The 104127-nt window shown below is 39.1% G+C and overlaps 2 protein-coding genes and 2 long non-coding RNA genes across 5 annotated transcripts; 2 read left to right on the top strand and 2 right to left on the bottom strand.

Annotated features, from left to right (window-relative positions):
* Positions 1-1014: 1014 nt before the first annotated feature.
* LOC129776859 (WD repeat domain phosphoinositide-interacting protein 2-like) lies at positions 1015-61259 on the bottom strand. Of its 2 annotated transcripts, none has more exons than XM_055782748.1 (5): positions 60582-61259; positions 12070-12238; positions 11089-12010; positions 2800-2925; positions 1015-2713 (listed from the first exon to the last, which is right to left on the bottom strand). In XM_055782748.1, exons 1-5 carry the CDS (start codon positions 60650-60652, stop codon positions 2598-2600), a joined length of 1404 nt encoding a protein of 467 aa, XP_055638723.1. In that variant the 5' UTR covers positions 60653-61259; the 3' UTR covers positions 1015-2597. The 2 variants fall into 2 exon arrangements, with proteins under 2 accessions (XP_055638723.1, XP_055638724.1); XM_055782749.1 differs by having other exon boundaries at positions 1016-2710; positions 60582-61258.
* Positions 2932-11068, bottom strand: LOC129776860 (uncharacterized). Its single transcript, XR_008743169.1, has 3 exons — positions 10498-11068; positions 10157-10314; positions 2932-10093 (listed from the first exon to the last, which is right to left on the bottom strand). It is a non-coding gene; the product is annotated as an uncharacterized LOC129776860 (long non-coding RNA).
* LOC129776861 (uncharacterized) lies at positions 34774-35628 on the top strand. The gene is made up of 3 exons (XR_008743170.1): positions 34774-34891; positions 35094-35182; positions 35242-35628. It is a non-coding gene; the product is annotated as an uncharacterized LOC129776861 (long non-coding RNA).
* Positions 61260-69630: 8371 nt separating the features above from the next.
* Positions 69631-103652, top strand: LOC129778435 (uncharacterized). Its single transcript, XM_055785326.1, has 4 exons — positions 69631-70078; positions 71213-71346; positions 101900-102560; positions 102616-103652. Exons 1-4 carry the CDS (start codon positions 69994-69996, stop codon positions 102735-102737), a joined length of 1002 nt encoding a protein of 333 aa, XP_055641301.1. The 5' UTR covers positions 69631-69993; the 3' UTR covers positions 102738-103652.
* The last annotated feature ends 475 nt before the right edge of the window (positions 103653-104127 follow it).

Here is a 104127-nt window from a genome sequence, read left to right as displayed (position 1 = left end):
AAACTTGAATGAAAAAATACCCGGAGATTTTTTTAGATTAAAAACACAGGTTTTATTGTGGCAACCCTGAGAGGGATAATATTTATACATTGTGAATTCATTTTAAATAAAATGGATAAAAATGAAGCACACATATGAAAAACTGGATAAAACTGGACAATATTTCGAAAAACTGGAAGATTTCAGGATTAAACTGTTTGACTGGATCGAGAAAAAAATACTGGAAGAATCCAGCGTTGGAACATTGGCAACGCTGGGGACTATGAATGCTCAAATTTATGTGGAAGAAAGCCTGAAGAAGAGATTGCTTCCACTTTATAGAAAGCACGAGGTTCCTCCTCTATTCTGGCCGGATTTGGCATCGGCACATTATGCCAAATCCACTCTACAATGGTTTTCGGGAAACAGTATCATGTCCGTCGAAAAAGACCTCAACCCACCTAACTGTCCCTAGATACGGCCAATTGCACGTTACTGGGCAATTGTCAAGGCCAAGTTCAAGAAGGAAGATACAGTGTCTAAAAGTATGTCACAATTCAAGAAGAATTGGTCTGCAACGTTCAGAAAGTGCACATAGACTACTGTGCAGAATTTGATGAGTGGAGTTAAATCTAAGGTTCCATCATTTTTTAGAAATCAACAATAAGCTTGATTTTTTTATTTCATTACTATGTAAACTTAATATTCTTTTATAAAATTCACATTTGTAAACACTTTCTTAACGTTTTCAGTTTTATTTTGATGTTTGAAAGTTCAAGACTACTTTTCGATACACTCCTTATTGTCCTCGAAGAAAGCTATGTTGAGGAATGAATACAGTTTTGCTCAAAAAACCATTGTTTTCTTTTAAAATACCGGGACTTTTCAGCTCATGTAGTGCTTAGTCGAGATGTCTATGCCAAATAACTCATACGGTATGAGGCATGATGTCGACGCCAACCTCTCTCAGTTTCTATTCTGTTTTCGCATTTTCGCATGACATTGTCATGATAAATGGTTTGCTTGGAAACGTGTGAAAGTGAAACGCATTTTTTACGCTTTTGCTGGTCATCAGGTATACGAATTTAATCTTTATTTTTTTGTAACTTTTTTCAATCAATATTTTTTTCTTTTATGGAAACTCTGAAAATACATATTCTTTTTTTTTATACACGATGAAATGTTCATGTTTTTGTTATAGAGCTAACAATATTCTTGCCTCTAAACAGTGGTGTTCCTGTTTTATTTTTTATTTTATTTTACTTTGAACAGATCTTTGTTATTTTTGTTTGTCGCATGCAAAGATGGCTTGATTTGTGTTGTTTTTCCTTTCTGTTCGAGAGGAAAAACCATGATGAAAGCTTGTTTCTTGACAGTGGTCTGTTTTGGATTGTTTCACGTTCGGTCTATTGAAGTGATTTCTGAACGAGAAAAGGGAGGAATAATTGAATCTATTATTTGAAATTTGCTTCCTGATTAAATTAGAATTGCTACGGTGTGACCTACTCTCGCTGGTTTGGATTGTTTCGACAAGATGAACAATAATTTATTATGCTTTCACATTATTTGAACGATACGATGGTGTCCTTATACACCTTACTAAATTTGTTTTGCTTCACATTTGTAACGGGGAGATGTGGTTCGCCATGCACACGTATTTGTCATCTACGTTTAGGTACTTGTCCTGGTTTTTTATATTTTTCTCACCTTTTCTTTCTGACCACAAAGATAAACTTGTGCTTCCATATGAGAGATGTAAGAAAACTATAATGGTTAAAAAATGTAACTGCAGCCATAAGGAAATAGAAAATAGCGTAAAACATTGATCAGATATTTACAACTTGCACTAAAAAATAAATAAGAAAATATACTTTCATCATCTCTCTGTATACTTGACATTTGAAAACTTATCATTTAACTTAACAGTGAGTATTTTTGTAGATTTTTACACGATATTTTATACTGTTTTTGGTATCATTTTTTTCAGGTTTTTCGCAATTCACTACTAGTAATTAACTTTAATCTTTTTTATGGCAGTAGATGAAGCACTCACTAGTTGTTTTTTTCTCATTATTTGCTTGCTTCTCTGCCGTCCCGTGTAGTTAAAGGAATAAAAAAGGGTGTGTACAATCTTCAAGAAAACTATTTGTGGCGTATTTCGTCTATTTCATTGAAAAGAATACTCGCTTCGAAAATGAACAAAAGCTACTAACATTCGGACGTGATGTTAGCCGATAGGTAAGGGTACAGAAATTTGCTTGCAAAACGAAAAAAGACATCTCATCGCTATAGTTCTTAGAGATCCTGAGAAAAAAAATTTAGAAGGTAACTACATAGGAAAAAAGAGAAAAAAGTGATCTTTAAAAGTACTAGGAGAGAGATACACATTTTCAGAACTGTACAATAAACGCAAAAAAGCAAAAAATTGTTACCTTAATTTGGGGGAAAAATGTTTACACGTATGCATTTTATGTTAAAAATAGTCCTCGATCGGTCTGCTGTTTTCTTTTTCTAGTGAAAAACGTTAAATTCATAAGCTACTTGGCTTATTTGGCGTGACGTTTTTTTCCTGTATTGCCGATGGAACTGATCTTAGGCGCCTTGATGTCGCTTGCTAGTCATTCGACGGTGATCGGGGTCACCGGGGGGAACTGGATCTCGTCGAAAAGCGGGATAGTGCTTTTGATTGGATATTCGACAGCCTCACGCAAATCGCGACAACGGTCCGAGTCTGCTGGAATGATTAACGTAGGAAGAAAAAACAAAGGAATGTAATGAAGAGACGACGAGCCATGCAGGATCGGAGGATCGTCTACTAACCTGACATCTTGTCTCCGGGGCGTCCTTTAAGAACTCCAGCGTAAGTGCCAGGCGCTGGTACCATCGATGCGGTCATCTTCACGTTGAGAACTGAAGTATCGTTCTCGTTGCCGACGATATCGACCTCTGGAAGGGAGAATGAGAAGTAATTGAGCATGATATAGCCATATGGAGAAATGAAGTAGAGTAAAGTGGAACGGCCTGGCAGACCGAAGCATCATAAACTTCAGATTCAATTCTGTTTGGCTTAACTGGCCACCCTGACCACCAGTCTTCAGAAAACATACGCTGCGCTGCACTTGAGTTCAATTTTCATTAGCGCGTTCATAACAAACACTTATTCTCTCTTGCTACGAAGTGTGCCAAATTCTTAAACACGAGAGCGCTGAATGAACACAGCGCAGAACTCATATACTAAACATCGCTTCTCACTTGTGTGATGCGCGCCTCATTTTATACACACATCAAATTCTGGCGCCCGTTTTGTCTTCGCTCGTTCTAAGCAAAGCATAGAAACAACAACGCGCTTCCACACCAACTAGGATTGAACGATCTCGGATCGATTCCTAAAAGATCTCTTATTCCATTTCGATTTCCGATTTTTTGGATCGATCTTCAATACTCGAGAAAATCGATTTTTTTGCTTTCGATTTTCTCGATCTTAGAAAAACTTTTTGTAGGTTTGCTTTTCAATATACATCGATTTTATTCTCACCAAAGAGATCTTAACAATAATGTCATAATGTCACATAATGTCAACATTTGGATCGTTTTTTCTACGATTTACGACTTACAGAACTAGCGGCAGCGGCTCATAGGATCACTGAACTAGATGTTGATATCGATTCCAGGCGAAAGGTTGCTTTTTAGATCTGGCACCAAATTCAGGAATCGGCTTCGACTAAATGACAGACGTATGGCACGATTGGTCTTCATGGGATCGTTGTCAGATAAGTTCTGGGCAGATACCAGTTGTTGAAATTCTAATAATGTTTTTTCAATTAATTTATTTAATACCGACTGACGGCACAAGATGAATGCCCTGGATAATATTTTTTTTTCTGGACTTTGAAATTTTCTAAGATCGATCTTTTTATAAAGATCGCCCAATCCTAATACCAATCGTATACGTTTGTGTCAAGAAAAATAACTCAACAGAAAGCAAAGCAAACCAGATTCAAGCGCGGTATAAAACAGGTATAGAAATACGTTGAGAAACGCGGTGCAAAACACAGTGCAAAACTCGGTACAAAAACGGTGCTGACAACAAAACATTCGATCTGTGTTTCGGAGCGCGCTAATTCGCCAGAGCGCATGTATGTACAAGGAGTGAATAGAGACGTCGGTTAATCGTTCGATTAATTCAAATAATCGAATATCTAAAATTATAATCCAGTAATTACGTATCGAATAAGGGGCTGTCCACATACCACGTGGACAACTTTAGGAGGGGCAGGGGTTACGAAAATGTCCACGCTTGTCCACGGTGAGGGGGGAGGGGGCTTTGATAATGTCCACGTGGACACGTTAAGTATTTTTTAAAGTAAAACATTCAAGTTAATAGTCAAAATTGAATGAGATCTGTTTTGTTTTTACACGATTTTTTGGACCTCTTTCCTGAAATGTATATTCTGAAGGTAACCCACATGAACTAGGATCCATCAATTTATTCCAATTGGTAATAGAGGGCCATTAAATCCGGCAGGATAAAGACACCCAATAACACAAAGAATGTTGGATTTTTGTAGTATTAAAAATCACGACTTAAGTGCGGGTTGAATTCAGCTTTTGCTCTTGATGACAAAACTGTTTGGTTTTTTTTTCGAGAACTCTCAAGGATTTCTGAACATTGAAACGAACAACAAATTCTTCCATGAGTGTACGGGCCGTATCTCTGGAGATCTATTTCTTGCAATGATGTTGTTCTTCATTGATGTCTGGTAATTTTTGTAATACGCTTCTTTTGAGTTGTCTGGAAAGTTCATGCTCCTACTGATGATTAATTAAAAGAAAAGATTAATCTTTAATGCACATGCATTAAGGATTCGCGATGTCGAAAATCACTGTTCATGAGAAACGAAACATCACGAAAAACATGCATGCAACATGCAAACATTCCGTATGCATGGACTACATATTAACCCATATTACGGAACCCGATAGGATTTGACATATCGCAATCAGAACGAAATAAACCTTTGCATTCTGTATTTCAAGGTTGCAACATTTGAACAATCCGATAGGATTTGACTCGATCAGATTAAGGGGGATAGAGACACGAATTTCGGACGTTTCTTCGTGCTCCGAAAAAGTAAAACAAAAAATATTTTTACCATCCATACCTCGGACAAGTCAAAGACGTGTTTTTTGACAAAATGGCGGAAATTTGAAGGAAAAAATGCTGTTTGAAACATTTTTTTCAAGTTTCTTGATTTTTTAAAAATAGTAAAGTTACGAAATTATGATTTTTTATAGATTCATGCGATAGAGAGATGCACAGATTGTATTCATATAAACATAGATCGGATAAGTAGAACTTTAGAAATCGTGTAAGCCAGTTTGAAAAAACATGTTTCGAGAAAAACGCGTTTGAAGTTAATTGTTATGGCCGTACTAGATAAAATATCGAATCACTAAAATATCTATAACTTGGTAAATAATGTCTGAATTAGAGAAATATGAAGAAAAAAAATGATTTTTTTCAAATTTCTAGACTAGAATTCTCTTTTAAAGAACGCAACATTGTGCTAATTTCAAATCCGACCAGATTCCGGAATAAGGGTTTATTTTACCGAAAAACACTTGAAGGGCCTTATCTCATACTGCGATTCGTTTCATAAACGCGACGAAAATACATATTTGTAGCGAATGAAATGTGAATGAGAATGTTGAGTTTTTAGAATCTTAGCAAGTGAATGGAACCTCGAAGCAGGTTTTTGCTTGAGGAAATTTATAGCTGGGTCTGATAGGACTGGAAGAAAATCTATATCATGAGCTTCTACCAAGCAACTAGTTTCGATTAATTCCAACAAGTACTGCTAGCAGTTTAACGTATTAAAATCAACGATCCAGAACGCTTCTAGGGCACTTCTAAAACTCCACCCGCCTTACTCACCAGATATTGCATTTTCAGATTATTAACTGTTAAGATTCTTGTAAGAACTTCAACTTACTGCATAGCATGAGTTCTGAGAGGATGGAATTCTCAAGTTCCATGGAGGATGCTGAAATATTCAGGAAAAAAACGGTGCATCTATGATCGAAAAAATGTATGTCTACAAAAATATACTTTTGGTTTTTCCCTTAGAATCGGCACGAATTTTTCAGGACAATATTTAGCATGATTTAACAATTGAGAGTTGTAGGTCAACGGAATCATCAATCACGATGATACTGCAAATGTTTCGTTTTTACTAAGTTCATTAGAGCCATCAGAAACTACCGAATCTGTGAAAGCGAAAGTCATTGATGTTTAGACGAGAAAATTCAGTTTTCAAACAAAGTGCTTGATTTCATTGTCTGATTTTTTGAAAACTCAAACAGCCAGCTTTAATAAAAATACTCGAGAATAAGTTCACAATCGATATTTTAAAATGGATATGGTGATAACGTAAATGGAATTCGGAAGCAAATAATGATCTCCCGGACAATGATGAAAAAAATCGAAGATTTCAAGACAAATCGTTACCATTCGTAAGGCTATAATTTTTATCAATAAAAATATGGAAGAAAATAGAAACAAACTTGAAATGAAATTTAGGCGAAAAAAATACAATTTCTTGATTTTTTTCCTCATAACCGGAGGAATGTCCACGTGGACAACAGGGGGGGGGGTATAAGGAATGTCCACGCTTGTCCACGGAGGGGGACGGGGATGTCTAAAATCATGCTTTTTCTGTCCACATGGTGTGGACAGCCCCTAAATTAAAATCTAAATATGAATACATCGAATAATTGTCACTGTAATCGCGATTAATGAAAGAAGGAATCTTCTTCAAGGTTAATGCATTTTTAGGTTAAAAATTATGCTATATAATTTTTTTTATCCAAAATTTTTATCTAACCATCTAACATCGACAACCCGATACGCCACGCGACCAGAATGACAACGTGAAACGTGATTATTTCAATAAATAAATATTCGCTCGATAAATCGAATATTGAAAGACAATTAGTCGATCGAATCGAATACTGAAAATACTATGCAGAGTGGTCATCAGTCATCAGGGTTGCCATAATAAAATCTGTGTTTTTGATCTCAAAAAATATTTTTATCTGAGTTTTGTCTCAGAATATCTGTTCCGAAATACGGATTAACCCTTTGCGGTCGTTTGTCTGCTATCAACCACCACAACAAAGAATTATACTAATATTATAATTTATGCAACAATGCGTCAGTTCACATTTTTCTAAACGAATTTTAATGTCTTGTGAACTTATTTACGAATCAAAACGGTGTTACTATGAATAATAGTCAATATAAACAAAAGTTGTCATCCATGCTTCAAAAAATAAAAAAATAATAGAAAACTCCACGTACTGCGCCCCTTTGTAGAGCTTTGTTCCGTATGTTCAAACAGAAAAATGAAAGATGAAAGACACTAAACTAATATTTTTTGTGATACATGCGAAAGATATCTCACGAAGAAGAATTATAGCAAATATTTTTTAGACATAAACATTAGTAAATACTTATCAGAAGTTTACAAAAAATAAAGGAATCTTGTTCAGTTTTCATAATCTCACAAAGTTATACGTCACTACTTTTTCATGTAAAGATAATTGCGACCAGAAATTTAATATGACCGCAAAGGGTTAAACTTATAAGTTCAACTTTGAAGGATAATCTTAACTTTAGTATCTTTGATTGTCATAGTTATTATGGTTTTGACGATGTTGATGGTATCCACGTAAAAATTCGCATTCACTGTGCTTTAGTAGGAAAAAAGATAAACAGTTTTATTTATTTCTTGTAAAGTTAGCCGATGACGCAGACTTTTACATCTTTTCGTCTTAGATTGAATATGGGAAACCAGTACTACACGCTACATATGAATGCAAAAATGACGCTCATTCAGACTGATTCGAAAGCTATACGAATAGAATTGGTGGGTTGAAAAAAAATATGATTGAAATCAAGCAAGATAAACTAATATTAGATCGTCATTTTGAAAAATCTGTCAATCTGTATGAGAACCAAAAAAATCTGTAACCTGTATCTACAGATTTTTGGTTTCAAAAAGTCTGAAAAATTTGTATAAATACAGATTATTCTGTAGATATGGAGCAATTCCAAATGAAATCGACAAATGACAAAACATGAGTGTTTTTGATTCGAATGAAGGTTGTATTTCGTTTGGGTTGAAGAAGTCGTATCGAATTTAGTAAGGGAAATCTTTGATAATTTATACCTCAAAAACTATGAGTCCTACCGAAATAGTATCTTTTGTATGATTTTTAGCCACAAATTATGAATCCTAATGTGATTTAAAATAAAAAAAGCTCTTTATAAATCTTCTTCTAAATGCAACCATTCTCGAGATATTTAAAAAAAATATTTTTAATTTATTGTCTTGTTTATAGTAAATAAACCCTTTGAATATGTTTGACGTGTTATACCGTCATGTTCATGAAATTTCATGAATTTGCTGACAATTCCAACAACTTTTCCAAGTACATCATTATTTTGAAAATATTAGTCAAAAAAAGTCCTGCGGTATTTTTTTTGAATTTTCATTTGTTCATAAAATTAGTTACAATCATCTGTTTTAAGTCAAATATGCGCCGTTTTGTTCGATGACTTGTTCCCAACGAGATGCCAACTTCATAATACCCTTCTATAATGTTATAGAAGCTCGCTTCCTTATTGGCAAAAAAACTCGGATAGCCAATTTTCACAGGCCTCTTTTGTGGCTAACTTCTTACTACCTAGCTCGTTCGCCATGGACAAAAACAGGTGGTAATCACTTGGTGCAAGGTCCGGACTATACGGCGGATGCAAAAGAACCTCCCATCCGAGCTCCCGGAGCTTCTGGCGCGTCACCAAAGAAGTGTGTGGCCTGGCGTTGTCCTGATGGAAGACAATGCGGCCTCTGTTTATCGAAGATGGCCTCTTCTTCATGAGTGCTACCTTCAAGCGGTCCAGTTGTTGGCAGTACAGGTCCGAATTGAGCGTTTGGCCATAGGGATGCAGCTCATAATAGATTATTCCTTGACAATCCCACCAAACACACAGCAGAACCTTCCTGGCCGTTAATGTGGGCTTGGCCACCGTCTGAGCCGCTTAGCGGGCTTCGACCACGACCGTTTGCGCTTCACGTTGTCGTAAGTGACCCACTTTTCATCGCCAGTCACCATCCGATTCAGAAACGGGTCGATTTTGTTGCGATTCACATGCGTCGATACGGTCAAAGATATTTTTTTGCGTCAACGTGTGTGGCACCCATACATCGAGCTTTTTTGTGAATCCAAGCTTCTTCAAATGGTTAATAACGGTTTGATGACTTATCCCCAGCTCTTGGCCGATGCTACGGCTGCTACTATACCGGTCTTTCTCGGCTAATTCAGCGATTTTGTCGCAATTTTTGACGACAGGCCTTCCGGAGCGTGGCGCATCTTCGACGACCTCTACACCAGAACAAAAACGTTGAAACCATCATTGTGCGGTGGAAATGGAAACTGTATCGGGTCCGTAAACTGCACAAATTTTATTGGCAGCTTGAGATGCATTTTTGCCTTTGTCATAGTAGTACTGTAAAATATGTCGGATTTTCTCTTTATTTTGCTCCATATTTGCAACGAAAAATAAATTTTGGGCGGGACGAAGTTTGTCGGGTCAGCTAGAGTCCGATAAAACGATAGATGACTTTCCAAAAAAATATTTTCTAGCTGTTGGCAAGTATGGAAAAGTTCATTCGTTCATTTCTCCACACCTAATTATAAATCACTCTTGTATCTGCTTGAAATAATCATGGCGAAAAAAATGCAGCAAGCAATCGTGAGATTGCACGATGAACCATATTTCATTCTCCGACCATCTTCATTCGGGACTGAGAGCGAACATAACAAAACAAAGAGTGGACAGCAACATTCAATGAATGAATACTCCTTTGGAAGGATCGCACGAAACAAAATAACGAATGAGTCAAAATAGACTGAATCTGCGTGTATGTATGATTTTATTTTCCCTTGTACTCTTTTCCTTGTCAGCATTCAAGTGTACATGAATCCACCTTCCCGCTCACCAATAACTTGCGTTAATATGGTCCTTTGTGTTGGCTTAGATCGTTTCACACTAGAAATAAAAAAAATGTTATTGCAATAGTGCACAGGAAACAACTCGATTTCAACTATCTACCTATATTTTACTGTCGCGATCGAGGCTCAATGATTGCTATTTGAGTGAAAAGTGAATAATTTCACAGAGACACTCGCTGGCTCAAGCAAAAGTTTCCAATTTGATTCTCCCACCATCTAACGTCATTCCGAAAGGCAAATGAGAGATTGCAAAATTCTCTGAGAATAGATGAGCGGAATCGAGACAGTATTTTTCCGTTAAAATCAAGAATGAACTTTGCGAAGATGATAGGTGAATATTTTCTGTCTCAAATAAAGTGAGGCATAAACGGAGAATAGAAGGGTGAGTTTTATCTGTGAATGAGTGTTGTTGAACGAATTTCGATGTTATTTTGCCCATACCTGGCTGTTGGACGGATGAGTCCGGCGTGAAACAGACGGAAAATCCATTGCCTCCCCTAATGGACCAATGCAAGGCTCAACGTGGTACATAAATTGGCTTTATATGGAATTGAAAGTCAATGTAATAATGTCTATTTATATTGATTTTGTGTTCAGGAAATTTGCTGCTTTTAAATCGAGTCTCGTAAAGATTTTGTGATTTCTTGTTCGTTTCAATTAATGTTAAAATAAATAAGTTTCTGGGTTCGATAAATTTTATTTTTCATTAAAAAACGAAACCAAGGCTCGGTAGCAATGTTTTGTTGGAGGAGTGACACCTAAGACAACCGTCTCGAGTGTCACCCGGTCATGCTACGCCACTCGTGTTAATAAGAGTCAAAGTAAAAATGAATTCCGGATTGTAAGTTAGCAATTTGAATCCCCTTTTCCAACCAGTGAATCAGTGTAAAATATGTCCAACACCTTCAGGGGGCTCTCATTTAACTCTAACGAATATTTTAATTTCCATTTTATATGTTTCTTGGTCCGTGGCACACTTTACTCTCATATGCATTCAATGTCTTATTGCGGCCGAGTTTGACTAGTACTCACCCGTGATCCCATGCAGGGGCATCCTCAAATCATGTGCCCTAATCAGCTTGCACTCGCCCCCTTTTGTGTCATCGAAATCGTACATGTACAGGAAACCATCCTCACATGCCAACAGCAGACGCGTCTCCTTCTCTACTTTGGCGATGACACACTCGTACCGGAGACCGGCTTCGGCAAGCTGAACCGTAGCGTAAGCTCGATCCTGTGAGAACACATCCGTCACCACATTGGTGGGGAAGTAGGTGGTGACGGCTTTTGTGATGAGGCTCATCCCCCAGCCAGCCAGCGAAGTATCTTCGGGCTTTTCCCCGTTCATAGTCTCCTCGGATTCGGCCTCGTTATTGTTGGAACTGCTGTCGATACGGTTCCGACGTTCCGCCTGTTCGATCGACTTGGGATCGATTCTGAAAATATGTACAGTCTCCGTGTTCGAACTGGCGACCACGTAGCTAGCGCAGATGCTGAAATTCAGCGACCCGATACTGACGTGCCGTTTCAAACCTCGCCGGAACTCGTGCACTTTCTGGCCATTCTTGACGCAGTACACCCGAATAACGGTTCCCTTCTCGGACGCCGTTGCCAGCAGCGTGCCGTTGAAGGAGAAATTCATCGCCGATAGTGGCGAATCGTGTGCCTTGATCTTCAGCCGGGACGTTAGATTGCCGGCGTCGAAAATCTGCAGCTCACCGGCAGCCGTTGAGATCGGGTACGCCAAATGCGACGAGAGCGACAGCGTACAGAGACCAGCCGGGTTGCTCGGCATATTTTTGATGGAATGTAGCAGTCTCATATCACGAATATTATGAATATAAATACTGTCCACTAAGCATACGACCAGTCGCGATCGATTCAGTTTCACCGACAGAATATCCGATGGATAGCTGTAGTTGCAGATCTCCGTCCCTTTCTTAAAGTGACACACCTGGGTTCAGAGGCAGAACGTTAGTTGAATGGAAAAAAACCTTAAGTTAGTCGATTTACCTTAAGTTTGCGCGGCTCACTTGAGGTAACGACCGCGACCAAGCTGCTGCTGAACAACCTCTCCGCGATTCTTGCATCCTCGTCATGGCTACAGAAGATTTCGTCAACACGATCAACGGATGAAAGCGAAAACAGCCGATATCCCTGGTTGGATACCACGGAAAGCGATCTGAAACAAGAGCAGCAGGGAAATGAAAACATTAAACAACTTACCGTCACGGACTAATGCATACACAATTATGAAACATAATCTAATTGATGTGGCAATGAAATATTCCATAACTCTCAACGGAAGCTTTAGCGGGTATGATGATAAGCACTAATGAGCATCGGTGGTGGTTGGTAACATATTAGGCAGAGCGGTTCGTTTGCATGAATACATTTGCATCGGCACCTAGTTCTACTAACAAAAGCTTTAACGCTTCATCAAACAAGAGCATATCCTCCTGAGCGAGCAAAATGTGTACACACTTTTGCCTGCTATCTTCGGAACCAATGACGATCAATTAGAAAATTTCCAATCGAACGCGCATTTTACGTGTTCCACACTATCCAGCTATCTAGAAATGTCATTACCGAAACGTACGGTTCGAATTGTTGTGAGCGCCAGACGAAGTCAACAAAGCATTTTACGCCCGAGTAAACACATTGGAGGAAATAAACATGCAAAATTTACGCGCAAAAACGGGGTCCTCCTTTCGAGGTCAACAACTTATTGCACAATTGTTCCGCGTATTATTTATCTCATCGTTCGTAGTTTACACAGTTTACACGAGTGTTAAGTTGCAATTGGGGGTATGTTTTCGCAATGATATAATGGTTTGTTTTTTACCAACAGAAAAGTTAAGGAGTTGTCCATTTTCTCAACTGGTTAACAGTTGAAAAAACCATTATATCGAAGAACACGTATCAATGAACATACAAAATTTAATACAGTTCAAATTCAGGGTTTTCACCAAGTTCTACGATTCATTACAAAACTTTTACTATTTAAAGACGAGAGACAATCTGCTGTAATACATTCTAGAACCGATCAGTAGAAGCGCTGTTGTAAAACAGACAGCGAGTTCCGATTCTATCTGAACAAAGCTTCATGTGTACATTCTGTACCTAGCATTAGCCAATTAAACACAACATATTTATTATAAATTTGAAATTATTGCATCGCTTTCAGAATATCGTCTCCCGAAGTAACAAATGTCTGTCAACGTATGACCTCAGACAAATATTAAGATGAATTCTTCGTTATTTTCTGTTTTACTCGCGTGACATGAACTGATGAAATTACGCATTGTAACCGAAAAATAGATCGTGATGATTATTACGCTAAATTCATTCGATTTGACGCCACTTCTTGTGGCCTATGCAAAATCTCTTGTTCACACAATCCTTTTAAGGAGATGAGTGAGAAAATTACCTTACCATGCCGGAAAATTAAAGATGTATTTCTCAATAAACGAACCGTCCAAACAATAAGTGGAAAAAGAGGCTTTTTTCGTTCTCCGAACCACAAACAAAATGGATTCATTTCATAAAAATAGTTATTCACTAATCTGATTCCTTGAAACCATTAGGGCGCTGATTGATGGTCACTACACGGAGGAAACTCACGTGGGTGACGTCCAAATTGAACCCCAATTGAACATATCATACAAAGCACAAAGCCATCATATCGTGTTCCCCACTGACATTTTCCGAACGATCCGAAGCATCATTCATAGCGCCCGAGTGAGGAAACTCAAACCATGCTCATCTCGATTCCTTACAATTATGCTTACAATTAAGGTTATTGTTATTCTGGAGCCCAAGGAAGTTTGATCTGTGTTACCGATCAGAACACTAAATTTCATCCAACAGATTATCGATAACCAAACAGTTTGTCTCAAATGGAGATATTCACAGACGTTGAACGTTATATATATATATATATATATATATATATATATATATATATATATATATATATATATATATATATATATATATATATATATATATTCATATAGAGCGCATAGTTTTACTAGCAACACCACTCCAGTGAGAAACAGAAACTCTCTCGTTTTAGCTCTTTTCCCATTCGCTGCTCTCCGCAAATGGTGACCTAATGATGACGTAGTTTTTCTTGTATCATTTATTGCTTTGCACTTGTCTGTGCAGCAGTTTTCGCTGTAGTAGAACGGGACGATATATGCGGTTCAAACTTGTATGTAGGCTTCGAAAATGGTGTGCGATGTTAGGTACAGCTCGGATATGCAATCAACAGTCTTCGTCCATCTCTTTGTTTAATCATTTAGTGTAACACAAGTGAGTACTGTCATTCATATAAGTATATGTTTGGTTATATACTCGTGAGAGATTACTTGCATGATACATTGTGTATCATTTGATTTTGATTGATATCCAAACACTGCTTCTTACTAATCTCTCCACCATCTACACTACCCTTATTCATACACATTGACTGGTTGTTCAATTTATTTGATAGAACGAGTTATTGCACACCATTTTGTGTTGCATATAACATTCACGGGGACCAAACTGAAAGAAAGAATGCATAATGCATTATTTAGCATTCGAATTCGCTCGCAAAACATACCACTTTTAATTATTAAATTGTTCGCTTGTTTCACTATATCAGCTGTTGATGTCTCAGGCGAAAAAATGCTGAATAAATTTGCCGTCTAATGGTATATGAGGGGCTTATAATGAAAGAGGTGTAAGCGATTTGATCGATTTCTCTTTATCAACTTTTTATTTAGTAAATAACTCAACTGCAAAATCGTTTCGCGACACCTCTTGCATTCTGAGTCCCTCATATATTATAACATTAATCGTAAGAACTATTATGCGTAATAGGCATTTGAAATCTTTTAATTTTTCGTAGAGTGACCCACCTATATAAAAATCAAAGACGTAGTCCTACGTCAAAATGTTTTTAATTTACACTGAGAAAAAATATTAAAAATTAAAATCAATTTTTCTCAGAAACGTATTTTTTTAAATTCTCAAAAAAAAATATAACAATAACCCTTGCAATTTCCAACAAGTCGTCCATTCGTCGGAGGATGGTCCTTTTTACAGGATTCTTTCTTTCCACCAATAACTTTTTCATGCTTTCTTTGAAAAAATACTACTAATCCTAATCTTGTTTAAAGTCAAGTGTATCCGAGAAAGTTTTAAATCTTATTTAGATATGAACTTTTGCAGAAGACGTCAACTTTCTATCTTTAACAGTTTCTGGTATACATGGCATTTTTGTATGAAGACTCCTGGAAAGCTTCTCGTAATTTTTTTTGTGTGTAAATTCTCGCGTTTGACATGTTCTTGAAGTGTTGCTAAACAAGAAAAAGTATGCATAATATGTCATTTGCGAAAATTTACATTTTCCTTTTTTTAAATTTTTCAAAGAAAATGTGGAAAAGTTGTTAGAAAAACTTTTTCCTTGTAAAAGTCCCCATCTTCCAATGAAGGTCATCCATAGTATTCTATTATGTTTTACAGCAATTTCCATATAATTCTAATAGAACATACTCCTCCTCTAAAATCGTGTCTGAAGTGACCGCGAAAAGAGCCTCAAATGACAAAATTCTAACCTTGAACCACGTCGATCGTACGCCCACGCTCTACAGCACCATGATAAAAAAAAACATACAAACACAAATACGGTTCGCTCGAGAACGGTGTGAAATCAGCTGTTCCTTGGCAACCAAATCAGATGTTATTTTTAGAACGCCAACCTGAAGAAATTGCATCATGCAGACCAGCGATAGTGTGGAGCATTGACAGATGTGCAAATTGCTTGAAAGTGGACCCATACACTTGCTCGACATATGCACATACTCGCAGGCAGCAACATACAGTCTGGCAGCGGCTTTTTCCTCTTGTAGATATAGCTATATCTACAATGAGAATAGCGTCACTTTCTCGCAACTTGTACTGCAACGTGATGATTTTGTAATGTTTGTGTCATTCTAATGACCTGAGCAAACTGGGGGAGCAACGTGGGAGGATGGATCGACCCGCAAGCGAATCTTGCTGCAGTGGTGTAGAAACAAAGAGGAAATAATATTTCTCAGCGATTTTATCGGTCAACTCCCCACAAATAGACAGAATCAATCATCATCATCCTCATCAAACAAGTTACAAGCAGATTCTCACGTTCCGAGCGCGAGCCAGTTGCAGTTTTACGTCGGGGTGGCCTTGATAATGAACTTTTCAGGGCTGGCTGTTCTACGCGAGTGCTGATTGGAAGCGTGTACGGGCAATTATCCGAGAGAGCGCGCTCTATGTCCTATCGCACAGCTGTAATTGTACAGAACAAGTACCTCCAACTTCATTTAGAGCAAACTGGAAACAAGTTATCATTGTTTGTTAGTTGCTGCAATATATATTTCAGCCCGTTCTCGAGTCGCAGTCGATGACCTTGATGGTTTCGCTCACTAGAATTACCGCTCTGTTTGATCGAAACCATTCACCGCTTCCAGACGCGGTGGTGGGTAGAACCGTCAGCTGGCTGGCTGGATGGTGCCAACAGAATTAGATAATAAACACAAAAACATCGAATCATCTGACATTTTCCTATCCGATATATCATATTGATGTGAAAGCTTTCGTACTCCCGGGAAGCAATTTCTTCCCAAATCAATACGAAACCGGCGCTGGTCCTCAACTCAATGTCAAAGTCACGGCTGGGGAGCCATAAATCATGATTCAATTCGTGAGCGAATTACGGCGAATGGACGAACATGGGGAACAGAGCGGCGGCAGAGTAAACTGGATTTGAATTAGCTTATTTACAAAGTCATTGTCAATGCAGTGACTTGAATAGGCTGTGACGAGTTTTGATATAATGAAATCGCAAATCAACGACAGCTGTCAGCTGACAATTGTGCTGCCTCAAACCTTTTCATGTGTAGAATGGGTGAGAACTTTGTACAAATTGCAATAGTAGTGCAGTCGGATGAACACTTTATTAAATGTATTAGATAACTATTTAAGAATCTTACTCATTAACCCCTTCTTATGCCATTTAACGCGACGAATATTGGACTGAAGTGTTAGACGTCAACGCGTGGTATAGAAGTCAGCCTGGTGTTCGAGAACCGTCACAACACAAGCCGAAATATAATCAGTTTTATACTTCTGACAGACATACAGCTGTACTAGCGTTGTACTTCGAAAATTGTATGTCTGTCACCATGTACAGCGCTAGAACCATGCAAGCAACTCGGTACAATCGCTATACCTGTACCGACCTATTTTCCCGCTTTACATGGCTACAGTTGTACTGTGCGCAGCGCCATAGACGGTTAGTGGTGGGTAGCATGAACAAATCGAATCAAAACACTTGGCAAACATTCTTTTTACTGACTTTCTCTTGAGTTTTTTTTTCCAAAATATATATTTTTATCAAGGCTCATATGGCGTTAGCCTCACGGGGCCGGGAGTCCAATACTTTGACAATTTTTCTTATTATCTATGTTAGTAATATGTAACCGATTACTCGCGGTTGGCTCGAGGTTAGTATTACAAGTGTTTTCGTAATTGGGATGTTGCTGTCTCCAATGCTCTGTACGTGTGCCCGAAACGGGATACTTCCTATTGGGATGCAGCTGACCATTAATCAGCAACGCCCCCCTAGTATGTACCTCATATCTAGCGTGGTGCGTCTTTCTCGACTCGAGGAATCCAGGATAGAATGGTCATTAGCCGGCGCAATCATCAGTTCGTGTAGAGTTGTCATGAGCGGTACAACCTTTGGCTCTTGTTGAATGATCAGTGGACTGCACAACCTTTGGCCCGTGTATCTGTAAAGAGTGTGTGTATGTATTGCCGCGACTAAGTAAAAGTTTATCGATCGGATAGGAAGGATATGAAACGGGGACACAACGAAGGAAACATCATTAAACGTTGACATCGGCGTTTCTGAGGAACAGGTATAGATGAAGCAGAAGATCAGGATCACGGCTACCTAAGATATCCCGGACGGGGATATCCGATGGTCTGCCTTGTGCTCTCAGTGTTCTAGAGAGCTGAGAGCGAGCAGCATGGAACCGGATACACGACCAGACAACATGCTCGATGTCGTGGTAGCCATCGCCACAATCAAAAAGATTGTTTGCTGCGAGCCCAATGCGATAGAGATGCGCGTTTAGGTTGTAGTGATTGGACATAAGCCGAGATATCACGCGAATGAAATCACGACCTACATTCAATCCCTTGAACCATGCACTCGTCGAGACCTTAGGGATAATCGTGTGTAACCAACGACCGAACTCATCATCACTCCACATGCGCTGCCAACTAACGCGTGTGTTCTGACGAGGAATGTGAAAAAATTCGTTATAAGCAATTTGCCTTTCAAAAAGTGTGCCTTCTGAAGCACCCACCTTAGCTAGCGAGTCCGCCTTCTCATTCCCCGGAATCGAGCAATGAGAGGGAACCCATGCTAAGGTAATCTTGAATAATTTTTCGACCAAAACACTCAATAGTTGTCTTACTCTTGTTAGGAAATAAGATGAGCGTTTATCAACTTTCATTGAGCGGATTGCCTCTACTGAGCTGAGACTGTCTGAAAAAATAAAATAATGGTCGATGGGCAGTGTTTCAATGATCCCTAGAGCATAGTATATCGCACCCATTTCAGCGACATACACGGAACAAGGATCTTTGAGTTTGAAAGAGGCACTGGAATTTTCATTGAAGATGCCGAAGCCAGTGGACCCGTTTATGAATGAACCGTCAGTAAAGAACATTTTATCAGATCTAACTTTACCCCCATATTCTGCCGAAAATATCGGCGGAATAGAATCTGAGCGTAGGTGATCTGGGATTCCATGGATTTTTTGTCGCATGGACAGATCAAAAATGACAGATGCATATAACTTCGCATACAAATTATTTCGTTTTCACCGTGAAGTGACGTTCGTGGTCAGGCCCTATTAATCGATGTCGTTCGAATTTTCAGAAGACATTGTTCTGACCCTAACCTATTTTTTTTCTATAAATTTCCTTGCATTTGCACCAAAACATTATCCATAATATAAAATCATCATCAGACGCAATATTCGTTCATGTTTTCCCCACTTGCAGAAAATGTGTTACTTGTTTACATAGAACACATATTTGATATGTAAAGCTTATTTTCATCGAGATTTCCGTGACAAGGTTCCCACATTGGTACAAGTAGATTGGACGTGGGTTGAACGCATTACAGAATGCAAAATTTGCTATCCATTCGGGTAATTCTAACTCGATCGGATTTCAGAATACAGTAGAGTAGTTGATCAGTAAACAGATCTGGAATTTCTAAGGAAATTACACTATTGATTTCGGCAGAACGTATTTTGTCGAATAACCAAACTAAACATGTATGTATGAAGTAATCCTCGTTTCTTCAAGAATATATCCAGCGATATGTGGGATTGAATCCGACCGGACTTTATTTTTTGTTTGAACAGAGTTTTCCTTCTATTCTTCCATTATCCAGTTAGACCGAAACAAACACAAATTTCTGCATTACTCGGAAATCAGTCAAGCAAACGAAACCAAAGTTGGTATGCGAAGGTTTTAGGGTGTAATAAATCTTTCAATAGTAGTTAGACACTACTCCCCCTCTCTAAGGGGGGGCTGCCATACAAATGAAACACAAATTTCTGCCTTTCTCGGGAATAAGTCAAACAAACGAAACCAGATTTGCCATGTGGAGGTTTAAAGGGGCAATCAATGTTTCTATAGTAGTAAGACACTCCTCTCCGCTCCCTAACGGGGGGCTGCCATACAAATGAAACATAAACTTCTGCATTACTCGGAAATTAGTCAAGCAAACGAAACCAAGGTTGGCATGTGGAGGTTTTAGGGTGCAATAAATGTTTCTATAGTAGTTAGACACTCCTCCCCCCCCCCTCTCTAAGGGGAGGCTGCCATACAATAAGGCTGTGTTGATAAGAGCAAAACTCTAGAATGGAATTGTCCGATTCAGGGCTGTCTTTATTCTATCATATTTTCTGTATCAAATATTTATTCCATTTATTCTACCCCATTTCATTTATTCACATGTTATTTGCAAGTGGTTGAAAAATCTTGAACGAGAATTGTGTCTGAAAATAATCTGAGTTTTGGTAGAAGTACTAGGAATTTTATAGTAAAAGGTAATTTTAAAGGGTAGATTAAAAGATCAATCAATGAATATTTTTGCGATTGAACGCATTAACGTGCGCTCAATAAGAAAACGTAGATGTGACAATGAACAATAAATTTCGGGCGAGACGAGGTTTGCCGGATCAGCTAGTAAAGAATATTTCTCTTCCCAAATTGATAGCGATAACTATTATTAGAATGATTGAAGAATACATTTTATTTTTAGATTCCATTTGGAACCAGTATAAACCTATTTTTCTCTGAGAGAAACGACTGTCGACTGGTTTTCTCTCTAATTCAAGCAATGTAAAATTAACAAACCTATACTAAATGTAATTCATTATTTTCTTATTTTATGCATTCTTATATTTTGCTTTTTTCGGCTGAACAATTTCTGACAACCTGTTTGGTCGATACCTTATCACTGTTTGTGACATCTATTTTCAACCGATGCGAATATCTGCAACACAACAAAGGTCGCTATTGACGAATTTGTTTGTTTTTGTGTCTTGCGGCAATCCGGGTTAATTTATATTTATAATCCTCCTATTCCGTCGGGTCATTGAACGGCATTTGTCAACTGTCCGATAGGCGATGAATGGTGTAACCATTGCGTTCATCTTTCCTGCAGATTTATTTGCACTACGAAAAGATCCTTGCTCTGACAACCCAAACGGAAACAATGAGAAGATCCGATGAATCGGAAGATTTATTCTGTTGTTTTTTTTGCGCGTCACGAGCGAGAAGTGATGATAACACGCCGAGAATTCGGCATAAAGACAATTTCAACAAGCTGAAAACTCCGCCAGCAGTCCGATGGATGACGCAAACACAGCTGGCAGACGAGACGTTGTAAATGTTTACCAGTCCTACTAATTCTCTACAAATAAACAAAAGTCGACTGGTCGCACGCCTCGTGCCGTCGCACTTCGGTCGCGTGATTCCATTTGAGTTCCAACTGACCGATAACGCGATGTGTACGGGGTAGCAGAGGCGCAACAAGAAACTAAGCTCTGCTCACGGTGCCATAAAGAAGGAGGGAATCAGGTTTAAACTTTACGGCTACGATCGATCGGAAACATTTATAGCAATCATGATCTAGCTGGAAGCGTGTCTCTATAGCAGCACCTGAATGATTGCATTCTATTTGACGGCGTACAACCGAGGCTTATCATTTCTTCCACAAACAAACAGTTCGTATTGAGTAGTCAAACGAATCCGTTATCAGGAGGAGACAGAATGCATTGCAGCATTGCAGCAACGACAGCATTTTCGTCGTGGGTAATTGGGTCACGACTATCAGGTCCCCTTTGTCTATCATCATGTGACGTTCTTCTCACAGCAAATTTTGACCTGATCATGTTGCATCTGAATTAGATCGTGAAGTTAGGTTCATCGTTTGATCGGTGGGAACTGAGATGCTGTTGAGTGAATTATTGTTCAATCTTATGACCGTCCTGAATACAAACACTGTCAATCATAAAGCCTGTAGATCCCGGACCTGGCTATGCATGTATTGATTTCGCTGGGATTGTATGTGGTGTGGTGGCTGAGGTTTTCAAACAAAGAAGAACTGGTTGAGTTAACCTTCGGATTACTACATGAAGTTTTTGCTGAGTAATTTCGGATTGTGTGTCACTGCTGAACGCCAACACATGGGCACTATGCATGGTGCTGAAACTCTGGCGTGAACATGAGTTTTATTGATTGTAGAAGGTATAGTTTGGCAGAAGGATTTATAACACGGCTTACAGAGACAAGGCTAGTTCTTTAGCGAGTAAACATTTTTTTTGATGACGTCATCCGAGTCGTCAGTGTAAACAGTCGCCAGTTGTATTTTATTTTCCGACTTACGCGTAAATGTTCCTGAAATGAAAAATCGAAAATGGTTCAATGCGCTGTGAGCGGGTGTATAAATTATGAAAATGACATTATCGGGCCAAAAAAGAGATTCTTTCGCTTTCCGAAAAACCGAAAATTATATTCTTCGTAGATAAATGTTTTATCAAATTATTCATGGTGTTAAATATAATCAACTATATTATCAACGCACAAACTTACAAAGCACGAAAAATAAAAAATAAGAACACATTGTTTACTTCAACGACTCAGATGACGTCACTAAAAAATGACTGATCCGGAGTAGCTTGCCTTGTCTCTGTAAGCCGTGGATTTATAATAATTTGTTGTGGGATTGCACAAGAAACACTGAGGCAATTAAATGTTCATTGTGCAATTAGATTACGCCCAACGAGTAAAATTAGTATGATTCTTACTAATGAGTTGGCGCCTGGCGCCTATTGTGAATGATTACGCTTTACACGATTTACAACAAAAAATTATCCGGTACTGGAAGTAAATGCGCGCAAAACCAAGTCGGCTAATGGCGGTCGAATAAGTCGATAAAGGTCAATAAAGATAAAGTCCCGGGGTTCAAACTGCCACATTTTCCATATCTGCCACATCTGTATCAGAAGGGTAAAAAACTACTTAAGCCTCATTTTCTCATCTGTTTGATGATACTTATACATACTCTTGCTAAACATAGACAACTTAGGGGAACTGAGTAGCTCGGCACCCTTGAGATTTACTAGAAAACTATAATTAACTACGTTTTTGTTGTACATGTTAGTATTTATTATTTTTAACGTTTTTAATCAAATCCAACCCATCGTTATTCAACAAATGTTACAATATTAATCAAAACAAACGCGAGTGCCGATGATGTGCAACCGGTTGTAATTTTTCGGTAGTGGAATTTAGGATTTTATTCTTGAACGAGGTTTCAAATCCTTTTTCGTTGTTCTACAGTTTGTCCCCTAGATTGTTAACTATCACTGGGATTTGAGTTGAGTTAAGTTAGAGCGAATATTATATTAATATATATTAATAGAAATTGTCTCTTTAAAAATGTATGCTGTTGAGGTAAGAGTAACCCCGGTATGATTTCCAATTAGCTGAAGGTTATTGGGACATATTTTCCATCTATTTCAGAAGCCTCGCAGCTCCCAAGGATATCGAATAGTGAGAGTGGATCTCAGGAGAACCTCACCCTTGTAAAAGAGGCTATTTATAGAAACATAAACATATGTACATGTACACGATTAAAACCCGGCTCTGTTACAGCTAAAATGCTAATGAGCCTAATAAATAAACAAATGGGATAAAAAAAACTTTGGAATCCCCAGACATAAATTACAGAATCACGTTTTGTGAAAGGTAGTAAGCTCGAAACAAGGACCTAGATTCCATCGAACTAGTAATTGAATTGTGGTGTGGTTTGAGGTGTCGCATGATAGATTTATGGTTAATATCAAATTTCTTTCTTTTCCATATTCCACGTTAACCAGAGCTTGTTACGACCATATCTTCGGAATCAGTTGAGCGATTCAAACCATATCTCAAACCATAGCGACATCTAGAATTAGAATACCTCCCATTTGGCAGTTGCCACATTCAAACTGAAACAGCTGGTGTCAAGTATATTTATTGACAAATTGAGGGTGCCGGTGTTACCCTCATGGGTACCGGTTTCACCCACCCTTGTTGGTGAACAAGGTTAGTTTTTCTGTCAGCTTTGAAAATTGAGTATTACTTGCAAAATTGCCGTTTAAAAGCACTGATATTTCTTATATTTGATTCTGTGAGGGAAACATAACAATATGTGCCCTCAGTTCTCACAAAACAATACTTCTCCTTATGGGGCCGGGCTTGCACCCCCCTCCCCCAGTTCCTCTACTATTAGCTGTTAAAAATTTCGAGCTTCTCCACGAATTTCTAAATTGGGTTCATTTCGTCGTTGCTGAACCGATTCAGATTGACACATAGTAAGGATATCAGAAACGAGGTATTGAAGTGTCGAAAATGCGAGCAAAATACAATTTTTTTTCAGGCATTCGATTCATAGTGTGGGAATAAAAAAAAGTAAACAGCATTACGCAAAATACTCACTTTCACGCGCAAATATGCGTGAATAAGCAGAGTTTGATACTAGTTAGATTGGGAAAGTTTCTAGGATTTAACATTGGAGAAACCATGAGAGTCGAATCATAGAAATCGAATCTTATTCTCATCTGCTTGACTAGCCCCACGTATTATAAACTTGACAATCAAAAAATCTGTACCTATCTGTACTTTAGGACGAAAATTTGTAATCTGTACCGGAAAAATCGAAAAAAACTGTACCTTTCCAGAAAAATCTGTACGTGCGACAACACTGCTCAACACACCGCTAAAAAGAGATAAGAAATGAACTACCATTAGCTATCTCCAAAACCGGTCTTCACCCAAAGAAAGTTCTATATCGACCACTTAAGGTCGATATAGATTTCCTAGTGGTCAGCAAGAACGTAAACTGATTTTGAGGGTCGACAAGGTCTTAAAATCGACCCCTATTATTCAACACAAGTTCTTATTTGAAGTTTCCCAGATACTGTATAAGTTGTTTTTCGTGAACCATCTTGTTATAAGAATGACTAATATGAATGACCAATAGTAGAAAGTAGCAATGTTGTACTTTTTGAAAACTCAACAAGTCGATGAGCGTGCACAAGATCACATAGTGAAAAATTTGGCGAGTAAAAGAGCTCGAAGAAGCTCATGCAAGATAATATGTTTGATCTACTCATCTACTAATTTGATTCAAGAGATTACATCAGATTGATAGAAAGTCTCCAGGTTCATTCATCACACTAAACTTTTTTTAGTGCTCAAAGTTTTGATTCTTTGATCTTCGAAATTCTTCCAAGGGGGAAGTAAAGGAAATTTGGAAAATTGAAATTTTTTGATCGATGCCAAATGTCTTAAAAGGCTTAAAACGTCGAGATCTGGTGTTACCTAAAAAAAATTTTTTGGCCGATCGACCTTTTGGGACTTGAAAGAAATGGAAAAAAATTATCGAATTGAAGGAATCGACTATGTATATTTAGAAAATTTTTGCACAGGTCATTTTTTTGGGCCAATAAACAAAATGTACATGGTCGGTTCTTTAAATTCGGGACGGGACGCTAAAATTTGTGTGTTTGTGTAAAATGAGGCGCGCATCATACACATGAGAAGAGATATTTCGTATCTGAGCTCTGCGCCGTGTTCAAAAGCCGCTCTCAGGTTCTATGAGCTTAGCACACTTCGTTCCAAGAGAGAACATGTGTTTGTTAAATGGACAATTTTTGAATGTTGATAAAAAAAACTACAAATGATAATTTAATGGAACAAATTTCCCATAAAATAAATTTTATTGATTATGTTGAAATATTTCGGCCGCCCAATAGGGCAGATGGGCGAAACTTTCGGCATTTCTGCCGGAAGTTCCTCCTCCGTTTTCGCCACGAAATTGTAGAAGTAGAGCCTCCACTTCAGATTTGACCAGAAATTCGCGATGGAACGCAGCACTGATGGTTACCCATAAAAGCAGCTACCTTGGGAAATTGGTGTGGAAGATGTACTTTACGTCAGAACTAGTAGCTGAACACCTGCCAGTTATTAAAATCCACTAATTTAGTTGTTCCGCTACTATATTCTGTACTAAACATTCTCATCTTTCAAATGAAAGCATCAGAATCGTCTTCCGTAGCGTACTTTTTAATGCAGAGCCAAATTCAGGCGACAAAGTCTGAAACAAAAATAATCTATAACACTGTCATTGTTGAAATTCGAACATATGTGTCGGAGGATTTTTTTCATCAAATATGATCGTCTCTCCTGAGAGTATATGGATAAATTTATTTTTTCATGTGAGAAAGATGTTTTCTGACTTTAAGGGAATGAATCAAAAATCAAATTCCTCTTCTATTTTCAAAAAACGAAAGATACATGAAAAAAAAACAAATTAAAAAAATATTTTTTGTCTCGATTATATACAGGATTCTATTACATACAGAAAAAAGAAATCAAAAACTGCATATAATCAAGTCCGCGCTGTACATGTTTTGCGTTAAAACTAATCTGTTTTTCGTTTTCTACTGGTCTCAGTACATAGTAGGACGCTTCGATATCACTGCTTGTACTCTTCTACCAATTACAATTTATCACTGCCCGAAATGCTCCGAAAAGTTTTTATGTCTGGATTATTTTAATAGAAGACATTTTACGAGTTTGAAATAATGTTATCAAAAATGTAATTTCAAAAAAATATATTGTTTTATAATGATTTTTATCGATATTTTACTCGTTTTACTTTGAGTTGAGGCCGCATGTGCAGTACTGCACACGAGTAGTTTCTACCCTTATATGGCAGATGGGGATGCAATTTTTGTCTGGATGGGTTCCTGGCACCATCTAGTACAAGAATCAACCACTGGGTCCTCCAGGTTTTTACGAACTTTTTGGCCAAAACACCATGGCCGTTAAAGTGTTAATTGATTGCATAGAATTATCTCATCTTTTTATGGTGTCAAAATTAAAGAATATTCGTAACTTGGTCTCACAAACATCATCCACATGTTTTTACGAAATAGCGGAGCGGGAATTCCCGCCTCCTACATCGATCCCATGATTCCGTCCCCATACAAACGCCATATTGAATTTGACATCTTAACGATTCTGGCCGGTAGCCAATGCGGCCGTCCGTGCTTTGATGGTACCGAGAACAGATTGGATTTGTTGTTTCATACCACTCGCGCGGGCCGTTCTATTTGACCAGATGATTGCACATCGATGATGACGGTTCCCATGCATGCTGTAGCCCAGTTGCATCACATTCTCGCGAGAAGATTTCATCGCCACAATTGGCCAAGGGTAACCACATAGTCACAACAACAACAATCACAGGCCAGGTGTTGGCCGAAACAAGTCGTGCAGCAAGCTTGAAATTGTTCTAAGAATAAGCGTTCTCGGTCTCCTTCATTGGGTGACCCACCGCTTCACACTTCATGCATGGAAAACATATGAACGAATGCCATCGTTTCATTTTATCTAAAAAAAGGTGCATTTAAAATCCTTTCATTTTTTCGTTGTATTTGTGACGATTTGTTTTATAAAATGACACTTTTGCTTGGTCCCATTTTACATGGATTTCATAACATTTGTCAAAAAAATGAAAGTTATACGCAGTAAATATAGGGGAAGTGGGGGTAAGACGGACATGTTAAGAAGATATTCAATTGTATCTTTGGAAACTCATGTTTCCCAAAACTTGAATGCAGTTTCTTACAATTCAATACACTGTTTTCCAAAATATCGGCCACATGTTTCTCAAAAAAGTGTTCATCAATGTATAAACGGACAGACCTCAACTATTTTGCTTTTGGTTCCAGTTAGCTTCTAGACAGTTCACATTCGGCGATGTAAATTACGTTTATAGACGTAGGGCATTCCTTAGGAATAGAATAAACAGCTTTTTCGCAGTACATCTCACTCCTACTGGCAATTGTCCGTTTCACCCCACCATTACAATTATTTCAATAATTTAAATTTTCCGCTCACTAAAGAATTGATTTTTCCGTACATACCTAATATTGCTTCTTTGTTAACTCACAAATTGAAATCGCTGGTTATGATGAATTAAATTTTGAAATTAAACCATTAACTTCGAATCCGCAAAAACTACATCCACATGCGGAATCATGTTTGCTTTTCGGTTTTTGTGTCCCTTCTCCACCTTCGATGAGTATTCATTGTCATAGGGTGGTTGAAATATCATAGAATAGCATGAAGAAGGGGTACTCATTAACAGAAATTTGAAATTCATTATGTAACTATACAAATCAACCACCTGTCCATCTTACCCACACTGTCCGTCTAACCCACGCCTCCCCTACACCCACAAATCATTTCATGTGTCATCGAATAATCACCATATAGTCGTCTACTCAATGTTTGCTCTATTCTCAAGATCTAAAACCATTTGGTTTGAAATGTTTACTTTTTCACTCACTGGCATAATAGTGTTTATACTGTCTGAGGAAGCAGCTGAGTCGCCTCTCTGGGTGAAGGTACTATTTGATATCCAGTGTAAATAGAACCTCTGTATCTACAAGTGTAATGACCGCACGATTGAAAATTACGTACGGGAAATAATTGTTCGAAGTCGTACGCGTCCACTCGCGGACTCGTCCGTCATGATGTTTGTCGCCATTTCAGTCAACCTATATAATTTGCGCACACACAATAACGACACAAACACACGCTTATGAATACAGTGGCCAAATGAGTAACTGTATACTACGCAGATGTGCAAAGTAGTAATGGAAATTTTCGCTTTTGTTCCTCAACGGGAAAGAGCAGAAAAGGTCGAAGCTTGGCCGAAGCAATTACCATTAGGGATGCAACACGCAGGAAGAATGAACACACTGGCCCTTTGACAAAGGTTCGACATTGCACACGTTTAGAATGAAATGGAATGATGATGTATTTGTTGTCCCAGAATGTAGTTTACCAGGAGTATTTCAGTCAATCGTAAAATTGAGCGAACACACGCGACGTGACAAAGCTTTTCATATGTTTGACATTACACATTTTTGCACATTTTGACGTAGAACTACGTCTTTCATTAAGGGTACCAAATCAAAAAACAGGTCACGTTTTTATGAAATAAAGTTAACGTTAATAACTATTTTTGTCGCGAACGGATTTTGGCGATTTACATACCAAACGAATCGGGAATTCCCTAAGATTTGTTTGATATGCTATACATCACAATCCCATAGTCGGTATATAGTTTAAATTGATGAAAATTGGAAGCATTCCCATTTCCTCATACATTTGTTCTGTCCATTTGTGTGCTTTCCCGAACAGAGCTGTCAATAACGAGCAACTTATCGACGAGCAACGAAGAGGAAATCATAAGATGCAACGTCTCCGTGAACAGAGGAAAAGAAGAAGAACGAAGGGGAGTATTTGCCTAGAGTATAAACAGTGGATCTCGCTGAGGCAAACTTTCATTCTTCGTAAGGACACCGGACACCGACTGGACAACATTGTTGCTGGGCGAGCTGGACGGCGAGGGCTCGAATGCCTTTCTCAAGGCAATGCGGTGGAGATGTAATATTATGGATAAAGTAAAGATTTCCAAGGGCCTTTTTGAAGATTAGAGACGAATGAACTGAAGATGCTTGGAGTATCAAGCAAGGAAGGAAGGCAAACTTTCAGTATCTTCGATGTCTCTGGCATTACAATCATTGCATTAAGGTTCTGAGCTACACAATTGTGTATGAAATCATCAAGCTAGGCTATCATCAGCTCACCAAGAAAATAAATGTTCTGTAATTTTGTCAATGATTTGGTTTCACATGACGGTAGGGAAACTCTCTCCGCAAAGGATGACAGCTAAGCCAATCTAGACTGGCAATATTAACAGAAAAGGCTTCTGTTGAGAAAAGCGCAAAACGGAGATAAGTGTGTGTATATTTATAGTGTATGTTGCTTCAAGCCATCGATCTATGGATATTTGTATGCATACGTGCGTGCTTCATAACCCATGCCTAAAAATAGTGCATCTTCGCTACGCTCAAACCCCATTTGTATCTGCTCCCATGTGCATTTTCGTAGTATTATAAAATAATATCCGCAGTTATGAACAAGTGGCTTGAATTAAACTACAGCGTAGTTCTACGTCAACAATGCGGTCGTGTCTTGGGCACAACCTGCTATAATTTTTTCTTTTGATTGACATTAATCACTAGAGATTAAACGAATATTCGGTAACTATCCAGTACCCGACCTATCTGGCCAATATTTGCTATCCGGCCTGATACCGGATATGAGAAAAAAAAATCTTTTTAACTTAAGATAAACCATAACAAAATAAGCATACAAACGTCATTCACACGAAAATAAGATGTGATTACTGACATGTCAGAAATGTTATTATGTTATTACTGTCTTTTAATTTTATTATATACTAGCTGACAAACTTCGTCCCGCCCAAGATTTTTTTCTCGTTATAACATCCACATTTTCTTACTAAGCGCACGATCATGGGTCCAATCGCAGAACTGTTCATTGATTGATCTTCTAATCTGCCCTTTAAAATTATTGTTTACCATAAAATTTCAGTATTTCTAGCAAAAATTCACATTATAATATCAGATTATTTTCAGACACAATTCTCGTGCAAGATTTTTCATCCACTTGCAATTAACATGTTTCTCAGTTACATGGAATGAATGTTTGATACAGAAAATATTATAGTATGAAGACAGCCCTAAATCGGATAATTCCTTTCTCGAGTTTTGCTCTTATCAACACATTCGGCGATCCATTTTTATTTATATAGATAGAAGACGATATAGGAGTGCGTTTAATCACATTAAAATCCATTTCCACACTCGAACGAAGATCAATTTCGTTAGCGCAAACATCAAATGGTAATGGTAATGGTAATGAATTAGAGAGACTTTAAACTCTGAGAGTTCATTCGTCTCTTATCAAATGGACTAACAACGCTTGTCAATATGTAATCGTAGAACATATGCGAATTGAATTTTTCTAATTTTCCCATTTTCCTTCATAGTTTTCCGAAAATTTTCAATTGTCACGTTTGGTTGAAATATGTGTATTATTTTTATGGGACCCCCTCTCTATTCCAGAGAAGGGAGGGCTATCATACCATCATAGAAACATTTCTCGTATTCAAAAACAATCACATCTCAAATTTGGCTACCTAAAACCTCCATGCAAGTTTTGGTTCTATTTGCTTGATTAGTTCTCGAGTTATGCAAATACACCTCCCCCCTCCCTTCGAAACCTCCATGCACAATTTTGGTTCCGTTTGCTTGATTGATTCTCGGGTAATGCAGCCCCCCACCTTAGGGATGGGGAGGAGTGTCAAACCACCATTGAAACATTCATTATTTATTTGAGGAGCCAACCACCTTAGAAACGTTTCTTGTCTCCTAAAACCTCCACATGCCAAATTTGGTTTCGTTTGCTTGATTAATTTCCGAGTAATGCAGTAATTTGTGTTTCATTTGTATGGCAGTCCCCCCTTAGAGAGTGTCTAACCACCATAGAAACATTTATTGCACCCTAAAATCTCCACATGCCAACTTTGGTTTCGTTTGCTTGATTAATTCCCGAGTAATGCAGAAATTTGTGTTTCGTTTGTATGGCAGCGCCACCTTAGAGAGGGTGAAGGAGTGTCTAACCACCATAGAAACATCTATTACACCCTAAAATCTCCACATACCAAATTTGATTTTGTTTGCTTGATTAATTCTCGAGTATTATAGAAATTTGTGTTTCATTTGTATGGCAGTTCCCCCTTAGAGAGGGTGAAGGAGTGTCTAACCACCATAGAAACATTTATTGCACCCTAAAACCTCCACATGCTAAATTTGGTTTCGTTTGCTTGATTAATTCTCGAGTATTGTAGAAATTAGAGAGGGGGGAGGAGTAGAGATGGGCAAGCGATCACGTGCCGCTCATTCGAGCCGGTTCGTCAGAAAGAGCGTGCGATTTACGGTTCTTTGAAAATGGGCCGCGGCTCTCAAATGAACCAAATGAACTACGGTTCACTTGAGAACCACGGTTCAAAGAAGAACTGCGGTTCACAAAATGCACCTCATTTTTGGTCACTTATTGCGATATCCGCGATTTTCGTTATACGCAGTTATCTTGCCCGACTATTCCACGGATAATCGGGGTTCTACTGTATAATGAATATCATGTTTGATGAAGTTATTGCTCATTTAGACCAAGTTAGGGGTCTAAGGTTTCACCTAATTATGGAAAAGGGGTCTGTTGGCAAATAGCTTGAGAATGCCTAATCTAGAGGATTAAGAAGAGAGTATTCCGTCGATAGTGACAAGAAACCTCATTGAACCAATATCAAGATGCTTTTGGGCAATGCTGGATTCCAAAGGCGGCCAAACCAATTACCAAATCATTGGTGTTTATGATTAGTGACCTTTTTCTGATCTCAATCTACTTGTTTTCTCGGAAAAACTTACGTTCAATTCTGCCACGTTAAAATTTGTTGGTTTTTGTGCATTTCTTCACATATGAAGAGAAAATATAAACGTTTTAATTTTGACGTAGGACTACGTCTAACCTTTCAATCTGACCTTTCAATATACATGCCTATATTCAAGTGGAAAAGGTAAAAGATTTTGAACGATCATATCGCTTTAATTAATGGATGAGTTTTGATTCCTAACACACAACTTAAGAGAAAATATCTCCACCTATGTTTTTGTTCGAGTCATATATAGTCGACGGGATTTCTTAATTTTTGCTCTATACTCGAATAGAGCGAAACATCGCTTACTTTGTTTTGCGTCATCACGAACTGTGGACGCGACCATTGCATCGAACTGAGGCCATGACAAAACAGGCGTTAAGATTCTGCGCCACACAATAAGTGTGGGGAATCATCATAGACCCATGAATCATTGATGCTATGTTGGACGTCATAGACCCATGAATTTTTGATGCTATGTTCGACGATTGTTTGGTGGTGCAAGTTATGCAGCCGCAATAATAAAAACACGGAAGGGAGGTAGCGCGAGGAGAATATTTGCGCTAGGGTATGAATAATGGATCTCTGCTGAGGCAAATTTTCGGTCTTTTTCAATGCAGCGAACATCACTTCGTTTATGCCTGTGACATTGCATCAATGCATCGAACTGACGCCAAGGTGAAGCAGGCGTTAAGGTTCTGCGTTCGGCGGAGAATCATTGAACTAGACCATCGTGAATGTCGGGCTGGAATTTTAAAAGTGATTAAGGAATTTTTATGTGAATTAGTTTCACTTGCCAGTAGTAAAACTTTCTCCACCAAGGATGACAGCTACGCTAATCTCGAGCATGTGAAAGTAATGCAACGAGACCAGTAATATTAACAGAAAACGTTTCTGTTAAGAATAGCACAAAATGGTGAAAATTGTTCAAATATTTAGTCGTTACACCCCTTAACGGTATGGCTCTGTGTGCATCTTGTTATTTTTATAATTCACGGATACTCTCTCCTTTATAATTCACGGATACTCTCTGTGTGAACACGTTTATGATGAGGAGATGTAATCGTAGGGAAAAAAAGGGAAACGTTAATAAAAGTCAGTCAATTGTGGAATAGTAAACGATGCTACACGTGTTTTACTCGGTCGTAAAAAATCCGTAAAACGTGGTATAATCCCAGCTTCGGTATTCGGTTCTATCTGTGGACACACAGGTTATTTAAACCTGTGATCGAAGATACCAAAAACCAATCAATTTTGAATGTTGTTTGGTGTTGGTTGTCTAGAGGTGCGATTCTACCGAGGGAATACTAAATAACTTGTAGTATGAAATTTGATACTTGCAAGCAGTGCGGTGAAAATTCAGTCTCAACCGAAAAAAACGACGAAAATGACAAAGAATACCATTCGTCACCAAAGAAAGCATTGCTCGATCGCTTGAATTTGGTTAACCTTATCAACTGAGATCCGAAAGGGTTCATTGTCAAACGAACGCTATTCCTTCTCATTTAAATGCGATGAACGTGAACGAAAACAAATAATTCATTCTCCTATTGCGGCTTTCTGCATTGAAGTATGATTTCGATCATATAAGCCGGGCGGTTCCCGGAATAAATCGCCACAGAAAACGACTGCAACAGAAACCACCGCTTATAAAATGTGTAGTAGGCTATAAATATTGTGGCGCGGTATTGTATTTCAAAACAAGAATTAACCGGGCAAACGTATCGCCCCAGGCAAACGTAACGCCCCGGGCAGACGTATACCGTCCGACGCTCGCTAGAGCTCGGTCGGACATTGCTAAAGGATCGTATCCTATGTTTCAAACTAACCGGGCAATCAGTGGATCCCAGGTTTGCGTGCGAGACACCGCCGCTTCCGACGGCGGGTCGGCGGTGGACTCGGATTGCGTCATCTTGGCGGCATGGGCCGCCTCGATTCCTTATCCTCGCCAAATGGGGACTTCGTCCCCATTACATTGTCCTCAGAATAAATTTCGAAAAACGAGAACAAGAGAATAAATTTATAATAGAAATGTGAGGCACATGATGTTTTTCCCGCGCCAAATATTTCTAGCCTACTACACTTTTTCTAAGCGGTTGTTTCTGTTGCAGTTGTTTACTGTGGCGATTTATTCCGGTCACCAAGCCGGGCATACACAGAGCAGGCGATGGGAGAGCATTTTATAATGCCCCTTGGTCATGTGTTAGCATCACACTCCCACAATAATGCGAGGAACGTAAGAATGAAAGAAAAAGAAATTCACTCTGGCCAGTTGTTCCTCTGTTTTTTTTTTCTGAAAACATACAAATGCATCGTCGGATGTCAATTGAGTGTCGGTCACTAGTTCAATTGATAGGGACAAATGTAAATCACAAATAACAGCATGACAAGCGGCTTGAATAAAGGTGTGGTTATTCGATCGAATGGAAGGGATACAGTGAGAAGAGATCCGTATGAGTGAAACATGCTCGTACATCGAAGAAGCCAATGATCCCGCGATATTGGTTAGAAGAAAAGTGTTGTCAACTGATGCCTGCACTGGAGGAAAACATTAGTAAATGCAGCTACCAAATCTTTAGTAGTTGAAACATTGGTAAAATGTACGCATTTTTTGTACATATTACCAAAACTTTGTAAAACGGATGTCTTATGCAATATACATCCCTACTAAAGATTCGTACATTTTACTTCATAGCATGTGTAACCTCAATTGTTTTCATTTCTAGGAACTGTAATGTGCGTACTTCGCAGTCGTCATTCTTCTTGAGGAAACAAAGCAATTCGGAGGTAAGGTTTTTTGGTTTTTATTAGATTAAAATATATGTAGCTTCTGTTTCTCTTCGTCGAAAACAAATTCTCGACCACAAAGATATCAAGAACTTGTTTTCGCTGCGGGAAAACAAAAGTTTAATTCGTTGTAGTGAAATCTTAATACACCGAATCTTATAAAAATAAACTTCAACACAATCCTTTCCCTTTTAATTTTCAGTTTCTAACCTTGGATTAAAATTGCACAGTTGACTGGTGGAATATTCAATGTATACTTGACTAAGCATTTGCAACACAAATAAATGTCAGGTAATCACATATATTCCATCACGAACCCATATTTATAACTAGCCATAATCATACATCAGGAAACGGGAAAGCAAATAATACGGATGAAATGTACTGCGATCTGGTCCCATCAACTGCCAACTAATCAGTTGTTCGTGACCTAAAAGATGAAAATGTGTAACAGGAAAAGGAGCAAAACCTTGATGAGCGAGAATTTGAAAAAACACATGAGACTGATTCGGTCGAGGCTGCGATTAAATCTGTCTATTTGCACGAGCAATGTTTAGATATAGAATGTAGGATGTAGGATATTACTGTGTAAAAGATAATGTATGATTGAAGACAGCTTTATAAATAAGAATTAATTATCAACAACATAATGTCATTATCCCTTATCATTATCTCTTACAAATAAAAAACAACGTTTTCACTGATGTTGCTCCAATGGTGGGCCAACATGCCCACCATCCTACAAAAATAATGCCTACCAATTTTCTTTTGTAAGATATACCAATGATTAGTAGGGTAGAAAATGACTAGCGAATTGGTAACATTTACGAAAAAATTCGTCATATATACTAAATTTTTCTCTCAGTGTGATGGTATTTGTCGTTCGTATTCAAAAGAATGAATTGATTTTTTTCAGCACTGCTTGCAAGAATTTGCTATTGTGATTGGTTCCATGCGGAGCCAAAGATAGATTGATGTAATTATGAGATTAAGAATAATGGTGCTGGTGAAACAAGTATATAATCGCCTGTTGCCGAGTGTATGTCAATTTGTGAAAAAGACCACCAGAATAATGATCGAGACCAATTTTCAATGCATTGGTATGAAACAAATTGCAACAAATGATCAGGTTATGTTTTGTTCTGCGAGAGCAAGAATGGATCACCAATCAATAATCGTCAACTAATTCTACAAAAAAAACCCATTTCGAGACGACCAAATAATTCCACTAAACAATTATTTATAAAATTTTGAAGCATTCTGAGAAAATATCCGAAGCCAATTGAATAAAATAATAGCGTAGTCCTACGTTCTATAATATGGTCATGTATTATACCACATGCACTATATTAGAGTAAAAAGTGTGGGTTTCATGAGTTCATGCGGTTAAAGTTGACCATATTTTGCTGCGTTTGTTTAGTGTTCTGACATAATTACCCTCGACCTGAGTCAAAGAGGCGAGTTTAGGTGAGGTTTAAGCCCCTTTAATGCTGAAAGGAATGTTTAAAAGAAACTGTATCATAAGTTTAGAAAAGTCAGTGGTTTCTTGCATTATATCAAAGATATGCCCTTAACGATTAATTTCTATTTATTTACCCAGTCTTCGCCAAGAAATTGTCGGACAGACTAAAATTCAATAATTGAATCCTTATAATAAACGCTTTTCGGGACATATCGAATTCAAACAAGTAATCAACTTCATTGAACCGTTGGCAACAAACATCCAAAGGATTATTTTTTCCAAACAGAGTACGGTGCGCTGCTTGCCGGAAGAAAACAAATTGTCTGGTTGATCTACCTGGAGCGTTGATTCCAGTGTTTGCCAAATGATCCACTCATTGAAAAAATCGCTTTCGTTCGTTCAAATATGATCTTTCAGGAAACATTTTCCCCAGCGGTATTCTATTGTTGTTATGTGCTGCAAATCACGACACAAAAGAGAACGAGACAACTCTGCATCGGCTCGCACTTCATTGCACACCAGCATGCAAGCAAAGCTATCATATACGCTTTCGGTGCAGAAAGCTTATTTTCTTCTTTGCCTCTAACATATGCATACCGACCTCTCCATGCATCATGATACAGCAGGATCGTACGGACAACGCAAAGCGAAAGATTCATATTCAGCTAATGTAGCAGATCCTGATTTTTAAGTCTCAGAGAGTGCAAACTATATGATTATTTAGCTCGATAGAGGCTAAGGGAAGGGTAGTCAGATTATATTTTCCATTTTTAACGCCACTATCCCTTGAAATGTGTATATTCATATAGACCGCATAGTTTTACTAGCAACACCGCTCCAGTGAGAAGCAAAAACTCTCGCGTTTTATCTCTTTCCCCATTCGCTGCTCTCCGCGACGTAATGATGACGTAATTTTTCTTGTATCATTTATTGCTTTGCACTTGTCTGTGCAGTGGGTTTCGCTATAGTAAAATGGGACGATATATGCGGTTCAAAATTGTATGCAGGCTTCGAAAATGGTATGCGATGTTTGATACAGATCGGATATGCAATCAACAGTCTTCGTTCCTCTCTTAGTTTAATCACTAAATATTACACAAGTGATCACTGACATTCATACAAGTATCTGAATGATCCTCTCATATATGGTTATATGTTCGTGAGAGTTTACTTGCATGACACATTGTATATCATTTGATTTTGATCGAAATCCAAACACTGCTTGATTCGAAGCTTCCCCAGAACTTCTGCACAGTCAGTATTGTTGCTAAGAAAATCGAAAACCAGCAGTCTCTGGAGAAACTCACGTCGTATTTACAGTGTCGGTAAGTGAATCAGTGCGCAGCGTTCTTCATATGAGGTCAGATGTTGGTCGCTGCGCCACGGGAGATGACGAAGAGCATATCGGATGAAAGTTTTCTGCACAGGTTTCAGGCGAGCAATGTGAACAGCGTGGTATGGGGCCCAAACAGTTACACCGTATTCTAATATACTGCGTACGAGAGACACGTATAACGTTTTGAGGCAATAATCATCTGTAAATGCCTGAGTGTGGCGTCTAATGAATCCGAGAATGGTAAAAGCCTTAGCGGTAACCGTTGCAATATGCTCCGTAAAATTTAATTTGTTGTCGAGCACGATACCTAGATCTTTGACGGCTGCAACTTTGTCTACTTCGATCGATCCCATCGTATAAAGGGTGTGTCACATCAAATTGCATCACGGAAAAAACGCTGTAGAAATTCGCCCAATAGACCGATCCTTTTGAAAATTTAAGACAGTAAAATAAAAACTATTAAACAACTTTTGGCATTTTCTTTTTATTTATACTTCGAGCCCAAGCCCGTATGCTCGCACCTTCCTCTTTACCCCGTCCATAAGGTTCTGTACAACGTCAGGTTGTAGTTTTTTTTGAACAGAAATCCATTTTCTCTTGAAATCCGCCTCCGATTTGACAACTTTTGGGTTCTTCCGGAGGGCCTGCTTCATAATCGCCCAATATTTCTCTATTGGGCGAAGCTCCGGCGCGTTGGGCGGGTTCATTTCCTTTGGCACGAAGGTGTCCCCGTTGGCTTCGTACCACTCCAACACGTCCTTTGAATAGTGGCACGAAGCGAGATCCGGCTAGAAGATGGTCGGGCCCTCGTGCTGCTTCAATAGTGGTAGTAAGCGCTTCTGTAGGCACTCCTTAAGGTAAACCTGCCCGTTTACCGTGCCGGTCATCACGAAGGGGGCGCTCCGCTTTCCGCAAGAGCAGATCGCTTGCCACACCATGTACTTTTTGGCAAACTTGGATAGTTTCTGCTTGCGAATCTCCTCCGGAACGCTGAATTTGTCCTCTGCGGAGAAGAACAACAGGCCCGGCAGCTGACGAAAGTCCGCTTTGACGTAGGTTTCGTCGTCCATTACCAGGCAATGCGGTTTCGTCAGCATTTCGGTGTACAGCTTCCGGGCTCGCGTCTTCCCCACCATGTTTTGCCTTTCGTCGCGGTTAGGAGCCTTCTGAACCTTGTATGTACGCAGGCCCTCCCGCTGCTTGGTCCGCTGGACGAATGAACTTGACAAATTCAGCTTATTGGCGACATCTTGGACCGAACTTCTCGGATCACGTCTAAACTGCTTAACTACGCGCTTGTGATCTTTTTCACTGACGGAGCATCCATTTTTGCCGTTCTTCATCTTCCGGTCGATGGTTAGGTTCTCGAAGTATCGTTTTAGTACTCTGCTGACCGTGGATTGGACAATTCCCAGCATCTTACCGATGTCCCGATGTGACAACTCCGGATTCTCGAAATGAGTGCACAGGATTAATTCACGACGCTCTTTTTCGTTCGATGACATTTTTCCAAATTTACGAAAAATTGACAGTGAAGCATGGCCAACGTAATCTATACACTCTTATCTGATTATAAGCGAAAGTTGAAGATATAATTCCTAAAAATTAAATTTCTACAGCGTTTTTTCCGTGATGCAATTTGATGTGACACACCCTTTATTCAAAAGTAATTTGTGAGCAAAGCCGCGAAAATGTTATCGCGTTACATTTTCTGATGTTCAATTCCATGCCATTTATGAAGCACCAGTGCAGCAGAGCATCTAGATCCATTTGAAGAGCACAACAATCCATAAATGATGTTACTACTCGAAACAATTTTAGGTCATCTGCATACATCAACTTAGACGATTTAAGAACAGCGCAAATATCGTGAATGAAGAGTACGAATAAAAGTGGAACTAAGTGACTGCCTTGCGGCACGCCAGAGGTAACAGAAAAGGGCGATGAAAGAGACGATGCACTACGATCAGTCAGATACGAATTTATCCAATTGGTTAAACACAGTAGAAACCCGTAGCGCTTCAGTTTTCCCACAGCAATCGCGTTCGAAAGCTTTCGAAAAGTCAACATAAATGGCGTTAACCTGCTGTCTTTTCTCAATTTTTTCAATCTCTGCTGATTGGACGTAGCTCATGAGGTTTGTCGTAGTAGACCGTTTTTTAACAAACCCATGTGGTCGTTTGCGATAATGTGCCGAACAGATGGGTAAATGGGATCCAGTAGCATACTTTCAACAATTTTCTGCATGCAGCTCAGAATCGAAATTCCTCTGTAGTTTTGCACATCGTGGACATCACCTGCTTTATGAATAGGGATTATTGATGCAGTTTTCCATAATGCGGGAAACTCCCCTTCTCTCAGCGAACGGTTAAAAGGAAGGTAGACGACAAAGCCAATGAGGAGCTGCATGCCTTGACAAAAGAAGGTTGCAGCTTATCCGGTCCGGCTCCTTTCGAGGCTTCGAGCCAGCTCAGCTTCCTGTAAACGTCCTCTTTGGTGAATGAAATAAGCGGAATGTTCAGGTCATACGACTGTAGACTACTTATGTACCGTTCAGACAAAGGTGGTGAGTTATTACTTACCACACTTCGAAAGTAGGACGAGAATAAGCTTGCTGAGTCAATTGATGTTGAAGATGTACTGTCTTTGTAGAAAATGTTCTGTGGAATTCCATTGGTCGATGTCCGTAGTTTAATGTGTGTCTAAAGCTGTTGTGGTTTTGTCCTGACGTCACTTTGCACACGGCTTATGTAAGACCTAAAGCATGCTTGGTTCAAAGAGTTGAATTGGCGTTCTAATTCCCGCACAACTGCCTTTTGGCAATCACTTTTGTTGTGATGATCATATGAAGCCTCAATGGCTTTGTTGGTAGATGAAATGACCTGACGAAATGTGGCATTTTTCATCATTTTTGTGCCAGCATTACACAGCCAGAATATCTGGGCACAGTTTTTTATTGTATCACGAGTAGCAACAGGCAATTTTACACATTTTAAGTGGAAGGTTGAATTACAAAAGCCGTCACAAGTAATCATCTCCACTTCATTTACCTCCAAAGGGCAAGAGTGGCAAACTGAAGTGCTAGCCATTGTTTATATTTCACGGTACGATAACTTTTTTGATCTGAAATAATTCGGTATCCGAGGCAGTTGAACTCGAGGTGATTCCGATGCAGCGATAGTTTGTTGGTTCGTTGAAACAAAAATCGTTGTACAGGAGAGTCAAAAACAGTAAAAAAACAAAAATTAGCACATGACAAACAAGAGAATGACTGATTTGTTTATCTTTAAGAACGACATTTTACGATTAATTTGAAAAATCGGACATCACTATCCACTTACCGTTACCCTGTACAGTTTTTTTCAATTCACATACATTTTCTCCAACGACAAAAATCTGCAGTATTGTATGCTATATACTCATCAAAATATGATGCAATAAATCATAGAAATTCACAAAAAATTACCGACAGTTAAAAATCGAAAGCGTTCTCTTCGCACCTAATTATTATTCGATTTGGCCATGAGACTTCGACTCGACGAAGTAATGAAGTCATCGCGGTAATAAATAAAATAAAATATAATTGCTATTAAAAAAAACCTGCTGGACGCCCACCATATTAGAGTTTTCAAAGAGAGTGGATTCGGTATCACTGTATTCTTGCTGTTCATAGAAGACTTCATTTCGAGAACAATTGGAAGCCCTCCCAAGAACCCAAGGATCCAATTTGAACACAGGCGCAACCGACCATCCTGGGCGTGTTAGGCTCTTTGAACTTGACTTGGAGAATAATACGAGTATGTTTACAAAACACCACAACACGATGTTAGAAGTCAGTACGAACAAATCTGTTCCAGCGATCGGGTTGTGTAACGACGAGCTAAAACAACATTTCCAGTTCAATCGGCGCAGCCAATAGTAAAAACTAATGTACTTACCAATATTCTCACGTACACTAAGTTTTCAAGGTAGCGGCCGTAAACGAAAGCAGCAAGACACACCAAATGCGAATTTCAAATAGCAAATCTAAAATTAGCCATACCCGAGTTGCTGTATAACAACAACAACAACAATAACAACAATTTGGTCGAGAGATCAAACATGGAGATTTTTTGAAATAGCAAGGAGTGCGCGCGCTTTTTCGCTGGCATCACCTTTGTTCGCGATGAACTTCTCGCCGTACATAAGGCCATCAATTAACGCCCCCACCATGAAGTGTATTACGCAAGGAACCTGTAAACCAGTTTGACAATGGCTTTGTCATATTGATGAACAAAAATAAAAATCTCAAATTCCTTCAGTATCCAAAAGGTGGACATCAGTCATCACCACCGCGAGCATCCATCGTTGGGGTATGGAAGATAACTGAGACGTAAATGTTCCTGGAAACACAAACCAGCTGATTGCTAACCATCCCCAACCAATCAACAGCAGTTGAATAATGCGAGTACCCGAGCGTCGTGTTGTGGTGGTGTCAGTTTTATTATTAGAGACCCCGCACACCAAACTATTCGCGATCCTCGTCGGTATATAATGTGGCGCGCTATTGGTATGAATACCATCCATCAGGGACTATAACTGTGTATGCAAACGGCAGAGACCTTCAGCTGATGGGGGGAGTAGCTTTCGTTATCGTCGCTAAATCGGTTGCAAGAAGGTGATTGTTCAATTCAATATTGACGTTTATATGAATCAAATTCAACCTTCGAGTTCTAGTGATGACGTTGACGTGACTAATCAAATTTTCAATACTCTTGTTTAATCCATTAAAACATCCAAATTATTATTATGTACTGTTGTTTTTCTTTGTCTTTTCGCATATGACGCAGCCTTGTTTATATTTTTCGTGAATTCCTCTTTCGCACCCATTTGTAAACTATCGACCAACCGTTCGTCACGATTTTTTTTTTGTTTTTGTTTTGTTTCTCGTCGATCTTCCCAATATTTTGCTTCCTTTTTTTGTCGAGATGACCGTGGAGACTGTGTGGTGGAATATTGAAGTTATTATGACGCCCAATCGGTGAGGCAATACCAGCTCACAGCGGTTGATCTCTATCTCATGTGGCGATATTCCAGGTTCGTAATGCACACATTGAGCATACATGTTTTTCTAATGTCGAAGAAGAGGGGTCGGTCGGTCTCAAGCACCGAAGGCGCCACCGTGCACCGGTTCGAACTGGTAAGGCGCTAGTGGGATTGGTAATTTAACCTTAAGATGTGTTGTTATTGCAAGTCATGTTTAGTGGCAATGAAGTAGTTTAGTAGACAAGAATCGTGTTGTTCGAAATCTTCTGGTATACCGCATTCAATAGTACATGGCCCGATAAGACTAAATGAGACGAAGGATTCTTCAAAATAAAAAAATGACCAAATTATCTAGATCAAAAACACGAATAGGAATGCAATTTGAAAAAAAACAAGTGGGTAATGTCGTGGATGTAACCGGACAGACGTAGGATTAAGTAGGATTATCAATTTGAATATTAGGTTGGGGAAAAAGAAGTGAATTATTTTTGCGAGAATTTCAAAACATTTTTTAAGATGTTTCAGATTGTCCGTTGTGTCGTTTTGTTGTAGAATTTGTTGCCATTAACTTTATAATACATCTCTCATAGAAGTCCTGGTATTTATTGGCGAAAAACTCTAATAATCGACATTCACAATCTCCTGTTGATCTGGATTTCTTATCACTCAGGAAATCTTGCAATACGAGAAAAAGGTGGTGATCGCTTAGTGCTAGGTCCGATTAATAAGGTGGAAGTAAAAAAAAAATCCAACCAAGCCCCCGGAATTTCTGGCGAGTCCCTTCGAACGTGTGTGGCCTCGCGTTGTCCTGATGGAACTCAACACCTCTTCTGTTAGCTAATTCTAGCTATTTCTGGTCGATCACTAGCTTCAAACGGTCCAGTTGGTAACAGTGAAGATCTGAATTCAATGTTTGGTATAGAAGCAACTCTTAATAAATTATTCATTTCAATTTTTTTATGCTATTTGGCGTGACACCCAAACATCGAGCTTCAGTTTGAATCCAGCTTGAATCCAGCAGGATTAAAACTGTTTTATGATCGGTCGATCTTTAGCTCCTGGGCAATGCTACGATTACTAACAGATTAATAAACCTCGATTATTTCTGTAATTTTATCGATGTTCATAAAATGAATTTCTTACCTAATGCATTGTTTAATTATTAAATGCGCTACACATACAACGTCCCGTCACCGTGAAGTCAACGTAAAGGAATGGAATGTCAAATATTCTCCCATGGAAATCGTATGGTAGCATTCACATACACCATCACCAGCATCTTTGACGTCGGCAAAATAAGTTCAAGAGAATAGCTGATGGGACGGTGACGGTTATGCTGTATGTGTAGCGCACTTTATTTGTTCGATTTTTTCAAATGATTCTGTAATTTGAGGGTGAAGTAATCTAGCCGGAAAATGACTGGAAAAATGGAAAAATGAATTTCAGAGAATGGGAGCAAGTAAAATCGGAAAGACTTTACCTATTTTTTTCGCTACTTTGTTCACTTCTTTTACTATTCCCACTATATATGTCTTAGGCAAAACATAGGTGGAGATATCGTCTATTAATGTATGTATTTGGAATCAAAATCCTTCCATTAGACGAAGAGATATTAGCGTTCAAAATCTTTCACTGTTTCTATTCAAAACATTGGTCCTACGTCATAATTATCTTTTCTAGCATCTCTTTATCATCACCCATGGTCTTCTACATGAACTATTACATAATTTTGGCTACGCAATTTTTGGAATAACTATAAGCAACAATTATCGACAGATCACAGTATTCTGTTTGCAATTATGGGAATAACGGAATGTACCGTCTACGTGATTTTTTTACATGACGATTCTCACACAATTTTGAGAGTCGGTGACTCGAGAATAAACAAAGTTGAACACGGGTGTCATTTTGAATTTACTTAAATTCTCAGAATACAGATTCAATCGTAACTAATTGTCACTTGGTGAGGTGACCACATTGTGTGACTGAAACGATAATCCATTCGATTTCTCTGCACTCTGTTTAATTAAAACTACATTTTACATGAAGATGTAAATTAGAATATGAAAATTAAACATGAAATGAAAAAATAACAAATATCGAACGCTTATAACATGATCACACAGCCTAAAGCGATCGAAAATATTTTTCGATGCCCCTATTATTGGGTTGTCAGGAAAGTTCGTGTCATTTTTTATTACGGATGTTCAAACATGTTTGAACAAGTAGAAATTATTGTAACCATCTATCTTTTGTACTTATTTTAGAAAGTGATATTATAACGCGTGTTTAAAAAAAAGGTGATGTCCAAGACATGATCGTAATGTTACCGTAGGACACTACTAAATTGTTTTCGAAGCGAACCAAAAATATTTGAATAATAAAAATAACACGACTAGTACACCCAAACTAGCGTTGGCAGAAAACATATCATCTTCGGCAGAAAAAATGTTTTTTTCGTATGCTGAAGGGTGAAATGAACATATAAAAGCACCTTTTTCAAAAGCTTTACAATGTTTGTATGTATGGGAACAGACGTCTCTTTCTCTCAGACTGAACGTCAGCTTGAGATTGTACCCAAAAAAAAGTCCAAACGATGTCAAGTGGAGACCGAACCAAGGCCGACTGGAGTGCAAGGCTGTTTCACACGACCACGCTATCCTCATAGCCGCTGGTGCTGTTGCATAAATGCCTGATAATACTACACCACATTTTAAGATGAAGTTGGAAAGTGTTTTCTAAGAGTAAAAGAAGAGCATATACGTGAAGCTATATCCTTTTCGACATGGTCCGTGCACGTGGCAAAGTATGGGAAAAGGTTTAATGCGTGCTTATTTGCAATGTGTCTCTCGCTCATATTGCTCTTATATTTCTATGGCATATAAATTATACAAATGATGTACCAATATGAGAGAGCAGCACATTCTGTTATTTTTAAGCTCATTTAATGTAATAAATCAGGATGCCAAAACATGTGCTAAAAATTAATTTTTGCGGTGCACGAGACTAATGAGCAAAAACCGCAGGCGTTATTCTTCTTCTTGGTGTTTTAACTAAAACAGAAATCATAGCGGTATATTTCCAATCAAAATACACACGTTTAAAGCTTCTATAATTCAACACATCGTCATCATCATCATTTTGATCTACATTCAGCAACGCATAAAAACAAAAACAATGTGTGCGTGTGATACTAAAATATACAATGACACTCTACCAGACGGCCTGAACACCAATGTTTCGTATCATTCCATCGTGTTCCACTTTGGATTTGAAGCAAAGTTCAAAGTCGCATTGCGATTTGATGTTGACTCCTCGCTGTTCTGCTTTTACGGTCGTTTCAATAAATTGCCATCGGGCGGGGCATAAATTGCAATACACCCAGGTTTTTTAAAAAAAAATCCGCGTTAATTGGAAAATCCGAGTAAAAAAAGCCGCGTTAATTGGAGAATGCACAACACTGCAGTGCAAATTGTCTTTTAAAACACCACGCGGAAGTTGGCTTTAGGCTTGTTGTTTGTTGCTTTCAAGAATGGAGACGAATGACCTTTGAATTTCAAAGGCTCTATAATGCAAAAAAGATTACTCCCAGCCAACGAGTGTTCGACAGCCTTTCTTAACACTTTGACGTCCGCACGATTCATGCAAAAATATTCGCTTGGCGCCGGCAGCGTTAATTCGGATTGCTTGGCTTATCGCCGCCCGTTCTTGACATTATTGGGAAAGTATAAATTGTTAAGTTTTACTAATCTCATCGTTAGTTTTTATAAGTACTCAACCCTGTTTCCATACTTTCATGAAATTTCGAAGATATGTAAATATTACAAATCTGCCCATATTCCCCTCATTACATGCCCATGAGGGTAATCATCGAAAAAATGTTCTACTTTTCGGTCTGTTTTAATTTTAGTAATAACATTGGAAAACATTCGGCCGAGTAATTCGAAAAGCACTATATTTAATTGCAAGAACAAGAAACTGCATTTAATTGAAGTTCTTCTTAACATACCCGTATTTACCCACCTCCCCTACTTATATAAACTTAAAACTTGTTGGCGTGTGTAAGTTATTGTTACATACACAAAACCGCAACAAAACGCAAACGATTCCAAAGTTCTGTCGTCGGTCACTTAGATACTATGCTATTGTAACCATTGTGGTGTCGCCAGACGGCAAAGTATTAAGACTTAACGTTGATTTTCAAATGGCGAGGAAATATGGAAAGAGGATTTTAATATTCTAGACCTCTGTAAAAATATTAGTTGTAGAAGACAGGTAACTACTTTCTCAAAGTCTCTCTCGAGAAAAATCTCTCGAGAGAAAAATAAAGAAAGCGAGAAGGAGAGATAGAGAGAAAGAGGAAGAGAGAGAAGTAGAGAGAGGAAAATAGAGATATAGAAAGAGAGAGAAAGAGAGAGTAAGAAAGAGAAATAGAGAGAGAGGAAAAAATAAAGAAAGAGAGAGTACCGTAATCCGGGGGCAAATTGATCACTAATTTCGGAAAAATGGGAATATTTCCGAATATTTTTGTTAGATTTATACCCAATTATTCATAAAATCAGTACTGGTGCTAAGCCCACGAAACTTTATGGTAAGTTTTGCTCAAAAAAATTCTTAAGCGCTAATTTGGAAAATTTTAAGCGGAAATTTTCAAAATGTAGCTTCGGGGTGAAATTGATCAATCTATGTTTTTCAGGATTTTCTAGTATAATATGCACAAAAATGTATAGAAAATCAATTATTTGTTCACCTACGGCCATTTTAATGATAATGCGAAGGGTTTGAGGTAACAATAACCTGATTTAATCCACCTAAAGGTATCGTCATGCCTTTCCATAACTCGATTTAAACACCGATCTGCAGGTCATCCGGAGACCATTCGGGTTATCCTAATGTGGCCAAAAACTCTTGAAATGGTCACCAATGAGCTAGTTTTGACAAACCAAGACGTTCGATATGTCGCATGATGGGATTCGGTTCTGGTCATTCGTGGTGCTTTTTTGTTAAATAGTTTTTTCTCACTTGTTTGAATGGTAATTACAAGTATTTGATTACATATTCAACTCATCAAGTATCGGCTAGAAGTGAATTAATATGTTTAGCGTCTATAAATATTGTTTTGATGTGTTAAAAATATGTTTTTTACCATAGTGAAAAATGGAAACGAAAATGCTATTCAGAAAAATGTTAATTTTCATTGACAAAAAGAACCTTCAGATGATTATTGAACATATCAGATTAAAATAGTTTAAAATTAAATTGCATAATACCTCTGAAAATTTGGGTTTGTTTTCAGTAATACGTTTGATCAATTTCAACCCGGTGATCAATTTGCCCCCGGATGACGGTTCCACTTATTTGGTATTTTAGGAATACCTGGCAAAACGTATGGTTTTGAGTGCCAATGAAAATAGTCATGTCTATTTTTCATTTAGAACTCCCTGCGAAATGTTGATTTGCACGAATATACACCCTATGCCAAATATTAGCTCATTCGGCCTCATTTACTATTGTCGCAGATGTCTAAATTTAGGTTTTCCGAAAATTTGAAGAACAACTCAAAGAGGCAGTAAAGAAAATCGGGGTTTCCAAAAAAAAAATTTAGTGCCAAATTTCTTTTAATTGCATGAAACGTCGAGATTTACTGTTCTTCTCTTCTCTTCTTCTGTAGGAGCATTGTACCACTGCGACCACTGTTTTGATCTATTGTAGTGCACTCCAGTTTGCTATGTATGCAGTGTCAGTTCGTTCTATCACTCAGAGAATAAGTGATAGGCGCACCAGGACTTTGCATATCCCCCCACGAAGGTATGACTTCCTTTATGAAGTTCCTTACCTGTTTTGGTTCAGCAGACCAAATCTCGTTAGGCATAAGAATGCCCTTTCCAAGAATTCGCAGTATTCACTGAATTAGTGTACTGCATTGACACAGTAAATGTTCCGAAGTTTCAGCTTCGAAATTGCAGAAACGACAGTTATCATCTGCCAGTTTTCCGATTTCTTTAAGGTGATACCTGTTCGGACAGTGTCCGGTCAATAGACCGGTTAATGTACTCAAATCTGCCTTATTCAAGCCGAGTAGGTTACGTGTTATTCTGTTACAAGGTGTAATGAATAATTTGGATTGTCTTGGTAATAGAGCCCTCCAGTTGGCTTCAATCATTGATATTTCCCAGGTTTTGAGCTCCGATTTCATGCATGATGTAGATAATCCACAAAATGGCTCAGGCCCGACGAATTTAGTTGAAGATCCCAATCTTGCTAAGAGATCGGCTTTTTCATTACCTTCTATACCGCAGTGACCAGGCACCCAGTATAGGTTAACTTCGTTAGTAGCAGCTAGTTGTTTTGAGGCTAAAATACATTCCCAAACTAAAGGGTGTGTCACATCAAATTGCATCACGGAAAAAACGCTGTAGAAATTTAATTTTTAGGAATTATATCTTCAGCTTTCGCTTATAATCAGATAAGAGTGTATAGATCACGTTGGCCATGCTTCACTGTCAATTTTTCGTAAATTTGGAAAAATGTTTCGAAAATCCTGCGCACTCATTTCGAGAATCCGGAGTTGTCACATCAGGACATCGGTAAGATGCTGGGAATCGTCCAATCCACGGTCAGCAGAGTACTAAAACGATACTTCGAGAACCTAACCATCGACCGGAAGGTGAAGAACGGCAAAAATGGATGCTCCGTCAGTGAAAAAGATCACAAGCGCGTAGTTAAGCAGTCTAGACGTGATCCGAGAAGTTCGGTCCGGAATGTCGCCAATAAGCTGAATTTGTCAAGTTCATTCGTCCAGCGGACCAAGCAGCGGGAGGGCCTGCGTACATACAAGGTTCAGAAGGCTCCTAACCGCGACGAAAGGCAAAACATGGTGGGGAAGACGCGAGCCCGGAAGCTGTACACCGAAAGGCTGACAAAGCCGCATTGCCTGGTAATGGACGACGAAACCTACGTCAAAGCGGACTTTCGTCAGCTGCCTGTTCTTCTCCGCAGAGGACAAATTCAGCGTTCCGGAGGAGATTCGCAAGCAGAAACTTTCCAAGTTTGCCAAAAAGTACATGGTGTGGCGAGCGATCTGCTCTTGCGGAAAGCGGAGCGCCCCCTTCGTGATGACCGGCACGGTAAACGGGCAGGTTTACCTTAAGGAGTGCCTACAGAAGCGCTTACTACCACTATTGAAGCAGCACGAGGGCCCGACCATCTTCTGGCCGGATCTCGCTTCGTGCCACTATTCAAAGGACGTGTTGGAGTGGTACGAAGCCAACGGGGTCACCTTCGTGCCAAAGGAAATGAACCCGCCCAACGCGTCGGAGCTTCGCCCAATAGAGAAATATTGGGCGATTATGAAGCAGGCCCTCCGGAAGAACCCAAAAGTTGTCAAATCGGAGGCGGACTTCAAGAGAAAATGGATTTCTGTTAAAAAAAAATACAACCTGACGTTGTACTGAACCTAATGGACGGGGTAAAGAGGAAGGTGCGAGCATACGGGCTTGGGCTCGAAGTATGAATGAAAAGAAAATGCCAAAAGTTGTTTAATAGTTTTTATTTTACTGTCTAAAATATTCAAAAGGATCGGTCTACTGGGCGAATTTCTACAGCGTTTTTTCCGTGATGCAATTTGATGTGACACACCCTTTAGCTTTGACTGACATGTGTATGCTTTTACTGCATTAAGAGCTGCTTGGCTATCAGAGAAGACTTTCTAGTCAAACAAATATTTGTACATGTTAGAATAGCTTGTATTTCTGCTTGAAAACTGTAGGCCACTGTCCCATTGGAATTGACATGTCGATTGCTGGTCCAGTAATACCAGCTCCCGTAGATTTACCGATTTTAGATCCATCGGTATAAAACACGAGTGATCCTGGACGAGTTTTGGGACCACCTTCTTCGCATTCGTTGCGATTGAATTCAATCACTTTGAAGGGAACACTGAAGTTAGTCTTTGTTTCCATCCAGTCTTCATTCATGCTTACTACAGTGTTCAGTTGAAAATCTTTCAGGATTTGTAAATGACCTGTGAGATCTCCTTCTAGAAAATGCTTTATACGTCTCAGCCTAAGAGCACCTTTTTCCGCTTCAAGTTGCACATAGTCGTGCAAGGGTAGAAGGTATAAAAGAGCATCTAGGGCTTTGGAAGGTGCGCTAGGCATTGCTCCAGTTATTGATAAGCATGCCAGACGTTGTAGTTTATCGAGCTTTTTCTGAGCTGAAATTTGTGTAGTTTTAGGCCACCACACTAGCTAAGCATATGTTTGTCTGGGTCTCACAATTGCCGAGTGAATCCAGTGAATCATTCTCGGTTTTAGTCCTCACTTTTTCCCAAATATACTACTACAACTCCAGAGAGCAGTCTGGGCTTTAAATATTGCATACTCCAGTTGGTCGTTCCAATTTAGTTTTTGGTCAAGCCTAAATATTTGGTTCGTTTTGAAAGCTCCAATTGTACACCTCTCAATCTAAGAGGTGGAATCTTATACTTTCTTTTTTTTGCACCATTTGAGTGTGTAGTTAAGGGCTGTTTGCATTCTATTGGAAATAGTATACTCACATTTACCCCTCACTAAGATGATTATGTCATCAGCAAAACCAATGACTTCGTATCCTAAATTAGCTAGGTTGTTAAGAAGATCGTCGACAACTAGGGACCACAACTGAGGAGACAGAACTCCTCCTTGAGGGCAACCTCTAGTTGGTTTCGTTGTTAGAGTAGATCCTCCTAATTTAGCTGTTATTAGTCACTTGGTTAGCATGGCATGTATCCAGCTGGAGATGTACATGTCAAAACTACATTTTTCATAGCTTTATTTATAGTTGTAGGATGCATTGTCAAATGCTTCCTCAATATCAAGAAAAGCTGTAAGTGAGATTTAGCATAAAAAAATTTCTCTATTTTCGAAATTAACGTGTGAAGCGCTGTTTTGCTTGGTAGGCAAATTGAAATTTGTTCAATGGTCTCCTGTTCAAATATGATGATTTGATATGAAGATCGATGACCTTTTCCATCATTTTAAAGATGACAGATGTTAGACTAATTGGTCTAAACGCTTTGGGAGTCGTCATGTCACGTTTGCCAACCTTGGGAATAAATATAACCCGGACTTCTCGCCATTTACTAGGTATGTAGCTTAGTACCAGCTCTATTCTCGTCTCTGATTAGACAAGATTGAGCTGTGTTGAAGACCTGTGCGTGTCTGGAAATCAATTGGATTGAGCCTGGGAAGTGTGTTTCCATCATGATACTAAGTGTTTCCTGGGAATCTGTTGTATATTGACCATTTCCTTTTTTCAGCCTACCAAGTGCGTTGGTATGATCCTTAGAAAGGGCTTTATGAAGTCTTGCTACAACAGGTAAATTTTCTACCTGTTCACAGGTGAACTTCCAATCCCTTCTCTTAGATTTACGGATTTCTTTGTTATATTCTATTAGACAGTTTTTGTAATCTGTCCAATCAGAGGTAATTTTTGCTTTGTTGAAAAGTTTTCTAGACAATTTTCTAAGCCTTTCAAGTTTTTTGTTCCACCAAGATGCATCCTTACTTAAAGTTTTTTGCTTCAGTGGACAGTTTTCTTACTGTTGCAGAAAATTTAAATTTTGAGATCTTCGACAATAGTAAATGAAATCCGAATGAGCTAATATTTAGCATAGGGAATATATTCGTGAAAATCAACGTTTCGCAGGGAGTCCTGTATGAAAAATCGATATGATTATTTTCATTGGCACCCATTGGCGTATTCCGAAAAAACGAAAAAAAAAAGTGCCAGTGTCGATTTTTAACAAAAAAAGATGCGAGATGACAGTAGATCTGGACGTTTCATGCAATTTGAAGACATTTGGCAGACACTAGTAAACGAAGTCCGATCGAGCTGATATTTTGCATAGGGTAGTTTTTCGTGAGAATCCACATTTTTAATCAAGTTCCGTGAAAATTCGATCAATTGAATTGAATTACGATCAATTTTTGCTCTTATTTTGAGGTTGCCGAAGCGAGTGACTTAACTGTCTCGTGAAAAAGTTGGTTCGTATGGGTCTTGAATCGAAAGGTATAAAGTGTCCGTAAACAAAATGAAGAAGAAGAAGAAAAAGATTTAAGAAGATTGTGTACGGTAAATATTATGGGTTACAGATTTTTGTTATACAGTACAGATATTTGGGTTTAAAATTTATAACACTATTTTTAACCCAGTGCTATTGAAATCACTAGAGAAGCACCACACTTTAAGTAACTTGCGCAAATAATAAATGCCATATGATGATAATCAAGTCAATGGAAAACTGATTTGTTTGCATGCACAGTCTATGAAAAAACGAAGACTATGAATCCAACGGATTAAATCTACATCAATGCCATGAAGTAACACAAAAAATAGTGGGGAGACATTGAATTTTTCACGTATCCAAAATAGACACACCCGGATGACACATTCGTGTATCTTTCCAAAAATATCGTTTTAGTAAGCGGTTTTCAATATTCGGTTAACGACGTCACACTTTTTGACTCTATTGGTAGGGGAGTTCCCAATTCTTTCCCAATCTTTTGGTAGGAGTCCATATACAGGACTCATTAAAACAAGTGAGGGCCAGGAAAACACCCCTGCACTTTACGATTTTCTTCTACGATTTCAGATTCATGATGCTTTGAACCATAACAGAAAGCGGGATTTACCGTTCTTTTATTTAAATGTTATCGAATACATAAGCGCCCAGCTTTTTTCCCAATAAGAAATTTATGCAAGCTGCTTCGCAAAACAACAGTCAATCTTCAGTGTCTTAGAAAATTTTAATTCAATCACCCAAAATTCGTTTTCTAGCCTTTGGCTTGTCTTCCTTCATTTTATTATTACGTTGAAAGTCAGCGTATAATTGTTCCACTGCGTAAAATGGTATTGGTGTTTATCGCATTTCATTTCCTGCACAGTCGAGGCGTCTCTGTACATCATCAACAACTAACCTATTTTGCGTTTACAGCTAAGACGCATAGAATACGCAAGCGGAGATGTTCTTTAATTGAATCAAATCGTTTCATACCACTAGTGGGGATATGTATATTCAGTTTTACACTACAGCATTGTGATGGTAAACATACTCGTAGTGACCCTGTTATGTGTATAGGCGAGCAGAAAGCAAAAAACGTTAACCGCATCACGAAAAACAAACAATGATACTAAAGCAACTCCAAATCCACCAGCTCAGCTGATGATGACGCCAAGCAATCAAATATGTACACAAACACACCATACACAACGGAGGTGGTGGTGGCGGAGGTCTCACAAGTGGAAATGTAAACAAAGAGAAATTTGTGTTAATGTTGATATCCTCTGGTTCTTCGAAACACAACCACTGGCAAGCATCGTGTACGCGTAAGCGCGAGCAATCTGAGTGTGTTTTAAGTGCTCAACATAATGAACTGCCCATTTCTTTCTTCTGCTGTACCACTAGTATCGTGAAACTCAGAGAAATACAGTTTTTGCATTGTTTTGTTTGAGCGAAACTGAAAAATATAAGCAGCCTGCGCAATGGTAATATGTTTGTTTTTCAACAGAAATAGACGTGTTCGCGATCGTCACAGCGAATATCTACTGCGCATTTATACGCGCGCGTCTTTCAGTGTTTTTTTTTCTCGTTCTGCGGTTCTCTCCGATTCAATCCCCACTAACTCCTATGCCGTGTCTAATGCAAAGGAGCGCGCTGGCTGTATGCTATCGATTACTGAGGAGTTCTTTACCTAGAATAGCGCGCTGAAGGGATAAATTGTTCGAAACAGATTTGGCAGATGGCAACAAATGATGGCGCACATAATGTCTTTCACTATACTATATATTTTTTGGTAATTATGTGAATGGATTGAACTCTATTGAGCTCTTTTAAGATAATCTGTTTAAATGAGCTATGCATTAGAGATAGGCAAACCGTTCACGAACGGTACGAAAGAACTAGTTCGCCGAAAAGAGTGAACGAACGGTCGTTCTTTTTCAAACAACGGTAGTTCTCCCTATGAACTGATTGCGAGCGAACGGTTCTAAACAAACTGATTCCGAAAGAACGATTTGCGAGTGAACTGATGGAGAGTGAACTGTTTGTGAACGAACTGTTTGCGAGTGAACTGTATGGGAATGAACTGATTGAGAGTGAACTGTTTGGGAACGAACTGTTTGAGAACGAAGTGTTTGCGGGCGAACTGTTTGCGAACTAACGAGTGCAGCTGAAGTGATTTGCGATGGGCGGAATGGATAAATATAACGAGAAAGCTTATAAGGAAAATAAAACAATATTGTTATTTATGAGCAAAAACAACAAAAACAAACATGTAACGCAGGGTTTATTGTGTTTATGTATACTCAATTTTGGGTTAAAAAGTAAATTAGATTTTCGTAGTTTTAAAAGCAAAACAATATATTTTCAATTTCATGTATTCTTTCAATCTCGCATAACATTCATATATTTCCTGATTATCAGAAAAAAATCTGGGAGAAGTTGGGGCGATTCATAGATTAGGTAAACATAAAATCTTATAGTGAGGGCATGTTGAGAAAAAAGTGTTTTCGTTGCTTTCAATTCATTGTTTGCTCAGGGCCCTCAATTGACCATCTTTGTGTTGTTATATAATAACTACGTCCACGCAACCATCATCAGCGATGGAAATCGATCCACGGTGGAACAAAGATCGATTCATCCATACAACTGCTCTGCTCTGCAATAAACATCGGGCTACAGTTCAATAAATAACCCAACAATGATCAATGTCAACTGTCTCCGCTGTCCGGTCAGCTGAACAATGGAAGAACAGAAAGAATACCCTTACGCCTAAATGGCTACTACTGTGTAATTTACCATAATGTAATGGAACAGAAAACTTAACGCCTAAATAGCTACTACTAACTACTGTGTAATTTACAATTTATAGAAACGTAAATATATGTACATGTACACGATTAAACCCGGCTCTGTTACAGCTAAAATGCTAATGAGCCTAATAAATAAATAAATGGGATAAAAAAAAAATCATTGTTTGGCCTATTACGTGTACGTGTTATCGTGATTGTTTGTATGATTGATTGATAGTGAAAATCGCTGCTGATTTTTTCCCTTGAATGAACATTATGAAATATGTTCTTACATGGAACCTGTGTATTGTCCAAAAAGAGAATATGAAAAATTGCACATATTTTGTGCGCATCAAATTATTATATAGACTTTTGTCGATCGATAAACATATTTTCACATACAGTTTGCGACTATCAAAGAAGAAACAGCTTATCTTTCCCCACTAAATTTCCAAAATTTAAATCCCATACGTACACTATCCAATCCAACGATATTAATTAATAGCTGTCTATTGATGTTGGGTTCCAGATAACATTCTAAATTGTTCTTAATACCGCTGAACCAAAGAGCGAAAAAGCGGTTCAAAAGAACTGATTCACTTAGATGAACGATTAGTGAGTGAACCGTTCATCAAAGTGAACTGTTTTGCCCATCTCTACTAACTATCGATCATATTTTTTCTTTTATTTTTTGATAAATTCGAGTTCCAATTATGTTGTTGCATTGTTGCGTTCGCTTGACAATGCTCAAACACATCAATTGTCCTCCGAATCCAATCGTCTGTTTGTTCTAACAAACCATATATACCATATATGGTTTCTTGACCCATATGTAGAGCATGGTTCAAATCGAGAGAAAAATTGATTTCCTGACAACGTGAACTTGCCCGTTTACGTTGAACGAAAGGCGAAGACTCCGATGTAATCAGAAAATGTTCTTATAATTTTGCCATAATTTTAGGGTAAAAGAAAAAAAATCACAGGGTACAAAATGATGTGGTTACTGTGAATTATTTAAAACACAGCCACGATTTCAAACCAAAATTTGAAGCAATATTAATAACTTGTGACTCGGTTCATTATCGTGTAGAAGAGCCCAGCTTTCAGGATTGTGATATTCAGATCGGGATTCATGCTTCAAACCCCAATTATAATATCCTCCAGTATCCGTTTGATCAGATGGAACAAATTACTTAGGTTACACCCCTGGTTCACAAGATAAAGTTTTAATCCGGGAACTTAATTGACGTACTACACCAGTGCTAGTCTGTGGAACGTACATGCACTAGTGATTATAGAATTCACGCATCCTGCAATGTGATATTTGTTTTTTTTTTCGCGGAAACCATCTGAAACATTGATGTGGAATTCATATCTATTTGTTAAGACGCGTTCATCTTATGCCAATCGGCATCGTTCAGCATTAGCCGCCCGATAAAGCCGAATGAGTGTGGACGTGACACCCTACCTACTCGCATCATGCCGAACCCAACCCGAAAAAAAATCGTTCGGTCAGGTATAGCAACCCGCGCATGATAAGGCATCTCTCCTATGTGAAAAGCAATGAATGGCTGGCCACTTACCACTAGGGCAACTTTAGGGGTGTTGGGGTTACGAAAATGGCCACGTGGACACGTTATGTACATAATTTGAAAACAAATCACATCTGTATTTAACAATAAATGAATTTACGAGGAATTTATCGATATTTGTCAATAAAAAGGTTGAGCTGCCTGATACTGCTTCACAGTCGAATATCCATATTTTTTCATATCGTTGAACTTCTTTACTGAAAAGTGTACTTGATAGTAACACACATCGACCGTGAGCGAGTTTTATTTTCATTGGTTTAAGAGGATAATGTCGAAATTACAGGATGAAGTCAAAGCATGTTAGAATGTTGTAATATTAAAAAAGCGTCCAGTTTCACCAGAATAACGCCATACCTCATGTCTCTTTAACAGCCAGGAAGAATTCTTCAAGTTTTTCTGCGATGTGCTTCTCCACCCACCGTACTTCTCAGATATTCCATCTTCAGATTATCATTTGTTCCGGTCGGTGGGAAAAATAACTAAAGGACAAGAATTTCGATTCATTGGATATCATAAAGAAGTTCTGCGATGATGAAATTTTCAAGTTGCGCGAAGAATGACGAAATATTGCATCAGATACTTTATGCACTGACTAACTTTTATTAGTTTGAGCAATTTGGATTTCGATAAAATTAAAACTACATAGAGTAGTGCGGGACAAAGGTGCGCACGGGGCAAAAGTGCGCATTGGCTTTTTTGAAACAAACGAGCATAAAAGTTCGGCAACAGTGTGTTCGTTTGACACATTACTACACAAGAAGTTCACACATATAAACAAGATTAATTTCATGAAAGTGGCAAAAGGTTATGAGGTAAGAAGAGTTTTGCGTTGTTTTGATCTATTTTTTTAAATTTTGGGGATGACGATTTAGTTATATAAAATAACTGTAAAGTTCAAGAGTTATTGAGCGACAATATTTAGGTGCGCACCTTTGCCCTGCACTACTCTAACACCACACAACATTTTAATATCTTGAACAACGATTTTTTGATACCACTGAGGTCTTGTTTCGCTTCAGCTTTTTTTCGATGGTTTTGACTAAATGAATCCCATTGTTGGAGTTTCTCCGAAACTTAAGCAACTTAATGTCCGAGATAAGATTAACAAATGACCCTTTGTTATTACGTAAATATTGTTGTATCAAATAGTTTTACAGCAGTTAATTCGTTTACGAGGTTTTTAGTTTTCCGATTTTCGGTTCCATAATAAAGTGATTAGCGGCTATTCTGTGCTAGTCCCACAAATCGAGGTGAGTACTGCACGTTCAGTACAGGCCATGGAATATTTTCAATAAAGCAATTCTTTCAACTTCCACAGATGTACGTGTTGACCATCGAGGTGGGCAGCCGCGCTCCACCAGAGACGACTATATGATTGTGACGTGGCGTTGAAGTCGGATGGTTCTTCCGACGCTCTACGAAGAAACCTGTTTGTTCAATCACATATATCCGTGTATGTGAAAAATGATGAACGATCCTACACACTGGATTCTTTTTTACGCGATTTCTTTTGCGTGATTATATTTTACGCGAGAGCGTTTGCGAGTGAGGTCGTGACGAGCGCGCCGATGACGGAGCAATCTTTTTTCCACGTGATTCTCTCGAAATTACACGATTTTTTTAAAGCGATTTTATTTTGCACACACGCTTCAATTGCGTAAAAAAAAAATCAGTGTATAGTGCTGAATCGAGTTTAATTTATTCTGAAGAAATGGAGTTTGTCGTGTGCGTCGACCAATCAGCAAGAGGGTTGAATCCTTCCTCTTTACTGCTAAAAGATTTTTTGTCCAATTCATAGGTTCGAATGAAACATATACCGTTTCGTGTATAATAACACCCTTACCCCGCTAAAGAGGTCAAATAGTCTGATTGTTCATCGCATAATAGATCGTAAAGATGTCCACAATAAGGGTAAGGCTTAGGCATCGATTCTTCAAAACTTCATTGATAATCTGATCCAATATATGCCCCGAAGATCCGATATTTTCTTTGCCTTTGTTTTGTTCGTGAAGAAAATAAATTCAATAAACTCTTGATAATTACATCAATTTGATGTATACGAATTTTATATTCGAACAAACTTGATTGCTACTGTTCCTAAATATTTGCATTTATTTTTCTTTTGATTGACTTATCTATATTGACTAATACACAGCTTATGGTTGTGCATAATCGATTACAAATATTTATTCAATACTGTAACTGTGTAAATGGATAGAGAACATATAATATAAATAATGATTTAATTGCGACTGCCAATTGGAATTGCTGTCCCAATGTTCCAGAGAAATTCTTAGTGGTATTCCCTTATGGGCAACTTGAACTTTGATCCAGACAATCGAAAGTAATGTATAAGCTTGTATTGTACTACGGAGTTCCGTCAATTAAAAAATGAGAACGGAACAAAGATTGCCTTTTCAAAAAAAAAAACCTAAATCAATGTACGCAAAATTCATATAAATCGTCAATCGTCGATTTTTTTTTCTTGATGATGTTTGACCAATATTTGGCGCAAAATGACTAATTAATATGTCCGAATGCTGAATTTTAATTCCGGAAATATAAGCTGTATCCGTGTAAAGCTTGATTCGTAATCATTATTCTGCTTTTTCTGTAATTTATGAGTCCACATGTTGTATCCCTTCTCAAATAAAATAATCTAGCAATAATTGACACAACTTTCATCCACAACAGCAAACATTCACCTTGTCTTAAGCTGAGATTACATGGTAAATAAAATAAATGGGCTGCCAAACACAAGTCGTAAGACCACAAATATTGATAAATATTTCATCATGTTCTGTTATCTCCATCAATTCTATCCACTTTTGGTTCCACGAAATGGATGTGCAATCATTTATCAATGCCCCGATACAATTTAAAAGAAACTTAACGTCCACACAGCTCAACAACAATATTTTATTCCGTCTTTCGCAATGACCCGCAATGTTTTGCTTAGATCCTCTCATCACTTGGCAAATCACTTTAGATTAACCAAAGCGGATTAACAACCACACAGTACATCGATTCATTTTTGTTTATGTTCAGAGAACATGGCAGCCAGACAACTGAACCTACAGAAATTTTTTTTTCCTTCGATAAATGCAGTTGTGAGCTCAGCAATATCACACGTACCTCACTAGAGCAAATCAAGTCAACCCCCTGAAGCAAGCATATTATCACATACATAATTCTATGCCACACACTACTAACAGGTAGTGTTGCTCACTGGCCGATGACGATGCTATCCGTAACGGTATGTGTATGTATGATGTTTTCGTCGGTCGCTTCACTGAAGACGATTGTGGTCGTGATTGTAAATATGAGGTCACTTTAGCATCAAACAATGAGTAGAATCAACCCAACGAAATTAGTGCGAGTGGAAAATCGAAACAGTTTTTTCCCTCTTCTACACATAGTGCAAAAAAAAACGTTTCTACTTACGTATAGTCTTGATTAAAATTTATAGAAAATCCACCAGTTTTGCCAAAACATTTCAGATTTGTATCACTCATTTAAGCGAACTTTGCGCTGACGCGAGTTTGAAGCTTTTGCTCTCTTTTTTCTTTTTTTTTTCAGGGCTCGTTTTCACTCTGTAGGATGAGTTTTCTTCACACGAATGTTTGTTGAAATATTTTTTCACGAACTAGTTAAAAATGAAATCGCGTGAAAAATTTGTTGCACACAGAATACTATCACTGAACAGTTTACTTATTTACAGTTGCGTTTCTTCTTTGTTTCTGGGATTGGATTTTCTTTGCACAACCGTAAAGAAAAAAAAACGTCGTTCGATGGGGATTTTAAAAATGCTCACACACTTCCAGTCAATGAATCCAAAAGGAATCGATCCTCACGGAATAAATATTATTGCGAAGTAACCGAAATAACAAACAGCCGAGCAGAAATTGCACACTATTTGCGTTGATTTTCCCAGCAAGGAGTCCGAAGAAAATCAGATGAAAAATTGCACAATTGATGAAAAATAACAAAGTTCTCTTCTGCTATTCTGCTGAGAGATGCTTTTAGCTAATTGGCTGGCTAAAAATATGCACAAAGGAGACGGAGGATCCTTTTCACACGAATTTTCCTTTCAGACTGAGCGAAGCTTCGGATTTTTGTTTGGCACTGGATGTGTTTCAATGCTTTTCAGCTGAGCTGCTATATTTTTTTTCGTACAAAGGAGCGAGCAGCTGCTTCGGTACCAGCAAGATGTTCCACGTGCCAGAACGGGATGGATGAATGCATGAAAACAAGGCGAGGGTGTATTGTGCCACACAACTACCAGTCAATGGAATGCTCGTTGAATGAGCGTCTGTGCTGCTCGTGTGTGTTTCGTAGTAATGTTTATGTTTGTTTCTTACACACTCATTGGGAGCTTTACGATGGGTGGAGGATGCCTCAGGATGAACTCTCGTGAGCTTTCTGCCTTATCAAGAGAGCTCTCATGGCGTGAGAGGAACGTGAATCTTGTTGCGCTATAATGAACGTTTTTCATGGAAATAGCGTTAGAAAAAGAAGTGCATTTAATGACGAACACAAACAATTCTACGCCAAAATTTTTATCGGTTACAATTTAATGTTAAATCTTTTGTTTCCGATTATAAAGTCAAGAATATTATTATTCTAGACATGCGAAACTTTCTGTATTTTTTCATGACTTTAAATCATTATGTTATTTGAAAATCCACATTCGTCCTCTCATTCCAGGTAATCTAGCCACAGTTGATGCGTAGTTCCATACGCTACAGCGCACAAGATTTCACCATATATTGAATCAAACGCAAGTGGTGGTAGCTTTTCTAATAAGAACAATATAAACTGCGTCAAGAACGAATCATTCTCATGTGGAGTTCCGATTGCGCCGTGTTGCACCAAATTCGATAGGTATTTCATAACGTTCTGCAATCGTGAGCATTTCCATCCTGCACTTGAAAAGTGACGTTGCTTTGAACACGTCTTCGTCTTCGTTGGCACTAACGTTCCTAGAGGTACTTCACCGTCTCAACATAATATTTTGAATTTTTAATAATATTCGATTTAGGTTTATATGCCAAATAACACGTCTTAAATGTATTCAGAGCTCCCGGAATGATCCTAGTTCATCAGTATAACGTTTCACCATGCTTTGCAATTGTTAGCAATACAAACCATCGCCTAGATAGTCATCTTGAAGTTATCAATTCAGCAACAACAGCTTACGAAAGCTGATATCGTATATTTTAGGTACTTCATGATCTTTACATTTTATGGTATCATTGATGTTAAGATCTTTCAATTCTGGCCAAAAATAGTTTTCCAATATGTCACGATAGCGTTCTTCATTGACGGCATGAAAACCACACCAAACAGATTTGTTTGCGGATGCAATGGTGTTTCTTGAAACACATGTGGGGTTTTGCATCTGACCAATGACGAATAGTTTGCTTGTTGACAAAGTCATTTTGCCGATGAGGGATTTGAGGATTTTTGTGAGAAAATCATCATTTCGTTCAAGATTCGCCAGAACCCAATCGGAGAAATTTCGTCGCTTCATATGGTCGAGTGGCTTCAGTTCATGAGTCAATTTGATCTTGTAAGAATGTAGCCCAAGGTTTTTTTTCGCAAAATACGTCAATTGACTGATTTGGGTAATTTCGGATGGATTCACTTGCGGCTACGATAGTTTCGTTGCTTCGCGGCTTCTCGTTGGCACGGGAAAACCAACAGAAAAACAGGAAGTGGGTTATATCTATGGTATAACCGCAAGGGTGACGTAGGACTATCGTTGATTTAGCGATAATTTTTTTGAAGTTGAATCTAAATCCATTCTGAATGAATGAATAAATGGATATTTGGGGGATTTCGAAAACGAGAGCGTTACGTTGGAGGCACAAGGTTTTATGCAAACATTAAAAAAACTCTTTCACATGAATGTATTTTCAATTCCCAGGGGAACTGGCAGATTATTTTTCAGCAATGATTAGATTTTTCCAGATTTTCCTCGATACTCGAAGCGATAACGAAGTGGTTTATACTAACTCGATAACCACCTGTTAATAGCACTTGGTTGAAAAATATATGGTCACAGTGTTACATGGATAGAAACCAGATTATTTTTCAGCAACGATTAGATCCTTTCGAAATTTTCTTGATGCTGAATGGCATCCAAACGAAAAGAATTTCACGCGTTTATGTGTGTGTGTGGCTGCTCCGATGTCTTCCCGGGGAACCGTTTGTGGCATCACTCTCCTCCTGATGGATTCCTTTCTGGCCTAAGGTGCACAAACAGGCTCTTGGTGACAGCGTTCATCCGCGCCTTCGTGATAAACGAAGAGGTTCACCACAACAGCGACAACATGCTTCAATCGCTGTTCAATTATAACTGAGTGGATTTCCGAACGGCGCTCGCTTATATACCGATTGCTGATTTCAATAGCCTATTTTGAAAGCAATTTGAAGGCTATTGAAACAAGTTTTTGGATCAAAAAGTAACAAGTATATAACGCGTAGACATTTTATCTTTCGAATGAAGTGTTTATCATACCATTTCGTTCAATTGTTTAGGAGCTATTAACGCTCAAAATCTCAGTCTCCGGCGTAACGCTTCCGTTTTCGAAACTTTGATTTTACACCCCGGTATAGAAATGAAGGACGTAGTCCTACGTCAAAAATGTAGACTCAAATTTGATCACTAAACTATGGACAGCCTGCCGGCTGGGACGTTCATTATGGCCGAAAATTGGAGTAAGCGTTGCGAGTTGCAACCTTCTTGGATGGCACTTACGTTCCCAGTGGAACTATTACATTCTCAACGTGGGTATTACTTCCGTGGTAAGCACTAGTTGACGAAAAATCCCCCGGCCAGAACGGGAATCGAACCCAAACACCTGGCATGATAATGTGGGACGGTAACCACTCGGCCACGGAAAGACGGAAGCACATTCATGTACTTCACCACAATGAAAATGTTGATTTTGACTAACGTTTTGACATTGACAGCTCATTAAAATGTTATAAGGGCTCGTTCAATCGTGGACACAAAATTGTCAAGTCGCTAATGGATGGCCCTTCATTATTGCAAAGAAAAACTTCTTCAAGATCAATCAAGAGGGTTTTACGACTAGGCATGTGTACTTGGTCCACTATGACTGAACTGAATTTGATGATGAAATTATATCATTTTTCAAAAATCATATCATTTATACCGTCGACGAGGATTTTAAACTGTAGAGTTTCCTCCACTAAACCTATACAATAAAAAACCGGTTTTATGGCTAGAAACAGTATTTAACTTTACTTTATTTTACTTTATCAAAAATAATCGATTAGTATACATTTTCAAGTACAGTAATCGATTTTCTAAAAAAAATCTGTTTCAACGACAAACTAGCGTGATTTAAAAAAAAACATTTGCAGTCAATGAAAGACAACGATTGGACTTGGAATCGATCGTGAAAGGTTTAGTAATTTTTTTTTTACTCTCTGGAGCTCCTTATGCGGAGAAATCCAACATTTAATTTTCTTCCATTTTCTGGTTGTCAGTAAAACGTGGTTTCTCTCTAGTCGCTATGGCCGTATGAACTCTGACTGGATACTATTATCAGCTTTAACTAATCAGTCAAAATAAATTTATGCCATGAAACTAGCTGTATTCAACATAAGTGTGATCTGATAAAAGTGGAGTGTATGTTGACACCGAACACCGACCATTAGAATGCCAAAAAAGATTACTCTGACTGTCTGACTGAAACTGATTTAAATGCTATATGAATAAAATAGGTGAGATGGGAAAAAATACTGTTGTCATCAGGCCATAACTAATACTGGAACGTTATTTTAAAAAATCGATATGACAACACAAAAAAAAACTGTAATCTGTAGCTACAGATTCTTGGTTTCGAAAAGGCTTAAGAATCCGTAGGAAAACAATACAAGGAACATTTTCTCATAAGCGATCATTCTTGCGAAATTCCATTTTTTGTCGCCACACAAGTGTATGACTTTGCGTGCTTGCTATATTGGACGTTTGTTTGGTGCTTGTTGGTTTGCGCTGTAAGAACGATGTCTGGCGAACCATAGAGGCAATACTAAATGAAATGTGGCATGATCTTCTGTAGGAGCCTTAAACCACTGCGGCCATTGGTTGATCTATTGTGATGCATGTAGCATGATATTTGATACTTGAAGGCCCTTGTTGTTGTTTTGCTACCTTGCAATAAATAGTTGAAGTAGTTAACAGATGTGGAATAATGATTAAGATGTAAATAATAAAGATGTGGAACATATGGTCAGCTTGTGTATTGTTCTCACTAGGGCAAGAATGAATCATCAATCAACCAACTACTTCTGCAAAACAAAACTGAGATTTTCTACTAAATAGTTATTTTGATTAATCCGATAAACAAGCGAACTGAATGAGATAATTGCGTAATCCTAAGTCAACAATGCGTAACTCGCACGCAACCCCGTATATTTTTTTAATTCACGAACTGTTAATATTGGTGATGATTTTTCTATATGTGAGACATACATATTCCACGAGAATTTTGTATCAATCATTTTAACACTCCATAACAATTCATTCACAGTGAAATTTAATAAAATCATGTATTTTATGAAACAACAGACTTTAAAACAAAGGTGCCTGGAGAAACCAGTATTGCAAATGCATGATAGTAGGAGGAGCTTTTGTTCCCACCGAAATGAATTCCCTAACAGAGGTTTCAAAACCAAGGTGCTTGAGGGAAATCAACTTTGCAAATATATGCAAGTCGGGGGCATTTTTATATTGCAAATAAGGTGAGTGATACAATTAATTCTACCAAATAAAATTTGAATTTGGAGCATTAATGTTGATTGCTTCGTGAAATTTCATATCAATGAGCAACATTTAGTGTAAAATTGTAGATGGTAGCGTGCAATATTTAGTGTAAATTGTATATGGTAGCTGTTAAGGATTAACTGAATCACCCTATAATTTTGTATAACAGTTTATATTGAGCACACTATCATACGCTACTCTTATCACTTACTCAGAAGATCAAGCTAGCGGAAGAGTAGGAATAGGCTTTCCTATGAGTTCGGGTTAGTGATCGGATTCTGTGCATACTATATAACGCGTATACAGTAGCCAGCTCAGCCTCACTAAAATAAAGTTCATCTAGCAGAATACATCTTATCTCAAATAAAATCATACCCTTTCTAAAAGGCCAATTCGAATACCGAGCCAATCTAGTGTTATTTCTAAGAGTAGCGGTTGTGTTAAAATGACTTAAAATATCAAATGATTTATTTCAATCTACATAAATAAAAACCAATGTGCATTTCCGCTCGAGAACGGATCGTCCGGTTTAAGCTGTCTGTTTTGTTGTGCTCATTTTCACCGAAGGGAAGATTATGTGGCGAGAAAAATTGGAAAGTGAAGGAATATTCGAAAAAATGATTTCCCATATGCTCTACATATCGTATTAGTTATTGTTATTCCAATTTAAATTCGCATTGAGGCATATAGCATCGTGTTCCGTTAGGTTTGAAGCGAAAATGGAAATGGGTTAAATAAACACTCAGAAAGTGAAAATTTTAAAAGAAAATTACCTTTTCCATTTCAAATATGTTTTCTCTATAATAAAGTAACATAATTTTTCTGATGAGAAAAATTGATAAGAGTGTTCGATAATGATAATTATCTTCTATTACATTGGTTAGTTTTTATTCTAACGCACGCCTTCATCCATACAGAACACAGGAGCCGTCTAGTCAGGGGTCACATAAGGCGGCTTTCATCATATCTCATTACACTTCGGCATCTTCTATCGTGATACGCACCATCCAACGACTAATCATCATCCTTCTGTTCTCATCACTCGGTTGCAAACACTGGTGGAGTAAACATACAATACCCAACAACCAAACCAAACGGCCCTTTTCAGGACCACCAAATCATTATCAAAGAGTTTAACGTTGTAATTCTTCAAACATATCCAAGATCAGCATGCAACAAATAGCCTAACAGAATCCTTCGTCAAATATGCAGTCGTGTCTCGGACACAACCCTGCTGTAACTTTTTTTCTGACTACATAGCAAATTGAGTTCCCATTTCGTTTAACCTTCCTATACTCGCGCACTGGTCTCACAGATCGAGAGATCAATAATTCGTAGATTTCTTAGAAAACATCAACACTATGACCAAGGCGTTGTACTATAGGTGGACCGAAACGTCAAAATTGCTGTTCGGCCATTCAGTTGTTTTCCTCAGCGAGTTGATATTAAACCATAACCACACAACCAAACAAAAGTGAATAAATCTGAAAGCTACGTCTTGTCATGAAAGTGTCAAAAACGAAACACCTATCGTTCAGCATCTTGACTACGATTTTGCAATTCTCTCTACACCCAAACTAGCCTCGGCAGAAAACATTTCATCTTTGGCAGGAAAGATGCCATTTTGTGTGCATCTGGGTGAAATGCGCAAACAATGAGCTGTTTTTTTTAAAGCTTAAAGAAAGGTTTGTATGTATGCGAGCAGACATCTCTTTCTGTTTTCTTTTCTCATTTCATTTGGGATTGTGCAAAAAAAAATCATACGAAGTCAATGGGGATCGAACCAAGGCCAGCTGGCATGCAAAGCTATATCAAACGAGTACGCTATCCATATAGCTGCCAGTGCTGACATAAGGTAGCGTGATAATATTACACCTCATCATAAAATGAAGTTGGAAAGCTTTTTCCAAGAGGATAAAGAAGAACACGGACGAGAATATATCTTTCTCTGTCTGGGCCGTGTATTTGGCAAACTATACGAAGAGCTTTCAAATGCTTTCATTTAAATGTGTGTCCTGTTTCGCTCGCTCATATTGGCTCTAGCATATATATTATACAAATGATATACATGTAGAGTAGTAGAGTAGAACATTCTCTGTTATTTTTTAGCTCATTTAATGTAATAAATCGGGATGCCATAACATGTGCTAGAAATTAACTTTGGGTATAGCTTCTTCATTTACCGTTCGTCATTGTTTAGCGTGCTGCAAGTTTTGTTACTAAGAGGGCGTTCGTCATTTTTTTTTATTATAATCGGTCTGTGACACCAACGCGAGTATACAAGTAATTTTTTTGGACAAGTGACTTTTTTCCTATTTTAGAATACTGTTCAAGAAAATGTATAAATTAATGTTAGTAATGTAGAATATTTATTGATTATAATGCATAACAGGACTATTCTTATTTGATTTTAGTCCTTTTTGTTACCGGATTGAACGAAGAACGAATAAAAACGTCGTTAGATTCATACGTGCCAGAACAAAATACAAATGTTTGACTTTAATATATTCGCCAAATACAATGGTTACACATATAAACAGGTGTGAAAGAATTTCATTTGCGGAAGAATTGTAAACTATAACTGCGCTAGAGAAACTAAGCGTTGGCTGATGGTTATTTTTCACAAATCCATTTTTGGGGATATTTTTTTTACAAGATATGGGCTGAAAAAATATCGTCAAGAAAACAAGTCGCAGGAAGTTTCTAGAAGTCCTATTATATCATCTTATTCTGCCCCATCGAAAAAAAACACGCATTAATTTTAAGTTACCAAGAACACAGAGACAAAGGATATTGGAAATATTCTAACTCAATATTCCAGAACCTTCATCATCTAGTAACTATCTTGAGGTATCTTCTTTTTGAAAAAAAGACACAAAAAACGTTATAACTACATGAAATGTACAAAATATGTTTGAGTATGCAGTTATGGTATGTTCTTATTCTTACACCAATGAAACCTTAATCGATTAATACGTATTTATGTTATTTCACAGCCCTATATACTTTCATCAATTATATTCAGTTGTTTACTTTTGGTTAATAACAGGAAAAAAACGAATTTCGTTATTTTTTGTTGAAGTATCAAAGTATTTATTAAGACTGAATGAAGTTAAATAAATCATACATTATTGGGTTTTTTTATTCAATCATACTCTTTTCTTCAAATAATTACCAATAACGCTTAAAATCTACACAATAGCAATATTACAGAGAAATTCAACTTTCGGTATGTGACACCGTGCGCAAGTACATGATTTTGCGCGGGAGCGTTAACTAAACCTTGCCGATTTTGTAGTTCGATTATGGGTTTGGTTTTTCGCATCTACTTCCAGACAGGATCTCAAGGGAATGTCCTCCTTGTATTCTTTTCGAGTCATATATTTCATTAAACATTTTTCTGATTTTTTTAAATTTTCTTATTTCCCATATTCGTTTAGTTGAACAACTGACTATGAGCCGATTACGGGAATTCTCTGGAAATTGGAAATTTTAGTTTAACCTACTGGTAATCGTATAAGAAAATATTCGAATTCAGTTAAATCTTATAGGAGAGAATACTGTGATTTGTTCCAGTGCAACCGTCACTTACTTCAATTATTTCATACTATTCACTGACACGTGAAATATTTCACCAAGTGCGCAGCGCTTGATTTGCACGATACGCCTCGCGAAAATAAATGCCAAAGAGTAATACGCAAGAAAAATCAAAACAACAGCTGCTGTGTGATTCAGTTCAACAGCAAGTGAAAGCAGCTCGTCGTGACATCCGCGGCGGACATTGGAAACCATGTAGTGTTTGTGCGCTCAGTGACTGGTGTTGAAGTGCGAGGCAACAAAAATAATAAATAATACGACGATACGGCGCTAGGCTGCCGACACCTAGGCGCACTATATTTCGGGAAAAAAAAGATTACTCAAAAGTGGAAAAGAAGAGCATTCAACCCGCATGCTGTCTCTGTCCGTCTAGTACAGCTGGCCGTTAAATGGTATCGGACCGTCTGACTCATTGGTTGATAGTAGACCAATAAAACGCTAACGTTCGTTTTCTAAACGATGAGTGCAACTACTAGTGACGAGGCGCCTAAGATGTCTAGACTGCTGAAATTAGCCCAAAAGTTTAATTGTTTTTACTTGAATGGTGAGTGAGATTGGAAAATTGTTACGCATGAAAACTGAATCCTCTGTATGGTTGGAGTGCCGATTGCATAAAATCGATATCGAAGTTGGGCTGAACCTGAAGAAAAAATCGTCAGTGCTCAAATGTTGACTCTAGTCTACAGTGTCGCAAGAATGGAGAAATGATAGTCAGAAGATTGTACACACCCATGCATTGTTAAAAATTAGTATTGTACAATATTCTCAAATTCCAATGGTGACCATTTTGTAGGAATAAAAATTCAGTCAATTGATCCATCAAAATGAGATTTCATCATAGCTGTTAAAAGTGGGAGTTTGGTTGAACACGACACGTTCATTCCAGTGACAAAATTTTCGATTTTAACTTCTACATCACATACATTCACCTGTGACCACCTGCAGGCCTTAAACCCTTCCCGGCTACAACGAAGCGATTTGGCGTCCACGTAGAATTTTTTGGTTTTATTTTTAGCAAAATTGTTTATTCGCGACTAGCGGCCCAATTCTATATTTTAATAAGTTTACCGCAAAGTCATTGGAATAGCTTTGCTGTTGCACTCAGACTCTCGCAACAACGCAGACGCACACACTCTCTCACACAAAAAACGCATCGCAGCTGCTCACTGCTCACTCTCTCACTATGTTTGTGTTTACGTCAAGAATACGAACATTTACGACCGTTTACGACTGTTCACGACGACCGCGCTTTATTTTTTAGCGATTTTATTTATAGTAAGACAACGGTCGCAAAATACGTATTTGTTGGTAAATAAAAGGGCGGTAAAATGTGTCTCGTAGGAGAGATAAAAAATCACGGATCAAATAGTGTACATACGTTTATTTCCTGATTTTCTTTTTATAAATGTTGGGTGCAATTCATCCCGCGTCACAGCTCGAATTCAATGCTTATTCTTGGATACGAAATGAGCCTGTAATTTATGACATCTCCACTGAATCCTAATTGAAAGTGAAAAGTTTGAATGTTGAGATACAGAGAGCAAATGAACTATAGAGTCGAAGCACTTATTTCGCGCCATTCTAAAGGATTGTTTTCTGATTGGAAATCTAAGCATTCGCATTTGACTCCATTTAATAAATCGTTGCTATAAATGAAATTCTCTTTAACGTATTCTAGGACTTGCTAAAGGAGATTGTCGACCGTTTGTTGTGAATGGGCAACAGGTCGGACTTATTAGCCAAAATGTATTGGAACATTTACTTAAATACCCGGAGGTTTTCTTCATACGAGACGCTGAACAAGGAAATCAGGTATGTGTGTAATTCATCTTCCCTTGATATTTGAATGTCTATACTGCCGTTCCACGCATAGTTGTCCCATGTTCCAAAATCAGCAACTGAGGAAAATGCAATCAAAGTTTCTTCCATATTTGCCTACCAGAAGCTTTAAGCATTACAGTTTAGCAATACATAGGGTTTTTTATAAGCAATAAACTGTTGGTTAATGATACGTGAAAAGATCCTCTCATTTTGATTCATTAATCTTGATAACGAGTTTAAAAATTCATGGCGGGACAGTTATATTTAGAATATCAATATGGGACAATTGAACTTGATGTTGTTTTTTGAAATACTGGGAATAAACAATATTTTTTTTATGTTTTTCCGAAAGATTATGCATAAAAATATTGTTTTATGAAGAAGGGAGTGATCTACAACACCTTTGCAGAATATAAATCTTATTGTTATTAGGTATCCAGTATCAAGATGTACACGTGTTCTGTTAAACTTTTTTTTTGTTTGAGAATTAGTTCGTTCTTCCAAACCAAAAATGAATGCATTAGCTCTGCTGAAAGCGTGACATAAAATTCTTGTATTTGAATTTGAGATGCCGTGTTCAGATTTAAGATATGGATTCGGTGCTCAAATTGCGGATTCTTATTAAGGTTTGGTTAATTCTGAGTTCAGATTTTTAAATTTAGAATCCACTTTTAGATTCCATATTCTAATTTAAATTTTCAATTCAGATTTCAGACTCAAATACATATTTTAGGTCTTGACTCCAGGGTTAGTTTACAAATTTAGAATCCATATTTAGATTTCAGACGAAGATTCTATGTCTGAATCTCAGAGGCTCAGATTCCTTATTTAGGTTTCATTTAGGTTTCGAGATAATATATAAGTGCACCCGTGACCAAGTGGTTAGCTTCTCACATTATCATGCCGGGTGTTCGGGATCGGTTCCCGTTCTGGCCGGGGGATTTTTCGTTGGAGAAATTTCCTTCGACTACTTGCACTGTGGTCACGCGTATTCTAGAGCTTGAGAGCTTGCCCCTCGGAATACATTCAAGGCGTGTTATTTGGCTTAAGAAATCTCAACTAAGTATTAATAAATAACGCTAGTTAATACATACGTTGAGACGGCAAAAGTTTCACAGGGAACGTTAACGCCATTCAAGAAGAAGGTTTCGAGATTCAGATTTTATGTTTAAATTACGGACTCAGATTCGAAAATTCCAATTTGATGTTCGGTTTTTAGATTTAGATATTTGCAATCTGACGTTTGCACCTGAACTCTGACCGGAGGAGTTTAAATCTTTAATCCGAACATAGAATCCGAATCCAAAGAAGGTCCGGGTCAAAATTGAATATACAGTCTGAATCTGAACTAGAATTTTAATCTGGGAATTACAATCCAATTCTGGAATTGAAATCGGCAGTTTCAACCCAGATTATAGATACTAATTTAAATCCTGAAAACTGATATGGAATCTTTATTCGAAGTTTGAGTGGATTTCTATAATAACGCTGATATCTAAATTTAGAATCCAAATCCATAGATATGCAGTTCCAGAGTCAGCATTGAATGTTAGATATTAACCTGGAGACTGAACCTAAACAAGGATTCTATTTTTTGAAAAAAAACAGAACCCAAGTCTAGTGTCTAAAGTTCGAATAGGATTCAGCAATCTGCATAATCCATAGATTGAAAATCCAGATTATCCAGGTTCAGATTCAAATCTTGAAAATTAATATGGAATCCTAATCTGAAGTTCGAACTGAGTGGTTCGGAGCGTAGAGTCTGAAGCTGGAATCTGAATTTAGAATCCGAATAGCACAAAAATGATCATGAATTCTGAAACGGAATTCAAGTCAAGAAAATTGACCGTCAAGTCAAGAAAGTCAAGGAGACCACAGATAGTGAGCACCATGAGCCAGAATAGAGTCCCAAATCTATACCCGAAGTGTGAATTTGCAAATTGGAATAGAAAAATTTTAGCATAGTATAGATCGAAATCTGGAATCGGAATCAGTAATTTGGACCTAGAATCCTAAATTGAGGAATATAAATCTGAAATAGTTGTCGAGGAAAATGTTAATATGGAATCTAGATCTGTATTCCGGCTTACACTGTGGTCACGCGTATTTTAGAGCTTGCCGCTCCAGAGTACATTCAAGGCGTGTTATCCGGCATAGAATTCTCAACCAAGTACTACTAATAAAATTGACCCAAGTAATGGTACGTTGAGAAGGCAAAAGTTCCACTGACACGTTAGTGCCATCCAAAAAGATCTGTATTCCAAATCTGTACTTCAAACCTTGATTCTAATTCTGAAATCTGAATCTGGAATCTAAGTCTGCAAAAAATATGCAAATATGTGAACTCGAACTTTTAATTTGGTGTATAGAATCTGGATTTGAAATTTGAAATTTTGAAACTACAATATGAAATCCAAAATCTATTATCTACAATTTAAAATAGAAAATCTAGATCTGAGTCTGAATCGGAAAATCCGGTGAGTGAGAATAAATCCCAATGTTGATTTGAATCGAGATCTGAGTCGAGAATGTACTCTTAGAATTCGCGTTTGAAATCAACATCTCAAGCTTGAGTTCATAAAGTATGAGTTCTAAATCTTTGAGTCTGAAATCGAAATTTCAAGTTCAAATCGGAATCTTGAATCCGAGTTTGATATAAGGCATATTTGAGTTTCAAGAGGAATCTGAAATCTAAAACTAAAATGAGGCATCTATTCGTAGTTTAATCTGAATTCCTAAATATATACCATTTGGATTCGAGTGAAACCTCTAAATCCGGCACTGGACTCTGGAATGAGCAAGTATAAATATTGAATTCTAATCTGGAAAACAGAAACCAAATCTGTAGTTACCAATCTGATCCAAGAATCCGAATCTAAGAAATTTGCTAAATCTGGATTCCAAAGTTATAGCTTAAATTTTAAAATCATAAAATCGAATCTAAAATTAAAAATTTGAATCTTGGTGAAACTCAATTTGCACTGGGATCGCCGTTTGAAACAGAATTTCTATTTAAAATTCGTATCTGGAATCTTCATCTCGAAACTAAATTTGATTAACATATACATTTACATATGAAAGCAATGGTCTGGACCTGGATCTGGATTTCGAATACAATTTCAGAATTTGGACTCTGTAAGAGTTCGCTAGAATAGTCTAGATCAAGTCTAAATTATGAAATTTATTATTTTAAAAATAACGAAGACTGAATTTGAGAATTCTAGCTTTAAATTTATATCGAAAATCGGGGCACAAATCGAAATTCGAAATCTCTACACCCAAACTAGTGTAGACAGGAAAGATATCATCTTTGATCGAAAAGATGCTTCTTCCTGCGTAAACAGATGAAACGCACAAATAAAAGCACATTTTTCAAGACTGTTACAATGTTTGTATGTATGGAGCAGACTTCTCATTTCCTCAGACTGAATGTTAGCTTGGAATTGCACCAAAAAAGGCCTAACGATGCCAAGCAGAGAATGAACCAAGGGCGGCTGCTCCACACGATCACACCATCCACATAATCCACTGGTGCTGTTATAGTCATGCATGAGAATATTACACCACATTATAAAATGAAATTAGAGTTTGAAAGTATACACGGAAAGTGTTTTATGAGAGTAAAAAGGAGAGCGTAAACAACTTGAGTCGTTAACCTTTTTGCGACGGGTGAAGTGTATGTGGCAAAGTATGGTACAGGTGCCCCGTGGCAAAAGGGGTAATGTGTGTTTATTTGCAAAGTGTCTCTTATTTTGTCCATGCTTGAAGTGTAGTATAAAAAAGGGGTATACCACAATAGTTCAAAATAATAGACAGTTATGCCTAGAATATCAACATAGGACAATTGAGCATGATGTATTTTTTTTAAAGCTGAGAACAAAGAATATTTCTTTGTGTTTTCCCGGAAGGTTAGAGATAAAAACTAGTGATGAAACGGATAGGAGTTTGGCCGGATTCCGGATACAGGAGATCCGGCAAGCTTCGAGGCCGGATAGCCGGATATTCGTCTCTCTATTTGCGAATACGAAACTGGGAGGAATTGCATGTGTGTATGAAGCCTGAATATGCATTAATAGAATATCAAGTTTTCTGCAAGGAAAAAACGTTTTTTTAGAGTAGGTAATATGAATTCAAATAAGCAATGAACATCTATAAATTAATCATTCAAGATTAAAAACATGGAACTGTCTTCGGGGTTGATAATCTAAGAGAGAGAACACTTACTTCGTCACAAATCAAATTAAACGAAGCAAGAGCTCACGACATCTTTTGGGGCAGTTTCAACGAAGTGGCAAATGAACATAATAGTCATCGTCACGTTCAGGAAAATATCCCAATACAAAATCGACTGTTATGCGAAAGTATTTCGAATGGATCGCAATCACGTTCCCCACGCCCGTCATTAAACTCTAAGCAGTACCACTATTGGCTAAGTTTGCTAGAGCTTACCTTTCAGCTTCTTACAGTAGTTTTTACAAAGAAAGGTTGTGCTCTGAAGCTGGCCTGGTGTAAGGCAGAGCGTAATTGGTTGGTTAAAAAAATTATAATAAAAGTAATAATGTTAATGAATTAACTTTATGAGTTAATATTAATTTAATTTTGGTGCTCCCGAGTGGTTAACGTCACACATTATCGTGCATTTTAGGGAGTTCCGATCGGGCAGTCGTCGGGTGCAGACGCATTTTAGTTCGCTCCGCGTTTGTTTTTTTTTTTCATCGTCGTGCAACGTGTTCAAACGTGTTTCGGTTTCATCCACCGTGTGAAAATGTGTCAAATGTCGGAGTATCTTCGAAAAGTATTTGCTCAGAAAGTCTAAAAGTGCTTTTTTTCGTTTTTTCGCCAATTTGCTAATTCGTCGAACCGGCTCAGACTTGCTCGCGTATCTTCTCCCCATCAGTTTTAGTGCAAAGTGTTTGTGTGTGTATATGTCGTAGTGCGTTTATCACCGCGGGAGAATCAACAGGCGTTATGCCACATCGTGAGCTAAGTGCTTCTATTCATTCTTTCAAACATTTTTTGACGTAGGACTACGTCTAACCGGAAGATATAGGGGGTGAAATGGAAATCTAGGCACTGAACAAGTAGGAAAAAATGCAAGATTTGGAACGCTTATAACTCGAGCATTTCTCAATAGATCGCAAAGGTTTTTGCATCAATTGATAGGAAATATATCTACGCATCTATCATAACGAATAACATTTCATTTTTCATGAGATAAATAATTGAATAATTGTGAAATATCAAGCATTGTCAAAATGCACAATGTGCCCATTTTTGATTGGTCTATTTTGTGCTCCTCAAATCGTACCGACCAAAACGGGCAACCAGAGCAGCAGCGAAATAGAATGAAGCACGATTGGAAAGGAAAAAAAAATGAACGAAACATTGGTCGCAGTCTCACACATGCGTAATTCTCGAGCCAGCCAGTCAGCTTAAAAATCCCCGCTCCGCTGCCGTAACGATCATTCTCATCCAAACCGTACACCACATCGGTTCGCATCACAACACATCAACAAACCAACCCAAGCAGCCATGTCTGGACATGTTAAGGGGGAAAAGTGAAGGGAGAGGCAAAATCCCGCTCGAACCGTGTTGATCTGGAGTTCCCCGCAAGGGTAGCTAGGCCGAGCGCGTTAGTACCAGTGCACCAGTCCACCTAGCCGGCGTTATATAGTTTCGGCCGCCGAAGTGATCGAGTTGGCTGGCAAAGCTGCTTGCGACGATAAGGAAACCCGCATTCAGAACAGAACACATTTGGTTCGGTAGACATCAAGACAACAGGCAGTTGCAGCGAGTGGCGAGTGGCAAACGCAATCGCAAAACGGCATCAGGTAGCAGAAGAAAAAAGTTTGTTCTTTATACAAACTGCTTTGGTGGCAAATCCAGAACAAGGCGGCATCGAGGGCGTTCGAAATGGTTTTTTTTTCAAAACCACGAGTACTAAGTTTTCTAAATTGGAACCATTCCATAAAACAAAGCGCTTTTCAGGGCCATTAAACCTTCCAAAAAAGAGTTTATGAAATACAGTTCAATGCTTTCTAAAAAATTATCCAAAATAATAATAAAACACAAATTGATTTTTTCATAACTTGTTTGCCAGGATCTGATGAGTATGTGAATTTGGCAGTTGTTCTGAGCTTATTGATAGTTGGGGACTTTCCTGATTATTCAATTTTCACCAATTCTTAAATTGTTTCCAGATTGAACGTACAGTAATTTACAATTAGTTCGACATTTAGCTAATTGGACGGACATGTAATGCGACTTATTTAGTTGGACATTTTTGTAAACATAGATATCCAAATTATGACCCCACATTTAAAGGCGACACTGTACCACTGTCATCGCAAATGTTCAATTACAGGTTAAAATTACCTCCAATCCGATACTGAGTGCTGGTAATGCGACGTGCCATTGAATGTAATTTACTGTAAAATATGTCACAAGCTGGATGGGAAGAAATTTTCCAACTGTGAAAGCTGTGGTGAGTGGCAAACGCAATAGCTAAACAGGAAGGTTTAACCGAACAAGATGTGGATATCGAGTGATAACAAAACAATAAACTCTTTAGATTGAAGATAATTTTGTGATCCTGAAAAGGACCCTTTTTAGCCTGCATGTGAATCCAACGAGCGAACAAATCGTAATGAATGTATTTTTTTGCCATCGCTCCCTTTTAACGCTCATTCGTTCGTCTCGTTGGACTCGCCCCTCTGGCTGAGTCTGTCCATTTGTCTCTATCCTGTGAGTGTGTACCGCTAGAGTATAAAACACGCGGACCCCAAAAAAATATCTTATTTTCTTTTAAACCGTAAACCCGTGTGGTTGTACGGCATCGGCATCGTGGACGTAACAAAGGAGGACAAGTTAAGGGAAAGGCAAAGTCTCACTCGAACCGTGCAGATCTCCAGTTCCCTGTTGGTCGCATTCACTGATTGCTCCGCAAGGGTAACTAGGCCGAACGGATTGGTGCCGGAGCACCAGTATACCTAACAGCGATTATAGAGTTTCGTCCGTCGGAGTGCTCGAGTTGGCTTGCAAAGCTGCTCACGACAATCAGAAAACCCGCATTAAGAACAGAGCAGCTTCGGTTCGGCGCTCATCAAGGCAACAATTAGTTTCAGTGAGTGGCAAAGTGTTTCTCCGGCACGTCGCATTAAATGTAATTTACTGAACAACATGTCACAAGCTGGATGGGAAGAAATTTTCCAACTGTGAAAGCTGTGGTGAGTGGCAAACGCAATAGCTAAACAGGAAGGTTTAACCGAACAAGATGGGAATATCGAGTGATAACAAAAACACAACACCAAAGGTTCTTTTCAGAACCATCAACATATTCATAAAGAGTAAACAGTAAAGTAATCCATTTTTCAGGTAGATAGGTAGGTATTCACGTAGGAGAAGAAAATAAAACAATATATTTAAAATATATATTTAACAAAAGCTGTCCCCTTTGTATAGTCCTACGTCACTCCGGTTATGTCCCCGACATTACTCACCTGTCTTTTTTCCTTAAAGATTTGGATGCGGTATAAGATGCTAGTCTTTCGTCTTCCTAAGTTCGAAGCCGCCGGACGCATATATTTCGTGATCGTGTATCGTTGAAGTGATACCGTTATTCTCGGGACTGGTCAAGTGATTGTGCGCAATAACGGGATTCCCTAAATTGTAACTGGATTGCATTGAAGCGGACACAACAAGCAGGAGGAAGAAGGCCTGCAGCGCGGGCGCTGTGTGCTGTGTGCTGGTGAATTTATCGCCTCTCGTCATCGACACCATTATCGTGCTGTGGTGCGATACACCGGTTCAGCTGCACCGAAGGATTGATACGCGTTGGAGATTATCCGCACTGGTGTGGTGTGCATTATAAGTATCAATAATTTTATTAGGTTAAGTTTATTAGGATAAGAAAGAAAAAAACAAACAAAAAATTGAAAAATTAACTAAAAAGTGTACATCTGCCACTTTAAATGGCAGATGAAGAAGGAACCGTTGACATGGAGATTGAATCCACTGTCTACCCCTCCATATCTACGGGAGCTGGAAAGTCGCTTAAACGCGTTCCCCCCTCGGATGTCTCTTTAGAGGGAGAGTTAAGTCACCTAAACAAGCCCCCCTCAAGAAAATTTGCAAACCTTTCCTCTTCACCCCCTCAATCTCCTGCTCCCGCTTCCGATCGACTGCCGAACTTGCCTCCCAGCCCTACTGTTCCTGATCCCGCTCAACAATCGACCTCGTCCTCCCCCTCAGTTGTTTCCTCTCCTCGTGTCAAGGTCTATCCAGAAGATTCACCTGGATCTGGCCCATGGATTGTTTTCTTCCGGCCCAAACCAAAAGGAAAATCTCTAAATGTCATTCAAATTTCTAAAGATCTGGCAAGATATTATTCCTCCGTGGTCGAAATTAGAAAGGTTAGACCGAACAAACTGCGTGTTGTCGTGGCTAATCGGAAGCACGCTAACGATATTGTTGTCGACAATCGTTTTGTAATAGAATATCGCGTATATGTGCCCTGCCATAACGTAGAAATTGCGGGGGTGATTACAGAAACGGGTCTGACGAGCGAAATAATAAAAGAGGGAGATGGCAGATTTAAACAGCTCCCTTTGAAGCAAATTAAAATTTTGGACTGCCAGCAACTAAGAAAAGTTTCCCAGAATGGGGAAGAAAAAAAATTCACACCGTCCGACTCGTTTCGAGTAACTTTTGCTGGTTCCGCCCTCCCTGACTACGTTATGGTGGATAAATTAAGGCTTCCAGTGCGACTCTTCGTGCCAAAGCCCATGACTTGCAACAAATGCAAGTCAGTTGGTCATACAGCAGATTATTGCGCCAACAAGGAGCGCTGTGCCACTTGCGGAGAGCAACATGAGGGGAAATCCTGCAGTGCGACTGAGCATAAATGTCCATATTGCGGGGGATCCCCACATGAGCTCTCAGCTTGTGAAACTTACAAGAGTCGCTGGGATAAACAGAAGCGCTATTTGAAGGAACGCTCGAAGCGCACTTTTGCGGAAATTTTGAAGGGCGCTTCTCCACTGGCTCAAGAGCAACAACCAATCAACACACATAATGTTTTCGCTACGTTGCCAGTTGACGAAATAGAAGCGGACACAGCTAGCGGGGGCACAACGGTTATTTCCAAAGGGAATCCCCGGCGCAAAAATGTGACCACTCCCAAAGTTCAAGGACAAGTCCCTCCGGTGATACCCCCTGTTAGCTTGCCTAAAAAATCGAGTGCAGCGGACAAGCAAAATCAGGTTCCTCCTGGTTTCCGTGGGAATAGTTAATCTTCGAACGACCCAGCACTCGAGGGGACATCAAAAACCTCAACTGTCCCTATTTTTCCGTCCAGCTCAACTTCCCAATCGGGATTTATTAAGTTGTCTGACCTTTTGGATCAAATCTTCAAGTGTTTTAATGTTTCCGACTCCATCAGAACCATTGTCATCTCAATGCTTCCAGTATTGAAGACAATTTTGCAACAATTGATGCAAACATGGCCCCTCCTTGCAATGATTATCTCTCTTGATGTCTAATTTAAATAGAGAGGTCGGAGATATCACTGTTTTACAGTGGAATTGTCGTAGTCTTATCCCTAAATTGGATACATTCAAATTTCTAATTCATAGATCAATTGTGATGTTTTTGCACTGTCCGAAACCAGGCTCTCTTCTCAAAATGATCTCTCTTTCCACGATTTTAATATAATACGCTTGGACCGCGATGACAGATACGGAGGGGTACTATTGGGGATCAATAAGTGTCACTCTTTTTTTAGAATTGACCTTCCACCTATTGGAGGGATCGAAGCTGTTGCCTGTCATGCAAACATCAGAGGCAAAGACCTTTGTATAGTCAGCTTGTATTGGCCTCCGAGATCTGCGGTTAGCCGCAAGCAACTTGTTGACATGTGCTCACTCCTTCCTGAGCCACGATTGATCTTGGGAGACTTCAACTCTCACGGAACTGCCTGGGGGGAACAGTACGACGACAATCGTTCATCGTTGATATATGACCTTTGTAACAGCTTCAATATGACCGTTTTGAACACTGGGGAAACAACACGTGTACCTAAACCTCCTGCTAACCCAAGTGCTCTTGACCTCTCGCTTTGCTCGAATTCACTATCGTTAGATTGCAAGTGGAATGTAATCCAGGATCCCAACGGTAGTGATCACTTGCCAATCAAAATTTCCATCACCATTGGGTCGAATTCTTCTGAATCTATAAACATGGCATATGACCTCACAAGACACATTGACTGGAAAAAATATGCGGACGCGATAGCTCTAGCCATCAATTCCAAAGATGGTTTACCTCCATTGGAGGAGTATAACTTCCTTTCTCGTTTGATCTATGACAGCGCGGTTGGCGCTCAAACGAAACCCATCCCAGGTTCCACTATTCGTCGAAGGCCTCCCAATCCATGGTGGGATAGCCAATGTTCCAAGCTTTATCAGGATAAATCGAATGCATTTAAAGCTTTTCGGAAAAGTGGAACCATTGAGAATTTTCAAACGCATTTATCCCTTGAAAATCAATTTAAAAACTTGATCAAAGGGAAAAAACGTGCTTATTGGCGAAATTTCGTGGGAGGTCTGTCACGAGAAACGTCAATGAAAAAATTATGGAAAGTGGCTCGAAACATGAGAAATCGCTCTTCAACGAATGAAAGCGAGGAATATTCACATCGATGGATTTTAAATTTTGCACGGAAGGTATGTCCCGATTCCGTTCCTGTACAAAAAATTGTTCGAGATATTTCACAAGATAGGTGCGATCTTGATTCCGAGTTTTCGATGGTAGAATTCTCTCTTGCTCTCCTTTCTTGTAACAATTCGGCTCCAGGAACGGATAGAATTAAGTTCAACTTGTTAAAAAACCTCCCTGATGTGGCGAAACATCGCTTGTTGAATTTATTCAATCGGTTTCTGGAGCATAATATTGTTCCAGATGATTGGAGACAAGTGCGAATTATAGCTATTCAAAAACCCGGAAAACCCGCGTCCGACTTCAATTCGTACCACCCAATAGCAATGCTGTCTTGTATACGGAAATTGTTGGAGAAAATGATCTTGTTTCGCCTTGATCGTTGGGTTGAAACGAATGGCTTACTCTCAGATACACAATATGGGTTCCGCAGGGGCAAGGGGACGAATGATTGTCTTGCGTTGCTTTCTTCAGAAATTCAAATGGCTTACGCCGAAAAAAAACAAATGGCTTCAGTATTCTTGGACATAAAGGGGGCCTTTGATTCTGTTTCAATAGAGGTTTTGTCAGACAAATTACACTCTCGGGGTCTGCCGCCTCTATTGAATAATATGTTATATAACTTGCTTTGTGAGAAACATTTGAACTTTTCTCACGGAGATTCGGCAGTAAGTCGGGTCTCTTACATGGGACTCCCCCAGGGCTCATGTTTAAGCCCCCTTTTGTACAACTTCTATGTAAGCGACATCGACAATTGCCTTACACAAAATTGCAGCCTATACAACTTGCAGATGATGGAGTGGTGTCTGTCGTAGGATCAAACGAATCCGACCTGCAAGAATCCTTACAAGATACTTTGAACAATTTTTCAACCTGGGCCATTGGGCTAGGGATCGAATTCTCCACGGAGAAAACAGAGATGGTGGTTTTTTCTAGGAAGCATAGACCAGCAAAACCAAAGCTTCAACTTTTGGGTAAATCGATCACTCATGCTATGTCATTCAAGTATCTTGGGGTCTGGTTCGACTCCAAATGTACTTGGGGGGCCCATATTAGGTATCTGAGTAAAAAATGCCAACAAAGAATAAACTTTCTCCGTACAATTACCGGCACCTGGTGAGGAGCCCACCCAGAAGATCTTATAATGTTGTATCGAACAACTATTCTCTCAGTGATGGAGTATGGCAGTTTCTGTTTTCAATCAGCTGCCAAAACAACCTCATTAAACTCGAGCGAATTCAGTATCTTTGTATCCGTATTGCGTTGGGATGTATGCCCTCAACGCATACCATGAGTCTCGAGGTTTTGGCAGGCGTACTCCCACTAAAAGATCGCTTCAATTTAATATCTCTTCGGTTCCTCATCCGGTGTAAGGTTATGAACCCATTGGTGATCGGAAATTTTGAGCAGCTGATCGGGCAAAATTTTCATTCTGGATTCATGACTTCATATCATGAATTCATCTCCATGCAGGTTGATCCTTCTTCGTATATTCCCAACCGTGTTTGTTTTCCTGACTACATCAATTCCTCTGTACATTTTGATCTGTTCATGAAGGAGAAAATCCATGGAATTCCAGATTATCATCGATCGGGGATCGTTCCTACGATCTTCAATGCAAAGTATGGGCGTATCAATTGTGATAATATGTACTTTACTGATGGGTCCTCTATGAATGAGTCCACAGGATTTGGAGTGTTCAACGAATTTTTTAGCACCTCTCACAGTCTTCAGAATCCTTGCTCAGTGTATATTGCTGAATTGGCAGCAATACACTGGGCGCTGGACAGCGTCGCCTCACGACATGTTGAACACTATTACATTGTAACGGATAGTCTGAGCTCTGTCGAAGCTATCCGTTCAGTGAGGCCGGAAAAGCACTCGCCGTACTTCCTTGAGAGAATACGAGAAATTTTGAGTGCTTTATCCAGACGTTGTTAATGACATAACCTTTGTCTGGGTCCCTTCACATTGCTCAATTCCGGGTAATGAGAGGGCTGACTCATTAGCAAAGGTAGGTGCAATTGAAGGCGAAATTTATCAGCGTCAAATCGCCTTCAATGAATTTTATTCTTTAGTTCGTAAAAATACCATCGTTAACTGGCAACGCAAATGGAACGAAGATGAATTGGGCCGGTGGCTCCACTCAATTATCCCTAAGGTTAGCCTCAAACCATGGTTCAAAAGTCTGGACTTGAGTCGGGACTTTATTCGCACCTTCTCCCGACTCATGTCCAATCACTGTTCGTTAAACGCGCTACTCTTTCGTTTTGATCTTGCCGACAGCAATATCTGTGCCTGCGGCCAAGGTTACCACGACGTCGAACACGTTGTTTGGTCGTGCGAGGAGTATCTTGTTGCCAGATCGAATTTAGAAAACTCTCTTCGGGCTAGAGGAAGGCAGCCCAATGTGCCGGTGAGAGATGTGTTGGCTCGGTTAGACCTTGATTACATGTCCCAAATATATGTCTTCCTAAAAGTTATCGATCTTCGTGTCTGATTGTCCTTATATCCTTATATTCTCCTTTTCCTTTTCCTTCGCGAGAAATCAAATCCCTTCTTATTAACAATAGAATAAGGTGAAATGTAAAAACATATTAGATATAAGATAGGCTTAAGAATTGAGTGTAATGAATGTGAGTGTGAATGTGAGAGTGAACATTGTCAACATATCCTTTTATCCCTTCCTGAAGAAAATATGTCACCCTTCTAAACTCGAGTAGACCGCGAGTAATCGGTTTTCTACACCATTAACATTAGAATTAAGGAAAAATGTTTATATATACTTGTAACAATACAGTCAGGAGTTTGGCTCCTTTAAACTTATGTAACTGAGCCTGTAAAAATAAACGATTTAATAAAAAAAAAAAAAAAGATGCTAGTCCCTTTGGTGGGGAGGTTGGCCTACAATTGCTGCGTACAGTGAGACCTCTATTTTTGTGTTTTGAATTCCCCTTTTTCCCTTTATAATGGATTCGCCCAAGCATTATAGTGATATCCAGAATGCATGTTTTATATGGACGGAAAAGTTTTTTTTATTATCGCCCCACTTTTTAATATCGTTATTCAATTCCTTTCTGTAGAATGGTGATTCTGAAAATAGTGGAGGATTTGACAACGGCTTTCTCATGCAAGCCGCGAGTTTCGGGAAGTATTCTTCATGCCCTGTACCATGAACCGACATGTTTTTGCACTTTATTAGATTTAGCGGATTTTCAGATACGCATTTTTTTTTCATTTGATTAGATGGTGTCAGCGTTTTAGTTGCTGTCTTCACTTGTCCTTGATGTTTGTGCAAGTTTTCTTTTTTCTATCTTTCGAGTTCATCGCTGTTATTTTTTCTTTTCAATGTATGTTTTTGTTCTTTTGTTTAGGGATGTTTCAATCCATCGTTGTTTATCTGACGTATTGTGCGGATAAAAGGGGGTCTGATAGCGAGCTTCACTTTTCGTTGGGGACGAGATGATTGGTATGCAAGGGTAAATACACTTCGTCTCGTTTTCACCGTGGGGTGGCGTTCGTAATCAGGCTCATGGTTTAATTATGTTAGGAATTTATAATTTCAGAATTTCATAATTTGAGTCAGAAGACTCTTATTTTAGTTTTCATTTCAAGCAATTGGTTAGTTGATTATATTAGATACATTTATATTAGTTTTTGGTTCCTGATTTTTCAATTCCAGCCACTAAATTGAGTATATAAACTCAGACTATAGGTTCTTCATCCGTTTAGTTCTCTTGATTAGCTTCTCAGATTTCCGAAACATAACTCCCGCCATCGTTATTAGAGTTCGATACAGAGTACGCGGAATGAATAACGAAATATATCGCCCGTCTTATTGGTTCCATAGGAATTCTCTCGGTTACTTTTTCAGGTTTCCTAAAGAGACTCTTCGCCATCGCGATTGAATTTAGATTCGTACGTACGATGAAATAACAAAATATACAGCCAGTCCAATCATACTAACAGGTTTTCCTTTTTAGAATACCTAAAGATAATCTCTGCTGCGTGTTATGACTTAGAAGATTTTCAGAATTTTGTTCCGTCGAGTGGTCGATAGTTCGATAGATAGATAGGTCGATACCTATACATAATCACATCACTTACCACAGTGAATCCTGATTCTTACCTCTCCCTACTAACAACTATCCCTTCCATGATAAACGCTAGGGAACCACGCTATAGAGGCGACCCTTCTGGCCTTCGGGCGGCGAATATCATACTAACATTCCTTCCCTTCCCCTGGTGACTGTAAGGACGTGGCCGGCGTCGTTATTGACCATTTAAAGCTCGAATCACCGAAAATTGCACAACGAGAATGATTTGCTAGTCCCAAGCGTCATTCTGTGTGTTCTTTGTGTAAGTTGGTTGGTTCAGGTCAATCACGGAGAGCAACTACGAATTGTACAGTCTACCCAAGCTCAAGCTCAAGCTCGTAAGTGGTCGTAAATTTAGGAGAAGCAGTTGACCAAACTTATCATTAAAACAAGTGGTTACAAGTTATATTTACACATTTACATCACATTGGCTGATTAAATACCAGGCGTATGATACGATTGGATTCAACGGAATTATTGTCAGCGAAGTTCTAGATGAATATCAGTTGTTGAATTTCTAATAATAATTTTCAATTAATTTATTGAATAAAATAATTCCTTGACGGTTCAAGATGGCCAGGAAAATACATTTTTCTGGGCCTTCAAGTTGTTTTTGTGACCTTAATTTTGAGAATCAACCTTTGATGTTTGAATATAAATGTGAAATGTTTATTTCATGGTTAATGAAAGGACAATACTTATAAAGAATAAGTAAATAAATTGAAAAAAGACGGGTGAGTAATGTCGGGGACATAACCGGAGTGACGTAGGACTATACAAAGGGGACAGCTTTTGTTAAATATATATTTTAAATATATTGTTTTATTTTCTTCTCCGACGTGAATACCTACCTATCTACCTGAAAAATGGATTACTTTACTGTTTACTCTTTATGAATATGTTGATGGTTCTGAAAAGAACCTTTGGTGTTGTGTTTTTGTTATCTCTCGATATTCCCATCTTGTTCGGTTAAACCTTCCTGTTTAGCTATTGCGTTTGCCACTCACCACAGCTTTCACAGTTGGAAAATTTCTTCCCATCCAGCTTGTGACATGTTGTTCAGTAAATTACATTTAATGCGACGTGCCGGAGAAACACTTTGCCACTCACTGAAACTAATTGTTGCCTTGATGAGCGCCGAACCGAAGCTGCTCTGTTCTTAATGCGGGTTTTCTGATTGTCGTGAGCAGCTTTGCAAGCCAACTCGAGCACTCCGACGGACGAAACTCTATAATCGCTGTTAGGTATACTGGTGCTCCGGCACCAATCCGTTCGGCCTAGTTACCCTTGCGGAGCAATCAGTGAATGCGACCAACAGGGAACTGGAGACCTGCACGGTTCGAGTGAGACTTTGCCTTTCCCTTAACTTGTCCTCCTTTGTTACGTCCACGATGCCGATGCCGTACAACCACACGGGTTTACGGTTTAAAAGAAAATAAGATATTTTTTTGGGGTCCGCGTGTTTTATACTCTAGCGGTACACACTCACAGGATAGAGACAAATCGACAGACTCAGCCAGAGGGGTGACATATTTTACAGTAAATTACATTCAATGGCACGTCGCATTACCACCACTCAGTATCGGATTGGAGGTAATTTTAACCTGTAATTGAACATTTGCGATGACAGTGGTACAGTGTCGCCTTTAAATGTGGGGTCATAATTTGGATATCTATGTTTACAAAAATGTCCAACTAAATAAGTCGCATTACATGTCCGTCCAATTAGCTAAATGTCGAACTAATTGTAAATTACTGTACGTTCAATCTGGAAACAATTTAAGAATTGGTGAAAATTGAATAATCAGGAAAGTCCCCAACTATCAATAAGCTCAGAACAACTGCCAAATTCACATACTCATCAGATCCTGGCAAACAAGTTATGAAAAAATCAATTTGTGTTTTATTATTATTTTGGATAATTTTTTAGAAAGCATTGAACTGTATTTCATAAACTCTTTTTTGGAAGGTTTAATGGCCCTGAAAAGCGCTTTGTTTTATGGAATGGTTCCAATTTAGAAAACTTAGTACTCGTGGTTTTGAAAAAAAAAACCATTTCGAACGCCCTCGATGCCGCCTTGTTCTGGATTTGCCACCAAAGCAGTTTGTATAAAGAACAAACTTTTTTCTTCTGCTACCTGATGCCGTTTTGCGATTGCGTTTGCCACTCGCCACTCGCTGCAACTGCCTGTTGTCTTGATGTCTACCGAACCAAATGTGTTCTGTTCTGAATGCGGGTTTCCTTATCGTCGCAAGCAGCTTTGCCAGCCAACTCGATCACTTCGGCGGCCGAAACTATATAACGCCGGCTAGGTGGACTGGTGCACTGGTACTAACGCGCTCGGCCTAGCTACCCTTGCGGGGAACTCGGGCAACTGATTTGTTGATGTGTTGTGATGCGAACCGATGTGGTGTACGGTTTGGATGAGAATGATCGTTACGGCAGCGGAGCGGGGATTTTTAAGCTGACTGGCTGGCTCGAGAATTACGCATGTGTGAGACTGCGACCAATGTTTCGTTCATTTTTTTTTCCTTTCCAATCGTGCTTCATTCTATTTCGCTGCTGCTCTGGTTGCCCGTTTTGGTCGGTACGATTTGAGGAGCACAAAATAGACCAATCAAAAATGGGCACATTGTGCATTTTGACAATGCTTGATATTTCACAATTATTCAATTATTTATCTCATGAAAAATGAAATGTTATTCGTTATGATAGATGCGTAGATATATTTCCTATCAATTGATGCAAAAACCTTTGCGATCTATTGAGAAATGCTCGAGTTATAAGCGTTCCAAATCTTGCATTTTTTCCTACTTGTTCAGTGCCTAGATTTCCATTTCACCCCCTATATCTTCCGGTTAGACGTAGTCCTACGTCAAAAAGGCATTCGATATTTCAAAGATTGATTCTTTGGTACCGATTTTATGTGCTGTTTAAAAATCGACCTTTCTCTGAAGATCGCTCAAACTTAATCCAATCAATAGAGCAATTCCATATCCAATATTTTAAATCTTAAACCATCCCCCTTCGATTTTTTTTTTGAATGTTTTTGTTAAACAACCCTTCGAAATATAAAAGATCCTAATATTAAATTCAATTTTTGAGTGTGCTTTTTTAACAGTGTATAATAAATTGCATTTTTTCTAATATCTAATTAATTTTCCAAAAAAATTGTTAAACATCATATTTCAAGCAGATATCTGAATTTTGAATATTGTTTTTTTTTTTTTTGAAAGGAAGATCAATGATTTTGAATACGTTCTCTTCAAAAATCACTCGTAATTTAAATTGGTGATGTTATAATGAAAATTGTGATTTTGGGTAGCTTTCATCATAAGTATCAAGTTTAAAAAAAAAAACGTAGAGGGTCAAAATTTGCTGATTTGGGGTGGAATTGCTCAGCATGTGGAACGTGGAAACGAAAAACGGCTATCATTACAATAAATGCAAGATAAATTTAAATGGATTCGGGGAATAAAACCATATGGCTGTGTTTTTGCAATTGGGCGAGGTGGGATTCCGTGAAAGAATATGTGCGAGCAAGATGCTGGAATAAGAATTGTACAAACTCGAATTCGTACACCATTTTGCAGCTCTTTTTCATTTATTTTAAACGATTATTCAACAATTATTTTGAACTATTTTCTACTACGCTTCAAGCTTATTGACGAAGAAGTAGACTGAAAGCTATAGCGATCAGGAATAATTTGTTTCATAAAAATCCTGATCGGCCATACAGACCAAATTTGCTTGGGCTCCTGAATAGCCTTATGTACAAATGTCAGCATTCCTACATTTTCTTTTGATCCATTCATATTTGCATTATTGCAGCTATTTCTACCTGAAAAACTGTTGATCAGTTTGCCATAGCTACAGAAATATTTATTCTGGGACCATACACTCTAGACCCTGTTCTGATATCCATTTTCGACCTATCCATATAGAACATATTGAAACATTGCGAAAAATCAGACCGTCTGCATTCCATAATGAACGAGAAGGTTCGATCACTGTTACGAAACCACAGGGCAGTTTCGTGCAGTAGGAGGGTGAGCTCAGCCCGTCCGTAGCAGCCAACGTAAAAACAACAAATAAATAACGAGAAACGTCAGACAGCAAAACACAGTAGCAAAAACAAAACAATCTCACGTGATACGGCAAAAGAGTGGCAAACGAGTTGAGAAGAAAAATAATTAGTTATCCTAGAATAAAAACCTTTTCCTAATATATCTATATCCTACGGTTAGTAAAACTTACTTCTATAATATATACTATTTCTACAACTATACTTACAACTTATTCTTACAGCTATTTACATTTACATTCCTACAACAAATCTTAACCTATTTCTATAATCAAGAGTGAACTTAAAGGTAAATGAATTTATAAACTTAGCTAGACTTATAACTAATAGTACGGTCATTTAGTAGTCACTAATCAAGAGGATTTATAAAAGAAGTGTTCGGATAAAACGAAGAACAAAACGAAAGTGTAAGTGAAAACTTTGTATATTGTGAACCATGAATTTAAACGAATACATTACAGCTTTGAAGCTGCGAGTTAGCTGCTATCTGGACGTTTTTCTTACCCCATCCGAACATTCTTCAAAGATTTTCCGGTGCTATGAATCCAGAAATGCAGGTCGTGAGTCATTGCGCTAAGTGTGACCGACCGGACTCGGCCGACAACTTAGTCGGGTGCGATACATGCGAGACGTGGGTACACTTCGGATGTGCACAAGTGAGCGATTCGATCGTCAATCGCAGTTGGAAATGCGATCAATGTCGTGCAGAGCATTCCATAATCCAACCACAAGGGTCGGTTGCTCTTTCCACCTCGAGCAAGCGCTCGTCCAGGGTAGACCTCAACCTGAGGATGATGGAGGAACAAAAGGCCATGCGAATGAGGAGAATTCTGGAAGAAGAAGCAGCTCGGGCTGCTACAAGGAAGAAGTTAGCTGAGGAGGAGGAGGAGTTTCTCAAGAAGAAGTATGAGATTCTTCTAGCAGAGACGGAGGATTCGGAGGATGGAGCCAGTAGGAGATCGAGACTGAGCAGTCGAGCTAGTCGGGAGAGGGTCCAATCGTGGCTGAGCAACCAGGAAGTCGGCACAACACATAAAGTGGAAGTAGTGCCATCCAGTAGCATTATGCCAACGGTCGTAGTCTCAGAAGCAGCTCAGCAGTCTATCGTTCCTGTTCCTGCTACTTCAAGTCCCATCGTGTCGAACATTCCTGTTTCGGCAACTTCTGTCCCAGCGTCAACTTCTACGCCAATTTCGATGGACGTTTCCAGGAGCGTTGAGTGTGCTGATGGAACAATCGTTCCTCAAGTGCAAACTCCGGTGATGTCAAGACAACTCATCGAAACTACCCCTCGATCGCAAGTAAGTTCGTCGATGACTAGATGCTTCTCTTCTATCGGGATCAACTCCCGCGGGCCAATGGATGAAGAAAGGGCTCCACTAAATAAAAGTGCTCCACCTTCGATTGTCGACTTTTCTTCTGTAGCTGATCGCAATCGTCTACCAGAAAATAATAATTAAATAAATATGAGGTCATCGGGATGTGATAATGTGATCGCGTCTTCGACTAGTGTAGGGCCAATGTTACACGATAGATTAGTAGAGAAAAGTGTACCAGAAGTTTTTCCCTTCTACTATGGGCCCAGTCACATACCTATGCCCAGTTGTAATCCTATGTTCTCAACTTCCAATCCAAGTCTGGGTCAGAATTATAACACAAACAGTTTAATGCAAAACTTCCACAACATCGTCGCTACTAATCCAACAATGTCGTTTCTCAATGGGGGCGCTGGATGCTTGACAAACGGGTATCCAGTAAGTTCACAAAATCCTGCTTCATCAATAACGATGGGAATTTCTCGATCTATGCTGAATTTCGGATGTCAACCAACGTGGAGCAACGCGAATATTACCAGTACGAGCGTCGCTGGGACGAACGGTGGAATAGAGTCGGTCTCCATGAAGCACATTCCGGTTTCATCGCAGAGAAGGTTGATTCTGAACAGTGTCGGCGAAGTTCCAGGACTCACCAATGTATCGATGCCACCTACATCCAGTGTAACCTTTCCCCAGTTTGGGACTCAGCAACAATCCGTTACTCCAGTCCGAAATGGGCCATCTAATGAACAAATGGCGGCGAGGCAAGTGATGCCACGGGTGTTGCCAAACTTCTCTGGCGATCCGCAGGACTGGCCGTTGTTCTACAGCTCGTTCTGCAACTCCACAGAAGCATGTGGATATACGGATTCGGAAAACCTGGCAAGATTGCAGCGTTGTCTAAAGGGTAGTGCGTTAGAAGCAGTTCGGAGTCGTTTGCTGATGCCACAGTCTGTGCCTTTCGTTATCGATATACTTAGAAGGTTGTATGGTCGACCAGAAATTTTAATACATTCTCTCCTCCAAAAGTTGCGAACGGTACCTTCTCCAAAATTTGATAACCTGCAGTCGCAGATTAACTTCGGTCTCGCGGTACAAAACGTCGTAGATCATATGACTATCGCCAATCTTCCTGATCATCTGTGGAATCCGACGCTGCTCCACGAATTGGTAGAGAAATTGCCACCTCAAATCAAGATGCAGTGGTCTTACTACAAGAGCAGATTCTCTTGTGTCAACCTAACGACCTTTAGTGCTTTCATGTCCGAGCTTGTGATGATGGCCTCTGACGTTACGCTTCCGATGGACGCCCTCGCACTGAACTCGAAGACTGGTAAATCGATTAAAGAAAAACCGAAGCTGTACATGCATACTGAGGATCAGCGGGAGAAGAACTCTGAATTTGCCGAGAAAATGAAGACGCCAATGGAACAGGCAAAGAAGACCTGTGTGTATTGCGGTAAAGAACGTCACGAGATCGCGAACTGCATCCAATTCAAAGCGCTCGATGTTGACGGTAGGTGGAAGGCAGTTAAAGAGAAGAACCTGTGTAGGAGTTGCCTTGTACCACACCGCAAATGGCCATGTCGTACCAAAAAGGAGTGTGGCATTAACGGATGTAGAATATATCACAACAGTCTTCTACATCCAACGAGTAGTTCGGAAAAGACGAACACAGCGAGAACTACAGGGAATACAGACACTGTTGTACATCAAAATCTACATCGATCTAGGTCTTATTCTTTATTCCGTTATTTGCCAGTTACTATACATGGAAATGGAAAACATGTCAGTACTTACGCGTTCCTGGACGATGGATCGAATTCTACCCTTCTGGAAAACAAAATCGCGTCCGCTCTAGGCATCAAGGGGCCAACCGACGGTTTCTGTCTGAGTTGGACAGGCAATATCTCGCGGGAAGAAAAAGAATCTCAACGAATCAGTATAGTAATCTGCGGGGATGGCAAGAAGTTTAAACTCCATAACGTGAGAACGGTTCAGCAGCTCCAGTTACCTGCGCAAACGATGCGCTATGAGGATCTAGTCCAAACCTACCATCATCTGAAGGGACTTCCGGTTCGCAGTTACGAGGGTGCGATCCCGGGCATCATCATCGGTATAGAACACATACGACTATTAACTGCATTGCGAACACGAGAAGGAAAAGACAATGAACCGGTAGCAACAAAGACACGTCTCGGATGGTGCATATTCGGGAAAAACTCCGACAGCGGAACAGCGATGGAGCAGTTGAACCTACATCTAGCTGATGAGGTGCAAAATCGCGATCTGCATCAGTGGATGAAGCAATTTTTTGCCGTTGAAGAGTCGAGTGTAACGGTTAAACCCGAACCGGAAGAAGACAAACGAGCGCGGAAAATAATGGAAGCAACCACACGACGTGTCAAAGGTGGTTTCGAGACAGGGCTGCTTTGGAGGTTCAACAACATCTGCTTTCCCGATAGCTATCCGATGGCATTGCGGCGATTGCATGCGTTGGAGAAACGACTAAGTCGAGATCCAGTTCTTGAAGCAAAGGTGAGAAACCAGATAATGGAATATGAAGTGAAGGGTTATGCTCATCGAACTACGCCAGAAGAACTTCGATCTACGAACCCAAATAAGATCTGGTATCTACCTTTGGGAGTCATACAGAAACCGAAGAAACCGAATAAGTTGCGGTTGATATGGGACGCTAAAGCACGAGCAGGAGGAGTGTCGTTTAACGACATGCTATTAAAAGGTCCTGATCTGCTGGTAGCCCTGATGGAGGTATTACTACGGTTCAGACAAGGGAACATCGCAATAGTAGGCGACATAAGAGAGATGTTCCATCAGATTTGGATTCGAGACGAAGACAAGCAGGCCCAGCGATTAATTTATCGATCATGCCCTGGGTCAGAACCCCAGATATATACTATGGACGTTGCGACGTTTGGAGCGACATGCTCGCCGAGTCTGGCACAGTACGTAAAGAACAAAAATGCAACGGAGTTCGCGAGATCATTTCCGAGAGCGGTGAAAGCCATAACAGATAACCACTACGTGGATGATTTTCTGGACAGCGTAGACACAGAAAAGGAGGCCGTCCAGTTGGTTAACGAAGTGAAATTCGTCCATTCTCAAGCAGGATTCGATATCCGTAACTTCTGCTCTAATTCAGTCGAAGTCCTAGCGAGAATCGGAGAAACGACAGAACGCCAGCAGGTATCCATGAACCTGGACAAATCACCAGAGTCTGAACGGGTGCTGGGATTGATCTGGAGGCCAGCAGACGATGTCTTTAGCTTTGACTTGAGCAATATGAAGGAGGAGATTAGGGAACTTGTCGAGAGTAGAACCGTTCCTAGCAAACGACAGGTTCTACGAACTGTAATGTCCCTATTTGACCCATTGGGACTCATTTCACACTTCGTGGTGCATGGGAAGATTCTCATGCAACAGATTTGGAGAACCGGAACGGACTGGGACGAACTCATTGTGGAGGAATTGTGGGATCAATGGAAGCAGTGGTGCCAATACATGCAGCGTTTGGATGAAGTGAGAGTACCACGCTGTTTCTTTAAAGGGGTGAACATCTCTGCACTCAAAGAGGCGGAAGTTCATCTATTTGTGGATGCGAGTGAATTGGCATGTGCGGCGGTTCTTTATCTCCGAGTCCTCGACAGCGGTAAGCCCAGGTGTGCTCTGGTAGCCGCTAAAACTAAAGTGGCCCCACTAAAACCTCTCTCCATTCCACGTCTTGAGCTTCAAGCAGCGATGATCGGGACAAGGTTGATGGACTTCGTCCTGAAATCCCTGGATGTCCAAATAAAGAAACGCTTCTTGTGGACAGATTCCTCAACTGTTCTCTGCTGGTTGCGGTCTGATAGCCGGCGGTATCATCAATTTGTTGCCTTTCGTGTAGGAGAGATCCTCTCAACAACTACAGTGGATGAATGGCACTATGTACCATCAAAAATGAACATAGCCGACGTAGCCACGAAATGGAAGGAGGGGCCAAGCTTCGATCCGACCAGTCCGTGGTACAATGCTCCAGAATTTTTATACCAAGAACAGGAGCAGTGGCCTTCAGAACCCCCGCGGAAACAAGCAGAAACAGAAGTCGAACTGCGTTCTGCATTTTTATTCCACGGCATGATGCCGAAAGCCGTTGTTGATTGTTCCAGGTTTTCAAACTCGAATCGTCTATTGAGGGCGACCGCTTACGCTTTGCGTGCTGTACGCAGATTTAGAGGGGAACCGGCGTCCCAGTCGGATTTTCTATCTCAAAAAGAGTTGTGTGATGCGGAAATAGTGATATGGAAGCAGGTGCAAGCTGGAACCTATTCAGACGAGTACGCGATTCTGGAGCATAACCTGACGAATCCCACAAGTTTAGCTCCATTCCCGAAATCTAGTCCACTCTATCGACTTTCGGTTTTCTTGGATGAACGAGGTGTCGTCCGAATGAACAGTAGAATATCTACTTCGCCGTCTGTATCGTATGACACGAAATTTCCGATTGTGCTGCCAAGGAAAGAATATGCAGTCTATATTCTAACGGAGAGCTATCACCGGAGGTTTCTTCACAGGAACGGGGAGACAGTCTACAATGAAATGCGTCAACGATTCTTCGTACCCGGACTTCGAATTCTGATTCGGCAGGTGGCAAAGCAGTGCGTGACGTGTCGTATTCGAAAGGTTGTTCCAAATCCTCCTCTGATGTCAGCTCTGCCTGCAGTTCGTGTTACAGGAATGATCAGACCGTTTACGTTCACTGGAGTGGACTATCTAGGACCAATACAGGTCAAGCAAGGTCGCAGCTTGGTAAAGAGGTGGGTGGCATTGTTTACCTGCTTGACTATACGTGCTGTACATCTAGAAGTGGTGCACAGTCTGTCCACCCAGTCATGTATAATGGCCATCAGACGTTTTGTGGCTCGTCGTGGTTCCCCGGAGAATTTTTATAGTGACAACGGCACAAATTTCTTGGGAGCGAGCAACATATTGAAGAATCAGATACAGAATATCCATGAGGACTGTGCGGTCACGTTTACGAACAGCAAGACCAACTGGATTTTCAATCCACCATCAGCACCTCATATGGGCGGTTCATGGGAGCGTATGGTGCGCTCCGTAAAGGCTGCCATGTCAGCAATTGCGGACCATCCACATCATCCGAACAATGAAGTTCTGGAGACGGTAGTGCTGGAGGCTGAGGCCATTGTCAACTCCAGGCCGCTAACTTACATCCCTTTGGAATCGATTGAGCAGGAGTCGCTTACGCCGAATCATTTCCTGCTCTTTGGCACCAAGGGTATCACACAGCCGGAGATGTCGACAAGGCTGGAAGGAGGAATCCTGCGTGACAGCTGGCGTCTAGCGCAATGCCTGGTGGATCATTTTTGGAACCGTTGGATTCGAGAGTACCTTCCAACTATAACCAGACGCACCAAGTGGTTCGAACCGGCTAAGCCGTTGGAAGTTGGGGACCTGGTACTCGTGGTAGAAGAGAGTAAACGGAACGGATGGTTGAGAGGCAGAATTCTAGATGTGGTTAAGGCAGCGGATGGGCAAGTTCGACGAGCAGTTGTGCGGACTAAAAACGGAATACTCAACAGACCTGCAGTGAAATTGGCACTTCTGGATCTTCAGAAACCTGGGGACGGTCCGGAACTACACGGGCAGGGGGATGTTACGAAACCACAGGGCAGTTTCGTGCAGTAGGAGGGTGAGCTCAGCCCGTCCGTAGCAGCCAACGTAAAAACAACAAATAAATAACGAGAAACGTCAGACAGCAAAACACAGTAGCAAAAACAAAACAATCTCACGTGATACGGCAAAAGAGTGGCAAACGAGTTGAGAAGAAAAATAATTAGTTATCCTAGAATAAAAACCTTTTCCTAATATATCTATATCCTACGGTTAGTAAAACTTACTTCTATAATATATACTATTTCTACAACTATACTTACAACTTATTCTTACAGCTATTTACATTTACATTCCTACAACAAATCTTAACCTATTTCTATAATCAAGAGTGAACTTAAAGGTAAATGAATTTATAAACTTAGCTAGACTTATAACTAATAGTACGGTCATTTAGTAGTCACTAATCAAGAGGATTTATAAAAGAAGTGTTCGGATAAAACGAAGAACAAAACGAAAATGTAAGTGAAAACTTTGTATATTGTGAACCATGAATTTAAACGAATACATTACAGCTTTGAAGCTGCGAGTTAGCTGCTATCTGGACGTTTTTCTTACCCCATCCGAACAATCACTCTGTATGGAATGTGATAATTATTTCTAGATTTACAATTACTGTTCATTTCTGAGGATGCTCCAACGTGACCAGAGATTTAGGATGCTCGAGTGACCAGTTTTGTTCCCGTCTAGTATTTTCTTCCATCTTTTAAGCTGTAGAGCGCTTTTCTTAGCCTCTAGCCGAACATGTTGTTTCAAAGGAAGATGATGGTGATTTTTCAATCCCTTTCAAGCGTGTGTAGCGCTGTGACTGTGGATTTGCCTAATGGGTAGGGAAACTGGTATATAGATAATGGACATTTGGACACGAATACAGACTTTATGTATTCATTTAATGCTTTTTTCCATAGTTTTCAAAAGTACTGTTTATTATCAATTGATCTGAATGCCTTTGGGAGTAATTTATGACGTTCTCCCACTTTTGAAATGAAAACTACTTTAAGAAGTCTCCATATCGAAGAAATGTGTATCAGACTTGCCTTAAAATCAGAGATGGAATTTGCTTTGATCCTCCATTTTGATTCAGGGCTGGAAAAATCCCATCTGCGCCAGCAGATTTCTAATGTAGAAAGGATCTTACCGCGTTTTCCGCTCTGGCCCTCGTGAAAATCAATCCAGCAACTATGTTTGCGCCCTTTGTTGAACTTTCAGGTTCTGACTGCAACCACCGAGAGCATCTTGTGTAACGATTAGGACTAGAGTGAGTCTTCATTATTAAGTCTAATACTTCTGTGGCAGTTTTTGTGAACGACTCCTTTCTAAGGGTACCAGATCCGTTCGAGTGGTCTTTTGCCAGAGTTATTGAGTATTGCAACGATTGGGGTATTCACAATGCTTTCACAGTTATGTACTCAAAATTTACGGTTAAGTCATCTTAATTCTTTGCTGTATTCGGTTAGGGCTCTCTTATATTGAGTTCAGTTCGAAGTAGTTTTTGCTCTACTGAACACTTTTCGCGCTGTTTTGCGAAGCCGTTCGAACCTTCTGTTCCACCAAGGAACGTTACTTGTCGAAGAAACTATTCTTAGTGGACAAGTACTGTTGTAGACAGAGACTATCGTTTCTTCAGGAGCTGATTCAAGCTGCTCGAGTTCAAGGGAATACGTTTCCCAATTTTTTTTGTGGATCTCGATATTCTCTCTGTTCTGTAAAGTTACACCCTCACTCTTGTCTGATAGCATTTGTGAACGTTGGCTCGTTACCTATGTTAGCAATGGTGATGTTGTTTGCCGAGAGAAATTCAAAAAAAACTCACCTAAGTTGTTAATGTCGGTATTTCTCCACATAGTGTGATGAGCGTTGACAGTTTTTGTAGATTTCCCTACACTGCCGTTCTACGCATAGTTGTACCACCATGTATTTTTTGTAGACCTATAATCGGTTCAAGTGAATGCATTTTATGTCACGCTTTCAGCAGGGCTAATGCACTTATTTCTGGTTTGGAAGAACGACCTAATTCAGAAACAAATTTTAAAAAAATTTAACAGAACACGTGTATACCTTGTTAGCAAATGCCTAATAACAAGGCAGACAATCGGAGATCCCCGTCCGGGATATCTTAGGTAGCTGTGATCCTGATCTTCTGCTTCATCTATACCTGTTCCTCAGAAACGCCGATGTCAACGTTTAATGATGTTTCCTTCGTTGTGTCCCCGTTTCATATCCCTCCTATCCAAACGATAAACTTTTACTTAGTCGCGGCAATACATACACACACTCTTTACAGATACACGGGCCAAAGGGCCACTGATCATTCAACAAGAGCCAAAGGTTGTACCGCTTATGACAACTCTACACGAGCTGATGATTGCGCCGGCTAGTGACCATTCTATCCTGGATTCCTCGAGTCGAGAAAGACGCACCACGCTAGATATGGGGTACAGACTAGGGGGGCGTTGCTGATTAATGGTCAGCTGCATCCCAATAGGATGTATCCCATGTCGGGCACACGTACAGAGCATCGAAGACTGCAACATACCAATTATGAGAACACTTGTAATACTAACCTCGAGCCAACCGCGAGTAATCGGTTACATATTACTAACATAGTTGTAAGCAAACATTGTCGAAATATTGAACTCCCGGCCCCGTTAGGCTGACGCCATATGAGCCTTAATAAAAATATATATTTTGGATAAAAAAAAAAAAAATTAGATTTTTATTCTGCAAAGCTTTGCAGATCACTCCCTTTTTCATAAAACAATGTTTTTGTGCATAATCTTTCGGAAAAACACAAAAAAAACTTAATGTTTGTTCCCAATATTTCAAAAAGCAACATCAAGTCCAACTGTCCCATCATGAATTTTGAAATCGTAACCAAGATTGATTGATTCAAGTGAGGGTAGAAAACATTGATTGCGTTTTTCTCAGTTGCTGATTTCGGAACATGGGATAACTATGCGTAGAACGACAGTGCAATAGTTCACAAACGCCCGCAACGAGTGGAAACCTCAGAAATTTTTCTTCCGTTGTGGCCCCAAGACTTTTGAATCAAAGCTAGACCCACAGCGTCTTTTATAAATCTCTTGGATAGCATGCTCGACGCTGCTTTAGTGTGATGGAGGTTGATGGAGGTGAACCTTAGTGTTCCGCATTAGATTGGGAGAGTCGGAATCTCATCTGTTTGTTGTTTGGAAAATTTATTTAGTTTATTACTTTTCCAGTATCCGTATTCGTTTCGGATCTAGGGTGATATGGGCTTCGATAAAACTCACCTTTTTCACTCAGCTTGATCGATGTTCCTAGCCGTTTACGGTAGCCGCTTGGTCGGTACCGCTTGGCCCAGTAATTGCCAGATTGTCAAGCTTCATGGATTACGGAGGTTCTTCGCGAAAAAAACCTCGTTTTATCAGAAACCCTGCTGACGTCTCTTTGAGCTTTCTGTGGAGCTACAAGTTTGGCGCCAATAGTCTCGAAAAAATACATATTGCCAGGGTTATTGGAGTTCAGAAATTCCGCATTTCCAGGCTCCAGGCCCTTCTTGAATACAGTTTTTACTGAGCTGTGGATAAGTTTTCCTCAGCCCAGTTTGGCCAAATCTAAAGTTAATGGTGTAGTTTCTGCTTGCGAGTTGACGCTCGGAAGCTTCATCGACTGTAAATGTCCAGTTGTTCAGTAGAGAGATTCTCGTTTTGGCTCTCTATGAGTCTTTTGAGTCTCCCATCGTTGAATGTTGCGTTTTGTGGAAAAAAGTCTTGAAGATTTTCTGGGCGTGGTATATTTTTTGCGTCTAGAGCAACCAGTTTAGTGTTGCCTCCCAAAGTAGACAGTGAATCACCTTCTTCAACCATCCATTGTTTGTAGGACTTTACACGACTTTGCAGTTGAGAAATTTTTCTGTTCGTTTCTTTGTTGCTTTGCTGCAATCAGTAGAGCATCTTGAATGGAATCTAACTGAGCCGTTAAAGATCAGTGTTAGGATAGGCCTTCGCGAGAATTCCAACTCTAATCTGCTCCAAGGTCTCCTTAAAGGTGATTCCAGTTTCAGCGACGATTTACATTTTGGTATCGTTTTTTGCTCATTCGACTCCGTTCATTTCCGCAGAGATTCTGCTTCGGATTTTGCTATATCGGTTTTTCGTCACTATTAGATAGTTGATCCGGAGAAATGTTGGCTCAGTGCTTATTGCCCAGCTTCCCCCTTGCAGGGACCCCAACTGCAACCAGACTCCTTAGGTTCCTCTTCTGAGCTTTTGCTAGGTTTTTCTTCCACGGAGTGTGGACCTCGGCTGAATCTTCCACTTTAGTCCCAGTTTTTGTAGAGCTGTTACTTCCGTCCCTGAGGATGTTGAGGATGGAATAGAAGCAGAACTGAGCATCCGCAGGTGCGTCACTCAGCCCAACTACCTCTTCTACTTTTCTAAAATTTACCCCACTATGAGCTTCAAGTTGAACGTAGAGAGTTCGTCTTACATTGACATTTTTGCACCAAATATGTGATGTGGATATTTTAAAAGCATTTTGATTCGAACCATACCCCAAGATAGTACAATAGCTTAACGCCATTACGTGTTTTTATATTATCAACAACTCTGGATTTAGACTAATCATAATAATCATTTTCACAACCCTTCCGTTCCAGAACATCGTGGAGCTAAATCCAGCATTCCGGGACTACTCGGAACGCTCGGAACAGGTGGACCGAGTGTTGAGGGAATTTCGTACTCAGGGCGTTTTTGTGGCACTCAAAGGATGGCGCAACGAGTGCTACGACGTGAAAAGCACAACCGAGTCGTTGCTCAAGATGGAACGTTCGGCCACGTGTATGTTTGGTGTGCGCAATTATGGTGTTGAAATCAACGGATACGTGCGACACCCCGCCAAGGGGCTCTGCATCTGGCTTCAGCAACGTTCCGACACCAAGCAAACATGGCCCGGCAAGTGGGATAATATGGTTAGCGGAGGACTGTCGGTTGGGTATGGAATACACGAGACAGCGGTAAAGGAAGCCGCCGAGGAGGCATCGATACCGTCGCATTTAATTAAAAATCTCGTCTCGGCCGGGTGCGTCTCGTTTTTCTTCGAAAGTGAGCGGGGATTGTTCCCCAACACGGAGTTCGTGTTCGATCTGGAACTGCCCGAAGACTTTCGACCGGAAAACAGTGACGGCGAAGTACAAAACTTCCAGCTGCTTCCGGTGAAGGAATGTTTGGAGCGAGTGTTTGCTCCAGACTTTAAGACTACGAGCTGTCCGGTAGTGCTCGATTTCATGATACGGCATGGTATTATTACACCAGAGAATGGTAAGCGTATTTAATCATACACATGACAAACTGAACATGGTTTGATTTTTTTCAGAGCCCAACTTTACTCAGATTGTGGAACTGCTCCATGTACCGTTACAATCGCTCTATACATACAGGTCAACGAAACCGCGTTGTCTTAACAGTAGCAATAGCATTACAAACGGCGGAATTTGAATTAATTACTCGTCACTATTTATTGATTATTCGCCAAAAGCATAAACGATCCTAATTATATATATATATATTTCAAACTAAGGCAGGGTTTTACGAAGCAAAATCATTGCAGATAGGCTATTTAAATTGAAAAATTCTACACTGCTATAACGACGTTCACGTTAAACTGTTTTAAAATCAATTTACTCAATCAATTGTGAATGCAAAACAGCGAAATTCCTTGGGTTTTACAATCTTACAGTTTTACGATTACAATCTATATATATTAGTTAGCCTTCCTTTGACGTATAACCAATCCACAATGTACGTATTTGAAATTCTATCTAGATTTAAAATAGGTGAATGACTTGACTGTCTGTAATATCAATACATAATATTTAAAAAAAAACCATTAAAGGCTATTTAGACAATTTAGAACAGTTCAAAATTCTTGAGTATTTTTGGCTACGTGAGCCTACTGTTAGCTTTACACCACCACCCTCTACTACTACTCTGTCACATAAGATATGCTTTTGTGGATGAAGTGCATCACTCGAGTTAAGTAGGTCACACAACTGTAACATTTAAGCATGTAAACCTCGATCGTTTTCTATGTTCCCCTTAATGTTAAGTGGCAGGAAATTCATATTTATTTATTTATGAGAATCATTTTCCTTCGTAATCAATACGAGATTGTAGATGTTTTTATTTTCTTAAAGCTTTTTTTATTTTCTTTATCCTCACGCGAACGTTATAGTTTAAGAATTACATGTTTTTCTTTGTGTACACTTCAAAGTTGCCCTTCGGAAGAAATGGCACAAATGCGGCTAATAAAAAGGTATTACTTCACACGCGGCCAACTCGTTTACATGAATATATCGGGTTTATTTTGTAATGTTTTTATTGTCCGTAAATAAATATATTTTCCGAATTCAACTTATTGGAGAATGACAATTCATTGAATTTCCTAAGCCAGAGTTTATCCACACAAGAATCTCTACTCCATGCCTAGGTGTTTTAACAAGGATTTGTTCCAAATGAGGCATTTTACAACGTTCACATGCCATGGAATGATTTAACAGTAGGCAAATAATTCGAGAATGAAAACGGGACACGTAACCCATGAAAACTTTTATATCATAATACAGGGTGTGCAACTTGGGTAGATTGTACATTTCGTAGTTGGTTCCCGTGATTTGCCTGAACCAGCGAATTTGCCCAAAAAACACTCTGAATGACGCTTGGGATTAGGAAATCATACTCATCATACATATTTCGGTGATTCGAGCTTTAAATAGTCAATAACGATACCGGCCACGTCTATACAGTCACCAGGGGAAGGGAAGGAATGTTAGTATGATATTTACGACCAGGAGCGTCGCCTCTATAGCGCGGCTCCCTTGCGATTATC

Source organism: Toxorhynchites rutilus, chromosome 3 (genome assembly GCF_029784135.1).
Source record: "Toxorhynchites rutilus septentrionalis strain SRP chromosome 3, ASM2978413v1, whole genome shotgun sequence".
Lineage (NCBI taxonomy): Eukaryota > Metazoa > Arthropoda > Insecta > Diptera > Culicidae > Toxorhynchites > Toxorhynchites rutilus.
This window is presented reverse-complemented; position numbering and strand designations above follow the sequence as displayed.

Excerpts from the sequence above, each read along its gene's own strand:
- LOC129776859 (XM_055782748.1), bottom strand. The coding sequence starts at position 60,652 with ATGAGTGATACAAATCTGAAATGTTTTGGCAAAACTGGTGGATTTTCT. Across the intron at positions 12,239-60,581 it reads AATTTTAATCAAGACTATAC|ATCGCTTTCCGTGGTATCCA; the intron begins GTAAGTAGAAAC and ends CTCTTGTTTCAG. Across the intron at positions 2,714-2,799 it reads CCCCGGAGACAAGATGTCAG|CAGACTCGGACCGTTGTCGC; the intron begins GTTAGTAGACGA and ends TAATCATTCCAG.
- LOC129778435 (XM_055785326.1), top strand. The coding sequence starts at position 69,994 with ATGAGTGCAACTACTAGTGACGAGGCGCCTAAGATGTCTAGACTGCTG. Across the intron at positions 71,347-101,899 it reads ACGCTGAACAAGGAAATCAG|AACATCGTGGAGCTAAATCC; the intron begins GTATGTGTGTAA and ends CTTCCGTTCCAG. Across the intron at positions 102,561-102,615 it reads TATTATTACACCAGAGAATG|AGCCCAACTTTACTCAGATT; the intron begins GTAAGCGTATTT and ends GATTTTTTTCAG.